Consider the following 144179-nt stretch of genomic DNA (forward strand, 5'->3'; position numbering starts at 1 on the left):
GCATTAATTCAGCCAAGAGCCAGATGGTTTCTGCAGGGACATCTGTAACCGAGCCGTGTGGCATTACTGCTGCGCTGCTGGCCACCAGCGTCCACGTGCCAGTCCCTGTGCGTGCATACGTCCTGGGACACAGCACTTGCTGAGGGGAAGAAGGTGGCAACGCGGTGGGAGCCATTCTGGAAAAATGCTGCTTACAATTTCCCCTTACAGACAGAACGGAGAAACGCATCAACAGCAGAGTAATTCTGATGAGCTGAAGCGTATGTTGGCCTTATGCTGACTCACAGCCAAAAATACAGTGTTATCTGTTACTGCATTCCCTGCATTCCTCCCACGGCTGAAATTTGCTCAACTATGATATTCATAGACCTAATCCACAAGATTGTTTCCTGCGAGCAGCAGGTATTTCCCTGCAGCATCTCTGCAAGGTCCAGGGGGTGAAAGCGTGTCATTTCACGTGTCTTACTGCTGTTCCCTCCTCCCCTCCTGTGAGACCTGCACCCTCAATCATGTGCTTCAGCTGTGGCATGGAAAACAGCTCCTTTACTTTCTGACAACAAGGTAGCTGTCAAGAGGGAGGTATCTTCCACAGTACTGTAGAGTCCTTGCCCTCTCTCAAGCCCTCGGGGCAGCCCAGGTGGCCAGGTGTGTGGCCCAGATGCTGGGGGACACCTGGTTGTGCCTAACGTCGTGTAGCCTTCCTCTGCCACGTTTGGCAGCCGTGACACATTCCCTTGGTCCTCCAGGTTGATGAGCCAATCTGAGTCAGATTTTAGTGACTGCGGTCCTAAAACCTGCAAAACTCAAGTCCTCCCGAACATTTGGTAAAGCAAGAAGGGACTGGATAGCTGAACCGCGCACTTCAGGTGTAGGATGACTAAGACAGTTGGGTCGTAAGGGCCTAATCTCCTCTTTGTGTTGTGGTGCTGGCCAGTCCCACAAACGAAACACCACCAGTGTGGGGGGAACAGGATGCATGGGGGAACAAAGTAGAGATGCATTAGTTCCTGAAACAATAGGAAAATGTTATTGAAATGTTGCAGAAAACCAGCTAATTCAACATACCACAAAGAATGGAATAAACGTTGAAATCAAAATGGTAAACTGAAGAAAGCAAAATGAAGATGTTTAATTAAAAAAAAAAATACTATTCTGAAATTTATGACTCAAAGTTCTGTAAGAAACCTCGTGGGAAGTAGAAGTCCTGTTCAGTGCTGATTTTTGAGGAAAATTCCTTCAATACAGAGTTTTTGGAAATCTTCCATTGTCGTCTTCTGTAACATTTATTGCTTAGACTACGAATTTTAAGCTCAGTACTATTTTTGGAAAAGATAGTTCTCAGTGTCTTCTTGCTACTTTCTAAAAATTATTTACTATCAGGAATCTCAGATTTTTTTTCTTGTTCACAACAACTTATGCTTACATGCAGTCCTGGGAACAGCTAACATTTTTTAAATGACCTTTCAGGACACTGATTCGCTTCCTTTATTATTCAGCAGTCTCATTCTTCTATTAGTGCTTTATGTATACCCGTGTGTGTCAGTTCTCATTGTGGGAATGAAACAAGGCTTCTGCTTTTTGAGGATTAAGATGTTGATTAAAAAGAAGGTAGTTACTGAAAGGATGAGGTTATTTGTTACTCTTAATAACAAGGACACTTTAATGTGTACATGCTCTTACAGATTTATCATTGCTTAAATACATGCATATAGAGCAGTAGAGGAGAGTATTAAAAATTTAGTTGTGCTTACATGTTTAACACATCACATTTTATTCATTCTCATCAATATGGAAATAAAGTATTTATTTTGTGAGAATTATCTCGGGACAAGGCTATTTGTACTGAAACAAAATGTTTTTAAATCCCAGTGATGCAAACCACCTCCTCATTGCACCCTGTGGATTGCTTTGCAAAATCAGGACTACAAGATCCTCTGTATCTGATTCTTGCTTGAAGTAAAGCGTGGGGCTGATGAATTTGCAAAGCTGGGGCCTAACAGCTGTGATCTTGTAAACAGCAAGGGCTTAGCATGATGACTTTGATTGGGGCCTTAATGCTTAATTGCTTATGGATTTTTTTTTTATGTTTGACTTGCATATTGTCTAAGGTTAAAGGATAAGCTTAGTTATATAGCTTACAAATGTTACCGTAATTATGCGTCACTTTAAATAGGGATTGATTCTACCACCAGGTTCTATCATGCGGATGATTACCAGTGACATGAGGACGTTATATCACATAACCAGGTGTTGTGAAATGCTATAATTTAAAAGCACCATTCCTCCCCAACATTTATGCTCACATTGATTATATATTAGTAAATGTGTGGGATTTTTTTGATTCAAATATAGGAAAACATTTTAATTATCGTAAATTTCATGTAGTCATACCATATAGCATTTCATTCTGCAAAAGTAAGTGGATGCCATTAAGAGTCCATTGTCACTGGTGCTTTGTGAAGAAGTTCTGGTTTTCATGAACACATCTAGTTGGCTTACAAAATATGCAAAGGAGAGAATAGATTACATACATAATCAATTGCTTTGACATATTATTATGAATTCCAAATATTTGTTTCGATTCTGCTGTTATCTGTTCTTAGCATTCCTAAAACAATGCTGCCTCTTACTTTTCTTTCCTAAACCAATGCACCATCTCTGTTTTAGTAGGGTCACTAGTAATAATGAGATCCATGTTCAAAACACAGATACATCTCCTTTTAATATAAAAAGAGGGGAGTTTGGCTCAAACTCATAGCTAAGAGGTTGTTTACTACAGTTTTGGAGCCTACAGTCCAAATTCCTGATAATTTCTAGAGATACTTTTTGGGATTTGCAAAGCATATACTTGCCTGCAATTTCAATAGTGCCTTTATTGTCCTTCTTCTTACCTGTCCCTCACTTTCCCATGGCAGCACTATTTTCATACTGCCTGCTCGACCTTTGCTTTCAATTAACAACAGCTTATGAAGAGCATCTCTGGTTTCTGCTCTCTGAAGGTGTGATTCTTGGGGACACAGGGTGTTTGGCAATGTTTGTACTGCTTTCTGAGGAACACTGCTTATTGCCTGCTAGGAGAGACTGCAGGTTTTACAGAAGGAATCCCTAGATTTGCAGTTTACCACTCATGAAAGAACTTTACTCTCATGTTGTACTTACCAGGTTACCTGGAGACGGGGGTGTTTTTTTGGCTTGGTTTTTTTTTTTTATTTGACGAAATATTGCATAGGTAAAAGACTAATTTTATTCTTTTAAACTATAAAATTTCAATAATAGAAACTGTTGATGAAGCAATAAATAAATTTCTAAGATTAAACCTGAGTCACGTTCCTTCATGGGTACTTGAGTGTCCCAGCTAACTTGACAATTGCTTGGTTCCACACCTTGCCCCGAAATCTCTCAAAGCATTAGAAGCCCCGTTTTTGATTTCAGTGCTGAAACATCCAAACACTCCCAGCACTCCTTTCTCTTTAGGTCAGTTGACTTGTAGTTTTCGTAGCTACTCTTTTGTTTAACTGCTTCATGCAGACAGAAGGACACAAGACAAAGAATCCTGCATACTTCTTCAATTTTGTTCAAACAGGAGTCCAGCCCCCTGCTTTATAAAGTCTTGTTTCTTGTATTCTGCTCAGGGATACGACTTGCCTTTTCCTCCTACTTCTTCCCACGTGTTCTTAAATTACATATTCCTCTGATCCTTAATGGTACCACATTCCTGGCTGTGAGAATGAAATACCTGGTTTTCTCCTGAGTTGTTTTTCCAGTTTTGCCAATGACTTGCCATGATATATTGGGCTAATTCCTAATGTTCCTCGCTAATCAGAGAACCCTTTTGTAAAACAACACAGAAAACACAGTTTCCTGGGGTGTGTTGGGGGTTTTGAGATCTAGTTTATATTTGATTACAGTTTTTGTGTAATTTTTTTTTCTTTTGAGGATGAAACCATATGAATGCAATGCAATCAATATTTGTAGTTTGTTTTTTTTAAATATTTTCTGGTAACGTTAATTTTTAAAACTATGAACTCAATTTAATAAAAATTTCTCAAAGTTGGAAAATGCTACAAGTTGTTTTTTTTTTCATTCTTTGGTAAGGTTCTTAACTTATTTATTCTTTACTGAACATTACAGTACTTCTGTTTTGTCACATCTTGTAACACACCTGTAACACTCCTTTCATTGCAACAGGTATTAAAGGCTTAAATCCTCAGTGTTCAACAGAAAAATCCCAACACACTTGACAGACTAAGGCTGGTTAATGGGGTGCAGCAGTTTAAGACTTAGCCACCAAGATTTAAGGTGTCTGCTCCGCTCTTCTGTCCAAGTATATGATCCCACAGAAGAGCGAGAGGAGGGGAGCATCAGCCCATGACTGAGATGACTGTGTATGATATGCAGCATTTTAACTCAAATACCCTTTGATTTAAAATAGGTGCTAGTCTTTCCTCTCAGGCACTTGAAGTGTTTACTAAATGAGTACAAATATATTCTCAAACTTTTCCAAAATGCAGCAGTAAGTTGATGAAATTGTGCATTATATCCAAAATAAATACTATGTACTCCAGAGATAATAGCTATTTTTATTTACAAAGTCATAAAAGTCAACTTTCACATTCACTTTGCAATACTAAGATGGATACTCAATAAAGCAAGAAATCCCAAATCAAAACAAATGCAGGGATAAGATATGTTAAACAATAATAATTGGGAAAAGTACATGATGTTTTTTCTGCTTATAACTAAATTTTAACTACAGAATCTGATTTTTTTGGCTTTCAAAATGATTTGCAACTGTGGCACTTACACAGGAGACTGAAACTAGGATGTATCTGTACAGTTATACAAATTCTGACAATATGAATTGTTAAATGCTTTCACTACATGTTCCGTGAACCCACTGCAAATACAACATTGCCTGCCCGTGAACTCTCTATGGTTTCCCATTCTGCTGTGAAAGTAATCTTCTTCCTGACTCACACTGTGTGAACAGGTGTCATCAAATAAAAAGGCATATGGCATCAATGTGGCAGCAGCATCTCTCGAGAAGGACGTCCTGTGGCTGATGGTGCATGTACCATCGCTCAGGCTGTCCCTCCAAACGCCCTGGGAGAGCAAACATGGGCAGCTGGGCCTCCACCTCAGGGGGAGCCTGAGGACAGGGATGGGAAATAAACAGTCTGCTCCGAGGTGCCTTCGCCAGGAGACAACTGAAAAATGAGTTTATGTATCAAAAGCAGCTGAATAACACAGGGCAACATAAATTACACTCTTCAGTTTCTCTGAAAGCGGAGCTAGGGCTGGGAAGTTGAGATTCATTCAACAAGAAAGTGAAAGGGCAGTTTAATACTGAATGGAAGCAGTGAAGTGGGGTTTTCCCTTTCTCTTGCCCTAAGTTAATGCTTTTACTATTGGATTACGGAGTGAAGCTCCCTTCTGCTCATTTCTTCTCTGGTCTGCTCATCTTGCAGTCCGTTTTCTGCAGTGCGTCACCCTTACATTTTATTCCTCATCAGGGTGGATGGAGAATACCTTCAGTATTACAGTCAGTCTAGTTTTGTGGTTTGGTGACGTGCTTTAAGAGATGTAAGTTTTAATTCTATGAAAAGCCATGTGTGTGCAAAGCCTGCACTTCCCGAGTGAATGCTTTAAGGAGCAGGCAGCAGTGCAGTTGAATAACCCAGACCAGCCTTTTTCAATCTACTACACTCAATATCCCAAATGTACGGAGTCTGAAGTAGAGCAATGACTGCGGTTTCTGACTTGCAGAGAGTAGGACGAATTCAGGTGCATCCACTTGCTTGGTGTGTCTGGCACAGCTGCTTGCTCAGTGTTTGGGTCTTCTGAATTGCTTAGGAAGCACTCGGACCTCTGTGGTTGTGGTGAACGAAGCATCTAACTGCCGCAATCCTAATCACCCTGCAGGAGTGTAAGAGATGGCTAGGACCTCTTATCTCCATCTCAGTCTGAAGTAAATTGTTGCAATTAGAATGGAGCATGATTATGGAGTCTGAAAAAAATCCCCAAACCCAAAGACAAAAACACACAAGAAACAAACACACAAAAAATATCCCTGAAGAAGTGTATACTCAATCATCAGTCCTACATCTATGCACAAGTAATCCCAGAGTACTCGGAGGGCTGCCCCACGTGCAAAGGTCCCCCGGTAAGAGCACCTTCACCCAGTCAGGGCATGGCAGGACTCAGTTCAACCCTGCACTGAAACCTGACCACCCCAGTTCCAGTAAACTGCATAAAAGCAAGAGTAATTCATGATTGTTATTAAATAAACACATACTGGAATAAACTGCATGAGAGTGCTTTAACTGGAGTTCTTTGTAGATTACATTCACATGGGTTTATATGAGTTTCTGAGTTATCTCAGGGCACGTCTACTGCGCAGTGCAAGGTGACTGGAGATGCATGAGCTAAGTTAACTCTAAATGAGCTAGTTCTGGTACCAGAACCCATACAGCCACACTAAGTTGAAATTCGTGCTGTCTGATACGCCTTGTTTCATTAGGTTAGCACAGTGCTACAGGTAGGCTAGCAGGATCACATCACTTCTGGTATACGAATTAACTCATGTCAAGTAGCTTTATGTGTATTTAGGACAGCAATAATCAACACAGAATGCTTCTCCTTTTTTTAAGTGAGCACAATGATAGATCAGGCCTTAAAATACAGTAACACCCAATTCATACAAAATTAAATCAACATGAGAAGTTGTGCCTTCAGATAAGGCAAATTTAAAATATCAGTTTCTACATACTGAAAATGCTGAAAGCAGTGACAATTCAACTGAGACTAATAGCAATTAAACCAAACATAATTATAATCTTTGAAACCTGCACAAAGGGAGAAAGGATAATGTGTCCAACAAATTCATATTCATCAGCTTAATGTTGTGCATGAATACTCCATTAGTAAGCCACAGGAAACATAGTTTTAGTGATGTTGTTTTCCCATGGCAGATTTTGTCATTGTGCTTGAAATGATACAAGTTAAAAATCGTGCACATGCTGCGCTCCCTGGACTGATGCTTCTCCTGGCATAAGCAGCCGTAGCTCCGTCAACTCCCAGTCTTCTGCAAATAAGCAACAAGGGTTTGCATCTAGAAGCTCACTGAATGTACTACTGGAAAAGCAACCATAGCAGCTCCTCATTCTGGTAGCTGATTCTTTGCAGTTAATATCGCTTCATTAATGAATCACAGAATGATGGATTGGAGACCGGTTTCCCTGCCTGCTTTATTAGGAGTCCGGCATTTATACACAGCTAGTTCCCATTCAAGTTAATCAGTGTGACCTTTAGCATGCTGTAGAATTAAAATTTTGTGTAAGGCTTAGACTGTATTTCTAGATAGCTGTTACAATGCGCCAGCCCTAGGACATTACTCCATGCCTCAGCTGACACAAGAAATCGCATCCTCCGTGGTTTCGGTAGGAGGTCAGGGAAGCGAGAGGAGTGCAGCCAGCAAAGGAGGCCCGAGACAACAAAGCTGAATTTGTTTGGAAGCGGAGTGGGATGTGGCCACGCAATCCATCCTGCTGCCTTGTTTGTGGCAGCAGTAATCTCTGCTACAGGGAGTTAAGAAGCAACACGTGAGAGAGAGATTGAAAGATGGAAGCTCTTACATCATGTAATTACTGCTGTTTCAGTGGGATCTACTGTCTATGCTGTGATGTCCCATCACTGTTATATTTTAATAAATGTCAGAAGATCATGGATTTACAATATTAACTCATTTTAGTACCACAAATGGGTGACATTGGTGACACTCCATCACAAATTTTATTTTTTCCAAGAAAACGCCAGCAGACTCCTCGCTTGTTTGGAACCATCATCAAAGCAAAGCTATCCCCATGAGCTCAGTGTGTAGGCATGATCATATGTGGAACTTCCACACTATTTTCACTCTGTGAAAACACATCACATATGTTTTCTATTCTTTTTAATGACAGTCTCTCATCTGCTTCTCATAATAGTAAAAAATCTGCTCAGCCCCTGGTTAAAGCAGGTTCCCAGTCAGTATGCTAGGATTTCCTGTCTTTTCATTTTGTGGCAATGCTCTTCTTCGACCGGCTTCTAGGTCTGGAAACAATTCCTGTCCCTTCAGGCACCTTCTACCCTGAAAGTAACAGACAGAGTAAACATATTATTTAGAAAAGGAGGGCACAGCAAATGCAGATTGGCATTAAAAAATATCTTTTTTTACTCTCAGGTTTTGCTCATTACCATTGCTAATATTTATTTGTTTGTTCGAAGTCATTCCTGTTTAGTAGTGTGGTCTGAAGCCAGAGGTAGCTCTGTGGGTACAGGTCGCTCTGGTCTGTGTGAACTGCTGTTCTTCTGTCCTTAATTTCACTTTGTACTTATACATTGCAGAAGAATGCTGGTTCTTTTCCAGAGCAATGAGAGCTCATCAAACCAAGGTGTTACTCTGCATCCAGCCCCCTGAAGTTAGAATAAATATGTCTAAAATTTTGAGGCTATACCATGAACTGTGTCATCATTTGGCAGCCTTAGCTTATTTAGTAACTAAAATCCTTTCTTAGCAACTAAACCTCTTTCAGTTATGTTTTTGTTTCTTTGTACTGATTTTTTTTTTAGCCTCTGTGAAGTATTTTTATATCTCCTGGCCTTTAAAGAAAAAAATCTCTCTTGCTATTCTGCAGAGCTGGGACAGTAGAGCCCCCTCCTGGGGACGCGGCGTTCAGGGCCAGAAGGTGTGTTTGTGCCCAGAAGCCACAGGACAGGGTGTGATAAATGCACTTTTCTTTTGGCCTACCTGCATTAAACCAGTGATTGTACTGCATAATGCACTGGCTAATGGTTTCAGGGTTGTGTCCACATTCTTTGCTAAGCTTGCAAAGCTTACGTGATGTACTCCACTTACTGAAATCTTAATATATAATTTTACTCAAATTTTGCTCCTTAAATAGAAAGGGAACATGACTGTAAAGATATCAGAAACAAGAATATTCCATCCATACTGGAAATTCCATCTAAATTTTGTCCTGTATTAAATTGTTACATACTTCTAAAAATGTGCCTAGATGGTTAGACCATTCTTCAACTTCCCTTTTCCAAGCTAGAAACGGAAACTGTGTGTTCTTCCCATAGTTTATCCTTCACAACAGTTAAAAGAAAAAAAAAAAATAGGCCCCTGTTCCTTCTGTCACTTTTCTGCTATGTTTTAATGATTATTTCATTGAGCAGAAGCAGCCACTCAAGCCTTTATCTAAAAGACAAGTTAGCGTAACTATTTCTCAGCTACTGAACTGGCATTTGGAGGTTGTGTTCATCTGTCATCTCTGCGGCAACGCAGAAGGAAAGGTACTGTCTGACTGGAGCTGGTGACTGCCTGCAATTAATCTCATGTGAGATTAAAGCATAAATCCACTAGGGTAGATGTTGTATCATGATGTACTGGAAAGGACCTGACTATATATAGTTTGCCTTATGTTCAGTGGATGTGAAATGTTAAAAATATGTATATTAATTACTTCTTCTGAATTTCTTCAGTTTCTTGATAAATCTAACGGTCCTAATGTCATGACACAACATCCAGATATTGGCAGGACTTTGAGCACCCCTTGGAGCGCCTGGATCTTGCAGCATATCCAGCTATGTAAATTAATCTCAACAGAGATTTAAAAACTTAGAAGGTTGTTTGAAAAGATTTTCTTCAGAGTTTAAACACAGTAACAATAATGGGAAGATTATATTATTTACATTATAGTAAGATTATATTATTTATTATATACATAACTAACATAACTGAAAAAATAAAAGCAGGAGAGTACACTAACAAGAAAAGTAACAATTAAATTCTAAACTTGAGCATATTTGTATTAAAATACTTAATTCTGTAACAGCCAACCAGTGCTGCAGTAAGTATTACGTTTTGTACAAAAAATGAGGCCAATATTCTTTTTTTGGAAGTGATATATTTTAGTTGTATTAAAGAACAGCTCTTCACTATGTGAGATCAAGATTTGTGTTCAGGTGGAAGTGAACCTTCCCCAGCTTGTGATTGTAGCTGGTTTAAGTCCCTGCAGAGCCTTGACTCTGTCTCTTGTCTCTCATTTTAATCTTTGTAATTGCAAAGATAGCAATTGTTCCTTAGTCCTACTCAGAAGACTCTTTTTTTGTTTGGTTGGTTTTCCCTAGATCGAAGTTTCTTCTAGTGGTGTGCAATGGAAGAGTTAGCACTTCAATCAAAGATATTTCAGCCAATAAATAGAGATGCACTAAATAGATATAAACAATGACTTTGGAGTAACAGTGAGAGCGTGTATGTAATTCAATATGATTTTAAACAAAATATAGCTTCTGTCATGTTTAAAAATTTATATATTTAAAAACCAATTTCATAGAAATTGGCAAAATTATGTGTTCAAAATAACAAAAACAACTGCCAAAATGTTGATGCTCCCATTTGATAGTTTTACCAATTGCAGTGTCGTTGCACACACTGTATATTCAGCAGCAAGAGCTTTTGGCCTTTTTCCACTTTACCAAGAGACAGATGTAAGACCTGTTACCATTTTTTCCCTTTAAGTTACTATGGTATATTGTCTAAAATTTTACTGAGAGCAGCATTATCCAGAAGAAGTCACCATAGCAAACCCCTTTAGAAATGCATTCATCATGTCACAAAATGCTACATTTGTTAATTATCTTTTCTTAGCGCTATAGCAGACCTTCAAATTAATAGCTGTTGCAAACTATAGGCAAACAGTAGGTGCCTGACTTAATTAACTCTGACTCTGCGTGATGTGATTTGTATCTCAGCGTTGCTTGTGCTAAAAATGGGCACTGGTTTTCCTATGGCATATGGCTATATTTCTCCAAAGGGCTGTCCTATAGCAACTTTAGGATCTAGAATACTTTGCTGTTATTTGATGATTTAGTTATCATTATGGCCTGCAGGTCTAAAGATCTGCAAGTACCAGGGCACAGCTAATGGAGTAATGCCAAACTAATTGCATTATTGTTTTGATTAAGACCTCCTATAAATAACAAATATAAAACTGTTAATAGGAGTACCAGAACAGATTTGCTGTATGGTCTGGATAGAAACAGACTGTCTGATGACATGGGTGGGATCTTCCAAAAGGGCAGAATCCCACTGCACTCAAGGAAGAGATTCCTTATTTTTCCCTGCAAGGTTAAATTCTAACCCCAAGCACTGCCTCCTCCCTGCACCACTGTGGCCGTGCACAGGTCCCCTCAGCTACCCAGGGCAGGAACTCAGCTCCTCAGCTGCTGGTGTGGTTGTACTTCTTTGCTGTCCTGTTACTGGTAAAGTATCATGAAACTTCATGAAACTTCTGGGGACTCCATGACTGCAGCTGAACACTGAGAAAAATCCTTCCGGACAGATTTCAGTCCTCACTCTGGGGAGGATGACATAAAATAATAAAACTGTTCTCTTCTGAAAGCATAAAGCAATCACGCTCACAAAAAGTCCTGTGTGGATACAGGTGGGACTCTCTGTCAGTCATCTCTGCATCCCACTTAACAGGAGGCATGCCAGCACACTTACACATACTTCAATTTTTTACAGATCTGTAAAAAATCAAGGTTTTTCTTTCAAAATATGCAGTTGTGAATGTCCCATCCTTTTTGGTCATGGTGAAAAGACTTCTATATTTTCAGGCATAAAATGCAGCACAAAAATATACCAAAAAGTGGTAATTGTCTTTAACATTTTACTACAGAATGTGTGGCAAGTCCGTATCAGAAAATGTCATATACAATAACTATCAAGTAATTAACCAATAATTACATCAATACTTAGAGTCACACCATATTTTAATACCTGATGAATATTTTTTTGTTTGTTTGTTTTTAATGTTTTTTTTTCTCAGTTTTTAAATGTGAAGGGAGGTAATATACTCATCTTAAGGTTAGTAGTCCGTATCAGAAAATGTCATATATAATAACTATCAAGCAATTAACCAATAATTATATCAATACCTAGAGTCACACCATATTTTAATACCTGATGAATATTAATATTTTTGTTGTTTTTAATGTTTTTTTTTTCTCAGTTTTTAAATGTGGAGGGAGGTAATATACTCATCTTAAGGTTAGTAACTGTACTTTCTATTTTAAGTTGAGTCCTTACCGTCTTTGCAAAGTACCAAATGTTCCTATTTCCTATGAGAAGGGTTTCCAAATAAGCCTTTGGCAATATTTCTGAACAAAGTGGGACTACTGTAGAAATAAACTGGCTTTGCGTCTCAAATCTCCATGGGACTTATGAGGCAAAATGACTTCAGCGGAGAAAGTAGGTTAAAGCAAGGACAGTCAGCCTCCTCAATTAACAGAGCTGAAAATAAGCACAAATACCCACCCCATTCAGTACACTTAAGATTCAGTAGTTCTGAAAAACAGCACAGGTCAAAAAGAAGAAAACTAATAAGATTTTAAAAAACCTGCTCTGTAACTCTTGCTTGGATGAGGCATCCTGTAAGTCTGCTGTGACTCAGCTTTAAACTGGGTTCACTGTACAGATGTAATCTAAAAAATTTCATTTGATAAAATCCTAAAATTTGTTGGTAGTCTGGTTTTGGACATGAACGTTTCCTGAAAACCTAATTTGATTTTCTTTTTGGTGTGTGTTCCTGCCAGTATGCATTAATGAGTGTTAGAGGGTTTGGGGTTTTTTCGTCTTTTTTTTTAAGCATTGGATCATAGGTAATTTGCTTGTAATTTTGTTAATCAATTATTTTCAGAATTTCTTCTTTCAGGCATGGATTCTCTAGGAATTAAAATGTATTCCTATTTTTTCCCTACCTAGTAAGAATTAACAGGAGAAAGAGTGTTTTGTTAATCAATTATTTTCAGAATTTCTTCTTTCAGGCATGGATTCTCTAGGAATTAAAATGTATTCCTATTTTTTCCCTACCTAGTGAAACAGCTGTTGTTATTTTCTACAATACATAGTTGTTAGCAACAACAAGGATTTTTTCCCCAGCTCCTACCTATAGCTATAATAAGCTGTTACTTCTGGAAATCCTTTCTTAAATTCCCTAATATATTGTTCCATGGCTTCTCAGCTCCAGTTATGAATTACCTTGAATGCAGTTATTCGTTATTTACACTGAGAATTTTTCATAAGCACCAGAATTGACCAAGAATGCTTCTATCACTTATGCATCATTCTCTATAGTATCACCGTGTATCATTGTGGGAAATTAAATTCTGAGGGCAGAAGAATCTTATTTTTCTCAGGTTTTCTCCCTTCTTTTCTCAATGAAACAGTGCCCCCAAGAGCTTTTATTTAGGAAGGGGCAGTTTAAGAAAATTAGTCAATTAACTATTCACCAGTATATTAATCCCTAAACATAAAAATTCTGCCAAGCATTGCAGCCAGAGCTGGTTTGTAGGAGAGTCGAAAGACAGTTTAGTTTGGTTTTCTTATTTTGTACCCAGTAATGGAAAGTTAACTATATGGCTGAATTCTTCTAATATTTCCAGTATGGAGACTTCTGCCTGTAGAGAACACCTTTGCTGGCGTTCTGGAGAAAGGGAGGATGCGGTGTCTGCCAAGGCTGCAGAGCATGGCTTCTCGCAGAGTTCCTTTTTTGCTGGGCTGGTTTTGTCCTTTGCCGGTTGACATGAGGACAGCTGGCAGCAGTCCAGGAGGCAGCAGGAAGCACTGCGTGTTTGTTTGTTTGTTTGTTTGTGTGCGTGTGGATAAGCAGAGAAGAAAGATGGCATGAAGTGAAGAAGAACAAGGAGACAGCACACAAGGAACAGCCTTAGCTACAGCAGAGTCATAAAAACACAAATAACAGCCTATTAGGCATTTTCCCTAAAATACATCAAATACACATGAAAATAATCATGAATAGCCTGTAAATCTCATAGAGACAGATTTTTATAATAACCTGAAGTGATATAATTTTTTAGCATTTTTCAGTGACATCATTACTTCATTACTTTTTCTGAGAAATACACAACAGTTGATTGACAGCATCATGACTGTTGGAAAACTGAGGAATCATCATCACAGCATCTAGTAAATTCATCATCCTCAAAGGAGGAATTTTTTTAAGCAAATTGGGAAACAAAAAACAACGGTTTATCTGTCAATGAGCCTTTACATTCAGAGAGAACATGAGGGAGAGGGGAAGGGCAAGAGAGAAAAAAAAAGGCTTGAAAACAGGAAAGGATGCCACTGGGGGAAAAAAATCCCTTCACTAATCTTTGCATTCAGTATAGAATTGAATTTAATGTATTATTAGTACCACGGAGAATAAGAGCAAATAAGCAAAAAAGAAAAGAAAAGGGTGGGTTTTGTGGAAAACTAATCTCTGGCTGCAGTCTGCAAACTAGCTTTGTAAGTATTTAATTATAATCCAGAGCTGTCTGCAGATTACCTACCATACATGGTCAGGACAATTTGGACTGTGGATCTTCCCAGAAAATATGATACTCAATCTAATCTGACTGCTTGATAGTATATTAATGTTGCAGTTACCTACAGAAAAGTAGCAATTTTTTATAGTTAAGTAAAAGAGTGATGCTACAAGTTTGAACATGGGCACTAAACATTTAGCGCCAATTAGCTCATTAGCAAAGGAAGAGAAAGGGACTGGGGACAGTGGCTGAGAGGCTGAGGTTGGGTTTGTGAGAGGAACAGCCAGGAGAAGCATGCATGGACCTTCATTGCTCCATAATGGTCGGTCTTCTCCTGGGGTAACCAACCTTACTGGTAAGGAAAGCAAGAAATAATGAGCTCCACACCAATGAGAACTATTTCAAAATAATTTAAAATGAAAGGTAAGAGCATCTTCCTTACGCAGCAGTTACCCTATACAGCAGTGAGAAATTAAAATTCATGAAATGGAAAAGAAGAATTCCCTGTCCTGGCAGTCTCCCCGTCAGTCCCGTATACCGCAGTCACTGGCAGATGAGCTTTGCAGCATGCTGTGATGTTTAGCAATATAGACTATTTCACACCAAAACTGAAAATCTGGGAGAGTGTAAGTGCAAGGCTATCAAAGTCACACATTCACACTCTTCAGCTGATTTTCCAGTGCCCAGCTGAGGCACCTTCTGGCTTTAGCAGGGTCCCCTGGTCCCCTGGCTTTGCTCACTCTTAGTCTCTGCTGGTCCGAGACAGCTGTCTCCTCCACAAACAAAATTTGTTCCTCTCCAGTATTTCTTATTGGTGCCCTAGTATTGTCTAACCCTGAAAAAAACTCTATCATTAACAGAACATTGGGTAATTCTATGTCTTTCTCTCCATCCCATTGCATGCGTTCGCCATAAGTTGAAATTTATAAATGAAATTAAAAGACATACATATGCAAATAATTGCTTTAAATAATTTCCAGTAACCTATCACAGGAACAGCTTGGGACTTCATCTACCACAGAAGAAGGAAGTTTAGATAGTAGGCATGGTCTCCCAAAATAGCCTGCTAATAGCTCTCCCTAGCAGAGTGGTCTAGTTTTCTCAGGTATATCTCAATTTAAACAACAGATGATTTCCAGCCAGGTCCGAGGCCACCGGGCGCTTTAGGGGTCAAAGCCAGCACTTTGAACTCTAATCTGGACACTATACAGAGAATTTCAAACTGATAAATAAGTGTAAAAGGCTTGTGATGTGATAAGATCTGTGCCAGAGAAGTAATGCAGTAAACTAGATGATGTTGTTCAGATCAAGCGAGCAGCTGGCCAGATATGGTTATTTCTGAGTTGTACAGATATGGGTGAATGAAGATAAGTACGAGAAAGAGAAAACAGTATAAAACACACGTACAAGAAATAAATCATAGCAGTCCTAGGTACTCCCAAGTTCCCAAGAAAAAAATGTGGGAGCAGCACCAGAATTAAGCTTAGCTCTCTTTGTGACACAGCTTTGTTCTCTGCATAGGACATTCTGCAGCCTCCCTCAGCTTCAATACATGTTCTCCAAGTTTTTTTTTACATGGAAATTGTAAACTCATTCTGGGTCACAGAATGTGTCCATTCTTTATCTCACTGAAGTAAAAAACTTAATTATTCCTTGCTGTATTAGAATTACAACTAATTAGATTCCCTAAAAATAATGAAAGAAATGTGCTGCAATTTATCTGTCAAAAGCATCTATGTAAACAATCTTTTAAAGGATACACTGGCTTCTCAAATAAATATAAATAAAGATCTACTCTCTTAATCAGTATTTTATGGATCTTCATAGCTTTGATACCACACATCTAGTTTTTCCAGTCTGCACACACCTTTAGGGTAGAAGAATAAACTCTAAGAAAATGAAACAAGTACGCTGAATTTTTAGGTGCCTTGTGATAGTTACAGACACTTAGGGGGGAGCCACTTGTCTTTTGTGCTTGATATAAGCACATGAATGCCATGACACAGCTAATCAGCATGCCTTTTCACTATGCATTAAGCACATTATATGCATTCAGTGGATGTATTTTGTTCTGATTAATAATCTGACAAATTTTTGAGCTTTAGGAAATATTTCACTATCTAACATTCACAGATAGAAAAATAACTTGCATTTTTTTCTAGCATTCAAAATTCAGCATTTGCCTTTATCTGGAAAGTTGTTCTTTTTAGCATTAACCCAGTCAAATATGAAACTTGAACGGTGTAGTAACGAGTATGACATTCCATTTCCCAGTACAGCACATAGTTCTGCTGCTCTTAAAATTTCTTGCCCTTGACAATTGGAGTCAACAGTTGTCAACTTGAATTAGCAATATCAAAATAGGATCCCACACAGCAAGTCACTTGCTGGTAGAGCAACGATCTGTAAGCACGTATGTAATGTTACTCCTGCTTGAAACTATAGTATTCCAGCTTTGCATTTCTTAGTTAGTTGGAGTCTGTATGTGGGAAATGAGGTCTGCTTTTTTTTTTTTTTTTTTTTTTTGGGGGATATTTGTAATTAATTTCCCCATCTATAAAAGAAATTTCTACTTCAAATTAGAAGTAATTTCAATTGCAAAAGCAGGCACTATTTTTTCCCTTTCTTGATTTGATTTCTATGTGACAGTAAATTTGCCAAAGACAAAATGTTGGGGTGAAAAAAGGGAGATAATTGATGGTTTTATAACTGGGGTTCAGGGAATTTTAAAAAATATGGGAGAAAGGTGACCTCGGCTCAGAAGCCTCCCTGCTCATTACCAGATGGCTGTGGTTTAATGATTCCACTGTGGTGCAAAGAAGGAATCAAATTAGATGTTGTGTGAAGCTGTCATTACTCTGTGTGTTTCTCTGTACAGTTCCAGCTTAAAGCACGTCGTTCCTTTCATAGCAGCCCCTCACATTACTGTATCTCATCCTTTCCACATCAAAGTGCTGTCAGCACTTTCATAGTATAAAAAGGATGCAGAGATAATTTTACAATACATTCTCTTCAAACAGCATTGACTTGTGCACTTGCAACATTTCTTTTTATTCTGGGATTTGCAAAAGAAGATGCACTAAAATGAGTAGCACCTTAAAAATGAACAAAACAAGGAACAGGAACATCTATTTAAAATTGGACCAAAGCACCTCTGCAGGGATGGTGGGGATTTTAGAAAGGCAATTCTTCTCAAGCGCTGTCTGAATTACATTTCAGTCAGCTAGGAAGAACAAGTGTGAGTGTGGAAAACACGTCCATTCTTTGAAAAGCAGGGATCGTCTCTTTTACTAGCTGAAAAAATATAGTACCTTAAAAAGTCTTCAGTGAAATATATAGTAAGTCAGATCTCACTCCCAATATCAAAGGCATAGCCTCAGCTACTAACCAGCACGTAGAGAGCTGGGCTTGCTGTGTTGACCTAATAAAGCTTTATGACAAAGTTAAAAAAAAAAAAAAAGAACACAGGAAGGAAAAGAGTAAAAAGCAGCAGAAAGACAGGACTTTGTAGGACTGGCTTTAACTTTGTCGGACTTTCTTACAATCCACTCTGTCAAGAAATGTGCTTTCTTTTTAGATATTCATTATGCAACTACGCATATATAATCTGTAAGTGTTTCACATTGTATTTCCTAGCCATGTTTGTCATTTGCCAGCATCTATATAGGAGGTTGTCACAGAACTGGGTAATGATAGGATGGGGAACAGAAATGTGAAAAACTGGTAGATGAACTTCAAAAGGGAAGGCAGCCTTTGCGTTGGCAAGCAGACAAGCTATTTGGTGTGGTTCATCTGCCCATCTCCCATTTCAGGTATTCTCAACAGCTGGGATTGGAGTGATATGATGTAGGACTTTGCCTCTTTCCCCTAGTGGAAGGATAGAGGTTTTGGATCTTAGTATGTCATTGGTGCTGAACTGTGCTTACTACAGTCCATCTTTCCAAAACAAATAACATACTTAGGTTTTCTGATATTCCTCCTGCTACTTTCTACATAGGCAAGTAATGACATAACAAGCCCTGGAGTTCCAGGTGGATGTGGTGTACCATTCTCAGGAAGACCTGGGGATCCTCGCCATGAGATGGGAGTTGAAGGCAATACAACACAGAGGAAAAATTCTGGACAGAACAGGCCTATGTATTGCCACAGAACAAGAAGGCTTGATCAGTGGGCAGGAACTGTATGTTTCTTTCACAAAGAAATTCTAGAATTTTGGTTTTATCTCAAATGTCAAATAATTATTTTTGTTTACAACATGAATTAGAACTACAAATCAATAAATTACTATCAAAGTGTTGCATTTCATTTTCAGGGTTATATTACAATGCTCAAATAGTCTTTTTTCAAAATACAAAAAGCAAAGAATTACTGTGAAGTGAAGTGAGCATGTTCACATGAAAGCATAATGTTCAATGAGAGAAGGAGAAAAGTGACTATTTGGATAACTTATTTTTTTTAACTTGATGGAAAAACCATTTCAAAATTTTGGGAATGAAAGTTTAGATCTACATATAGCATATTTGTCTGATTCATCTCTATCTAAACACTGTTCACCTTTGTCTTGGAATTATAAGATTTGCACTCAAACATATTTCTTCTTTCCTCAGTCATCTTTTGCTCCCTTGTCTTGTTAGCATATGAGTGTCAGTAGTGTGTCCTTGCCTCTTCATGAACGCAAAAGGACAAACTCTTAATAATAACGTCTCATCCTACATAGAGGTCACAAACTGATCCTGGTTATGTGCGCGTAAAGCTGGAGAAACCCAGCCCAAGATCCATGGACTTACTCAGGCCTGAAATCAATTATTACTCTGGTGTAAGTGAGATGGAGCCCAGTTCTGGCATTGAGATGCAAATGGGGACGGCGGGGACCGGGGGAGCATCACCCAGGCACGCGGGCAGCCGCCCGGTCACACAGAGCTCCTTGGCACTGCTGGTGCAGAACAGGCCAGCGACAATGCCGGGGCGTGCCGGGGGCTGCATCCCGTGTCGCTACACGGGCAAGGAGCAGCCAGGGAGACATTCAATAGAAGTTGGTAATTGTTAGGCAGCCATGCAAGAATAGAAACAAAATGCGGCTTGAATTCTCCTCCCCCAGCCCGGCCCCTGCGATTATGCCTCCGGTAACCACAGTGGTTGCTGGCACCCTGCTGGAGACATCTCCGAGTCTGCTGGGGGGGCCCTGAAGTGCTGACGAGTTCCTTTAATAACCAGTATTATGCTTTTTCATACCTTTCATGTTTCTGAAACGGTTGTTGTGCCCATTTTTCCATTTCAGTCCCTGGCATCTGTGGGCGCTGGCGCTGAAGCAGACCCCAGTGGGATGCCTGGAAGGCAGCGCTGTGCCAGGTTAGTGACGGGCTACATCAGTGGAGATCAACTGATGCTTCCTGACACCCACCCTGTGAGAGCCACCTTGTAGGAACAGGCTGTAAACACACACCACAAAGTCCCTTTCCATCTCCTTCCTGTGCCTTACCACCTACTGCCAACCAACAAGTAATTAAAAAGATGAAGTATATTGTACCAGTTTAAAAATTACACCTCTCACCCGACGTGTGTCATTACATCTCTTCTTAGGCAAAGAATTTAACCCAAAGTTGCACATATCTCCTATTAGTGGCTGAATCTCAGCTGTTCTCGCAGGGGTACCCCAGTAGCACAATGGGATGCTCCGGGGGGGTAGGATCTGCAGACCCCCCCCGGGAGCCTGCTCTCAGCTTGCATTGGCTTTAATAAAAGGCAGAGATGCTTAAGTGTTTTGCTTCTTTTGCTAGATGAGTATTTCCCATATAGTGACTATTACTGTATATAAGACAAAATAAAACTGATTTTTTTTTTATCCTTGGTGTTATTTATCCTCTTCTGTTTTTTCCCCTCAGGTAGTTATGTTAATAAAAGTGAGGAGCAGAAATATTAATTAGGCAGCTAATTCTGAAAGCAAAGAATGACATAAAATTTAACAAGAAAACTAATCCTCCATTTCTTTTTGCTTAGTTTTTATTACAATTATTTAATGCTCTTTACTTTTCTCCATTTGTTATGCTACAATTTGAAAATCTGGGAAAAAAGTAGCAAATAAATATATAACACTTGATAAACCCCTTGATCTATGACAAGCAGTGGATAAAGCCTCATGTGGAAGGGATGAACAGTAAATATTCAGGAATGGCTTCATTTTTCTGAAGTTTGTTTCTTTTCTTTTTTTTTTTTGCTTTTTTTTTCTCTTTTTTTTTTTTTTTTAATTCAAGCATACAAAATATCAATCAAATTTGCAGTAAATTTGAACTAACTTATCTTGTTCTTTGCAAACAGAGGAGTTCCATCAAGGGCAATATTTTCCTCATGGATTTGCCACTTTATTTTGAAAAGTATCTCAAATAGGGAAATTTCCTTGTTTCCCATTTATCTCCCATTGCAAACTCCATGTAACAGTACAAGCTGTTGTCATATTTACCATATCAATATGCTGCTGCTAAAACTGAGGGTGGTAATTTTCTTCATCCATAGCACTTCTAGACAACTTGTACATGTATCTATTGTACATTCTGCCCACTAGTTATGTAAAAAACAATGTAAAAGCTAATGAGAAAACTGCCAACTTCTTTATTACCACATGTTCATTAAGCTCTTCCAGTTAAAAGATTTACTACAGAGTCATAAAGGTACCAAATTAAAGCCAGTGTTTGAGGAACACCCTGTTTCAGTGAGTGATGTATCTTTGCTGTACATAGGCCTCAGAGCTGGCAAGAATCAGGACAACAAATGACAGCATCTGCCCCAGCCCAAAGTCCCTGAAACATCCAGAGGAGTCCCTATGCAATGGCTGAGGAGGGCAGGGATTCACTGCCCCAGATGTAAGAAGGAACATCATTACTAGAGCTTTGGAGAACTGAAGTGTGGTTGGGACTAATAGGTCAAAACAAAGGCATTTTCTTCACTTCAGCGTTACAGAATGAAATTACATGAATTAGTAAAAAAAAACCATACTGAGGACACTGAAGATAGAAAGTGTTACGTTTCTAGTTATGGGTGCAAAAGGCTGTCGCAGCCATGCCTGCAGTAGATGTCATGCTGTGGGCCGTATGCTTTTAAGTTTCTCAGCAATTAATGAAGCCATGACTCTGCTTCCCCCAACCTCACCCACACATCAGCAAATTACGGGGTGTGCAGCCCTGGCATGCTCTCTCCCAGTGGTGATACTTTGAAAATCAAGTCTAAATACATTTTCTTCTCTCAGGGAACACATAATAATTCCACTGACAAGCACCAAGACAAGACTTTGCACAGCAACTTTGTGATGCAAATATCCTAGCTGTGACTAGTGAGCTAATTGGACTGCGTAGGAGGCACACAAGTGGAATTCCAGTTTTATATATGGGCACACACTAAATAATTTGTAGGAATTGTGATCTAGCTAACCTCCTTTCTGCAGATCACCTACCAGTTCTATAGCATTTATTTTCTCTTGCTAGCCACAAATCTGAGATGGCCCTGGCACATGTCAGTCAAACTTCTAGAAATATTGTTCCTCATCCTTGCCACTGAATGTATTGACCAGACACAAAATTAAGTGATAGGCTGATTAGTTATTTACCCGAAGACTCTTGTAGCAGACAGAAGTAAGAAATAAAGACTGCATTTTGGGCCTTATTCTTCCTGAGCTGCTGAGTCACCTCATTTTCTGCAGACTTCAGTGAGGAATGGAAGGCAAAAGCCCTTCATGGAACAGTATCTTTGGAGAGGAGCGTTGTCTCACGACGGCCAGCAAAGCTAAACTGGCAGTGGGGACAGCTTTTGCCTTCAGTCTACATCTGATACTGCTCAAGTGACATTACTCAGAATATTACATAGTGCTGGTATGTCGGAGCAGAAGGGCATTGCTGTCACCAAATTCTGCACTTGTACTTAATGAAATAAAAGCCGTAATAGAATATATATATATATATATATATTCCCTTCCTCTGTTACTATGGTGATTAGTCTGAAAAAGGTACTATAACAAACACAACAAAAAATAATTATTCCATGTAAAAACAAACAAGCCCCTTGCTCTAGTTCCCTTGAAATGTCAAGCAATTTTGACTGCAATGCTAAGTATCTGCTAAGAGCAGTGGATTGCTATGATGCAGCTGGAGGGTCTCTGCTTTATAGAAATAAAACTAATGAATTAAGAAAAAACCCAACACCAATATGATAAGTTTGCTTTACTTGAGTTAGTTACTATGAGAAATCACTGAAAAAAAGAGGCTTTTACCATTATTATTTTTTTTTAATGGGAGTATGCCCATGGTGCTAAAAGGGTGAATATATAAAAGCAGTGAATTGTAGAATCTTTAACGTTGACCTTCTTTTGATAACTTAGCTTTGGCATAGCCTCTGCTTGTAAATGAGAGCACTCAGTTTGGACTGCTGGCTTAAATTCACTGTCTGGCTACTGAGCTTTAGCAGGTTTAGTGCTTCTCTACTTTAGATGCTAGCGTTTGTATGTTTTTTTTCTCCCCAAAGAAGTAAATTATTTATAGAGCGCCAACCTTTTTTAACCTAGCTTCTGACAGGCTGGGATTTTTCCAATCTCAGTTGAAACTGTCTAAATAATTTATCAAGTATTCTTTCAAAGTACAATGAATTCTGAAACCTAAGAAATGTTAAATGAGATTCTTTGCCCTTCCAGTGTGAGTGGGTTACTGAGGTTAAGCTAATATTTTCTTTGAACTTTTCTCAGTCCCTGTTTTCTCCCATTGTACAGAGCCCCCTTTTTCTCTCCTACTGTCGGTCTATTCATTTTCATGACATTTTCTATTTATCACTTTTCCTTTGTGTTCCTGTATCTCTTGCTAACTCTTCCATTGCTGATGTCTTCCTATACTTCTTCTTCCTAGTTGCAGTCAGACAGTTTTCCCTTTAGATGGTCCTTCAGATAGAGGAACCACTGATTTCTGTGTCCCAACCTGTACAGGCAGTTTTCCGGCCAGTCAAAGGTTCTCAGTGTCTGATTTTTCAGTCCAGCCTCAAATTTAACTAAACCTTCTCCTATCTGCATAAAGCAAACAGTGATAAATCAGAGAATTGTTTGGGTTGGAAGGGACATTTACAGGTCATCTAGTCCAAATTCCCTGCAACGAGCAGGGACATCTTCAACTAGATGAGGTTGCTCAGAGTCCAGTCCAACCTGACCTCAAACGTTGCCAGGGATGGGGCAGCTACCACCCCTCCGGGCGACCTCTGCCAGTGTTTCACCTCCCTCAGCATAAAAATTTCTTCCTTGTATCCAATCTAAATATACCCTCTTTCAATTTAAAATCATTACCCTTTTTCCTGTTGCTACAGGCCCTACTAAAAAGTCTGTCCCCACTCTTGAACAGTCTTGAGATCTTTGGTAGAGATGAGCACAAAGAAGTTTGCATAGAACTTGGATCTGCAAACAACATGTAATCTTGCAAGGATGTATTTCCAGGTCAGGTATCTGACCCCCTTCCCCCCCCGCCCCCCCTTTATTTCTGTCTGGTCAAAATTTCCACAAAGATAGACTTTTCTATAAAACTTGAATAATTATGTTTCAAAGGTATTAGAAATTTATGAAAACACAAAAAACTACCAAACCAAAACCAAAATGACTAGAAATATAAACAGAAGAGAACAACAACAAACCAATTCAAAATGACTTGGGCTATTCCAAATTTACCAGCAGGTACTTAAATCCTTTTAAATTTTTGCCAAATGGTGGCTTACTTTACCTCAATCAGTTCATACAATGTCACTCACAAAAGAACTTCCAGTTTCCTTTTCGGAAAGAAAAAATAATGAAGTAGCACCCCATAGAGATTTTTATTTAGACTCAGCAATTCAGTACCATATCCATTATAAATTAATGATATCATGAGCTATACTCCAAGACATCTGAAGTAATATCACAGTTGAAAACAGCAGCAGAAACACAGACTAGCAGCTGAGTGTCTGTTACCTCTGCTGTACGGTAACTGTTTAAACCGAACATTACCCCTTTAAGGAAGCTATTTAATTTTAAGATTTTAAAGCAAGTCACTGAGCCATGAAAGCTGATTTTTGAGAAGTTGACCTGCATGAGTCCCCAAGTCAGAGAAGAAATAGTGCCCAGACATGATCTTGTAGGAAACAGTAATACAAGGCAGTAGTTATATGGCTAACCCAATAACTATAAAATAGAATAACTCTTTATTTTCTTTGTCTCCTACGTTTCATTATGATGTCACGCAGCGTTCCTCAGAGGTCTTGCAAGGCAACTTCTTCCCCCGTCTCCCTCTTCATCCTGACTTTTTGTTTCTGTCATAGTCACAATAAATGCCTTACACAGACCGAGCATAAATTGACCAATGCTCACTACAATCAACCTCCTGCTGTCCTAAACCCACACGCTGCAGGTTCCACTGTTTGGGCCCACTTTTTCTTGAACAACAATGGTAGGATAGGAATCAGAAATAAAAAAACGAATCAAAACAAAAACAAAAAACAAAACAACAAAAAAAACCCCACAATAAAAAAGGAAATGCGGACAGTAACTATCAGATAAGCTCCTTATAATTATTCTTTACAAATTACAGGTATATTGCATTTTTTTATATTTTATGCTTACTGAAATTTGCCATCTTCTGAATTACATTTAATTCCTTTTCTGAAGGATTCCTGACACAAAACTACATTCTGGCTTTAAGTCTTAAAAAAAGAGATTTGTTACATCACAACCTTGGGTTCCTATTTCACTATATATGGTAAAAAGATCAGTCCAGAATAAAGCTTTGATCTTAACTTGAAGAGTAATATTTTTTCCAATGTATGGCTACCATGATATTACTAAAAATACTTTAAAACTGTATGTGTAAAGATTTTTTGAGATATGCAAGTTTGCTTTATTTAATGGTATCTATTTGTAGATAATAATTTTTTTTGAAGTCTCCAAAATTTTAAATTCACTGCAATACTCTAGTTTCCCTTTTCTATTTTATAACAGTGTGAAATTTAATTGTGAAGAAAGCTTTGTTTTTCACTTAATAGCTATCCCTGCTACAGTATTTTTCTTTTTGCCAGAGTATACCTTGTTCTCAAGAAATAGGAAAGCTACGTTCATTAACTCAGAGTTCCAGTAGATGGTGCTCCAAGTACAAAAACACACTCTTCAACATATTCATAAATTTATATGTTAATTTCTTGAACGCATTACATGTTCATTAATTTACAGGTCTTATATGTTCATAAAGATTGATAATATGGAGGCACAGTGGTCTATAAAAAATTTGAAAACCAGTAGTTCTCCTATTCAAAAGTGTTGGAAGCTGTTGGCTAGATATTTCCCCTAGTATATCTATCACTATAGCACATCATTTAACTTCAGTGTTAATGGTTTTGGTCCTTGTGGTACAATAGACATGCTAACAGCATTAATTCTTTTTTTTTTTTGCTTGCTTGGAGCTTATGCATAATGTTGTCAAATACCAAAATTTACTGCACCCCTCACCAGTACGGTGTAGTAATTTGAACAGGTACCTAGATTTTAAAATACAGCTGGTATTACATACAAACACGCACACTCACACAGATTCGCCAACTGGAATACACAGACAAATGCTTTTAAATAACTATACATTCATCTGACAACTCACTCACAGATATCTTTTAAATAAAATATAGTCAAGTACCATAAAGGAATTACTGACATGACAATGCCTTCCTTGTGAAGTGTCTCCATGTGCAATGTTTCTTTATAAAAAGATGTAAGACAAAGTTATGAATACAGAACTGCACTGAAGATCTGGAAGTGTTTGCAGTGCCAGTTGTGTATAATCACTTCAATGCTGTAATTGTTTATATTTTGTATAATCTATTTTTAAAAATAACATTTCAAATCTTTCTGCATTTAAAATGGTTGAAATGCTTATTGCCAAAACACAATATGCAAAAAAAAAAAAAAAATCTCTAGCAAAATTTGAACTAGAAAGGTTAGTATTCTAAGAAAATAAAAGTGGGCTTAAAAACGTTTTATGTATTCTAACATATTAGTGCCTTATCAGCAACACAGCATATTGTTCAATATGTATGGAAAAACTTTTAGATTAGAGTGAAGTGGGCACACGACACAGTAACAGTAACAGTGTTAACTTGTTTTGAAGATGCCTTGTGTTTGCATCGGTGGCAATCCTGACGGATACAAATTCTTTCAAATCCATGGATAGTTAAGTTTCAAATGTGTACTAAATTAGAAGACTGATGTTTGCAGAACATAGGTCTGCACGATTATTAATTGCTATTTTTATTTTAATCGGTTGATAATGTTAAAATATTCCATGTATACATTTATCTGTCTCTGAATGTAGGTATTTTCAGTGATGTGGCAACGACAGCTTTAACGCGAGCAGACTTGGTCACCCCGCTGTGACAGACTAGTGAATAATGCTATTATAATCTTTCATGTATTGACTTTCTAACTCTTTAAAATACATTCAGCTACAGACACAAAGGATCTGGAAGCTCTGCTTAATAAACAATTTAACAGGACTTTGATCTTCATTAATAAATTGAAGAATGTATTTACTTATATGAATGCCTGACCTGAAAGTCTAAATTTCTTCTTTGCTTCTATATTTACTTGCTAAAGCTTCCCTTAAATTTCTGGCTTGAGATAACTTTTATTAGGATTGTTGCTAGTGATATGTTTTGCGGATTTATACAAATATTTTTTTTTTCTGTGTTTTTCTACCAATGCATGCTAACTATTTTCTATAACATCAGTTTTTAACTTAAAAAAAAAATCTTTGTTGCTTGATAAAACAATATTAAGGGTACTTAACAAATTAGGTGCCGATACTCTTTTATTTCCTGAAAAGTACTAAAAAGAGAGAAAAAAAAAAAAGATAAAAAAAAAAAAAAAGATAAAAAAATGTTTCAACCTTTAAGCAATCGTTACATGCTGTTTACACCCTGCTTCTGCCCAAAGAATGGAGACTTGTGTCAGCATATGACTACGCTGACTGCAATGGTTTCAGGGCACGAGGGAAGGGCTCACACTAATCAAGCAGCAATGTTTCCAGTTGCAAGAAAACATAAATCATGACCTGTGCTTCCCCATTACTGCAAATAATGAGATTTTTAAAAACTATAGTATTTTATTTTGTAATTTGTTTTATAGTTCTAGAGCCTTTTGGCTTCAGATTTTCAAGATTTCTGGAAAAATCACGATGGATAATTATTGTTATAATTTAAAAATAAATCCACACTTCTAGTTCTCTTAGCTCTGCTGGCAGACCTCTTCCGTGTGCTCAGTTACATCAGCAGAAAAATGCTGTCTTTCTGATGTCAGTCAGGAATGTGGTGCAGCTATACCAGCCAAAAAATTCCTTCTGTCAGCATGTCTTGGATCTGTACTAGGGCCTCTGCCAGCCGGGCTAGTCTGGCATAGCTGCAGAGGCAATGAAGATGAGCCTTCAGAGCCATGCAAGCTGAGGACCCACATTGCCAGAGCCAAATTTAACCTCTGAACACCCTGAAGTGATAAACAATGATCAGCAGCTCCAACATATGTTTAAACCTGAACTCCTATCCTAAGGATAAAAGTTAAGAGTTTTGTTCTGGGATGTGTTATGGGTTCCCTGCAGTATTAGCTGTGCACTCTGTGACACCCTGGCATTGCAGAACCTGTCTGGTACCATCCATGACAAAGTCCAGCCGTTTTCACAGCATGAAGTCATGAATTTACAGCTGGCTGTCTTACAGCTTTCAATGGCTCTCAGACCTCCCAGTCCTAGCAAAGTTTTTTCTCTTAACTTCTACTTCTGTCTTACCCAGTATAGGAACAACAGGTTGTGTTAACCTGTCTGGTCTTCTTCCAACCTGTATCTATCAGGTCTCATGCCATCTGAAGTGTGTGTCTGGGGTAGGTTTCAGAGCCGGTCCCTATTTGAACAGTGAGAAAGTACAGCCAAATTACAGCAGAGAGGATGGAAAATAGAGTGAAAGAAGAAAGAAGTTAGGAGGAGTATGGTCCAGGTGGAACCGTGGATGCCAAAATTAACATCTCCCCTGCTCATTTAGAATATATTTTGAGAAAACCCTATTTCAAATTCTTGTTGAGGCAAAACTGAGTCTATCCCTCATTCTCTCACTTATGTAGAGCATTCTCAAGCTGCTACATATTTTTTTTTCCACACAAAGGAGAGTGAAAAGCACCTAAGCTATGATGAAGTGAAGTCTACAGCAGAGGCACGCGATAGGCACTTTGGGTGGAAGAAGGTGTGTGTTTTGGTTTGATCAGTAACTCTGATCTGCGTCCTGAAGAGAACAGAGAAGAGAGGAAGGAGAGCGAAAAAGGCATTATTCCAGCTGTAAGAAAAGCATTATTCCAAGTACCTTTTGAATTAAAGTGAGCAATAAATTTCTACATGTCTGCACAGCTCTTGCCCATTCTGTTTATATGGCATTTTAAAACGATGGATTAGAATAAAATACCTAAAGTTGAATTGAGCTGAGCAGACAGACATTATTTTAAACAGAAATACAACTAATATCAAGAATACCATCTCTGCATAAAATGAAAGAAAATACACAGAACTGAGATTCTCTTTTTTTTTTTTTTTAAATTCCATTTGAATGCATCTCCCATGCTTCAGCAGGAAAAGGCACAGAAAAGTGTTTGAAAGTCAAAATACTACTTTGCACATCTCTAATGTTTTCCGTTCAAGGATCTCTAGTGCTTTACAAGCTTAACGTGATTAACTTTATGCTCAGTAAGCAGTTCTACCCATAAAAATAGGTAGGTCTTTACAGGATTAGGGCCTCAATTTGTCCTTAAAGTGGTGAGCAGTGAATATCACTTACTACTTTAACAGACAGAGTTGTATAAATAACAGATACTGTGATTTGCCTGAAGATCTGTCAAAATGAAAATTGTATTGGATTAATCTGAAACAAAACAAAAAAATGCTCACATTTGCAGGAAGCTGCAAGTAAAAGAAAGCAAAAAGTAAAGAAAAAGAAGAATTAACATAATGAAATACTTCCTTTGATTCAAAAATGAAACATTTCTTTTTTAAAGCTCTTGAAACTTCATTCCTTAAATAAAATAGAAATTATTTAAAATTACCAGTTAGAATTGAAATAATAATTCTTAGTATGTCAAACTGAAACGTCTACTTTTCTTTGTACACAGCATGACAATTTTCACATATTTAAAAAAATATTCCTTGGTAGGAAGTGTTTTCTGGTCTCTACATTATGAAAGGTGTCCTGGTTTGAGTGACATAGGATTAATTTCTCTTTCAGTAATTTTACTTTTCAGTGAGATGTCTTCTAATGCTAGGCGAAATTGCACTTTTCGAAGATTCTAGTGTCTGAATTTGTGGAAATATTTACTTTATAGCCAACTATATGATGTGGGTTTTGAGGTCTTTGTATTTTCAAGCTCGCCAGGTGTGGGGACCAGTGAGGACGATCAAGACCTGGGCACTTGAACAAGTTGACCTACAGGATTATTTCATACCACGAACGTCACATTTGATATAATTTAGAAAGTTTGCGGTCCAGAGAACTTCTTGCCTCGTGCCAGACCCCTGGGCCCTTGGCCCTTCCCTTTCTCCCGAAGCTGTAGCGCCTGCAGTGTCCGACATTTGCCATCCAGTTGCTGGGAGCACACAGCTTCCTGCTGATAGAACTGACTGAGCACAATCCTTCTGTATTTTATAGTGGTATCAAGATCAATATTGGTGTTTTATTAGTACTAACGGTAATTATTTAGTCTTATTCTATGAAATCTCTTTATATTTCAACCCTTGGGTTTCCTTGTCTTTTCCTGATTCCCATTCCTGGGTGGGAAGGGGTCATCAGGTGAGAGAATAAATTGTTCTGGGTTCTTCAAACCATAACAAAACGTCAAGTGGAGCTTTTGATACATGGCTGTTCCTGGTTAAAGCATTCTCTCTGAAAATCATAGAATCATAGAATCATTTAGGTTGGAAGAGACCCTTGGGATCATCGAGTCCAACCATCTACCCTAATCTATAAAGTCCTCCCCTACACCATATCCCTCAGTACCGCATCTAAACTTCCTTAAACACATCCAGGGATGGTGACTCAACCACCTCCCTGGGCAGCCTATTCCAGTGCCCGAAAATCTCCTGAGGGTGCTGAGCACAGCTCTGCTGTGTCCTGTGGCTCTCGGTCTGGAGGCCCATTGCGTGGTCTTTGGGCAAAGGCAGTGACTTTGGGAAAAGATATATCTTATACAGCCTCGACTAATGTGCCTCCAATGACCAATATACAAACAGCTGTGGTCACGAGAGAACGTTGTACCATCGCCATTTCCTCACATCGCCTGTTGAAGAGAGCTGAGGCGCGCAGTGCGTTAGCTCAGACTAACGCCATGACAATAGGCCCGGCTGTCCCTCCGGGCTGCGCGTGAGGGCCGGGGGCGGAGGGGCCCGGCAGCGCGGGAAGGCCTGAGGGGCGCTGAGGGGCCGCGGAGGAACACGGTCACAGCGCCGCCCGCCGCCGCCCTCTCCCTCCGCCGGGCAGCGCCCGCCATTTCCCACAAGATGGCAGCAAGCGGCGCGGAAAGGGGCCGCAGCACCGGGCGGGGGCAGAGCCTCTCCCGGGGTGTCACTCCGTTCAGGCTCTTTTCCTCCCGTTCTCTTCCCGTCTACGCGGGCCACGGGGTCCCCGCGCCGGCCCCGATCCCGGCCGGCTGCAGGGCCGGCATAGGCAGGGCGGGCCAGGGCAGTTCTGAGAGGAGTGTGAGATCGGGGCCCATCTGCCTCACCCGTGACTGAAAGAGAAGCGCGGGCCAAATGAGGTGGTGGAACAGCTGCCTCTACCCAAATATAGCATTAAGTACGGCATAGTTCTCTCGCTCACGAGCCCTCAGCAGAACTGCCATTTGACCGTAGCAAGGAGGGTGCTCAAGAGTCGGGCCTTATGCAACTATTGCCTAAACACTGAAGAACTGAAAGAACAGAGAAGCCATCAGTGGGGATGGCTGGCCGAGGGCATGGCCTGCCACAGGCGCGCATCTATTTTGCACCACGAAGACCATCTGCCCCTCCAGGTGGCCTGGCGTGCACCGACTTCCGGCTGTCACAGGCCCGTCCATCCCTTGTGCCCAGGCCGGCCTTGTCCCTCCTGCCCTAGGCCTCGCACTCCTGTTTCTCGCTCACATCTTCTCACATCTTTTCCTACGCTCTTTCTGCACGCAGATCCCACAGAAAATGACTCTCTTTAAATTGTTTTTGTTGTTGTGTTAGTTGGGGAAAGATCTACGACTCTGAAAAACTCGCTCATCATTTTCTAATAGAAGTCCACCTAGAGGATAAGCAGTGACAGAACCACCACATGGAAAAGGGCCTAGGAGACCAACATCCAGAGTGCTGCTGTCAGGGTCTTTGAGAGGGGTTCAGCAACTGTGTACGGAAACCAGGGTTCAGGGCTGAGAAAGTCTGAAAAGTTTCCTGAAGTCCGCTGCTAACTCGACAGGGGAATAGAATCATAGGGGGTTGGAAGGGACCTCTGGAGATCATCAAGTCCAAGCCCACCACCGAAATGGGTCTACCTAGAGCAGGTTGCACAGGATCTTGTCCAGGCAGGTTTTGAATGTCTCCAGAGAAGGGGACTCCACCACCTCTCTGGGCAGCTTGTTCCAGTGCTCCACCGACCACAGTAAAGAAGTTCCTCCTCATGTTTAGGTGGAACTTCTTATACTCAAGTTTGTGCCCATTTCCTCTTGTCCTGTCACTGGGCACCACTGAGAAAAGACCCCCCCTGTCCTCCTGACACCCTCCCTTTAAGTATTTATAAGCATGAATAGAATAGATTTATGATAGATTGAATAGACTACACACATAGTTTTTCAAAGAAGTCATGCTATATATATCTATATTTATAAAGATTACTTTACATATATTTATATATCGATTTAAAATTTCATGTGAAATTATGTGTGGAGCAAGCATGTGCGAAGACTTACACTTAGCATAGTTTACTACTAGACAAAACCATGTTTAATTAATAAGTACCATACCCATTCTAATGAGTTAAAGAATGTTACCTATTATATTATATGCATAATCACTGAAACATTTCTAGATTTTTACATACTCTGAAGCATTTTATTAACATCAAATATAATATGCTACAGACTAAATACATTTTCTATTATCTATCTTTATAACAGAGCAGATGATGGGTTCTGTTTCCTTTTGAAGCTGTATTTTCAGAACTGCAGAAGAGCTTTTGACCCAGTGACTTTGTGCTGCAGTTCAGCAGGAATAGAGAGTATATGTACTTCTTTTCCAAATAATTCATTCATAGTAATGAGATCAAGTTTGAGTTGAAAAGAACTGCTTATTTTGGTATTTCAAAAATCCATGAATAACCACAACAAGTGAAGATGAACTTGACTAATTTCAGAAATTTGAAGGTCCCCAGCACAGGTTTTTGAGCACATTTGCAAATACGTCTCTGGGGATTTTCAAGACTACCTACGGGTCACCTTGAATCCATTGATTTCTTCAGAAGCAGGCACCTGATTGCCAGTGCAGTTTTGAAAATCTCATTACGCCTCTACTGCAGATTTGGAGTCCTAAAATCTGGCTTATAGCAACAAGAAACATGCTTCCAATTCACTAAGTGTAGTTAATACTAATACAATGTCTTAATAAATGATGCTATTGTATACATAAAAAAAAAAAGGTTTACTAGTAGTGTATTTTTTAAATCTCAGTTTGTACATCTTTTGCACTGCAATTATACATTCAGGTTGATGCAAATTAAAAAAAATCATCTACTAAAATTGAAGATGCAGTAACCAATTTTCTAATGCAAGTTAAGCTTCCTACCATAGAATTTTAATAAATATATGTTTAACTTTCTGCTTAAATAAACATGTATATGAGCAGTACGTAGTAAGAAATATTCAGCTGGAGTAAAGGCTATGTGCAGTTGCAATTTTGAATGATTATGCACACCAGTAGGAGCAAACATTTTTAGAATAACAATGAAAATTGCAAATGCAAACCAAGATTAAAAGCAGTTATTCAAATCGAGGTTCCATGATTCAGATCTGTGATTTATATCACTTTGATTTACATGTCAATCCATCGTGCTTACAGTATTTTCCTCCGACACAATTAAGCTCACGCATCGGAGACCATATAGTTGTATTGAGCTGCAAAGATATCTTTCTAATCTCTCTGATTCCATTTTACTCATCTGTTAAGAGAGTATAAAAACTTTTGTCTTTTATGGGTGAAGGTACCATGCAAATGCAAATGATATTATACAGAATGGTAATTGAAATGGTAAAGGAGCAAAGGGTTTTAATAAAATGACAATTCAAGACACATGCAAGTGTCCCTGTGTGAATGTTGATTGAAATGAGAAAAGTTAAGAGTGAATTTTAAGTGCCCATAGAAAAACGCATTGAATGTTAAGAGTAAATTAAGGAGTGCACAGGCCAAGGGACAGAGCTGCCTCAGAAATGGATAAAGAAAGAACTGAAATATTCTTTTGAGGATTTGGGACAAAGGATCTCTCAGTCCTCGATAACAGTGCAAAGCAGGTTGGGAAATAGGCAGTGGGGAACACAGGCATAGTGGCACTTCAAAAGACTCGAGAACTTGAAAAAGTTGAAAATGTGGTTAGCGACAGATTTGGATCTGAAGAGGGAAAAAAGCAATAGTGAGCACAGCTGGATATGAACTTTGATGTTGAATTGCACAAGGTTTAAGACGAATTAGGGCCTTTAGAAGAAACTGTCGTTGGAAATTCTGAGGGGTGACTCTGGGGTAGAGCAAGGGCCAAGTTCTCTACCTTCCCCAGTCCAAAGCTGCTGGTGGCTTTGGTGGAGGCTGGTCCAGGTGAGCGTGGCACACAGCATTGTGCAGGTGCCCACAGCTCCCAAGACCCGACTGCTCAGAGGTGTCTAAATGAAGCAAACAACAAAGACAAAGGAACCAGCAGTGGCCTCTCAGGTGCACAAGAACCAGCTTTGAGATGACCCTACAGCTGACCCTTCCGCGAAGTCTGAGTGCCAGACGGAGGTTTGCAGAGACTGGTTGAAGGGTGAACGCTCTGGGAAGGGTGTACCGATGCTGATACACAGAACGGCAGGTAACCTGCCAGCCCTTGGGATAGGCCATGGAAACTATCCTTTCCTCTTCCCAGGAGCACTAGAGTTGTAGCAGTAGTCTTTCAGATTTAACTCGAAATTGCAGAAAAGTGGTACATTGGTATCTTGTTAGGAGGAGAAGAAAGAACTTTAGTAAGGCCTTTAGTAAGGCCTTTGACACTGTCCCCCACGGCATTCTCCTGGAGAAACTAGTGAATCATGGCATAGACAAGTGTACCCTCCGCTGGATAAAAAACTGGCTGGATGGCCGTACCCAGCGAGTTGTGATTAATGGAGCTAGATCTGGTTGGCGGCCGGTCACCAGTGGTGTCCCTCAGGGCTCAGTTCTGGGGCCAGTCTTGTTCAGTATCTTCATTGATGATCTGGACAAGGGGATCGAATGCACCCTCAGTAAATTTGCAGATGACACCAAACTAGGTGGGAGTGTTGATCTGCTTGAGGGTCAGAAGGCTATACAGAGGGATCTGGACAGACTGGATCAATGGGCCAAGGACAATGGGATGAGGTTTAATAAGGCCAAGTGCCGGGTCCTGCATTTTGGTCACAACAACCCCAGGCAACTCTACAGACTTGGGGAAGAGTGGCTGGAAAGCTGCCCGGAAGAAAAGGACCTGGGGGTGTTGGTGGACAGCAGGCTTAACATGAGGCAGCAGTGTGCCCAGGTGGCCAAGAAGGCCAATGGCATCCTGGCTCGTATCAAGAATAGTGTGGCCAGCAGGAGTAGGGAAGTCATCGTGCCTCTGTACTCGGCACTGGTGAGGCCTCACCTCGAGTACTGTGTTCAGTTTTGGGCCCCTCACTACAGGAAAGACATTGAAGTGCTGGAGCGTGTCCAGAGGAGAGCCACCAGGCTGGTGAGGGGCCTGGAGAACAAGTCCTATGAGGAGAGGCTGAGGGAACTGGGCATGTTTAGTTTGGAGAAGAGGAGGCTGAGGGGAGACCTCATTGCCCTCTACAACTACCTGAAAGGAGGTTGTAGAGAGGCAGGTGTTGGCCTCTTCTCCCAAAGGACGAACGACAAGACCAGAGGAAATGGTCTGAAGTTGGGGCAAGGGAGATTTAGATTAGATATTAGAAAGAACTACTTTACTGAGAGAGTGGTCAGGCCCTGGAACAGCCTGCCCAGGGAGGTGGTGGAGTCACCATCCCTGGAGGTATTTAAGAAACGTATAGACATGGCTCTTCAGGGCATGCTCTAGTGCCCAAGGTTATTGGTTTATGGTGAGGTGTTGAGTGTGGGGTTTAGTTGGTGGGTGAGGTGTTTTTGGTGGGCGTTTGGTGTGGTGTGTTGTTGGGTTTTTTTTGTTTGCTTTGGTTTTTTTTTGTTTTGTTTTGTTTTTTGTGGTTCGACTTTGGGGTTTTTTTGTTTGCTTTGGTTTTTTTTGTTTTGTTTTGTTTTTTGTGGTTCGACTTGATGATCTCGGAGGTCCCTTCCAACCACTAAGATTCTGTGATTCTGTGAACCGTTAGAAGATGGCTGAAGGAAAGAATGGTGATTTCTGACCCTTCTCATGGGCATCCACACAAGCAACATGAGGCTTATCACTGCACAAAAGGTACTGCTGAGAAAAGTACATGTGAATTCTACTTTTAAAGGAAAACTTTTGCCTTTTTTTTCCCCCAAAATATGTATGGGAGCGTGTGAGTGGAGCAGAAAGTCATGGGGAGAATCTGGGACTCGCTAATGTACACTCTCTCAAAATGGCAGAAAAGAAATAATTTCCAGCTTTACCTTGCTAATGTGAGAGCTGAGGAGGAAGGCAGGAGAATCTCACCTTCTTCCTCACCTTAAGTCTTTGGCTGAGACTGTTTAATTATGCCAGCGTATGGAGAGCTTACTGCGCATGAGAAGAGTGGTGTCTTTGTGAGAAGACAGACCTTTGAAGTGAGTAGGAATTTATGCCAAGCAGTCATGTGTTGCTGCTGGCATCTAAACTGTCCCAGTTGGCCTGTTCCAGAGTTTGCACCCCAAAGTGGAACAACCACAGTACAAGAGAAAGGACCATCCCTGTAACTCCTACTGTCTCTTCAGAGACCACCTCAGACAGTCAACAGCAACTGAACATTTCAGTGTCAGAGGACATTCTCTCTGATAGTCTAATCGATCGAGTCAATCCCTCCTCTCCTCCATGCCTTCCCCCCCATCCTCTTTTGAATTCTCACAATTGCCACTGCTAATGGAGCCTCACCGGTGAAGACAAGATCTGAAAAGACACCAGTACTGAAGTTTTTACAGTGACCAGTTTAAAAAAGGTCAACTCTTTTGAACTGAAAAAAAAACAACCCACAAACAAACAAGCAAAAAAATAAATGGATTCCAGCTGAGGAAGCTATAGGAGATTGAGATATACTCCACCCAAGATACAACTGTCTTCTCACTTTTAATCATTTTACTGTCTATTCCACTGGTTGGCAGTTATGATGCTGACAGTTTAATCCTAATTTCTAAATCAGTGTCAACAACTATTTCTTTCTCTGGAAATGATACAGCAAGACCATAAACAACGTAGAGCATGATGCCAAACAAGCCTTTTCCTTTTGGCACACCAGGAAAAAAAAAAAAAACCAAGAAAAGATATCCACAAGAAAAGAAAAGATTCTTCCTTCCTAGGAAACAGCAAACCAAACACAGTGTAAGAAATATTTTCCCAGCTAGTGTGGGCAGTTATGACTGCCCAGAACTGCCCATTTGGTCCCAGAAGATGTGACCAAATTACATGTGATCCCTTTGCTCATTTAAGTTACGGACAGTGGTGCTTCTGAAAATTAAGCTGGCAAACCAAAGAAATCCTACTGGATCAATGATTCTGTGCTTTTCCCAAATCAAAATGGGTCATCACTGCAAGAGAGACAAGGGGTACTAACTTCCATCTGAAATCAAATTAAATTTGCCTTTATCAGGGGAAGAGGAGTAATACAGAGCATGTCACAATTCTTTACATATAAATGGAGTAGCTTCAGTGCACTTTTATTAGAAAAGCAGTTATTAGTGTTTTTTAGATTTTAACAGCTCCCAGGGATGTATGAATTCACTAACTTAAGCAATGATGTCTGGATCAAGTGTATACCTAGAATTACTCACTTGCTGTAAGTCCTTTGGGTGCAAGGTTTTGGCTGCATAGGGCGCACGGTGACCTTGACATGAGCCCAAATGCATGAAGGAGGTAGCTCACCATAAAATGCAGCTTGGGCAGTAAAACTGCACCTTGTCACAACCCCTTCTTGTTACAGGTACCATACCTTGTACCAACCTCTCCCAGTAGAATGGAGCCCTTTCAGCTCATGTCTTTTTTTATCCTGTATTGCTGTCTGATAGCATAAAAAAAACACCTTAATTTCAGATCGGATCTTGTGAAGCTTATTAAAAATATATGCTCATCAACAAAGGCCTGCTTCTCAATGTTTCTAAAAAGAAATGCTGCCCATTGTAAAGCCTTACTGTAAAATCCCCGTCAACAACCTCTTCCCAATTAGCGTGTGCTACCCTGTCCTGAAGCCTGGCGCTGGAAAGTGCACGATATCCTCAGCTCCCCCTGGAATCAGGGCAGTCCTGTTGCCTTCAATGTGTAGCAAGTTCTCAACATCTCACAGGATGTGGTCTTCAGGCTCCAGTTCACAAACACGTGTGCTTAACTTAAGCATGCGAGTAGTCCCATTAATGCTGAAGTACTTAAAGTTAACCATGTATGTAATTGCTTGCAGGGCTGGTTCCTTAATTAGCTACACTCATCCTTTAATCCTCTCTATCTTTTAACCTCTGTACTGTTAACATGCCTCAATTTCTTTAATCAGATAATGAACATTAGGGAAGTTGTTATTTACTGCTTCTGCTTCAAGGCTTGAACTAAAAAAAGATTGACCGTGTGTAGAGACGTATTATTAAACGTGGTAAAAATAAAACACAATGGCATAAAAAGACGTTTCGAACTTTTTAAGAACATCTTAATTTTCCTTTTGTTAAATAAATGACTTTTCACACTCCCTGAAATCATGCATGGATTTCTGGATGAGATTGTTACCTAAGTTTAAAAAATTTGCACTCTTTACATGATAAACTTCCAGATTTAGATAAAGTCCTATTAAGCAAAGCAGCAAGTCAAAACTGAAATACAGCAATGCGAAGACACCAGAATGGCCACCTTGAAAAAAAACTCAAGAACAACAAAAAGCCAGAAAAAAAAAAAAATTAAGTTCTGGAAAAAAAATAGCACAGGGGATAAAAAAAAACCAAAAAAACCCAAAAAAACCTAAACCCAAAAAGCCTCTGGCAAAAGTAGTTTTGAAGAGGCCATTTTCTGATTAACATTTTTCATTAAAAGTGTCTGCTGGTTGCACTTGGATATGCTGGTTGTGCTCCTGCTTTCTGCCAATCTCTCCTTATCAAGTCTAAGGCTGCCAGGAGAGCACATTTGCAGTCGTCAGGTTTCACTGCCTTTTCTACTCCCTTGACCTATTTCTTTTCCTAATCTTTAAATTTTCGCTTTTTCTTAGTTCAGCACATTAGCATTCCTCCAAATTTTTAATTATTCTCCCTGGTAATTCCCTGGAGCCTCCCCCCTCCAACTTTCTTTCTCCACTTGCTTTACTTCTAAGTAATGAGCACCTACACTATACTTTACTGGAGCCTAACCCCCTGTAGTTTTCTTTACTTCATCTGTATGCAGCAAGCTGTCCCTTTTGGAGAGTTGCCTTGCAGTTTGACAACATTGGGAGTCTATTCTTTCTCAGATGATTTCCCTGTCAGGTTCACTGCTACTGAAAACAGAACTACTGACAGCATACGATTTGAATCCAGCCATGAAAATCGCTTCATGATAATCTTTACCAAATGCTGCATTACATGGTACTACATTTGCTACTGGGCTGGGGATTCTTCTCTCTGTTTGTAAATCTGTTTTTATGACCATATTATTTGAACACTTCATTTCATGCCTAGTACTGAGAAAGGAATGAAGTATCACAGTAAAGCATTAGATGCTTACCTAAAAAGGGGAGGCTAGCCTATCCACTTTTCTTACAGTATTGCTCACTTAATATAGCAAATAAACCCGAAGTCCAATATGATTCCTTCATAATGTACACTGAACTGTATCACTCTCTTCCTGAAGCCGGTTTGCCATTGAGCCACATGTTCTCTACCCATCTTCCCGTTACTATGATCAATCTTCTCTCTGCCGATCACAGTTTAATCCTATTAAATCACTAGGCTTGAAGTAAATGCGTATCATACACACACATGCTTGCCACAGCAGATTACTGTAACTGCCTTTATTTTTGGAACATGCTCTCCAGGCTCCCCCAGGCTGATTCGTACAACCCTGCTGCGTGGCTGCAGGGTGGGGGAAGCAGCAGAGCCCTCCCCTGGAGGAGGAGCAGGACGCAGGGACTGCGTGGGGGGCACAGACACCCCCACTCCGTGCTCCAGGAGCTCAGAGTTTGAGAAGGGGTGGCAGGCAGGACAGGCCAAATGGTGTGAGCATCATCGGGCTGTTTTCCACCTGATACAGCGGCTTGGGGCTGGGCTGGCAGTGGGGAAAAGTCAACAGCTATGGTCTGTGTAGGCTTCTATATATCCTGCTACAGCTCAGCTTTCACAATTTTATGGAAATTTTTGATTATTTGCCCTAAAACAGTGACAGAGCAATAAAGGTTTTTACTAGGGAAGAAGCGTTCCAAGACATTTAGTAATTTGTAGCTGCCCATGTTTCAACCAGTTTGGGTCACTAGAGGGTGCAGATTAGCCTCTTCAGTCTCAGTCTGGACATTTGTCTTGTGACATACAGACCCAGACAGCCTCTTGATATACGGTATTAAGTGCTTCAGAGAGGAGGCGTCAGTTACTCATTTTGAGTCTGTTTGCATGTGTCCAGTTTTTCTTTTACAAGGACAGCTTTCCTTTTACAAACACACACTACCAGGGTGCTATGTCATGTAGAGCAAGGCATCTCATGCCTGTTCCTGCCGTATGAAAGAAAAGATTCTGTCAATGTAACTTTTAAATAGAATAGCAACATGAAAAGTTAGGTATGGCATATTTAGTCTTTTAATAGTCTGAAAGCAGCACATTAAAATTATGTAACTTACTTCAAAAATATAGAACATAGCCCAAAGAGATTTTCAGCCTGTACCTGAGGTTTTTTTTCAGGCAAAATATGCAGTTTTCAGTAGATGGTTGCTCCTTTCTGCGTGTGGCTTACCAAACTATTTCCCCCATTTTATTACTTCTGATAAGAGTGTTGTTATCTAATGGTCTCTGAACTTTCTTTGGATTAACGAAGTGGTAAAAACGTAACATTACATTTGAATTAAAGCGTTAGTAACCTCTACATTTGGGCACCTGTGACCTAAAGTGTATCTTCTAAACTATAAATAAACAATTGCTAATGTTTCTCACATTTTGTATGAAAAACACAACCATTATGTCCAAATCTGTTTTTTTTTTTCTTTGTTTGTTTTATGGGGCAATAGTTTTAGATTACATTTTCATCTGACTATTGTAATGAACAATTTGGATTTCCAGACATTCTTGCCAATGAAGTAGTGGTTTGGAAAATAACGAGGATGAGAAAACCTTCCTTGTTCTCTGTGCTGGCTAGACTCTTAATGAGAGATAATGGTGATGAGGTGTAAAACAGAATGGTCCAGCAATGTTCTTCTGAAAGATAATCATCTAATTGTCCCAGGAGCTGCACAAGACACTATCCTGAAACCCCTCGCTGAATAAAGCATCTGTTGAGAGCTTAATTAACAAAAAGTTATGCATTTAAGACTAGTTAAGAAAGTTAACATCAGTCAATCAAGAGTGTACCTCTGAGTTCACATGGTCATTAGTGGCTCTACTGAAGATCTAAGCTATCGCAACAAGGAAGCAGAGAGAGTGTTCATAAACTTTGGCAGGAGGAAGCAGATGTGATTTTTTATGTTATGTGTAGCTGGATTCACTTACCAGACCACAGTTAGATCCATAGATACTTTTTAAATGAAAAGCTTTGACTCTGCCTACACTCATAATTTTGCTATTTAATTTGTTAAAGAGAAGTGACTTTTATGAAATTGTCAGGAGTTATAGTGTGAATCTAATTCTTAACAGTACTCAGATCTACCATGCTGCACAGGAGTCAAAATGTCATAAAATGTTATTAACAACATGAAAAATAATGCCCTGCACAGGTTATCCAATTTCCAGAAGTACATACAACAGCATAATTGTGGTGGTGTAAATAGCATCTGGATGCCAATTTGTCTATTATTATTTTGATGTCTGCAGACTCCACTATGGATCACAAGTTCTGTTCCACAGAAGTGGATTGGCCACTAGAAAGCTGAAACAGGTCCAACAGCCTGTTAGGAAATGGGGCTGTGGAGAAATAAAACCATTGACTCTTAGTCACTCTGTGTCAGAAACAGAGACAACTGAGCAGGGAAGGAGGATATTGTGAAGACAGGAGGACTAAAATGAAAACATTATCTTTTTCTACTGTTAAAGATTATATCCTTAATATGATAGGGAGCTACTAGCATAAAAGGAAAGGTAGGAGCAGCAGTGTTTTCAGTTTCTCCCAAAGACTCCCAGAAAAGTTGATGTCTTTGATAGAATTATGTTCAGGATCTAAATTCATGGACCTCCTTAATTCTAAACATTTCAGATGCCATCCAACAGCAAACTTCACGTTTAAGAAATTCCGGTTGGAAGTTTGTTCTTTACCTAACCTGTTAGATGACCTCAAATAACCATTAAAAAAATTGAGCACAGCACTAGGGAAAGGACCTCTGAGGTTTGGATGACATGAAGGAGGGACTCAGTGTAGATGCAGAGCTGGCACAAAGGTGCGTGCTCTGCCAAAGCGACAACCACGTAGGAGCTCTGCTTTTGGCCCATTGCGGGCAGCGCAAAGTGGATAAGCTCTTCAATCAGTGCTTGGCTCTGCACAACCACGTAAGGTGTCCCTGCAAAGGTGACTGTCATAAAAACACTGTGAGGTGGCATCTGGTCTGATGAGCACAGTGCGGCTTTCCAAGTACAACCAATGCAAGGGCAGTGCTAGCGAGAGGCTGAATGAAATAGCAAGCAAAACATTATTAATTTTCTCAGATAATTCTCATCTCTGGAAATGAGGAACCCCTACTTTAGAGTTGCAGACAGGGTTGCGATTGGCCTCAATTTTTGCAAAGATTTAGAAGAACGGAAAACCCCCTGACAGCAAAACAATGACTATCCAGCGGGGAGATGCCATGGGAGGTGCAAGAGTAGTCTGTAAGCAGATATATTACAAGGACTGATACCATACAGATTATTTACATGACGATGCTGTGCAGAGAAATCTATGGTAGAAATTGAAAGCACACTTAAATCCCCATGTGGACATCTCCTCATAGGCAATATTTGAAAGTGGAGCACAATATGAGGCAGCAGGAAATAAGACTCTACTTTTCTTCAGCTGTGGAATTCCTCACAGAGCAATTGCACCAGAATTGATTCTATTCTGAGTCAAACTGAGCTTAGGAGAGATGGTTTAATCAAATCTTAGTTAGTTCTAGTTCAGTAGTCCATACCCAGAAAAAAACACACCAATAAACCAACAAAATACCCCTAACATTGTGTAGAAAAGCAACATCATCATTAGATGAAAAGACTTGAAGTAAAATTCCTAGTCTAAGATAGATGTTAAAATCATGTTCTTGTGCTCATGAGTTAGAGAGATACATTGCAATATCATGCTCCTTTTAAATCTATTCATATACTATATATTCTCTGAAAAGTAAACCTAACACATTTATTTCAAAGGTACCTTTATAAACAAAGACAGTTCATTTCTTTAAGTAAGAGCCTTTTCGGTATCTTGCCTATATTTCTTGATATATTGTAAAAGAAAAAAAAATAGCATTTTCTCTCTTTTTTATTCTTTTGTCTTTAATTTTTTTCTTGTATTGTTCTTGCTATTTTCTGAACAGAAATGTCTATATTAGTGAAGAGATCCTTGGCCTGCCACTAATCACTAGCATTTTGAGACAGATTCAAGTCAATGACCTATGGATTAAAAGCGCTACAGCCTGTTACGTCTACCAGGATAGTTTGCCCTAGTGTTAAGTTTAATTTAGCAAAGAGGTCCCCTAGTTTGTGATCTTCTATATTTATTGTTTAAAGAGGAAATAATCCTAAAATAATTAATGCCATTTTATATTGCTATCATGTATCTCTAGGCTTCTGTTTGCTCTAGCTATAAATATAACACGATTCACTCTATTCTATCCTTCATGGTTCAATCCCTGTAATTGTAATTCACGGTCAAGATATCTGTCAACACATTGCTCCTTTTGCTGGTTGATAGTTCATACAACAATGGAAGCTATCTGCCAAGAAGCACCTGTCTTTTTAATAATTCAAGATATTAAATAAATAAAATGGAGTGTGTACCTGCTGCCTTATTTTCTTTAAACTTGCTCATCCCTCTCATACACATTTCATGATAAAAGCTGGAGGTTAAGAGACACAGATTTGTCATCACCACAGAACGTTGCAACCAGAGAAAACTTTGCTTTCCTAACTTATTTTTTCCCTATGAGGCAAGACAGCTTCAAGATGCTGTCACGATGAGCGAGACAGTTGCTCAAGTTAGCCAAGATGGGTGCATAAAGTCAATGTATTTATGTTTTTTGAACTTTTAAACAGTTATAAAATTCAAATCCCTTCATATGGAATCAATTTCAACACAGTATTTTTTAGAATATAAATTATTTTTACTTTTTTAATTACTAAAATCTCTACTTTTTGTATGTTACTTGTATTATTTTCTTTAACTCTTCAATTAAGACAGCTTACTGTATAACGAAGTGCAGAGCTAGATGTTGAGCACAGCAAAGTTCGAAATTTAACTGTTAAATCCATGACAATTTTGTAACTGTTCTGTTATGGTCTCCATCACAGAAGTATTGTGATTACTCACAATTTACCTACAAAGCATAGTTTGAAATGGAAAACTACTTTTTGTTGTTTTAGGGGTGGGGAACTGACCCACAGGGACCCTCAAGAACTGCTTAAAGATCTTCATACCACCAAGTTGGTTGCAATGTTGTTTGGCCACTCTAAGGATCTGACCTAGTGGAGTTGTCCAGTGCTATACGAGGAGTCTGTAGTGCAGAAATGATCACGAGTCTGAATCTTTCCTGCTCTAGGCCCTAAGCATAAAGCTGTCCTTCCATTTCATTTTTTAATATCTACTTTGAATTTTGTCTTTCAATCAGCATATATTTGAATAATCAAACCTATTTATTTTTATCAAGAGGGAGTCTGAAATGTGAGAATTCGCCGTTCTGTACTTTTCCCCCCAAGCAATCTGTGGAAAGGCAATAGCTGTATTTCACAGATAACATGGCCATTAGCAGCTCAGTCTGCTGCTTCTGACCAATGGTATTATGTCACACAGAGTTTTGATAGCAGAATTGAAAGCAGCAGGTATCCACTCTAATTCACTTTTCTCTTACTATTTCAGACATGTTATATCTGGTTAGATAATGTATGTCGCAGCTTATCAAAAAGCAACAACGATTTTGATAACTGAAGCATGGTCATAAAAAAACCCAACCCAAACAAACAATTAATAATGTAGGTAAGAGCCAGACCTGGTGTGCGGGGGGTGAGGGTTAGGGACAGGACAAGAAGGAGTGTACAGATGTTCAGATGACAATCTTCCTTGCATACAGCCTCTTCCAGCCTGAGGGTTTTCAGAGCGCATCCAGAGTTACAGCAGAAGCATTACTCAATTACTACAGTGTGATGTGGATGATTTCAGTGGCACAGATGGGTTCAGATGGCCAAAGTGCTAGCATGGCCTTGTCATCCTACGATACAAGGCGGTTAAAAGAGGTTTGAGGTTCTGAGTCGAGAAGTATCAGTCTGCCAATTTCCATGGCAAACCACCACTGTTAGCAATCATTTTAGACTGTTAGGTAAGACCAAGCTAGTTTTTTTCAGACAGCATTGAAGATAACAGCTTTTTTGGAGAGATGACAAAATAAAACACAAAGAGAGAGGAGCAGAACAGCACTGGCAGAAGGAGCAGCTCATGCCCCTAGACCATCTCTGTCTTGCAGACCAGAGGAAAACACTTCCCATTGCCTTATCAGTACCTCTAGATACAGCAAACATCTTCTAGTCTTAAACTGAAGTTTCTTTTTTTGATGATGGGTTCACAGCATCACGGGCAAGAGTCACAGATGGCAGTAAAAGGGGTGATGTCATAGAATCATAGAATGTGTTGGGTTGGAAGGGACCTTTAAAGATCATGTAGTCTAACCCCTCTGCAGGAACTGTGTCATTTTTTTCCCTTTGATACACATCTCCTCAACTCCAGTGAGGCACTGGTGGCACTGATGAGCTGGATGGGACATCCATGATGATAACAGAATGTTTCTTTTGCTCTGTCCGCAGTTCTAGCACTTACATCAAGTTATATATCTTTCAGGGCAACAGCTGAATAAATCTCACCTTTTCTTTGACTAGTTTCTGACATACCATTTTTAGTCTCCAGGCTCCTGTCTTTGCCATCTTCAAAGAGCTTCATTCTGTCTAGCTATTTATGTAATGTGTATAACTAGATTCTTTGCTCTTGCCTAAAGACTTGTAGACCACTGCTTTTGGGAGCCTTGAAAGACCTTGTGCATCCCATTTCTGGAGCTGCTTGTACCCACATCTCTAAATGAGCCTTCACAGGCTTACTTCTGAATCAGGCCCTAAGCCATCTTCATCTTAATGACCTACATTTTGTGATCAGCAAAATAAACTAATGAAGCTGCTACTTTGAAAGCTTAAGGGTTTTGCCAAAGACTAGGGACTTTGGACTCATTAGGAAGGATTTGGGAAGAAGCGAAACACCCACATGCAAACCCATCCTCTCTTCTGCAACCTGGAAGCACGTAAACTCAGAGTGCTGGAATTTTCCTTCTGTGTGGGAGAGCAGGGCTTCTCTCCTCTCCTTGGTTGGAGAGGGAAGGGGAGGCAACACTGATGCTGACACTCCCCTCTTTCACAAAGTCAGTGGTCATCCAGGAGGCTTGTGTTTAGCCCCCTCTCTACCTAGCTCTGTCTTTTGGAAGAGTGTTTTCAGCATTGACCTAAGGTTATTGGAGGCGAGGACAAAGTTTCTCTCCTGTTGAACTGCTTTTGAGCTACTCAATATCAAAAATAATGGGGAAAGAGAGGGGCTGGTCTTTGGATCTGAGAGGGGTTATGAGATGAAAAAAGTTAGTATACATTATAGCATCTGTATAGATTCTATCTCTAGGGTATTCCTCTGAGCAGCATTCTGTGTGAATTGTGTTTCAAGGACTAATCTAAGATTTGCCTGTGTTCTTTGAAGTAGGGACAAAACCCCAGTGCTCCTTCTTGAACCCCAGTCCAAGGGCCCTTCACTCAGCAGGAAGGGGAGTTACACTGCTTCTTGTGTAAGTTACATGCTCACGTGCATTCTCACTCTCTCAGCAGATTTGCTGTCTGGACTGCTTTAAAGCCCACACAAAATTCCTTGGGGATGCAAAGATGAATCCTGCAAAATCTCTGCACAGGTATTGCCAGCAGCATGCCCACGACTGCGTGGATTTGCACCACGCAGCATCATTAGCACTTAGACTGCAAGTTGCTTGGGCTAAAGACCCTGTCAGTGACTAGTTTTGTCAATTAGCGTGTGAAGCTATGGCATTTAAATGAATCATAATGCAGCATCAGATCGCCGTGTGGCATCACTGGGCTACCATATCAGGCAAAACGTTTTCTATCACAAAATGAAGTCAATGGAAGTGAAAAAAGGCCTTGGCATATTTAAGGAAAAGAATTTTTTTACTCCTGCTGTGAAAGGAGGCAGGGGGAGAAGAAAAAAAAAAAAAAAAAAAAGGAAAAGAATTTTTTTACTCCTGCTGTGAAAGGAGGCAGGGGGAGAAAAAAAAAAAAAAAAAAAAAAGAGATTGATTGCCCAAGTGGGCACATATTATAAAGCTGTCATTTATAGGAATGAAGCAAAAATAAACTCCCTTGCTACTACTGACATAGTCTAATAACCTGCATTGCTAGATGTAGAATCTGCGCAGAGCTAATGACTTCAGGTCTTACTGACCCTGTATGGCTCAGTTCCCAGAGTCCTACTGAGCATATGGGGAAAATAGCCAGGTTTTGTACAAACACAAATGTTTGCTTGAGCTGAGCCCAGGACCAATACAGTCTAACCATCATCTTGGGAAAGGAAGTTTCGTTGCCAAGTAAAAATTTAATCTGGAAGCTGAGAGTCAGTAAGAAATAGAGTTGTTTCCTTAGACAGTCCTTCTCTGCTATGAAAATGAAATCCATGGTAAGAGGAGCAGATTGTAAAAAATTGTACTATGATGATATCTAAATACCTCCTAAAAAAAGATTTATGATTTTAGTCTAGTCCTGAAGGGAATTTGTGGAACTGCAGGACCACTGGCACTGATGTGGGGATTGCAGACAGCACAAATCAGGCTCTAAATAATGGATCAAAAAAAGGAGCCTCAAAAGCTACTTTTCATTGCTCTTTGGGGAATAGCACAGACTATTATAAAATACTGCAGGTTGTGAAGCTCCAATAGCATCGTGTAAAGGAAAAAAAGCCTCAAGGAAGACAGGGAAAGCTCAGTGACAGCAAGTTGAGTAGAGCTACACTTCTGTACTGTAGGAGGCAGTGGTCCATGGGGCAGGCATGGTGGGATGCCCTGGAGATGGCCACATCCCAGCACTTACACAGTGTTCAGCAACCTGCCCCTCAACTTTGTACAACGTAATGTAAACTTGTGATGCCTGGGGGATTCAGCTGGCCCCTTGCAATCCTACATTCTTCTCAAAATAAAACAAAGTTAACTATATGACCTGGTTAAACAAGAGCAATCATGGGATGATGATATTCATGTATATTCAGTTGGTTGCTGCTACTGTGTTTTATCTGAGCATGGTCACACCAGGAACCATTTCTGTTCCTTCTGTCAAAAGGGGCAGGCATCATCAGCGTAAAGCAACCTTTGTTAATTCAAACTGTATTACAAAATGCCAGACAGACCTATCCCAAATCAAAGCTCTAGAGTGTGCTTATTTATAGCTTCTGTGGTCTTTCCCCAATTGATTTTCAGTTGGAAGAAAGCAACAAAAATACAAGATAAAATATGACCAAATATAAACTAAATAAAAATTAAATGCCAGAAGAAACATAAATGAAAATATAGCAGAAAACAGTAATTTATTTTCAGATGAGACTTAAACTGGCCAATAGCAGTGGATGTTTGGCTGTCTCCAAGCAAACCAAGAGCTTCCTTGCCAGACTCAATCTCTGGTGGCTGGCTCTTTGCAGCTACATGCAAGATTCAGTAAGAAAACAGATGGTACACTGGAGCTTTGCTTCATGAAGAATAATAGATGAGTGGATAGAGCCTCTCAATCTCAGAGTGGCACACAGGGTGATCAGAATCCTAATCACACCCACGCTGTGATAAAAGACTCTGGATGAAGAATGAATTAAGGTGGTTTGGTCTGTTTTATCAATAAAAGTAATAGTAAGATATATTTCTTACAATTCTTTAAGCAGAAGACGACTCACAGGAGTGATACATACTGCTTATAAAGCAGTGTGAAGTGGGATAAATCACACTGTCCGCTTAATGGTTGCACGTTTGCTGCCTGTGTATTATCAGCAAGATTATTCCTTGCATTCTGGCAAAATGGATAAGAATATATAAAAAAATATACAGACCAAAATTCTCCTCCTGGCATCTTTTGTCCCCTTGCTGTGAAGGCTGGCACAGGTTAGAAAACAAATAATTTGCTTTATGTTGCACTGTTCTGTTATTATGATACATTATAAACTAATGCAGGATTCTGTCATCTAGAAATATTTGAGCAAGATTTCCATATTTGAAAAACAATTTCATGTCAAGAAGGTAATAACAAGTGAAATAACATCAATATAACTAGAATATTAGGGCAGCCTAAAAGTAATGATATTGCAGCCTAAGGTATTAGAAGGAAATAGCCTAACTTATTCAGCAAGTAAACTGATGTCATGTGGTCAATGCACTACATGTTTCACGTATCCCGATTAGAATTAATGTAATAATAAAGATTGATTATTATGTAATAAACACTGGCCAAACAAATTACTGTGAACATAAGTCAAATCTGCTAGGACAGCATATCTCTCTCCCCCGGGTTCGCAGAGCAGACCTTGACACAAAGCAGAACTGAATGAGCAATATTTTCTGACTTCTTTGTCCATCTTGCAAATAGAGATCAATCTATCTCAGAAGAAGTCACTTAAAAGTCTGTGCACACTGTTTTCTCAATGTGTTACTGTCCAAAATGTAATAACAATAGAAAAAATATTTCTTTGGGCTTACCTGTATGAGACTGCAGCACAGTTACCTATGCTGGTTATAACGAAATGTGATAAACTATATAGAGAAGTCACACATTTTTCTTTCTCTTGCAGAACCAAATTAATTTGGGAAAAGCAGACTCATTTATGGACTTCTAGATTTTTAATTGAAAGTAAATAGTGATTTATGCTATAGAGGTTTTAATACTGAATTGAGTCCCTTCACAAATGGTGATTCAACCATTGTGACAAACCACAAGGCCTTGCAGCTTTCATTAGATGCCATCCTGGCCTTCTTGTCTCGCAGATGATGTCAGCATGTACGAAGTTGTGCCACGAAGCAGTTAATAGCACAGAAGCTGTCCTAACAGCTTCCTTCTAATTCATAGTGCATTTTCATCATCAGATACAAGCTCGTCTTGCCCACACATATAAAAATGAAGCTGAATCTTGGATCCATGGGCTAATACCAAAAGAATTTATTAGTTAAAGCAACACCCTTCATCCCGTGGCTTTCAGACTGTGAGATGGGATTCAATCTTGTTTCGTATGACAGGACACCTTGGAATCACCTGTGTAAGCCCCTTCAACTCCTTCATACTTGCTTTCACTTTTTCTGAGTGAGTAGTTCCCATTAAACGGAGCTGCTTGCGTGGCGCTATCGCTGACCTGCTCTCAGACATTCTTTCATTGCTTCATGTTGTGCAAACCTTTAGGCTGCATAATGTTTTAGGTCCATTGTTCTAAAGGGGTTTATCACCAAGAAACAACAAAGAAATTGGAAACAGAAGAATGCCTACGTGATGGTGGACAGCACCGCTATGAAAAGGCAGTTCCGTGTTGCTGGTGTGGATCCAAAGACAGTGAAATACAACTTACATGGACAAAAATTTTCCTTTTTTTTTTTTTTTTTTTTTATTGATATCTGGCACTAGATCACCCTAAGAATTCTATTTGAAGTATTCAAGACCTATTACAACATTAACAATGGAATACATAATTGATTAGAAGGTAAATATATCCATGCAAGACTTGAAGTAGCATAGAGAATACTTCAAGGTGTTAAAGATGGAAAAATAGTGGCACTAGATCACACTAAGAATTCTATTTGAAGTATTCAAGACCTATTACAACATTAACAATGGAATACATAATTGATTAGAAGGTAAATATATCCATGCAAGACTTGAAGTAGCATAGAGAATACTTCAAGGTGTTAAAGATGGAAAAATAGAAGTCTTTGTTCCAGAGTCACCTTATTACAAATGTCTGTCCACACTGTATATTGCTCTGGTCAGCACATGTAAGAAATACTTGATGAGATGGGAATCCATTTGGCCTTTTCAAATAAAGCTTACCTCTGAAGATAATACAGTAAACCAATACTCTCAGAAGTCATTGGTAAAGATGACAAACTTAGAAGACACTACCTGTTGTTTCTAAATGTTCAATTAGCAAATAAAGAAATACGAGACCACTGCTTGATGCCCTAGATACTTTACAATTCATGACCACTTAGTAGAGAACTTAACTGAGATGTAGTGCTTGAGACACTTATTCAAACACACGTTGCTCTCACCAAACCTCTCTGTCTCTTGGCATGCTATGCAGTTCTACCCTCCATCAGATTTATATGCAGTATACTCCTAGATCTTGAGATAAACTAACAGGCATCTGAAAGAGACCCCAAATGAAATATTCATGAACTGTCATAACATTCATTATCATTTTATGATTCTCTTTACTTGGTCGAACAACAACGCTTTCTAGCACTCTATTAAATCAGCTAGCAAACTTTATAAATCACCAGCTAAACTACATGAATCTGTCACTTCTTAATGTACTGTCTGGGCTCCAAAAATACTTGAGCACATGGCAAAGTCATACTACTCATGTGAGTCTCTTTGCTGTCATTCTTCAACATCGATTTTTCTGGGTAAGCTCAAACCGTATTAGAAATTTACCATCTTTTTATGAATGACTCTGAATTTAGTAGAAAGAAAGAGGTAAAAATCAGATATTTATTTTTGAAATTATGAAAATATATTAGTTTATCTAGAAAAAAAATAAAAACTTGCATGGACTCACTGACTAAAATATTTTTTTGCTGCGCTATAGCGTTAGAGTGGGGATGTTCAGATCCAGCTAAAGCTCTGCAAGGCTGCTAATGCTGGACTGAAAGCTAGCTCAGGCTGGTGGAAGATGATGTTAAATCCTAGTGAAGGAAAGTGGAAGTGACTGGAATTGCTGAAGACACAAATGACCTAAAGAAGAATCAGACCTGTCCATTTCCATTAACATTGTCACCTCTCGTTTCGGGGCCTTCTGGGCAGAGATCCTCCCGGTTGTCTGTACTACAGCTTTTCCACCTATGTCTACAGGCTAACAGTAGCTCTTATACCATGTTTTATCAATGACTTGGTGCCCAGGATCAACACGGTCCTTTTATCTGTTATATTTGCTGGAGTCAACACTGACCTCATCTTCTTGGTTTCTTCCCTGGTTACCTTGGGTTTTTCTTAGCCTGTCTCTCCACGTTGCTTGCTAAAATCCAGAATCTACATAGTTCTTAGTCATGACCAATTTTAAGTAATTCTGTCATGACTGACTTTGACCACATCAGTCTAGTCAAATAATGCAACTGAGAACAGAACTGCAAGTTATTGAATAGTAATAATAAAAAATAATCTGCATCTAAACTGAAATAAAACTATTAACTAGCTCCTGAATTTATTGGCTGTAATTGCATCTGACACTTCCAATATTTTCAGCAGTATCTGTTATGTTGATATTGTTCAACAAGTTTACAGTCACAATAAATGTTGTGTTCTGAAAGTGAAACTTTCTGTATCTGAATCTTTGACCTCTTTTCTACTATGCACTGGGTCTTACTGATTTGTGTGACTTTTGCCTCTGAAGCTATGGAAATCTAAGCATATTTTGAAGTAAATTCCTTTCCTCTAAGGAGCTAATAGATAAACTAGAAATTATTTACACACAAGGTTAGACTTTTGATGCCACTCATCTATTCCTGTGCTTGAAGTTAAGTGCTAGTTTCAGTGCTTTGGCAGGTAAGAGAAATAAGAGCCAGATTCAGGGCCCCTGACATTTAGAGAGGCAAAAAAACCTCTGGATTAGGCTAAGAGTATTTATAACCATTACAAGAACATTTTCGGTGTTCTATGTATTTATGTATCCATTTAAAAGTTTATGCCAAATGCAGGATTCAGAGTAATTCAGATTGTAAAATGTTGGTAGATTTATTTAAGGTTATAAGAGCTTTTAATTGTTAGTACAGAAACATTGTGCTAAGTGACAGGAAGTATAATATTGAATTTCAAGTTCAGAAAAGAGAAAAAAGTTTACTTGGGAGCTGTTGACATCCTAGCTTTTTCTTTAAAAAAAGACAAAATTAAATCTTTTCATTAGTGTTTCAACTCAGTGCTTTCTTGTCAGTAACATGTAGCAGACCACAAATTTGGCTTTAGAATTGATTCTGAATAATCTGCAAGAGACTCCAGACCTCATTTTATAAAAAGCAGGTAGAATACAGTCTGGTATCCAAGTTCTGGCTTCTCAGAAAGGAATGGCAATACTCTCATTACCTTAAATAGGCGTGTATTTTAATTTTGGTGATTAAATGCTATCACAAAAGTTCTAACATCTTTCTTATTTTTTTTATAAACACTTTTATAAACACTTCTCTGTAGAGCACATTTGCAAAAGATGAGTGTACAAGGGTGAAAGAGCTTTCCCTGGATGGGGTCTGACAGGTTCTTCTTTTGAAGAAGCCTGTAGTTTACATTAGAGGTATAGTAAGTAACAAAAAAACAGGTATCTGCTGCCAACTGAACTCTAGATGTTCAACTTTTTAACTCGGGAGAAACATTTGCTTTGAAGATACCTTTCCAAACATGATTTATTATACCTTATGGCAACAGAAATAAGTGTTGCTGAGGTAAGCAGAGCAATATGGCAAAGACACTAAACCAACAAACCATCACAAGATGGAAATGATTGCAAATTTTCCATTGGAATGTTTTTTCAGAAGATAATTGTTTTTGATTTGAACAGTTCCACAGAGGATAAGCTTTTTCCTCAAAAGATTTCAGGTTACGAAATCTTTATTTTAAAAAAGTTTCTTTTAAAAAACCTCTCTTCTTTCATGAAATCTCACTTTCCTGCTGTAATTGTATTGCACTAACTTCAAACTTAACTTGGTAGCTCATTATGCAAGTAGTATCCTCTGCAGGTATTTGACAAAAACCAGAAATTTTATTGTGCTTCATGTGTGTAAGGGAGATGAAAACCCAACATGAGAATTAACAGCTGAAGTTTACTGTTTTAACTAAATTTGAAGACCACAGCTTTTCAGTTCAAGATATTTCATGTGAACATTCTAATTTATTACTGAAGCTATGTATGTGACATATTTATACGTTGTCAAATATTCCAACAGAGATTATTCATTACGGATCAAAAGTTGATTTGGTGTGAATTGTCACATTCCATAGGCTTCAGCTGAAATTTAATGCATTGATGTCAAAATTCTCTGATGCACAATACAACATGTCATAATGGTACCAAAATGATCCTGGTTTCCAAATAACTGCTGGTTTGCTTTAGACATTTATCTGTTTTGTAGCAATATTATTACTTTGCTTCCTGAAGTGGTGACTGATTTTCTAAGGACTCAATTTTTCAATTCTGGTTTGCAGAAAAAAACCCAAACCAAACAACAATTCAGAAGATTAGCTTACAGGTTTCCATCAGACCTAGCAATGGCTTGGAAGTTACTTTTGTTAAGGATGGAACATCTCAGTGACAGTATCTTACACCAATTTGTATTGTTAAAATGAAATATTTATGTTCTAGATGGAGAAGGTGAGATTCAGGTGCTCAAATGTGTTTGTCTGGTGACACTTGAGACATCCTGGGGTATCGATGACATGCATGCAGGACTGGCAATGGCATGTAGGAGAGGTCCAACTTTCTCTGAGGCATGCAAGGAAAGGCTAGACAGGGTACCCCAGCCATCTAAAAAGGCATTGGGTGCCTGTTTTTTGCACCTCTGAGTTGTTTCTATAAAGCATGAAACATTATATCATTAATCACTGGGTAGTTGGACAAACACTTTCTGCTGAATTATAAAGGAAGGATCAACAAAGACCATGTTTTGCTTCTGATAGATGTATCTTGACATAGGCAGGTTGTCCAGATACCTAATAATATAAGATAATGTCATGCTTGCAGACTGAAAAATCAAAACGTAGAGTACCTTAATTGGGTAAAATTACAGGGGTGTGAAGCATCTGAAAGTCACAGGATTGTGTATCGTGTCTGAAGTAACTATTTTTCCTGAATCCTGTGAAGCTCTATCTAGGGGAATTTGTCTCTCTGCTTGAACCCTTAGGAGAAAAGGAACATTTTTCCCATCTGAATTTAGTTATCTAATTTTACCAGGAAGTCTAGTTAGCAAAGTCCCCTGAGACCCTTTTCCTGTCAGTGGAGGCATGTGCTCTGAATTCCTTTCTGAAGGAGCCCAAGTTAAGCTTTACTCAATTGCTTTTGGAGGGCTTACATTTAGGGATGAGATCTCAAGATCAGGTAATCTGATATCATTCTTGATGATCAAGCAAAGATGTTAGGGTTTTGGGTTTTTGTGTGACTACAGCAAGGATTTTCAAGTCTGCTTTCGTGCTGTAGTTACTTTATTACCAACTACTTCTTTCATCTCCTATGAGGAAAGCTGTTTTATAAAAGTACACGTTCTTTTGCATGACATTAGGGAGACTGCCTTACATCAGTCTCCCACAGTAGCAGAACAAAATATAATGGTCTAGGCTCTGCTTTTGGTTATGTCAACTTGGATTTTGAGTCGCCAGTGGATATAATGAAATTATACAACATATGTATTATGATAATTAGCCATAATTATAGTCCTTTGAGATAATCAGATGAAGAATTACTTGAAATACAGTAGTATAATCAATAGACATTAAGTAGGGAAGCAATTAGATAACCTTTTAGGAAAAGCTTTTTTTTTTTAAAGAAAAAAGCAACCCCCCCCCCCCCCCAAAAAAAAAAACCAAACAAAAACAAAAACCAAATTCCCCCCCAAAAAAACCCTACAATGGAATTTATTTAAGGAGTTTTGAATTTATGGAATCCTGGCTTAAGAATATGATCAGAATTCTTTAAATAGACATTCTTTAAATAGGACTCAGAAACATGACAGGTTTGTATCACAGCTGTGCCTAGATGGAAAGGTCGGGGAGACATAATTAAAAAAGAGAATTCTTCCTTGACCACTAACAAAAAAAATTCACTTAAATGAAATTAATTGTAAACAAATGAAGAGCACAAAAAACTCTCCAACATCAGGCTTTGTTTGATAAGAACTTTGATGTACATGGGTAAGATGAACAGCATCAGCCCAGCTCAACCTCACAAGACCTTTATTATTGTTCTACTTGGGCATGGTCACATATAATCCTCTGCAATTTTTACTTGCAGCACTGGTTCCTAAGGTTCATTTTTCAGGCTAGATTTTGTTAGCACACACAGGGATGTTCTGGCTCTAGGCCCATCCTCTCTGACTTCTAATCATGATCCATTAGCCAGATAAAAGGAAGCTCCAGAGAAGAGAGAAAGGAAGATGGGAAGGTCATAAAAAGAAGGGGAGCTGGCTTAAATCCAGACAACATGTTCTCAAAGCTTCTTTAGGGGGACTTTGTTGTCACTTCAATGCCAGCTGTGAGTACTTTTAGACCTTCAGCAAGAGCAAGATTCTGGCCCATAGTTTGGAGAACTTTGCTTAGATATCTGCTGTGCTAAAAGTCTGAACAGAGAGATTTGCTATCTCCATCTTCAGACGTCTGAATGCCTTCCAAACCAGCAATATCAGAGAACAACTTCCCTCAGAGTTCCAAAATAAAAGCTACAAAAATGGGGATCGGATTGCTACTGACACTGGGCTGGTAAATGGAAGGGGTACCATTCTTTGATCACCAAATAGCATTTCATTAATTCATACTTTCCAAGATCGAGTCTGCACCAAAATGACTATGTGATAGCAATGTTTTCATAATATTATTCAATCAATACATATGTATTACACATTATTATTTAAAATACCTCCAGATACCTTAGACTATCGAGGCAAAATCTAACTTACAGCCTTCAGCTTCCTTCCTGCAAACTTTCATGAAGTGCCAACATGGTGTAACACCATTCCAGTGTCACTTCTCCAGAATAAATAAGCACAACAATTATTGCAATCCTAAGAAAATAATTTTAGTCTTTGATGAGACACTTGGTGAGAGAGGACTCAATTCATAACACAGTCTTTATTAGATGTCAATGCTCCATGGAGAAGAGGAGCAGTTGTTAACAGCCATCCTTCCCTCACTACTGAATCACCTCCACTGCAAATTCAAGGCAGCATTGCCCAGGCTGCAGCTGCCCATGTTCACCTCACTGTCCTCCCCTGCCATCCTTACATCCCTGTCCTCAGAATTTCCAGTGCCTATTCACTGCTTTAGCTAACAGTTTTCCATCTACCTTTTTTTTTCCCCAACTAAAAAAAACTTTTATAAGCATTTCAGTTTTTCTCCACTCTTTGTATCAAAAATTTTAGGTTGCTAGATCAGCTGTTAGAAAACTTCCTGAAGTTAAACATTCTGTAAATAACAGAGTTAATTTTAAGACATTAACTTAGACTCAGATCTCATATTGGAAGAAAGTCCTTTAGTGCAGCAGAGCAAAGGAAACCCAGGAGTTCCCCCAGATATGAAAGATGCTGCAATTATGTTTCTAAATATCATTTGATCTGTTTCCCAGAGCTACAATATTCATTTTTCTCCTCTTCCTAGTTTTTATTTACATGCTAGAGATTTAGCTGAAGGCAAGAAGCATAAGTTACAAATAATATTTTCAGATGTTAAAACAAATAGCTGAGTAGGTAGGTAAACAAGGTTGCAGCACATTTTCAATTCTTTATATTTGTTTTCTACCTCCCCGTACAATTCAGAAGCTCTATTAATCTTAAAGTATGCTGATTTTTTATTTCCTAAAAAAACCTTGTGTAATTCATTTACAAATACATAAACCGCATAAATTGGTGTCTGTAACAACTTGCAATAGTTGAGATCTAACATCTGAAAATTAAATAGACTGAATTGAACTAAGTCCCCCCAAGTTTTATCTATCACAAAGCAGTGCAACATAATTTGCCATAATCTGTGCAACAGTAAATATCAAAGAAATGGAACCATGACTCATCTTACTCCACATGACTAGACAACTTCTTAGCATGGTGATTTGGGTCATTTGAAGAATTTGGGCAGTAATAAGGTTCTCGTACATTAACTAGCTAGGACTAGTCTCCAGATTTATGTAGCAAAGGAGTTATTTGTCAGGGGTTGAGTCCCAGGAGATGTTGAACATTCTGGATCCAATTCAACAGAGTATTTAAGCACATATTTCACTTTAAGCATGGAAGCAAATCCTCATTTAAGCTATAGTTCTCGGTGCCTTGAAGAACTAAATTCTGTTTTCCTAAATTCACAAGCAGCTTAACTATGAACAAAATAACTCAAAGAGTCAGATGATACAAGTCAAGCCATAAAGAGTAAACTGCAACAATAAGATCCAGTTGTTCCAGCAAGTCTGTTTCCTTTTAGCTAACAACCTCTCTGCTTTGCAACTGTTGTCTTATATCCATGCTTTCTCCACCACAGCTAATTAATTCCTAAAGTACAGTACACAGCAATATTAATTTCCTGAACAGCTCTCCTCCTTGAATAAGGCAGATGTGCTTCAGTTCCATGCTGGCTGTCAGCTTCAATTATTTTGGAACCAGCTGAATTCTCACTACAATCACAGTTGTCATTGTTGACTTGGTGAGAACAGGCTTTGCCTGTGAGATGATGTACATATCCCTGCATTCTCCCCACTTTCCTAAGTATTTAAAACAAATTCCCTGTAAAAAACTGTTTAAACCAAAGAATTGTTGCAGAGCCAGTTATTTTTGTTGCACATAGGAACATTTTTTGTTGCAAATAGGCTGAGGGACTTGGGTCTTCTCAGTCTTGAGAAGAGAAGGCTTAGGGGAGATCTAATTAATGAGTACAAATACTTAAAGGGAGGGTGTCAGGAGGACAGGGGTGGTCTTTTCTCAGTGGTGCCCAGTGACAGGACAAGAGGAAATGGACACAAACTTCAGTATAAGAAGTTCCACCTAAACATGAGGAGGAACTTATTTACTGTGAGAGTGGTAGAGCACTGGAACAGGCTGCCCAGAGAGGTGGTGGAGTCTCCTTTTCTGGAGACATTCAAAACCCACCTGGACAAGTTCCTGTGCAACGTGCTGTAGGTAGACCAGCTCTGGCAGGGGGTTTGGACTACACGATCTCCAGAGGTCCCTTCCAACCCCATATAATTCTATAGTTTTTGGAGTAAACAGTGACCTCAGCACTTTATTGACCTAATGAAAAGAATAGGCTTAACTGCTACCCCTCATCAGAAGAGCCCTGGGAAGCAAGATTAACAAGCCTAGGAACAGCAACATTTTATGCAAATAGCACCTGAACTGAAGCAGGTTTTAATTCTTGTGGCTGAGATTAAATTGACACATCACCATCTGTACCATTCCCGAGTAGGATACCTCTAGTACACTTGAAAACAGTGACTCTGAGATTTGTACTGCTGTGTTCAGTTTTTCAGATCAGTAAGACAGTTCCTGTTTTGCGGAATTTGGAGCACTTCAGTCCCCCTGTGAACACAATGTCTTTTTGATGTCCAAGAGAAGACAGAAGAGTATTCATAGGAATATTTCAGTCTTTTCATAATCTAATGAATGTACACGAGCATGCTAAAGAGGGTTTGAGCGTCGGGGATTTTTTTTTTCCATAAAATACTTTCTAGAATACATGTTGGGTGTTTATGCTTTTGCCTCTCAGTTACTGAATGTTGTCCTGTGATTTTGTTTAAAGGAAAGTTAAAGAGATAGACTCCAATAACCTGTATTTATAGAGTAACTGAGTTAGATATTTTCTCAAAACTACACATTCCAGCAATAGTTTTTTCATTGCTTCCAGCCTATACAAACACAAGTTTGTTCAGTTAGCTTCTGGCTATGATCCAGTCAGATGGTTAGATGCTTGAATGAACTCAGAGAAATATTTTTACAGTGTGAAGAATTTGTGCTTAATCACTTGGGGAAAAAATATTCCATTTTGATTCTTGGCTACAGTACTTATCTTAAATTGCTTAGTCACGTGAAAGCATAATTTCGCTAGCTAGCAGATATCCCTTTGAAATTTCACTTGCAACATGCTTTAGCTCACCAGCTTTGACCCTTATGTAAGGTCATCTACACAGCTGTTTAAATAAAAATATACACCATGATAACTCACAGTATGCTCCAGTCATGCAGAAATGTGAGTGAACAGCTTATTGATTATAGTGTCTGACATGATCTGCTTGTAATTCGGAAATCAATAACCTGGTTTCTTCCTCTTTTCTCCACCACCTGCCTTTCCCCCAAATTCCAAAACTATCTCTGCATTCAAATAATGCTGATGTTGGATTCCCATCCTAATTTTGCAACAGAAGTATTTCTATAATACTAAAATAATTTTTCACATTTTACTTTGGTCCAAAGGTCTGGGTGATGGTTGTGAAAGAAATGCATTAAAAACTACAGAAATAATGCTCAAAAGACACCTTAAAACAAGGCAGGGATATAGAAGAGTTTGGCTGATATTAAAATTATAACTGGCATAAGAAGAAAATGCTCAGCAGACAGCACTGGTCAAACTATTGACGCCTCATCATTTCACCCAGCTGACAAAACAGCTACTGAGCATGATCTTTTCCCAGCCTGCCTAACCCCTTCCTGCTACATTACCAGATGGCAGGGAAGCCTTAGCCCTCTGCAAGATGCTTTCGCTAATTTAGTACCATTATACATAATTGACATTTCCCAGTTAGCTTCTCACTAGGTACTACTGGTCTCTTTCAGTAGATTTACAGAATGTTACGGGGCTTGAAAACATTTGAGGTTATTGCTGAAGAGGGAAACAGGGCATGCAGCAAACTAATGGAAGAAATCAAATATTTAAATAACACATGTAAAAGACTTCAGGCATCTTACATGGCACGTCAGTAAAGAGTCAATTATGGGGCACAGAAAGAATCTAATAATAACTAAAGTAGGCCAAATGCAAACACTGTCATCCAGGCAAAAATTTAAAAGAAGCTATACAAATAGCAGTGAAGGAAGACAAATATGCACTCTGAGCATGCATACCCCCGAGTACCCTTACTGAATCACGTTATGAGAATATGATCTACCAAGCTCGGGGAATTCTGAATTCAGATACAGCTACATTTCATCTGAAAAGCTAGCCAAACCCAAGCCACTTTGCACTCCCAAACTGCCACAAATGCAGAAAAAAAAAAAAAATCACTGCAAGTACTTTTGTACCTACCTGATTTGTTATACTGGCTAAAAAATGAACAATGCACAGTGTTGCATCGTTTCTACTAGGCTTAAAATGCAAAGGTGGCAGCTAAAAGCAGCGGGAACAGTAATCAGAAGAGAATAATGCTGCAGGAAGCACAAAGCAAGGATCCAAGTTTCAGCAAGTATTCAAAATACTCAATTCACTACCTTGCAGCTTCATGTATTGAGGGTTCTGCATACATATTAAAGTATTGACAAAATAGCACGGTATTCCAAGACAAAAGACAAACATAAGATCCCTTAGTGAGACGCATTAAGAGTTATTCAGGGAATGCTGAAAAATAGGGTTGTCAAAAGGTTTTTTTTAGTGTAAGCTTTTATAAAATAAACATACTTTTTTTAAAAACTGCGTTCTCAGAAAGAATCCAGTTCTAGTACAACAGGTGTAAAAGTTCATCCTTCATTTAAAAAACTATCTACTAGCCTGCAGTCTTTTAAGCACTGTATATATTACTACATCAGTGTAAGAGGATATACATTTGCTCTCCTGAAAGAAGTCAACACATTTGTACCATTCTGTACTTTTGTGATGAAAAAATCAGTGACTCCAGGAATTGTTTTCTATGGAGTCAGTTGCTTTCAGTGCAAGACTTCCCAAAAATCTATCTTTGGAGATAAAAGTTTGTTTACACCTTAGCTGGCTTTCACTATTATGCTCTCACTTTCAGCCTGTGGTGCCTGGGCTGGGTTTTGGAGGGCTCTGGCACATGCCCAGGCAGTGGTGCTCTCCCTTGCTCTCTGGGGGACATTCCAGGGCTTAAACACACCATTTCACAGAACTCTAAAGTTTATGCGCTGAGGGTTTGTAATTTAACACATAAGACACACACATTGCCCTTCACAAAGGTTTCCATGCTTTTTCTCAGAAATAAAGAGAACTTAAATATTCTTGTGGAGTCAGTGTGGTAAACTAAATCAAATTAAGTGATATAATTTATCATACGAGACTACCCACAGCATTTTTGAAGCATAGCTAAGGGGGAAACTTGGGAGTGCAAATGAGATGCCATTTTGGGAGCAGAAAAGGGATGTGAGAACTTAAAATGGGCAAAAAGCATACAGAAAAAAGGTTGTGTTCTCCTCACAACCCAGACAAAACCAGGAAAATATTTCCCCCAATTTATTCCTTACTTTGCACTAATCTTAAGATTCTGCAGAGCCATACACAACACTTTTTTTCCAATGCCTGTTTTTTTACCAGGGATTCTCTTTACTTGCCCCAGATTTATTTCCTCTGATCAGGCATACTATGGCTAACCTTCACAGTTCTGCTGCAAAGCATCCCTTCTCTTCTCCTCCCCACGTTTTCATATAGCTAAGAAATCATTAGCAATTAAAAGCAAAAATAAATTTATTCTCTTCTTTTATAGGTTTATCAGTTAGTCTTACCTGAAAAGTAGTAGAAACATTCAGCTCCCTCTGCTTCCGCCTCTCAATGCTTTTCCACAATGACTGAAAACACAAAGTTTAATTACCTCAGATTGGAAAATATAGCTCTGCTCCACAGCCTTATTATGAACTGAGGTACTGAATACTGCAGTAATAGCAGTTTGATTAAATTGCATTGTAGAAACATGAAACCATTCTATATTCTAATCCCAGGTTTGCTTTTTACATTTTTAAAATAAACATCGATAATACTCAATTTCTCACTTCTGCACAGTAAGCCAAACCTTGCAATCATCATCATCAAAATAAGTCTAAATCTGTTTGCTGCAAACATTTCAAAATGCAGCATACCACGGTCCCTCCCTCCCTCCCATCCCACCACCTTCTCACACGTACGTTTGACTGATATTTTCCAACACATGGAAACATTCTCTTTCAAACATGCTTCTTATCTTTCAGGGAAAACCTTTCCTAGGCCAGATGCTTTGGTCCTCTTTTGCATTTATTTAATTGTTTGCCACTTAACAGGAAATACTTAACACATGATGACAAACGCAGACCTCCCCCGTTTGCAATCATGTCTTTCAAGATGCAAATGCTTGCAACTCGTCCTGGCTTGCCTTAGAACAAGCAGAGACTAGAAACAACTATTTCTTTCCTGGGATAAGTTTTTAGGGGAAGTGTAAATTTGCATTCACTGCCATTGATTAGATCAAGCTCATTGGCAATTAACTCCATTTGAAAGGAAACAAACGTTTCGTTTAGGCAAATCCTGGTCTGTGTATGTGTGTGCTTAAGAAGCTGTAGTTAACTTCCACAAGTACATTTCAACGGGTAGAATGAGAGTGAATTCACTTAGAGACCTAAACTAGGACAGAACAAAAAGGCATATCCGAATCACTAGTTGGTGTATTTCTCCTGAGGATGTATATGGCTGGTTTTCCACTGTTTTAACACCCTTTGTAATAAAAGAGGGCTGGCACTTGGGGCCCTACAGAACAAGTGAGTTCTGAAGCAGTGCTTTCAAGGAGGAAAGTGTCAGCAAAGCTGGGATAAATGAGCATTTCTCTCAGCGGTAAGTCCAACTTAAGCATCCCCTGCGACCTTCTTACTCCATACTCTTCTTCTGCTTGCTGCTGATACCACAGCTGGTGTGGCTACATGTTAAATAAAATCAGGGCAGTGATTCCATCTAGGAAAATTGCTCAAAAACAACAATAACTGCCTACAGGTACCATTGTAAAGGAAGGATTTGGGTAAAGACAGTAGAATACATTATAAATTGTCTTTTATCCCTAAAGATAGATTTTGGAAAGCCTTACCGTGAGGGAGGCTTCTGTCTGTGCCATGGCTATGCAGACCCACAGGCAAGATGCACTTTGGGCAGCTGGCGAGGGGGCCCTGGCATGTGGCTATATGCAGTGGAGCAGCAGTGGTCCAAAAGCCATCTGGGAGCAGCGAGGAGAAGTGAGCCACGCTTCAGCATCCCCCGTTTCTGCCTTTTCCAGATGAACTGCAGTGACAGAGCACTGAGCTGTCTGTCAACAGAAAGAGGGATTTTTTTTCCTGGTTGCATAAGGAAGCAGTCAGACCTTGCTGTTCTCGTAATTTGTCTCCAGCTCAGCTGACTAAGATGTACAAGTCAGGAACTGACGTCTTTCTTAACAATTTTCCAATCATTTTTTATAGGTATTGTAAACTACATTGAAGCTATCCCTTCTCAGTTCACTGCAGTGGGCTGTGAGTCTGCAACAGAGCTCAGTCCATCTTATGTAGCCAATATCAAATATTTGGTACATAAAATTATTAGCTGTTAACATTTATTTAATGCCTTCATGTAGCAACAGTAGATTATAGCATCCTACTACTACATAATTATTAACAGTGCAGAGGATCCTTTAGTTGTTAATGACACAGAATATTTGGATACTGCAGCAGTGTTGCATGAATGACTCTTTCTTTAAAAGCTGAATTATATCAGAGATTTGTTTCAATTTACATTACCTCTGATGGTCTCTCTTCAGCCTTTACACAGAATTCCAATTAATGTCAAAGAGGAGTAATCACACATGAAATGAATGGAGAATATACCCCTTAAAATTTAATGCATACACGAGATATTCTTATTAACTATGGTCTTACTTAATTTTTATACTAGAACATTAACTATAATTTGCAGAATAAGGAGCTTCTGAGTTCCCCCTTGAAAGAAATGAGGCGCTGCTGTTCATGCTAGCGTAACCTGGCTGAGCTCAGAAATGGTACTGGAGGCTGTAGATAAAATGATGCACTGAATTCCCCCAACAACTTTAATGAACTCTCAAAGCATCTCACATGAAACCCACACATGAGATTGAACCATGAAAGCTGATAGGATGTTGTCTAAATCAACAAAATACTACGCCTAGATAATGAAGCAGTTAATCAAAAGTTGAGGTGGAGGATTCTCTGTCTTTGAAGAAGGGAAGAGCAGAATAGAACCAAGAGTATTGACAGGCGAGTAGAAAAACTTCATAAAGCGTAATTTTTTTTGGACTGTAATGGGATGAGCAGGAAAAAAGAGATTACAGCATAAGTAATATATGAAAGCATGATGGAGATACAGCTTCCAAGCAGTAAAAGATGGTGTAATTTGACTGAGATTGTTTGTGTTACTTCTTTTCAGTTGATGACAAAAAAAACCCAAACAAATGACCTGCTCCACCCAAAAATGCAGCACTCCCCTGGCACTTCACTGAACTAAGGCGAACTTTAAGGTTAAAGCCCTCCAAAGTTTCACCTTCATATAGCTGCTTATTTGCATCAACTTAACTGCTTTTCCCTCTGTTGAAGGTTTTGGTACTTTTCACAGTGAAGGACTATGAGCAAAAATCTCAGCACTGAAGAATGCAGCACCAAGGCCACACTCTGAACACCTGCTCTCAGCAGTGTGAGCTGAATCAAAGCCTCAGCAAGCCAACACTAGTACAAAAGTGGCTGGGGACAAGGTGTTGCAGGAAGAGGATAGCATTGAAAGGCAAAAATCTGTAAAGAATCATTGATTTATACTGGGGAGAAACAAAAGCAAAACAGAAAACCTGCCACAGTCCTTGCCTTGTTCTCTTATTTGCATTTGGCCTTCAAACAAAATTTGTGCATCCCATTCCGTACTAGAAGTACACTCTTGAGAGTACTTCTAGTACAGAATCAGTGATAGTGGGATGAAGCGCAGCACGCAAGAGTTATTTTTAAGTGCTTACTTGAACTCATCTAAATCTAGTATGCTAGAGCATACTGCTTGAGCATTTCATTTTTTTCTATGTGGTTTCCAAGTTAAAATGTAAAAGCATAGGCAGTAGCCTCCATAGGCTGCGTCAGTATGGAGAAAATACAGTTTGGAGAGCACTGTGCTGGTTTCTAGAAACAGTGAGTCCTTTAAATAAGGTAACAAACCTTACTAATGTTGCTTTCAGAAGCTTCAGCTTTTTAATCAGCTGACTGGAGTGTTTAATGAAATCCAGTCCTTGGAGGAAGGACTCTCTGGCCACTTCAGTTTTGTTATATTCAATATCAGCGAGCAGTGACTCAGTCAAGGACTGCTGTAGGTAGGAAAAAAAAAAAGGGTATCTGCTACAGTTGAAAGAGAGGCATTAGTCTTGGTATAGGAGCAGTCAGTGTTTTGTGACTGTAGGTGTAACTTAAAGGCAAAAAACCCACAGAAAATACTTGGAAAAGGACCTGAGAAAAGAAGTATCAAGGAAACAACTTAGAAACATGAAGCAAGTCCTGTGTATCAGACATGGCCCTACACAATACCAGTAAGGTACCATTTCTAGAGCATGTGCTCTGCCTTCATCATGCCATCAGTCGGTATGAACAAGCAGTAGACCTCATAAAGAGAGCTTCATGTCATTATCTACACCCATGGGAAAAATCTGAAGAGGTGTATTGGCACACACAGCAACAGCAACCATTAGTAACAGAGGAAAAAGAAAGCATCAACATATTCCTATCCATAAATTCCAACTATAAAATGGAGCTTTTGATAATGTCAGAAGTACTCTTGAAGGTTACACAAATCATTCTTCTCAAAATGAGGAGAAAGAAAGTATTGGCAGGGATTCCCAAATGCATGGTGGGCTGATCAAATTAAATAGAAGCGTGGTACAATTAATGACACAGAAGAAATGGACACTAACGTAGGAAATTTGCCAGAAGTATCAGGATTCCCCAAGAAAAGTGCCAATCGTACCATCTCAACTAGTCACAAGTGACATTGGCCAGAGTGAAAATGGGCAGCTTTTGGTTGAGGAAACTGTGAGCGTATGACTTACAGTGGTCTGTGTCACTGGTCTTCCAGTAGGCATTGTGCCCATGGCTGTGCCATGGAAATGTGTGATGAGCACAGCTTAGGAACAGCAAATTCCTGTGCTTATATCAGTGACTTTCATCCTGAGATCTCTATCTATCTTTCTTCTAGTCGGTGAGTTAAATGAATAAACAGTATATAGAAAAGAATTTATGTTAAAATGGAAGAACACAAATCGAGTTTCCACAGAACAGCTGTATGTTGCAACATGCAGCAACTGTGATGAGCTGACAGCTACAGTGGAAGAGAGGATGGTTAGGGAGATAGATAAAGAGCAAGAGACATTGGAAGAAGAAATAGCCATAGTATTGCAAATAAAAACAATCCCAAATATAGTATATTGATACTGTAAAAATGTAGCTACAGGAGCTGAAGAAGTTAAGACTCAATAATCATCTTCTACATACTCTGGTATGTAGACATACTCTGGTGACATGAAGGCAAAAGTAACATGAAAAACACACGCATCCTCCCAAAATATTCCAGAACACAAATACACACACATCGAGAAGCTAACTTGCAAACTCATCATGTTATAAACTGAGACTGAACAACCTCACTCTTAATGCATTGCACGCTTGCCTACAAAAAAAAAAAAAAAAAAAAAAAAAAAAAAAAAAAAAAAAAATGTGAGGTGGGTTTAAAATCAAACAATTCAGGAGTACTAATGAAATCTCTCTATACCTGCTTTGTTCTCAACAGCAGCTCTCAATATCTTATCACATGGAGTCATGACTCCTAAATCAATAACTCTAAAAAAAAAAAAAAAAAAAAAAAAAAAAAAAAAAATTAGAAACGTTGTGGAGTTCACTCAGTTCTCATTGGGCCATGGTAGGCTTGTGCTTGAAGTAGTATGAGTGGTTCAGTCAGTTATTACATTTGTTCAAGTTTTCAGCTAAATTTAATGGTGTTTCATTTTAGATCTAGTTAGAGGCAGATCTGAAGAAGGGAAGTTATGCAGCAGAACAAGTGCTGGGAGTCCACACTGCATGTCTACTTGGCAGATGGGCAGTGAGTATCCTTTGATGCCCTGAGTGCTGGTAAGGATGTCTGGAAGTTTGTTCTTTATTTCTATGTGTAGTTTTTCTTCCTGAAAGGTTTATTTTGAAATAGCCTTGCTTATCTAGAGTGTATTCAGTGGGCACATCTATGTGAAACACTTGCTAGCTGTTGGCATGCCACATGATGCATCCTTGTAAAGCCTGTCAAAAAAGTTGCAAGGAGAGGAGTCTGAAGCATCTGCTTGGTTGGAGAGCATTGAATAACAGTCCTTCATGGTTTGAAAGTACAGAGTCTGCGCAGTCCTCACTGCCTCACATGGGTGCAACTCCAGCCGCAAAGATTCATCTTTTGACGTGGATATGGGAATGCTTATTTTGTATTTAAGAAATAGGCACAGAATCCTATATAGCATATTGAGAGCCAAACGTGCCTTCTGGAACGCAGGCAGAGCGTGCTGGTGAAACACACCTCTTGGGACTGAGTCTTACTTAACCGTGCAGTGAGTTTAAAGGATGTGGGATCAGTTCTCTCCTGGCTGGTTGTGAGCATCACCCGTGGAATCAATGCCACCACATGCATCTTGCAGAGCAAGAGTTGGTCTGTTTGTATGCGATTTGAAAACACTTGCAAAAAACACTAGCAGCATACGAGAGCTCTCAGTTATCCTCTGAAGACTAGGCTGTCTGCCAAGAGAACAGCACATTAGACAGACACGTCAATAATTCTCATCATCTATCCATCAAAAAAAGAGATTCCATTTACCTTAAAATGCATCATATGTGGATTTTACCATGCTGAAAAGGGCAATGCTTGTAGGTCTCTGAACTATCATAATGTAACAGGATTGGTTCCCCTTAATACTGCTCAGACACAGCTACTGCCTCAAGGAATTCATATTAATTCAGCAAATTCCATCCCTTCCTTGACAGGAGTGGGCTATTTAACCATAAATTGGCTAAACTCTATGCCTATAACTGATGAAATGAGGTGTGCCTGTACATAATGTTTAACCAGAAAATTTAACTAAAGAAATAAAAGTTGAACATCAGCCAATAAAAGAGAAGTGGCAGTGATGGTCTCGGCAGCAAAGCTATTCCCACACTGGGTGCAGGACAAGCATTTCAGAATGTAAAATTAAGTGAGTCAAATTCCAGGCTGGTCATTGCAATATACCTTGTAAAATGTTAAATTTAAACCGAATACTGTTGAACATGCTATCTGAATGTCATTTTCTCTTTTGCTGCTAAGTATTTCAAAGGTCTTACAGAGCTGTCTCAACTGAGAAACAGGCCAGCTACATTCTGTGTCACATTATGCCTCTTACTGGGTCATTTTGACTAACACTGCGGTTTCAGCTGGCTCTGCCTGTGTTTCTCTCTCTGAAGAAAGGCAAACAATTCTTGTCTACATCTGAAAAACATTTTGATCAATACAGACAAAAAGCATTGGTGTGCTGTTATTTGTCTAGGATTGGACTTAAAAAGTTGAAAAAGAAAAAATAAATCCCCCCCCACTATGAAACTTCTAAGCATTTTTACATCTAAATACTGACTTTGATCATCTGGAAATTGGCAACAAGTAAGGAGGATAAATAACTGAAGAGTGAAGGTATGTCTGGACATACATTGCTGTAAAGAAAGACTAATTAAAGAGTTTCTAGATAGTCCATCTGACTCTTAACTCAGTTATTGAGCTTGAAGCAGATGCAGATATTGCCAGATCAAACCCTAGTCTTGGCAAAAGAAAAAAAGGCTGATCTAGAATTCTGAATAGCCTGGTTTACATCTGGTCTGACCAATTTTGTTGTCAGTGATTATTTGCCAGAGTACTGATATTTTAATGGGGGGACGTCACTCAGCTGTGAGTGCACAGATCAGTTTGGGCCTGAGCCGTACTGACCTGTGGATGAGACACACCTGTAACAGCTCCAAACCCGCCAGGAGCTGGGGACCTCAAACCATCAGAGGTACTGTGTGTAAAAAAGGAAAATATTTTTGAGAAAAATAACTTGAAAATTCCCAATAGTTTGGTATAAGTGCAAGTGATTAAGATATTATACAATATTTAAGATAAGATATTAAGATATGAAATATCCTTATGGGAATAGAGATTACGGAAAAGAGAAGATGATAAAGGGGGTGAGGGGCTTGAGAACTTGGACAAATAAGGATGGGCAGGAAAGAATAATTAGATGTGTCAGTACCAGGGGTTTGCATCTCCCAGTCTGGTCCTGCTTTGCAAAACGTGGAGCCTGTGAGGATCACACCTCTCTGGACGGGGAGCAGAGAGCAGATGTTCCTACCCCAAGTAACTATTCCTCTTCCTTCAGCCACCACCCACTTTCCCAAGTTACATGCAAGATAGCTTATCCTGCCCCTGTTACTTATCTTTAAAGAACCTGCAGCCTTGACAGGTAACTCACCTGTAAGGCAGGAGGACCCACAGGCACTGTATCAATGTCCACATCCAATACAGGCCTTCGCCTGCCCTGCAGCTCCTCCTCCTCCCACTAGGCTCTCTCCTTCCCGAGATTTTGAAGGCTGTCCTTAAATACTCCTCCAGCAGGCCAATGGCTCTACCTCCCTCCCTCTGCAGTTCCCAGTGAAGCTGGGCAATTGGCATTTGTTCCTTGGGCTAATTATCTATTCAGACCTCCTGACCAAGTCTCAAAAAACCCCTAAATCCCTGCACAATACTTGGGTAACAAAGGCTGCTTGAGGAACAAAAACAAAAGGCAAGAGACGGAGCAAGTCATAGCTACAGAAGCAAGACTTTCTGAAAGCTTGTCCCATCACACCCACTGCAAGGTGCTGGTTTTTAATGTCCTGTGGGAAACAATGCAGTTACTAGAGCCAGCAGCACAGCAAGTGTTTTCTCTCTGGAATATTTGCAGTCCTTAAATATTGCTAAAGACATATTTTTCCTTCAAAGGTCCGAAGCAAACCTTTTCGAAAACTGGTATGGGGGGCTCAGTGAGGAAATGAGTGATGTGAAAGAGCCAAATATTAGGTTCCAAGTGCTGTAGTATAATTTAAATTTCACACTCTGTAGAAGATAAAGTAAAATTCAGTAACCTGTTTTGAAACAGTAAGTAAAAAAGATATCCTGATTTTATTAGTGCAGTTCAAGGTTTGTTTGAAGCTGGCATGCAGCAGAGAATCATTTCCTACTGTCACATTCTCTTTGGATGGTTCAAATGTTTACTATAAGCAAAATGAAATAGGATTTCAAAATAAGCTGTTTCTTCCTTGCCTTTACCCTGGCAAGGTCGAACACAGACACAGGTCGATTATTTTCTATTTAATCCATGACCTAAACATGCTGTCCTCTACAGCTTGTGAGACTGATAGTGGTACTAGAGCAGGCAACAGTTGTCTGTCAAGACAAGAGCTTGAGTGATCAAGACGAGAGAAAGGCTAAAAAGGCAAAGAGGTATTTTCTCCTTTCTTGCCCTTAGCAAAGGATGAAACCAAACGTTGTTCTGGGCTAAATGACATGCAAAGGTAACAGAAAATGTTATCTACAAAAATCACCAACATAATGTTTCTCTTGGTTTCAGAGGAGACAGGACAACTAAAAGCAACTGCTATCACCTAGCAATGTCTGTCTTGCAGAAAAGACATAACTGGGGCCAGGCGTATGGCATTTGCCTGTACTGCCCCATGGGAAACCCCTGCTTGGGCACCCTGAAGGCTTTTTACAGCATCCACTGCACAATGCAGATCTCTGAGTGAAGGACAGCGATTCCTTCTGGAGAGAGACACATCATGTTCTTGCATTAAAGTGAATATTCCATTTATTGCAGATGGATCGTAACAGAGTCCTGATGCCATCTCTAACCTGGGCATACTGCCATGCCGCAAGTTCATTCCAGCAATGTACTCAGATGGCTTTGCTCCTCTTAGTCCTCAAGTCTCTTTGGAGACAGTCCAGGCAGGCTTTCCCTACTTTGTGACAGCTCTTGGCTAGCTTCTTCTGGACTCAGCAGTTCATTTCCAGATTTCCCACGCTCCTGACATTGCTCCTCTTTGACTCAGGTCTGCCCGAACCATGCAAAAAAGTAGAGGAATCCAGGCCTTCTTCAAGCCTGGAGTCTGATCTCCAGATGGTGAACATCCACACCTTGCTTCATTTTTTCCCAGCCCATCAGATGCCCTCTCAGTAGGAAGACTGAGGTGTTATTACACTCCCCTCCTTTGCCTCCCACTGGCAATGGTGGAGGGAGGGCCTCTGCTGAGCATCACATGCAGCTCCTCAAAAGCAGATTTAGAGCAGAATTCCACCCCACAACAGAAGTTATCAGGGGAAGCCCAGATAGCATCTCCTAGATATATAGCACTCTCCCTCCTGAGAAGCAGTTCTTCACACCCTCTCTGACTGAAGACAGGGGCATATGTTGTGTTACACAGATGGACCAGAAGTTGTGCAAATCCAGATGATTATTTCTGATGCTTTTAGATGCTGGATAACAGTTAAATATTTTCCTGCTCTTGGTAATGATCCAGGTTTGTGAATTACTCAGAAAATATTCAATTAGCAAAAAATTAATTGTATTTTTAATTGCCCACTCTTCTGTAATGATATATAGTAAAAGCATAGCTTGGATGAACATAAATGCAGAAGATTATGCATGCAGAGTTGGAAGACTTCCCTGAAAAGCTTTTTTTCAAATCCTGACTGAAGCTAGCAAAATAAAATGAAAGATAATTATGGGAACTGGGGAGAAAACAACTGCACTTTTTAAAGTCATGTATGGGGCTTGATTCAAACTCAGGTCTAACACAGAACGTGCACCAGCTATAATCATCCAACCACAACCAGTCCCTCAGCACCAGATTCAGCACGTTCAACTCAAACCATCCTTTTCTTCAGCATTTCCTGTCAGGCAGACTCTTCTGAAGTCTCCAAGCAGCTGACAGAAAATGCTTGACTTGATGATAAAGGATGGACACAGGTCATCTGAACACAAAGCCTGGTATCTTCGGGACACTTTGGCATCAGACATAGATTAGCTTGCTGTGGTTAAGGGCAAGGGAATGAAGAGATGCAGGACAGAAACTAAAGCACTTGGTTGAGACAGTGACCAACTGAAGTGCTGACCTGCCCTTCTGCACCACAGACATGCCAGCTTTGGGCCTTTTGCTGATGCACTTTTGGCTAGGTGTTTCCAACAGTTTTGGGAATATTTCACCTTCTCAGTGTGCCAGAAACTCAATTTCTTGGCCTCTCAGGCAGAGAGTACCTTCTGTAGTGTTTTATGGACACTTGAAGTGGAGGTAGTTGAAAAGACAGATACATGTTCCTGGAGATCTATAGAGAAGCTTATGCTGCTTTCAGGAAGGAGTCCATTAAATATTGGTCACTTCTAGATTTTTCACAAAACAGTGTGTGCTTTTAAAATAATAGCAACTGTCTGTAGCCTGCCTATGATCGGAGTCAACCTGAAGATAGACCGAGCAGAGAGCATGCAGCAATCCATGCCACAGGCAGAGGTTTAAGGCCCAGCTCCACAATGCACGTCTTGCCAGTATTGAACCTTGCATTTTGCTGGGGCACCATTATTTTTGTTCATCAAACCCTTACCAGTAGATGCCTTAACCATTGATAGATGCATCTAGTAAATACACACTCAATACATTCAATGATACAGCAGTGTGACACAACGTGCCTATCACGGGAAGTTCCATACGAGGTTTAAACAAGGGTTAGATTTGCCACTGAGCGCGGATTTGAAGCTGCCAGACTGGTTCAGTATAATGAAGGTAGCTGCCTGCTCCATTTCAGAAATCAATGACACATTGTCATCCAGTGCAAGATAAACTGAGAACTCTGAACTAAGGTCTTGACAGGTAAAATGCCTTTGATTTCGCCTTTAATTCAGCAAGCTCACAACATTACTAGATTCTCTGTATTAATAATAAATACATACTGAAGCTCATGTCAGTGGCAGAGTTTCAATTCTAACCTGATAACAACATACCTCTGTGAGCAGCACATCTGGGAAATGCAAGCCACTATTCACAGTGTAGCCAAATGCAGAGTCAGGAAATGTGACAGCTGTTTAACAACACGTGGAAATAAAATGATGATAATAAAATTTGTAATTAGGTTTATAAACGCCTTTCTTATTTTCATCACTATTTGTTCAGTCAAAGAAATCCAGTTCAATTATTTTCTTCAATTTTTCCCCCTAAAAGACCTGAAAAAATAGGGTCCAGAAGAACTGATTTGGACCTCAGAGCTCTTTAGAGCATATATTTAAATGATATATGCTGGGTATGTATATAATTGCCCCAAATGCCAAGCAGATCCCATTCTGTATGCCCGTATTGCTGTCCTGCAGAGGCCAAATACACATGCCCTTCTCTCCAGTGCAGGCTCAGGACTGTGACCCTGGGGCCTGGGTTTTGGATCTGCTGGAGGAGTGATGTGGCACCTGCCCAGGCACACAGGCAGGGCTGGTGTGTAGGTTTGCACAGTGATGAGCACAACACAGCCTGAGACCTCAGCTGGAAGTGTTAGGAATTACCATGAGAAAAACAACAGTAAGCATGATGTGATGTCAATGTCATCTCACAACCTGAATGCCAGTCTGAGGGTTAACATTGTCCTCCTCCAGGAGGGGGAAAAAAGCTTGCCTTTCAGTTTGTTTGATGAAAGGCAGCTTAATTTCTGTGTTTTAAAATGAAATAAAGTTATCTTTAATTAACAGCCTAAACTGAGCATTCATAAATACTGTGGTATTTTTCAGACCAGATCCATTTATTTCATCAAATCTTCAGAAAGTGGAAAATTTACTTGTAGGTTTTAACTGGTATAAGCAGGTACACAACACCAGCGGCAGCCATGAAATAAATAAGCCATAAGCAAGATTAAGATGTTCCATATTATGCAATTACTGTGATTTGGTTTGCTCTTTATATCCCCTGAGGGTGAACTGATTTGGATCAAATAGATTTGAACCTATATACAACAGCCCAAGTTGACCCTTTTTTGTTAATGTAAATTTGACCTGCAGGACCTCTGAACTGATTTTCTCAGAGGAAAGGTTAAGAACTGTATTGAAGGCTGTTGAAAGCATACACTGACTTTTACATAAAAATAATGCATTTGAATCTGTATTTAACAAATCACTAGGCACTAGTTGCATTGAATTCAGTCTCTTGGACACAGTAACATTAATTTAAACCTCATCTCTTATCTCAGTTACAGAGCAATTCTGTATTTACTGCACTGTACTTAGTCTGAGAGATCATTAACTGCATTAGTAGCAACAATCTGGAGATTTTTCTAATTTACAGTTTCTCCATTGATCATTATTTTCTCAATGCCATGAATGATTATGAATCTGAGTGGTGCCAAACCACTGCAGCCTTCACTGGCTTCAGCAAGAGTTGCAGCTGGTCTGCAAATTACGGCCTTTTAGTGTTATGTTTGTGTCAGAGTGGGAAAGCCGTGAGGTGAGGGCTGATCATGTGGTATTACGCTTATTTTGAATTCAGCAGAATATTTTCTTGTAAATCTCAGCAAATAATTTGATCTCCCTTCCATATCTTAACAAACTCTCTCTGAACCTACCCGTCTTCTAAACAGGGACTGTAAATTACTCTAGTTATAGGCAATAGTCCAAGTATGTTGCTACACAAGATTCTCTAAACGTTGTAATACTAAATAGATCTATAAAACCGAGATCAAGAGACCAAGTTATGATAGTAGACATGATATTGACATTCCTGGGTATAGCTGGTTTACTAGGTAAACCTAAGTCTAGATTTTATGTTAGTATTTTTATCTCTATTCAGTTTTTCAAGTATTCAGTGGCGCCTAGCCTTTCTCTCAACACCTTCAGTCATATAAATTGAGGTATTGATTTCTTCAAATAACCTAATGGTCTTGTTGAATTACTGGCAGACTATGCTGCAGTTGTCTTGTTGTGGTTATCAGCAGCCATTTAATCAAACCTTTAAGACATTTAGCAGAACATATGGATGGTTACCAATCTTCTTTGAAAGACCTGAAACCCACCACCATTACCAGCACCAAATGAGCAGTACAATGTATAGGTGTTTCATAGTAAAAACAGATTTGGTGGTGGAAGCTTGGTGGCAACAACTCAATACGAATCTGTTTTTAAAAAAAGATTATTTAGAACTCGATATATAGCAATAGCCAAACAGGAAACTGACATAAAAATCAGACATCGCTAGTCCTTAAATAACAATTGGAGATAATATAGAGTCTAACCTAGGTCAATAATACCTTGCAAGGAATAAATGTCTGTGACTGAAGCACAAATATCAAGGGTGTTACCTCTCTTTCTCCATTAGAACATGAAGAACACCACTGCGAACTCAGCAAGAAATTTTGGGTTATCTCACATACTATAGCTAGACCCATAGAAAGGAAACGGCTAATGTCATGTCATTGATGTTCTCATCCATATCCCTAAGATAAAGATACAAGCTGTTCAGTTACCACTACTAAAGACTAAACCAATAATCACAACAGTATTTTGTCTTCCTCCCAACAGGAATGTGAAAGGTTTGTTACAAGTGACCCGACACCATGAATTTCTGGATACATTTTCATTGCAATATTAGCTTGGGAGCAGCCGAAGAGCATACAGGCACTCCTGAGTCATAGTACCAAATCCATGAAGCACCGATATGGGTACAGTTATTTGATTATCACTCTGGTACATCTTTACAGCAGGAGTGCTGATATTCAGGTGAAACCCATTCCTGTGTATATGTGTTCTAATGCTCAAGTATGCTAACAAAGACATGGATCTTTAAAAAAAAAAAAAAAAAAAAAGGGTTGGTTTTAATTTTTTTTTTTTCTCCTTCCCAGCACTGAGATGTAGGAGGTAGGGACTCATCATCTCCATGAAGACCTGTGTGGGATGAATTGCTCATTTCAGTGAGAGCAACATCCGCCCGAACCCAATCATCTGCTGGCTTTTGAATGAAGAAATGCCCCAATAGGGCTGAGTTTGTCAGAGTTAGTGACTCCCAATGGGTCACACTTAATTTTGTGACCCAGATCCCACATTAGCAATCATGGTGGAGATAGCAAGCCATTTATTGAAATGCATAATTCATTGTTGGAAGTTGCGTGGGTGCAATCTTGAAAATAGTCTTATAAGTGCCTGCTTAGAGCAAATAACCAGGATTAACTCAGACTACCTTTTTCTTTTTTAAAAAAAAAAAAAAAAAAAAGGATTGTATTTAATTTGTCTTATTTTTTCCTAACCAGTTCAGCTCTAGTTTTGGTATCTTAAATAAGTGGCACTTAAAAAAGAGATTCACTACACAATAAGCTCAACTTTTTTTTTCCCCCAAGACTCAACCATCTTATATTTCGTAATAGACATCGTGAAAGTCTTGCATTAATGTATTATGAAGTACTGTATTTAAACTAAATTATACTGAGTACATGAAAAACATCTAACACTTCAGAGTATTTCTGTCAGCTCTAAGACCGGTATTATTGACAACAATAATTTTACTGACCACACAAGCCAAATAATGCCTAAGACAGTTATTGTCTCTAAATACAACTTCTACAGAGGTGTTTGAATGCCTTTCTAAAGATGCTAAGTACTTGGAAACTCAGAGAAGGAGTTTCTTGAAATCATGGTGGGAAACCTGATACAGTATTCTGATTAAATGACATATGAAAATAACAACTGTAAAACTGCAAGTTGATAGTTCCTAAATTCAGAAGTGAACGACTGCATTTACTTAAAATATCCATTCAAGGCAAGTATGTGCAAAATACAAAAAGGTGTCCAGTTTTATGAAACAAATAGCTAATATTTTTTCCACTTTTCACTAGCAGAGAAGACAGATGACATTTTAATGCTGTAATCAAGTCTCTGATTGCCATTGGTGACAACATGCCTTGAGATCTGAATGGATATGATGGATAGGAGCACTTGTATTGAATTTATGCATTGTTTCTGCGTGAAGTAGCACGTGTTTGGTGGTGGTTTTTTTGGTTTGGGGTTTTTGTTTTGTTTTATTTCTGCTGATAATAGTACTTTCAATTTCAATTTCACCTTTTTCATACAGCAGCAACAGGTGTGATGGAAGCCTGTGAAGACTGGAGGACTGTGCTCAAAGTTTAGCATAACTACCATTTTCATGTTGGATCTTAAAAGTTAGTTTCACTAGCTAGCAGGAAATATCTAAGAATTTGGAACTAATCACTGCGCTAAGAATCACAACTAAAGACTGAATCACTCCAGCGTATTTCTTACATATTTAATGCTTCCTCTCTCTCACTATAAGCAGAGAAGTTTCCAGGATTGTGTCCTCAGATTTGTGATTTCAAAGGCTTTTATGGAGTACTGCATTGGCCTATGGTCATATTTCCTCTTACGCATTTTCCCTATGGAGGAGGGTGGGGGTATAGAGTTACAGCACCCTAGACCACTTTTCATCCTTACTGGAATGTTTACTCTTAGCATATTTGGAAGGAAGGTCTTCAATATATTCAACCTTGTCCTGTGTCCTTGATGTCCTTATGTCTCATAATTACAAGGAGAAATTTGGATACATAATGAACATGTCGTGGGGCTTTCAGTCCTGACTATTTAGCCAAGCAATTACAGAATCACAAAAGTTCAAAAGGCACACAAGGAAATGTCATAATCAGAAATGTAAATGAACCACGGTACTTGTAAGAAGCTAATTAACGGCCTAATAAATCCCTGTAGCAATGGATTAATTCCATTAGAACTCTGGAGAAGTAGGAGAAGCATTTTTTTCATTTACATGGAAAAAATGCTTTCAATGATACCTTGGTGAGTGAGACCAGTGCTCGAATTTAGAAAATTATCTGACACCCCCCTCCAGAAGTACAAATTATAACCTAAAAATAACTTTGAGCATTACTGAAGGATAAGCTGGTGGAAGAATAGTCCTTCAGGAACAAAGAATAAGCATTACCTCTCATTTTCAGGAGTCTGCATCTATTTCTATGTATATGCAGCTACCCCTGACTTTACACTTTTCAACTAGCTACCCAAGAGACCTTCTGGATTTCCTTCTGACTCAGAGACATCTTTTCTCAGCTAATTGTATAGGAATCAGCTTAAAGGAGGTCTACTTGCTATCAAGTCCACATAGCCTGTGAAGACCCGCTTGGTGACCCAAGTTCCATTTCCCTGTGGGTGGCAGCAGTACCTGCGGCCCATGCTGATACTGGGGATGAGTCAGGCCTCCGTCGACTCAACCAGAACATAACATGCTATTTTATCATAGCACAGCTGCCAATATCGTATTATGCAACACTACTGCAATTCAAAAGTAATCAATACCTGCAATTCCATTATTTATAGAAACTCATTTAACTACGATGTACTTAAGGGAAGAGTGAGAGGCTAGTAAATGCCTCTTAAAAGAGACAAATTGTTCTGTAGTAGACAAAGAAAGGACAGGATGATCTGACACCCCTTTCTTACTTTTTTTAGTTTTAAATGCTTTAAATACACTTGTTTTGCTCTGCATCCCTCCATAAAAGACCAGATGTGCAGGAGACAATACTCCTGCATCATTCTGGTTGCTCTGCAGAGTCTTTGAGGGATGGTGGAAGTTTTTGGATCTACGGTCTCTCTTCTTACTTTAGTTGCTCAGTAGTGGTTGCTAATGATACGTTTCACAAGCTCAACAATTTATTCCAATATAGCTTATTGGCTATATTGGCTGTTTCCCTGACTGGATGTTTTCACACCAACAATCTTGTAATCAGATCAAATCAGTCCTCTGTGAGCCAAATTTACACAGCATAATTCTTTCTCCAACTTCAAAAAAAAGCCTCTCAACTCAGTTACTCAGTTTTTACTTACCATCTTCACTGAACAATAATTTTATGAGCTCAAGAGTCTTTTTTGTAACAATTTTGTATTAATATTTTGCATATAAAACCACCACTACAGTCAGATACCAGAGAACAACAAATAGTCTAAATTATTTTCTTCCTTTATAATTTAAGAAGGGAAAACCCTTGAAAATTGTAAGCACAGCCTTATCCAAAGGTAACAATCTTTGTAAAGAAAATTATGTCAATGGGGTAGGGAAGAGGGAGTGATTTTCACACTTATGTGTAACTGCTTTTGAAACTGAGTGTGTCAACTGCTGTTTCCATGAAACTAAATACAATCCCTCATTGGGCAAACTGGTTAGACAAAGATTTATGATCCTTTATTTCATTATTTACATTGGAATGAAATTTAAAGCCTTGCAAGAAGCTGCCAAGATGGAGGGAGAAATGGGTGATGATGGATGAAAAATTAAATCAGCCTAATGACATTAATTAAGGCTTCAGTCCTTTAATAGCAGTATGTGTGTTTTAAGCCCTTCACTTGAAGTGCCTTAATTTTAAGAGGTACAGTGGCTATTTTACAAGTGCTGGCTGGTCACGAGCTACGATATCATTCATTTGCAGGTGATAGTTTTAAATGCTGCCAAGATTAGCACTGACCAACTGATGAAAACATTGTGCCCGGGATCAAGTGCTGCAGAATAGTGCAGCACAGGGTTAGGGCAGAGCTGTCAGTGCCCATGTGAAGCCAAGGGGCCCGTGGCCTTGGGGAATGGGGACAGCATCCTTCACAGGCAGCGTCCTCACCAGCCACAGTGACCTGACCTTCTGCAACATTCACTGTACCCATTCCTGAGGAGGTTATAGGGCTGCAATGACCAGTATGATGCACAGGTCTCTCCAGCACTGGAGGGAGACCATAGTGGGTTTGGTTCTTTATTTTTTTAAATTAACATAATCCGTAGAGTTCACCAGGTGTCTTCATTTTTATTTAGATCTGAAGATGTGCTGCTTCCCTCACCCAGGCAATTGTCGTTATCAAAGACCTTTGCTTCCTGCTAGAACAGAAACAGGACTTTAACTCAGCAGGTGAGGAGGGTGCTATACAGGTGCAATGAATAAACAAAGAGTTAGAAGGCTTTTGTCAGCCTAAAATACTCCCTAGGATGAGGCTTGATAAAATAATAATAATAGTTGTAGCAATGGCTGAGGCTTGCTATTGAAAACCTACAATTTTAAACAGCTGTGCCTCCCAAACTATGACAGATACCAGCCTGTATACCTCTATATTTACCCCCTTGAGTTTGTGTTTCTCTTTGTCTGTAAAAACAGTGGATCAAATTTGCCCTTTGGGTAATTCCTCTGATTTAAACATCCCTTATTTGCTCTCAGCAGCAGCAGCGTGTAGAAGCAGGGTTGACTACCTACTCCGTGACGTGCTCTCAGTGTGTTCAGTTCTGATTAAAATTAGTAGTTGCAAAGCTATTAAGGTATCTGAATCTGATCAGTTATAATTAGAACAAAACTGTCACAGTAACAAAGCAACATGAAAATGTGCTGTTCCTTTAGAGAGGAAGCAACTACAGAAGAGCCACTTTGCAGATGTAGCATTTTGCATAGCTAATAAATCTGATTAACTTTCCAGGTCATTCTGCGTATGAGTTTAGAGATAAACAAACTCTGGAATTTCCTTTTTGTGACAAGTCCCACTTGCAGAAAGTATTTCCAGGCAGAATTGCCAGAAGAATAAGACATTTTGAGCTCTCCAAAATGTTGTAACATTATTATATTCATTTTTAAAAATAATACATTTCAGTACTCCTGAAACCTTGATGATGTGGTGCCATGACCTGAAACAGGCTACTCTGAGTCAGCTGAAATTTAAGGAGTGGTTTTTTCATAGTAAAGCGCTACTTTCAAGGAGCTGTAATTTGTTAGAACATCTTTCCCTGATTTAGTGCTCTTTGACGAGCCAAAGACTCCTTTCAGAATATGCAGCCCACTGAAGGTACTATTAATAATTGATTACAGCTCATTGGCCAAACAAAATCAGTCAGAAATACTATTATTTATTAAAGCTTTGAAAGCACTATTCTTACAAACTATTTTGTTAAGAAATGTTAAAATAGTCTGATTTTTAAAAATATTTATCTGGAGCAATAATCAGCATTGCTCACATAGTTTACCAAGGGAATCTATCGCCCTCAAACTGCATGTATTTTAAACAGCATTTGTGCATTTAAATACAAGGAAACAGTCTCTTATCCTGTGCTAAACTCAATTACATGTGGGTGAGCAACCACACAGAACATTTTCAGAACGAAACCTAAGTCTGTGTTGTGCAATCAGAGGTGTAGCTCTCAATAGCCTTTGCTTCCCTGGGGTGAATGGGACCCCTGGTGACAGCAATGGAAATATAAAAATAGGGCTTAATATTTCAAGTCAGTTTTGGTTGGAAAAATATGATTTTTTTTATGATTGGTATATTTTTGTGTTTTTCTAATGACATTTGTGACAACTTTGCATATTCAGAGATTTTAAAAAATGGAAAACCAAGTATATCATCGTCATCCCACAGGTGACAAACCCATTCCACTTGTCCTTTTTCAAGGATTTTTACTCATGCTTTCCTCATCATTGTTTCTTCTGAGCGATCTGAGGCAAAACTACGTCCATCTCAAAGCGTGAGAAACCTGAAAGTCACTGATGATTGAGGCAACTTGTCACCAGTAGGTCTTCTCTTCACCTTCTAGGGAACAAACCACTTGCAAGTGGAGAAGAGCCAAGAAAGTGTAACTCTTCCTTGCCCATGATTGATTTCATTGCAGAACAAGAGGTTTTGTTTCCCAGGAGCTCCCTACAGTGGCAGATAAGGCGGCCAATAGATCCAGTCAAAAAATACATGGGGGAAACCTTAAAATTAAAACTTTGGTTTCAACAGTACACCACCAAAACCTTGCCCTGCCTGGTCATGGTGTAGCAGGGGCCAGTTTTTGGCAGTGACTACCGCAGCCCTGCCTCCCAGCTCCACACAGCACCAAGTGGGCTTCCAGCGGGGCAGCTGCTCCCGGTGCCAGCTGAAGTGTTCAGCCGCCTGCGCCAAGAGCTCTTGCAAAGTTTCCCAGTGTGTCTAATAATACAAGCATTAAAATGAAAGCCAGGAAAGCTCAAGTCTTAATTCCAGACCTGGCATTCACTTGCCATGTCTAATTATATGTTGCATTAAATATTCATGAAGAAAAAAAATCCATAAGTGATTGACTGTAATAAAAGGGATTTAACAGTCTGTCCACAGTTCAGGCTGCACACTGAGATAATGCAAGCTTGCACGGTGGTTGTGACTCTGGTCATCACGACGTGCTCTGGTGTCCTGGTTACCCTCTTCTTATCTTGGCTTAGAGCTGGTATGAAATATGTTCTTTTTTCCTTATATACGACACTACTCTGTCGGTGTGGTGGGCTTTAGAAACTCATTGTGCTGTACATAGGTTTCCCAGGCAACACTTGCAATACAGGCTTCAGCATCTGAGTTATTTGTGTTGACAAATCACATACAATCTCCCATTACTACAATTGTTCACTCTACCACTTTACGGTTTTCAAACTTTTGTAAGAGTGAAGGTTATGTATCATTTAATAGGAGGAGAAACTAAGGCAGCTAGTGATAGATCTGCTGTGATACCTGGCTATTGCACAAGCTACCGTGCCATGCTGAGTCCTTGTAGGCTTTTTTTTTTTTTGTTCACCAATGGAAAATGCAAGAGTAATTTGGAAAAGTTTCATCAGCTGCATTTGCATATTCATAACTTGAAAGAGAATTAACATATAAGTAAAAAAATAAAAGCATTGAAATATAAGCATTAAAAAATAAAATAATTCATACATTCTTACCCATTTTTAAGCAAAAGAAAGGAAATAAACCACTTCATTTTAAGCTTGCCTTCTTTATGACGTCTCTAGTATTGAAATAAAGAGGGAAAGAGAGCCCAGAATCTGGCATGCAAATCAGAGTTCAGTGAGGAGAAAGATCTTCTAATTCTGTACCAAGTACATAAAAACCTGCAAGCAGTGCACAGCGTGTGCTTATCATTCATGCGTGCTTCACTTCCTTGCTAAACCGGTGCCAGACACAAGGTCCTACCAGAAGGACAGGGCACAACGTGGCCCTGAGCCGTGGCTCTACCCCAGGCACTGGGTCTCTTTGCAGGTGGCTGGCTCTGCCCCAGAGGGTATGGGATTCATACACCTCAGGAGACACAGAAGTGACTTCTCCAACTCTTTTTCCCCCTTTCTCTCTTTTGGAATAGTCCTACTTGTACAGCAAGATTGATTTTATCCATTTAGAAGAGTGCAAACGTCGAAGAAGCAGCACTTTTTAAAAAGGACCAAAACAAAACTAATTTAAACCTTTCCTTAACAGCAGTCCTGAAGGACCAAGGACAGGAAAATTAATGGAAGAAGATGCAGTTTAAGTTAGCAAAAGCATTGGCAGGCAGCTGCTTAATCCCAGAATCGTCGTGTCAACTTAAACCCTTCCCCTGGCAGGGATTCAATTCTTTTCATCTCTCCTGGGAGCTTGAAAAGGTCAGAGAGAGAACATTACCCTGTGTTCACATGCAAGCTTGATCGCCTTTCTAGAAAAGCATCTATGCTTGAGGCTTCGGATAGCAATTCAGGAATGGAAAAAGCCAGGTAACCTGACTGGGGCGGACACTGCTCAGTTGTTGCTAACACTGTAGACCTACAACAGGCACCCGTAATCCTTGGCAGGTCCTCAGCTGGTGCCAGGCACACACGGGACCCCATGGAGTCCCTGGAGCTGCCTTGGCTGACGAGGCTACCTGTAATCTTTTTAAGCCTTTCTGATCGTATTCAGTCCCCATCCCTGTGCAGTGGGGTCTGGAGCATGTTTCACTCTGCCAATACCCTGGAGATGCTTTCCCTAGTGTGAGGAGAGAGGGAGTTTTGCTGTTGAATCCTGTGGTTTGTGTTTGGTTTCCCTGTTTCTGTATCTGGTGAAACAGGCCTATCTCTGCTGTGAAGGTTAGAAGGGAAGAGAAGAAATATTGGATTCATATCTGTTCACCTGCATATCCTACAAAGCGTACAAATAACCTACACCTTTCCCAAATTAGATGCGTCGTAGAACACTGCTATCACTGTGCAGCAAAACTACACTCAGAGCCCCAGAAGGAAAAAAACCACCAAATTATCTTCTACACGTAATGGGGATCTATACCTTTACAACCTCAAGACCTTGTTATTAAAATTCCTTATATTTAGGAATGGAGCCATGGGAATGGAAATCCTCCAGCTGGGACAAAACACAAGCACCACCTGGTCAGCAGCAAGGACTATGGCAGGCTCTATCATGGAAGGTTCCCTTCTCCCCACTGCTCCCTTCATGCCCAGCTCAGGTTTCTGCCCGGACCTCCATGGGGACAGGGATGGGGACTGTACCTGCAAATACAACACCCATCGGACCACAGAAATCATGGATCAATACAAGGTTTAGTTCTTGCCCAGTCATTTTTTCATGTGCAGGAAAACATGCACATATGCATGAATCCATATTCACAGAAAGAAGTTGTAGCTTAAACCAGAACAAAAAATCTGCAAGTCATGTCGCTGAACTGTCCTTCCCTGAGGTCTAGGGAATGGAGGAAGAAGTAACATGCACAGTAGTTGGGCTGCAGCCCATGGAGAGTTGCTGAGGAGAGGCTGAGCACAGCCTGGCTGGGGAAGGTACACACATGTGTTCTGCATCCCCTGTGTAACTGTCTACCTCCTCCCTCACTGTCTGAGCCTCGGAGGTACACCAGAATATGTTCTTCTGATACCAACACATTGCAGGGCAATCAACAGGAAACACCAGGGAGCCCACGCACTGCCTCAGTTAATTTTTCCAAAGGCACTGGCCACATGTTACTCCCTCCTTCGACTTTCCAGTGAGCATTTTTGCTCCTTGTTATCTGCAACACCTTCTTGGACCTGCTAGGACTGCCAAAAGTCTTCTCCAAGCACTTGGTAAAGGTTTTTGCTCTGCACCCATGGGCATGCCAAAGCTGTCCTTGGCTCATCACCACAATTCCAGAGGAGAGAGCCTCCTCTTCTAAGCTGCCGCTCACCATCCATCTTGTGACTTCTGAACAATAACTGAAAGGACATTTTGTCCCCAAACTGCTTTCCCATCATGTCTTCCAATTGGTCTAGTGAATTTTCATAGTCACTTCACTTGAGAAATTCAACAAGGCAGTACTGTCTTTTATTTATTTTATTTTTTTTTATGTCAGCTGTGTCAGGAACTTTATAGTTTTCAGGAAGTTTAGATGTTCAAAGGAAGGATTAGGAATGGACCTACCCTTGTTCCTATCTCAAAGGATTATAGAAGTTTAACATATAGAACTTTAACATAAATAAATTTCTGTGACACAGACTCATGATTTCATACTTCTAAAAGTATCATGTTTCTTAATAATTTCTAATTATGCAATATATCTGTAAACACCAGGTCATCAGCTATATTATTCTTTACACTGACCCCACACAAACACGATTGCCAGAAATGGCGCTAGACAATTGAGCCTTCTGCCAGAAAACTGCACACATCCATAAATACAGCTAAAAAAGACCAGTTTTATACTAGGGTATTTTTATTTTAGAGGAGATACAAGTTAATTTGCCACTCTTTCAAGCAATCATGAACATTTTTGCTCATTCTTTTTCTCCCTTTCCTCTTTTCCTTTTTCTTCATTCTTTTTCCTGCTTTATGAAATTCCCAATACAGTAGAAGGGATTATACTTATACAAAGCATAAATCCTCCTCTTCTCTCTCCTAAACTGCCATTTCTAGTTTCTGAATAAAATTACAATCACTTGTGTCATATTTCGTATATTAGCACTGGCTGATCAAAGACAAACTTTGTAAGACAAGTGTCAGTGTAAACATATACATTTTAAGAAAGATTAGACTTTGAACTGAAGGAAAAAAATTAGAACTGCAAAGTCATCTTGATTTTTGGCCATCTGAAAGAGGTCAATGAAGAAAAAATCTACACTTTAACTAATCACTTTGTTGTGCTTGATACTGAAATCCTGTGGACATTCATAAAAGGTGCAGAAATATCACAAAAAGAGGAGAAGCAAATGGAAGAAGCAGGTGCCAAACTACAAAATGACTCGTAGAGAATACTCTGCAGCAACTGTTTACAGTTTTACACTGATGGAGGGAAAAAGAAACACAGTGGAAAACATAACTGAACAACCCCACTTAATGTTTTTGGAAAGATTTATTTCCATCCGGACTCCTTGGGACCATCCTAAAATTAATTTTCAAAGCCTAGAAGCTCTAGAGTTACTGCAGGAAGGATTGGAAAGCACACTTGGCTCATAAAGAAACCAAAGAATATCTTTGAGTATCTCTGTAATAAGTGACTCACAACCACAAGCTGACTATGCTACATGCTAAGCCTGTATCTTGAAACAGCTCATTTATTGGGAAAATTTTGTCCTGAATTTATCTAGATCTGCTTTAATAAAATATACCAAGATACCACCTCTGGCTGCAACAATGCTCCATGTGTGGCATTTCCTAGTAACCTGGCACTGTTTTTCTACTTTGAAATCATGGTTGTGATCATTCATGGACCCAAAACTCCATAATCTTGGTAGATTGTCCTAAGAAATTTACCTGAAGGCTTTCAATTTCATTTTCTGCACAAGACTGTAAGAAAATTGAGTGTATTCAGGTTTCCAATAGTGAACTGAGCTTGTGAGACTCTGATTTCTACATTCAGAGATCTAAACATAAGATAAAGTAGTGATACAAATCACTATTTAAACGTGCATGTATAGCTCTCTGCTAAACACAATAAAGAACTCCCAGCAGATAGCATTTTTATTTGTGTGTGGGTGTACTGCAGCTCTGCATTTCATTCTCTACACAGCTCTTAGCAATATTTATCCAGTACAGTTTTACTTTTAGATACAATGTCAACTTTGGAATACCAATACCATAATATCCTTTTTCAAAAACCCATAAAGTTTGCATTGTAAAAATCAAGTATGTCAAATTAAAGTCCTGTCACATTGTTTCAGATTTTCACAGAATACTGTATGATAGCTCCTGTCAGGCTGATCGTAGCAAATGGCTGTAACTCCACTGTGTCTATAGCCACTGTGGCTGCAGGGTGCCTCGGCCAGCCCCTGTGCGGTGCAGCGGTCACTGGCCACGCAGCTGCCTGCGGCACGATACAAACTGTGCTCATCACAAGGTGTGGACAGGGGCCCACAAGGTAATCCCTGTATTTCAGCTGTGAGGAAGTAGAATATGAATTATCTTTGAGCCCAGTCCTGATGACATCTAAGTAAAAAAACTTTTATTTCCCCCATACATGATTCAAGCAATACAGGTGACTGAGGTTGCAGCTATAACTCCACAATGGGAAAGACGTCCCAAGAACAGAAAAGTTTTTAAGGGCATTTTTCCCTATCCTTCTTCCTCATTGAAGAGCATGTCTGTGTTAGTGCTTTAGTTCAGATGGAGAGTGCAGTTTTGAATTGCACCTCCTCATAATCCCTGCTGCCCTCATGTTTTGTTCACGTAGCAGCGTCCAAGTACGCAAACGGGATTCCTTCAGAATGAAACAAAGCTGGAAGATATCCTCCAGCAGTGCATCTGTAGTACTCCCATCAGTATTCATCACACACGACCAGTCCAAATAAAACCATGAAAACACATAACAAGGAAGTCAGGTCTTCAGCAGCAACTGTTCTGCTCTGTAGATCTGCTCTGCACTACTGCCTGACCTGAATAGTTTCAAAACACATGGATGTTTTGGTGCTGAGTGCTTGCCAGGCAGAGTATGACTGAGTATGTATTTCATATAATGTAAACCACCAAGACTAGTCCCTTTGTGTGATGGACATTTGTTGCATCTTCTGCTTAGCATCATATGAGTTTCTTGGACTAAGTCCATCATTTAAATGTTGGCTAGTACACATGCTTATTTTCAAAGGAGTTTGTAATCCACTGATGTTTAAAAGATTTATTGGTTTAATTATTAGTTTATTTTCTGGCTTATTACTACCCTTTGATGTGACTGGTTATTACAAAGCTTCTATAAAGGCTGTTAATTACTCATGCCATTCAGAGATCTATCGAAGTATGATTTAAGGCAGCACATACATTGCTTGATGAAGAGGAGATCGTAAATTCTTTTTCACTCATTAAAGAAAAGAGAACATTTTGCAGAACATTTTCATAATGATGAAATGAATAAGAAGTTTACATTGGGTCTGTCTGAGGGAACATAAAGCCAGGGAAAGGAGGGAGGTGAACTTTCCGAGTGCTGCTATCTGATGACTATAGAGGAGTGTCTGGATAAGAACGCTACAAGATGCTTTGTAGTGGGGCACCCTTGTTGGAGACTGAGATCTGGTGTGCTGAAAGAGCAACACTCACTTACCAGTCAAATGATCTTCATATTCTCATTGTAAGAAGGCAGAGAATGGTGTCTAACGTCCATCCTCAGTAGGAGAATTTCTGTTGAATGCTGTATGGAGTCACATCTCTTTCAGAAGAAAGGTGGCAGGTAATAGGGAGTGTTTCTGAGGCCCTGCAAACTGTCAAAATACATTGTTTGTGCCAAGGAGAAAGATAAAAAAGTTACGTACTTCCTAATGCTGAATGCTGCTTGCTAAGTTGCTAGGGTTTTGTTGTGAGAAAATCAATAGTCTACAACAATCATCGCACTGCTATAAGAAGATCCAGTATCAACATATGCAAACGTTTAGAAATGTTGATTTTCATTGGCTTCTAAACAGACTAAAAGCAGACAGCAACTATAAGCATGTCCAGACTTAAAATATTAGTTCAAAATCTGCCTTTGAATTTTGGAAAAGATATTACATCTCAGTAGAAGAGCTGATAAAAAGCTTTTTTGATGTGCTAATGAAATATAGACTGACACTAGAAAGCTGAGAGCCAAGTGTCAGGCTCCCAAATGAAAGAGGTCAAATTTTAGGAAGCTGAGTAAACGTGAAAGACTGAAAACAGTGGGAGTTTCAGGCTTTCAGCAGCTCTCTGAAGCAGACTCTTAATATTTAGAAACTGAACTGCAATCTTAGCAATAGTCCAGATGTTAAAGATAAAAAGCATTACAGTGATCAGTCCATCAAATTCCAATTCCAAATCTATTCCAAAGTTTATTCACCTTCAAAAATCCACTGCAAATACAGCCTTTGGCTTTTGGCAGTAAAAGAACACCATGAAGTCCAACTGTGAAAAAATGAAATCCCTTATATCCCTTAACACAGACCAAAAGAAAGACTGAGCATCTGAATACTACTGGATTATCAGAGCTGATGCTGATAAAGTTGCTCACTCCTTAGAAAAAAATTATTCAGGGTTATACCCTGTTCTTGCAACTCCTTCTCACAGTCTGAAGACATTCTCTCTGACATATCTCTGACACAATCCCACCGGGATTGCACCAAGAACTGTCTCAGGTCCAGATTCAGTTAGATCATCATAAGTTAAAAGTAGAACTTTGCAACTTCTCGACTTAAGAACCAGACAAACTAATTAATGAAGCACCTGGTTCAGTGTGCTGTGACTAGACACTCCATGTAATTAGCAACTCTGTCATCTTCACTTCTGGATAGACTAAAATGTAGCTTGGGTAGAGTGAAAATAGTCTAGTAGTTCAGTATGAAGAAGATACAGACGTGTATTATAATCCTGGTTTCATTCAAATACTGGGAGTCCTACAGTCATCATAACACCGGGTCAGCGCGTGTTGACAGTAGGTAGCAGTATTCAGCACCTCTTTTTATAGGCTACTGGAGTGAAACTCCAACCTCTGCTTCCATTTTAGCTGACATGCAGAGAGCAGCTCCAGAGCTATCAGGACATCAATTCTTGAATGTCAGTCAATACATGCAAACCTAATTCAGAAAAGACCAAGGAATTGCGTCATGCATCCAAACACTGTTCAAAGCCATCAGATATGCCTGCTATTCTCTTTGATGGAAAACAAATTGCCCCCACCCTCATGTAGAGTCTAAAGGTCATACTTCACCCTTGAAAACAGCATGCAAACTGTATTAAAAAATTCCACAGTATGTTTTATGGTATATAGCTAGTTTTGTTCTTTTTGAATGACATTCCATACTAAGAAATGGTTATTACTTAATTTCTTCTAATTTTTTCTGTTATAATATTAAATTATCTATTGTCTAAGGGACTTTCCATTCGGTTGAGGTAAGGTTACCAAAAGCTGTTGATACACAACATCAGACCTGGGATTACTGCACTGGTTACCAGTTATGCAATGAGTTGCTATTCAGGATGCTTGCTAAGCTAGAAAGTTTTACCATGCTTGTTCTTGGGCCCTTGAATCACACAATCTCTACCATTTACCCTCACTGGAGAGAAATCACATTCTCACTGGAGAATTCTCACTTATTGACATCCTCAGATTAAACATTCACAGCCCAGCTCACAAGCAATTGTCTTTACTCACAGTTTGCAGAAGGACAAGGTGACAGAAACAAAAAGATATTACACCACAAATACATGAGAGGGAGACAAGGGAACAACCTCCTAACATGTTTCTGCTTTTGGGCTACAAAACGTGTAGATTTCCATGTGATCCTCTGCACGACAGGAAAACCGTACCTCTCCCATGGCCTAAAGCCATCTCTCTGTCAGTGCTGTGACTGTGACATATGGTGGCACCACGAAATGTCCCCATAAAACACCTCTACACAGTGTTTTCCTGGCTTTTGACATAAATTGTTCAAAAAAGGTAGTTCCTGTTAGCTTGTTCTTGACCTTGGAAGTTAGGAGCTTTATATAAATGTAGTCTCCTTTCTTGATATAAACATACTGGTGCAATTATCCTAACTTAATCTGATTCCTCACATTTGCATTTTGTCTCTCTGAATCAATATTCATGTTGTCTGAACCACTTAGCAGAAAAAAAAATATACATTGAACATATTTTAATCAATCTATGTTTAAAACTAAGTGGAGCTTGGGTGGGTGAGATGGGTGGGAAGGGTCAACAGGAAGTTGTGAGGAAACTCTGGTTGGGGGGGATCTGCACATTTCAGGCACTATGTGAAGCTTTAGAAGTCAGACACATGGACCCACATCTCCATTAACCTATCCTTCTCCCACCAAACTATGGTGGATGAGATCCCACAGATACACCCATAAAGGTCTTATCATCCCTCACACCCTGAGCTATTACTGCCATTATTAGTATTCCTGCGTCTGTCCATGCACAAAGCTGGGCCTCCAACTCCTTGAGGATGAAATTATATTCAAGGTGGGTTGAAGTCAGAAATCTTCCTGTTTCTGAACATAGACCAAAATGTGACATGTTAAACTTGATTACTGATAAGGCCTCAAAAAGAAGGCATCTGCCAAAGAGGAGCTTGCAAATTTCGGGCTGATTTAAGTGTCTATGGGGAAATCCATATTCTAAAAATATAATTATTCTAAGCCTACTTTTTTGTAAAAAAATGTTTAACTAAACAGTAATACAATTCTTTAATGGATCTCATAAATGTGAATGCATCTTTGCTGAGGTGGGCAATAAAAATATTGTTTTGTTGCATTCTAATTCTTGGACTTGAAGTCATTTTGTTGAGAACGAATAAACTTTGGTCATGTGACATTTATAGTAGAGCACGACTTAAAGATTGTGTATTTTTATAATTAGAGTATCTTTGCCTTGACGTATGTATTACTTATATTCTTCCATATATATGTGTCTAAGTAAATAGTTGAGTTTATGTGTCTGTAAAAAATAATTTAGTCTCCAAAATAGGTAAAGATTTTAAATACAGAAATAAGGCCAAAAGTACCCTCATCAAATTAAACCACTTTCAGAGCTCTTGCCTAATTGAGTACCAATTAGGATGAATTTGCCTGTAGTAACATCCTAGCAGAATTAACAAACATTAACTACAAACAATTTCCAAATCTGTTCCATTTTCCCAGACCCACTGCATTCTTTCAATGTAGCTGAAGGACCTGATTTACCCGGATCACAATGGATTAACATAAGCATAGGTTTAGACTACTTCATTTAACAATCAGTTTATTAAAGATGTATCTCTTGTCCTGACACAGCAATGAAAGCCATTTCCAACTGCCTGTGTTAATTTTGCATCATATTACAGTGGAGATCCATATAAACCGTTAATGTAAGGGGAGGTTTCCAGCGCTCCTCTTTCCACTCTACAAGTCAGTAAGAACATATCACATTAAATAGAACACCAAAGGATTTTGATAGCTGCAAGCTACAACTGCTCTTATTTGTTTATTTAGAATGATGCAGGAACCAGTGCTAAAGATTAGTCACATTAATATTGATGATAACATGCAAAGAAAAGGCATGTATTTGGTCTACAATCACAGATGGCTAAACTTATTTTTGAAAGCTGCTGAGCACAATTAAACAAAGACATGGCTGTTGTAAAAAACAAAATATAAAAATAACAGGAGTTTTTATCAGAGAAATCAGTATGCACGAAGTCAAATTCAGATGACAAGGTGAGGGCACATGAGAAGCTACAAAGCACAAGCAGTCATGCTTGCCAGTCTCGCAGAAACACAGACATATGAAGCAACCAAATCCCATCAGCTGCGCTTGTTGTCTTCTGCTTAAATTATCCAACCATTGAACACTGCTGCAAAGATCCTATTTATGGGTTCAGTGCCTGCTTTCAGACTCTGCCTTGCATAGATCATGTTATGTTGGCTAAAAGAATACACACCCAAAAAAAAGTACAAAAAGCAACTTTCTGTGCTGCTGACCCCACGTGCATTGCAAAGAAGCAGGTGTTAGACCACATAGTCTCAGGTTTACTCTTACTCCATGTGCATTGGTGATTTTCCTTCCACTGGTGGTTAACAGTGGTTTTGGACAGAATGCCTCCTTTCTCCTCTTCTAATGTTATACACGGAGAAAATTGCTTAGAAAATAAATGGGTGTACAATTAGTGCTGTAATGTGATAGTACAGCGGCTGAAAAATTAGAGTCACTGTCAACTGCCTGAACTCTGGAAAAACAATGCAATGGACAAACATAGCTGTTGGGCCTACAGAGAAGAAGAGCAGAGAGGGATGTGATGATAGTCAGTAGACATGTGAGACCTAGTTGCAAACAAGAAGGAAATTATCAGGTCTTGATGCTCATTTTTTTCAGAAGTAATCAGAAACATAGATCATTCAGGTTAGCCTTTGGGAAAACCATTGTCAAGGTAAAGGGAGTCATGGTCACTGGGACGCTGTCCGATGACAATCTCTAACACTAGATGCATTAAAACCAAATATCATATAAGTGTCTTGATTAAACTTCAGCCAAAGGGATGGATTATATGGGTAACTTTAGCTTATGATGGAAAATGAATGCTGACAAAAAATCACTATTTTAAACCATCAGGAATTTCAAGCCATTCCAAGAAAAAGAGCCACAATCAATACCCTGAAGTTTAGTGTGAGACATTGAAACCTTGGTCAATACAGCAGTTTGATACAGACCTACACAGCAAGCAAAAAGTAGACAGGTTTGATTAACAGAGAATGGAGGAAGAAGAGCATGTCATGCAGCAGAAAACTCTCACTGGAAACAGAGGACCAGGAGCACCAAACAGCTTGTGAAACATTTCTAATAGGCATCAGAGTAAAGGCTTAATTTTCTCATCAATGCCTCCAAACCAGTTGCAGTAGTTTATGATGCTTGTGCTTATCTTAGAGAGCAACATCAACCTATCAGACTGAATTCTTACAGCATGCCCCCAGGTCTGTCGCTAACAATTCTGAAAAATGACAGTAGAAGTCTTTGTGGTGAGTTCATTAGTTTTATGGCGCTCTGGAAAAGTGAAGTGTAGTACAAATACCGAAGATGAGTGAGTAAGTCGAAAACCTGGGAAAGGACCACAACAAGGAGAGAATGTAATTTATAATAAAAGGGAAGCCCTACAGATACTAAGAAAGAAGAAATGTGACTGATGGCACAGGAGTTAGCCAAGAAGATCCTTCTACTTGTCTCTCCTCTGAGATGGCAAGTCGAGAGGTACACTTTCAGTTAGTTGTCTTCTGGGCAGTAAAGGCCCCTAAAAGCCCTTTTAGAAGCACCTGTAGCAGTCCTTTCCCTAAGAAGCCTTGCACACAAAGGGGTCTACACTCAAATGGGCAAGAAAGGGGCAGTATGAGGCAATATTTTTGTTTCACTTTCACAAGGAAAATTAGCTTTTCACAGGCACAACAAGTCTGGGCTCGGGCTAATATAAGTAACCCAATTTCAACACAAGTTAAAAAGAGATGCTAATTGCTGGAGGGCTGCTGCATGGCAGAAGGCTTACTGGGAAAGGATCAAGGACGTGTGGTTTACAGGGAATTCAGTTAAAAACACAAAAGGCAAGTGAGAATTCTTCATTGGTTATCCATGGCTTGTGCTCAATGCTCTCTCTCTGGCTTGGTGACTTCAAGCCGATTTTGTTGAGGTGCCTCTCAACGAAGCACCAAGGGCAAACCTTAAAAGTGTCTGAAAAGCAGCAGAACTACTGAAACCCATGGAGACCACAGCAGAAGGCAATCTTGCCAGTGTGACACAGCAGCCATTCCGGAGGCTGCAGAGGCTCATGATTCTATGGTGGAAGTCATCAAGCAGGAAGCCTGCAAGACTTTGCCAGGCAGGGAATCATGTTAGGGGACTCGAGCGTGCACAGAGGTGCCTGTTTTGCATGCTGAAGACAGAAGAAAAATAAAACCTGCAAGAAGCATGAGACAACTTTTTTCACCTTCAAAGAGGGATAGATTTCTTTTAACTGCTAGTGCTAGGCTTTGAAACAACAGGTAAAACTGCAACCACAGGAACTTCTGAGAAGTGATGCCTGCAGGCGACTCCCTCTGAACCGTCATCTTTCCCTACCCCTGGAGCCCATGGAAAAGAGGAATCTTTCAGCATGAGATAAGAGTCAGAAAATTAAAGCTCTCATAGACCAAAGGAAAATAAACCAAACTCTACCATGGGACTTCCATTAAGCCTTTTCTTCCTCTTGTTATCAGAAAAACTAGCTTGAATATCTATAGTGATTATAATTGTTATGCCACCACGTAGAAAGGAAAGCTTTTGTAGTGAAATCATAGCCCAAGCCACTTGGTGATTAGCAGCTCAAAAACTGCATTTTCAACTCCATACAGTTATTTGATAGCATCACTGCAATGTGTCTTGTAATTCACCCAGCCCATCTTGCAAGAACACAAAAAATTGTCCTTAAAAAGCATGATGTCCAGGAACAAATCTATTTTGGCTCTATGGAGCTAGTGGGACTGTAACCCTCATTTGTCTAATTAATGCCTGTCTAGAGTAATACATGGTCTCCTGCATTTGCAGTGCTGCCCTGTGGCCAGTCTCTCTATTCAGGTCAGGGCTGGATCTCCCCCTGTACTGGCCATACCTTAGGGTAATGAAGGCATATATAATAATCACCAGACCCACACCTAACAAAATTAACCAAGTGAATATTTGAAAGACCTATTTAGAAAAAGTTTATTAATGACCTCTCTACAAAGTGGCCTTTAGGGATTTGAAAGAGAATGATTACACTGTGAAATCAAAGAGGCTATATTGATTTACATGTGGGTTCATTTTTCATAATTTAATTTTAATTTCTTAAATCATTTGCATCCTCTCTGTTGTGCCAGATGCAATAAACAGTTAATTGTTATCAGCCGTTTATTATTGTTACCCATGAGGCTTGAGTACTGGGACACATCAAGACATATATATAAAACTCACTTTTGATTGAATACTTCAGTTGGCACTGCACCAGCTCTCTAGGGTAGCTCAATGTATCATTACACTCTTACTATCCCAATGGGTTTTAATTGTAATAATTTAACCCACCTACTCTAGCCAGAAACATCTGTGAAATAATGATTTTTCTGATCAAAGTAAAAAATATAAGAAAAGTATTTTGCTATCATTTTGCTTTTTTTTCTGTGTTACTCAAAGGATATGGATTATCTTTATTTTCACATCTGGAATTTACTGTAATATAAAATCCTAGTGAATTGTTCTCCTTGCTGCCAAAGAAAGCATCATGTAATTAGTATTGCAATTGTTGCTGATTTTAGGACCACACACATGCGCGAGTCAAGGTAAAGATAAGAGAGCGTGTTTTCAGATTACATCTGAGAAAACAAGAGTAATCATCATATAAATGAGTGTATTTTTCTCAGTTGTCAGAGTTACAAGTGCCCATGTGTTAACAAATGGAAAATAACACATTCATTGCAGCCAATCTAAAATAATCCCAGTGTGAAGAAAGCCAGCAGCAGACCTGCCAAGACGTGCAGCGTCTCGGTGTGACCGCGCAGACTCCATTGGTCACAAGCGGGGAAGAGCGCACGATTACATTTAAATGATGATAGGGCTGCCAGCGTTGCTATACCTGGGAATCACAGTTTATACTACAAACCAGCAGAATATCACACCTGCCTGTTGACAGGTGTTCCCTTAAATATTTGAAAGCTTACGAAGCTAAATCATTAAGCTGCTGGAAAAATGGTGCTTGTCTTCAGCCCTGACATATGGAATAGCTTTTCCACCATCTCTCTCTCTTGAATTGAGAGTAATTTGAAAAATTATATGTCTTCTCTTGATCTTTAATATACTCATTTGTCCCATGATCTCATCATACTTGTATTTGTCGATGGAAGAAGCTCAATGGTATGAATTAAATAGTAATTGCTCACAGAGCAGGAATTGCTAGAGAAAGTTTTCAGCTCTTTGAAATGCGCAGATCTGTATCCCAGAAGTGTCTTACTAGGATCATCTTCGTTATGTTCGTGGCTTAACTGTGTCTTACACTTTCCCAATTAATAAGATTTCATAACCCCTGAGGTTTATGCGCAAGCAAGATTTGTCAGTAAGTTTTGAATTCAGGATACTCAAGAAAAGTAACTACTTTGGCTAATAAATCCCTCAAGTAACAATTAGTGTTATCAATGTTTTATACATAGTTTATGATTTCAGTAAAACTGCCAAATGTCTTCTTTTATACATGCAACCAGACACACTTGTAAGTTTAATTCCTAGGAACACAGAAAATTGGTCTGCCTACTAAATATGCAGCCAACAGGTTTTTTTGCCAATTAAAGCCGTGTCCCACACAGGAGTGACCAGTGATCCCTTGCTACTGCACCAACACTGCAAACAAGGCTGTCACCAAGTCAAACCCCCAAGGCTTCATCCTGAGCCACTGAAGTGAAGACCAAACTGTTCCAGATGCCGACACAGGAGACTTTAAAATGTAGATTTCAAAAAAAAAAAAAAAAGGGGGAGAAAAAAAGAAAAAGAAAGCAAGAGCAGACCTTTTTCATTCCTTATTGCTTCTCTATACACCATGTTTTTCTAGACTTCTTCACGCTACCACTGAGACTGTCACTAATACTCCCCTCAATTAAGGAAAGACTGACTTCACTCCTCCTCGTCTGAGGACAGCGGGTTTGCACAGAGTGTAACAGTCGTCAACAGTGTCCCTGTGGGTCAGGGGACAGTTAGGATATGGGGGTTTTTTTTAAGTCCTATTATCCACCAGCTAAGGAGAGCACTGCTCAGAAAACCATAAATTGGAAGAACCTGATTTCAACCTGTTGTGTCATTATGTCCACATATCATACGGATTTATTCAATTTAATAATTTGGTTAGTGATTGTGTGAACTAAAATATTTCTAGGTGCACTGCAAACCTTATACATGAAGTTTGGAGTTGTTACAGAGTCCATTCTGGCATTTATGAATATTTGAATTTGATCAAGGTAAAGTGGTAAAGAGATCTTATGCATCTGCCTACAAATCCAGATCTTCATGTTTTTCCTGGATGGTAACTCAAATATCTCCAGAAGAATCAGTAAGGCAGTATAAAGAGTAGAATCACAGAACGATCTGGGTTGGAAAGGACCTTTAAAAGTCTTCTTTTTCCACCCCCCCCGCCGTGGGCAGAAACATCTTTTACTAGATCAGGTTGCCCAAAGCCCCATCCGACCTGGGGCTTTGAACAACCTGATCTGAGTTCAGAATTAGTAACAGAAAAATGCACCATCCATAACTTTACTGCAGTGGACTCTGCAGCACTTTACCCATACTACAATTCATTGCAGTTTGTCATAACTTGAGTGAAACATTTGAGAAACTACTCAGTCAGGAATTGAGATAGTTTTAATTTATATTAAAGCAATACTGCCAAGGAAAAAAAGCATGAGATTTTTTCTCATGTGTTTGCAACATTTCTTCTCTGTACCTCACTCAGTTTCAGTAGTGAACCTACATGACTCACTTTTCTTTTTCACCTTTGCTTTCAGTCATTTTCTCTTAATGGTGTTTTCTGGTTTGTTTTGGGTTTGTTTGTTTTTTGTTTTTTGAAAAAGAAAGCAAGAGCAGACCTTTTTCATTCCTTATTGCTTCTCTATACACCATGTTTTTCTAGACTTCTTCACGCTACCACTGAGACTGTCACTAATACTCCCCTCAATTAAGGAAAGACTGACTTCACTCCTCCTCGTCTGAGGACAGCGGGTTTGCACAGAGTGTAACAGTCGTCAACAGTGTCCCTGTGGGTCAGGGGACAGTTAGGATATGGGGGTTTTTTTTAAGTCCTATTATCCACCAGCTAAGGAGAGCACTGCTCAGAAAACCATAAATTGGAAGAACCTGATTTCAACCTGTTGTGTCATTATGTCCACATATCATACGGATTTATTCAATTTAATAATTTGGTTAGTGATTGTGTGAACTAAAATATTTCTAGGTGCACTGCAAACCTTATACATGAAGTTTGGAGTTGTTACAGAGTCCATTCTGGCATTTATGAATATTTGAATTTGATCAAGGTAAAGTGGTAAAGAGATCTTATGCATCTGCCTACAAATCCAGATCTTCATGTTTTTCCTGGATGGTAACTCAAATATCTCCAGAAGAATCAGTAAGGCAGTATAAAGAGTAGAATCACAGAACGATCTGGGTTGGAAAGGACCTTTAAAAGTCTTCTTTTTCCACCCCCCCCGCCGTGGGCAGAAACATCTTTTACTAGATCAGGTTGCCCAAAGCCCCATCCGACCTGGGGCTTTGAACAACCTGATCTGAGTTCAGAATTAGTAACAGAAAAATGCACCATCCATAACTTTACTGCAGTGGACTCTGCAGCACTTTACCCATACTACAATTCATTGCAGTTTGTCATAACTTGAGTGAAACATTTGAGAAACTACTCAGTCAGGAATTGAGATAGTTTTAATTTATATTAAAGCAATACTGCCAAGGAAAAAAAGCATGAGATTTTTTCTCATGTGTTTGCAACATTTCTTCTCTGTACCTCACTCAGTTTCAGTAGTGAACCTACATGACTCACTTTTCTTTTTCACCTTTGCTTTCAGTCATTTTCTCTTAATGGTGTTTTCTGGTTTGTTTTGGGTTTGTTTGTTTTTTGTTTTTTATGTATATGGCCTTTTCCACTAGCAGAGTCCCACCAGGATTCCAAAATTCTGGAAGACTTTTTAAACCTCAAACCAAAGTCAAGTGCAGTAATCCTTTCAGTAGTGAAAGCATTTCTATTCAGATTAGGTTTTTTGGTTTGTGTATTTATTTGTTCTTAAACCCTGCCTTTTCTTGAAAAAATCCTATCCATCTGTGGCTTAAATTAATTGACACTCCTCTGAAAATTGTCATTGATAACAGTGTAGTTGATGATGTTGCTACCCTTCAGGTTTTCTGGGTTTTACTCCGGTATCACAGTTCTATGTGCCTCTTAACTTCAGCTTTATAAAAACTCCTAGTGATAGAGTTTAAGACATACTAGATACACCTGAAAGGGGAAAATACATAAACAGGATAAGCTGTCATATAATATTCTAAATGCCAGTTTTTACAGACTTAACAGTAGCTTCTTGTTTATCAGGTAAGAATCACAATGCCACTTTTGTTATTAGCTATATTTTAGAAATAATAAAAATGGGCAAAATAAAATTAAACCAACTAGTAAATAGTCCTCCTATTTTTATTAATTTAAATATATATGTCGACCAGACAGATACAGCACAAAACAGATTCTGAAGATAAAAATGAAATTCCTGAATATTCATGCCTTTGAGTCTACTGTACCTTGTCTTCTGAGGTATCTCATTCCAGATAAGAAAATGGACCTGGATCTCTCAGGCAGGAAAAAGACAAGTGAAGTAGAATTGGTTCTTTAACTAAAAACATACATTGCTCCAGGTTTATAGATATCTTTCTTCCATGTCTCTTGAGAGCCAATAAATATTCATGGTACAGTATTGTATTAATTTGCTTAACTTATAATTGAAAATATATTTTGGAGATTTGTAGTGGGATTGTGGGAACTCAGCTGTTCTCCTGGTATGCAAACAAAAGCATTACATACTTCATGTAACAGCCAAATCTGTCACCAAAAGAAGCTCTGCTGTATCCTGACTGCCATTAAAAGTAGCCTGTTCAACAGCAAAAAGAAAGGATGATGATATCTGCTCTCCTCACTTGTAGTTTTTTGCAGGGTTACTTTTTGAAATCTTTTCTCACCCAGTAATCCATGAAAATATGAGTCAGAGTCAAATTTTAAAATATGCAGATTTTTGATTCTGAAAAGTGTTAAGATGAGAACATAGAGATACTTCTCTGAGCCTCATGGTCCATTTCTGCCCTGCAGCTCTGTGCTCAGGATGCCACTCCACAACTAACCAAAGGTCTGTTCTTACTAACATTTCCCTCTTCCTGTCCTTGTTTCACTTTGATGTCATTTGTTATCACTTGGGCCACGACTATTCATTCTGCAAACATTTGGCCTATAAAATAAATCAACTGACTATTTTCCATCCCTTAGTCCTGAAGTACAGTCGTGGCACCCATTCTCCAGAGTCTTAGTAATTCAGCATTTGTCCATTTAGGCATAACTTGGGAATTTTTTAGTTATTGAGAGGTGAGGTGTGACACCTCAGGCTACAAAACACCCTACAATGACCAGACAGAGACACTCTTGAAAGCAAATTCAGAACTTACTGACTTCAGCTGTCACAAAAAGGAGACCTTCTCATAAGCTCTCCTAGTTTTCTGATAAGCATGTTGACTTACTGAGCCTCTCAACAGCATCACACAGGAGACCTCATATAAGCAAGCATGATGTACGTTTTGCCTGAAGGAAGATCTGAAAAAATGCTTTAAAGGAAGTAAATTCTAATTAACAGATGTGGGGTGAACAAAATGTTAAGACTTCCTTTTCCCACATTTCCTTCAGTTAAAAATACACACAAAATAACAAAAACTAAAAAACCCAAAAACTAGAAAACAACTAATAAATCCCCATAAACAATAAATTAAATATGCTTTTTGTTTAATACAGTTGCTTTTACCATGAATGACTGCAAAGCATTCAGCATGACGCCAGAAAATGTTTTGATCTTATTTCTTTAAAGATTTTCTCACTTGGCTGCAAATCTTTTGAATCTGCATTGCAAGCCATTTGTATCATCTCAGCAGAAGAGAATGTTTATAAAACTCGAATTCTGACTAAACTATAATGATACAGAGAGTATATTGAAGCAGTTTTCTTGTTATCATCCTTCTGGAAGTTGCAAATATGTTCCTTTATATAATATATCATGCTAATAACTATATGTGTCCTGTATGCACAGATGCACTTTTATATTTCCTCAGAAAAATTCTATGTCCCTTCTGAAAATTTCCCACAGATTTTTAACCTATATTGTTTCTGCTCTGTGAAGCATTAGCACCAACCTGACAAACTGTGATGGCACTGATGAAACACTTACAACATATTAGCTTAAAAATCTTTGAATTTGAGAGATAGTCAAATAATGTAAAAAGATTCCTAAAAGTAATCATAGGAATTTGGGCTAGAAAAAAAATATTTAGTGAAGTATTGTCTATTCAAAATGCCGTCTTTTTAAAATTAAGTTGCTTTTTTCATTCTGTGCTCAAAAGCCACTATCAGTTACTTATGTGCACTCTATGATAATTATATATGTGCATATGTATATTAAACATTAATATAAAATCATTAATTAAAAAAAAAGAGAGAAAATATGCAGACTCCAGCTATAGGCAGGTCATTTTCAAAGGCAGCTATTTTCTAGGATGCATGTAATTTTAAAGAACATACTGACACTAAGAGAAATGGGCCCCAATTCTCTGTAAGTAAAATAAAGTCTCATTTCTTCTTATCAATTCAGGATGAAGTGCCTCCTGAAAACTGACTGAGATGCCATCAAACACATTTTTTGAAATAGTACTTGTAGTGTTCAATCAGCTGCAAAACTTTGATATTTTTAATGTCTTGCATTAAGATTGCATTAAAACAACCTTAAACCACAAATTCAATTTTTTTCCCCTGGGAAATATTACTTAAATAATATTACAAAGTCCTCCTTTAGCATAAAAACAGATAATTTCATACCAGGTCTGAACCAACCCTTTATTTTTGAATCAAACTCCATAAGTACATATTTCTGTAAATTCATTTTAAGTTGACGCTTGGGGTTTTTGCCAACTTTTGCAAACGTGGAGACTGCTGATCTCACTCAAAAGGCTTGAAGTCAAAGCTAGAGTTGTTTTTGAGGTAGTTCAAGATGGCAGGGTAAGGCTCTGTATGAGCTTCTGAAATACTGAAGCAATCCACTGTTTCAGGAGATACACTATTCAAATTTACAAAAATGTTCATGAGCTAATATACACAACATCTGAAACGCATATATTTAAAAAAGATGCTATTAGCTAATTTCAGAAACTAGATTTTATTAGTCTTACTGATTTGTCTTCCCTATAAGTGATTGCATTTAGCAACAACAGCATGGCACTGCGTCTGGTGTAGGAATCTGTGTAATTGGGTGGAAAGTATTGATAATAAGACCTTATTCCAATTAGGCAGATACAGTGCAGAACTTACTGGATCAGCAAAATCAGGGTTCAGGAACATTTCAAGGACACTTGGCACCCTGAAGCACACATGCACACTCTCATACGTACAGGAATTTCTTCCCTTGCAAAACTTGAGCCTTTCTACTGTAATGAAAGATAACTTTAAATCAACATTAATCTAAATATCAATTAATGAAATGGCAATCTTAAGATACCTCTAACCTCATTTGTTCAAATTGCATACAAAGAAGTATTTTCTATTTATACTTTATTAAATATCCATCTAAATAATCTGGTTGTGATAAGAACATGCCATAGAATGCAAAGCATGACAAAATATAGCCTTTGTAAATTCAATGAGTGTATTTCTTAGCTTTCTAATTTCAACATCAGTATTTTAAGATTTCATGAGATTTAATATCATTTCATTTCCTTGAAAGAAAGAAAGAGAAAAAGTAAAACCATTTGAGATTGGTTAGCATCTGAATTTTCTTAATTTGGAACTATTTTGCATTAGTTGCTCAAGATGATGGGGTTAATACACAGAGGTTTCAGAAATTCATAAAACTGTTCTGTAGTAATATCACTTGCTTTCAAACACTTCCAAGCATCAGTTTGAAATCTTCCCATAGCTATATTTATATCATATCTAGGACTATTCTACTAACAACCATACTTCAGTGCTATGTAAGCTTCAGACATTTAATAGTAGTGTGAAAAACATATACTTCTATTTTCCTAAAGCTAACTTGCATCAGAAACTCCCTTCAGAGAGTAAGTCTGACTCAGCAAAGCCCTAACTTTAGGCAGAGCTTCAAACAAAAGAATTCCTTCTCCAACAAACTTATAATTTCTCAAACACCATATAGGAGAGACCAAACTTTCTAATCATAAATTACCTTCCAAAATCACGTTGCAAAGAGCTATAAACCTGTCGTTAAAAATGCCATATGTGTTGGAAAAGTGAAGGGAGAAGGGCTGTGGGAGCTGTTCACGGGTGAGCTGCTACAGTGATTTCCTAAGGAACTTCTAATACCACTGAGGGACGACACTGGACCTCATGGTGACTCTGTGGTGAACTGCCAATACTGGCACTGGAAGACCTTCCAGCCTTACTGTCTGTCATGGATCCTGTGCTCTGGATTGCATGTGGACTGCATTACCCCCAGGAGAGCACAGCCTTTCAGTAACTCACATAATACGGTCAAAGCATGTGACCTACATGACTGCTGTATGACCAACACGTGGGTCAGGAGCTGCAGGTTGGCCACTGCCACCTGTGGCAGCTACTGAGCTTGTCTACATCAAACTGGAAGGCTCATTGTGAACCTTTGTATAGTCCAACAGATGCAGTTGGTAGGTTTCATTGTTTATGCTGATAAACTGCCTCCAGAATATTTTTTACTGAACTGAAATGATACATACCCCAAAACATGATTTTGGTACTTCTGGAATGACCTTTGCACCAGAAAACGTCAGCATCTAGCACTGAGAGCAACATCTGTATTGTTGGTCAGATCGGCGCATGTGAGGGCAGAAAGTACCAGCCCCAACTTGTTTATCCCCTTCTCTTCCAATGTATTCAGCCTGGGAACCCTACTGTATGTATTTGACCCACCAAAATGCTTTAATAAAAGCAAACGATCAAGGTTGTTCCGTTTCCACACAGTTCTGCTGAACTCTAAACGTTGACGGCACGGCTGTTTGCTGCCATGACTCCCTCCTGGAACCATGCACTAAAGAGGACATAAATAAGACACAGCTGCCAGCCCCCCATAGCCAGAAAGCCGTGAGAAGGGTCTGCCACCAGCCAAGGGGACAACAGCAGCCAACCCAGCTAGATATGATGCTGCAGAGGGCAGGGTGGCTCTGGGACAAACCATTTTCATCTCTAGCTCACTAGATAAGACTCAAAAAAAGTTAAGCAGGGATAAAGTATACATGGGTCAGTCTGGGGCATGGACTAGTCCCATTTCTTTTGATCAAGGGACGGTTGAGGCAGTATTTACCAATAATTTGAGCTTTTCCAGCATGTTAGGTGCAACACTATTTTCCTGGACTCAGTATAGTTGCAGCGCTGACTGAGAAATCGAGTTGTATCTATGAGGTACCATGCACTCAAATAACTGTTATTTTGACAGACTGGCCCAGATTCTCATTTCATTTCTTGAGAGAAATGCTGTATTATTTCATAAAAAGACTCCTGCAATATTCACTTATGTCAAAGTAAGATCATAATGCAGACTTGTAGTCAAGGATGATCAAAATTTTTCTCAAAAAAAAATTCTGGGTTATGTTTTCATCTTGGGAATTGTGCCAGCATTGGGGTCAAAATTTAAAAGTTAACAATTTGTGAGGAAATATTTCTTTCTTTATTCTTGATGTATCAACAGAATTAAAACTTGGTTTTCAACATTTTCAAAGGTGGACATAAATTTATTTTATTTTTGCCTTTGCACTATAAAGGAATGGGTGCAACGCTATCAAACTGTAAGTGTATGCCGTGGAGGCAATACTGGCCTGTGCTCTTCCTGGTGACTTTCAGCTGATTGAGGAATTAGGTCAGAATAAATGCTTCTCTCTCCTCTGCCTCCAAGAGAAAAGAGATGTGATAACTAATATTGTTCCCAATTCCTTCAGCTATTTAAATCTTTAACTCTTTCAAATTTTGATAGGAATTATGCACACATAGCAGTGATAAGTAGGAGTCTGCATTAGATTTCCATTAGCTGTAATTCCTTCCTAAGACCTACAATCTCACAAAGCAAGATACTCTTTCATGTCACAAATGAGCAAACCTGGGAAGGTTGAGAAGTTCGCAATGCTTAGCCCACCCCAAAGATGGTCTCATACTACAGACACAAACACTGGAAAAAACACTAGGTTTTGCTCACGTAGTTATTAAACTAAAAAACTGGGCTACAAGCCTTCCAGCAATAGACTACTAGGAAAGAGATATTTTTGTTATTTCCTGCTGGGCCAGAAATACTACAAAGAGTAAGATGAATAAGCAGAAATACTCCAAAAACACAAGAACTGGTTGGTCTTTGAGCATTACACACAGGTGCACAGTAGAAGCAAATGGTGCAGCCTGTGCCTTGGGGGTGGGGTGGGGGAGAAGGCCAGCCAAAATGGAAAATGGTAGCCTGGATTCCAGTGTGCGTTTTGCGTGAAACTGAGGTTTCCTTGTGTACCCATAACAGCTTTGTCCATATATACTTTACCCAAAAATTGAGCAAATTCTGATTGCTGTGTTCAATAACAGCTCTGTAAGCATTTTCTAAGATGACATGCTGTGTATTGCATAGCCCAGTTCTCACAGAACGTTTGTGAGCTGTTGACAGAAAATACATCTCGAGAAAATATCCAGGTTTCCTTAAAAGAAAACGGAACAATTTCACTTCTACTATGTGACCCCTGTTGTTAGAATATTGTGTGCCAAGTTTAGCAGTTACCAGTACAATGCTAATGTTTACAGTACTAAAAGCCAGATCTGCTACTACTAGTCTTCAGCAGCAGGATTCCCAAGTCCCTAAGATCCATATTTTAAATCTCGATTACAAAAGATAAAAATGTCACCACAAACGTTACTTCAGAAAAGCAACAAAGCTAAAGAAAGAGAATACATCTATTCTTTTTTAAACAACACCTTCTTCTCTCCAAAACAAGTTGAGTTCATGTATTGGGATTTTTTTACAATCATAACAAATGCCATAATGGTTAGCTAATACCCGATGTGCACTGGTAATTTAGCACTATCATTTATGCGTTGCAATATACCTTAAGTAAATGATTTGATTCACCCTAGTTTTTATTCATCCTACTTGTGACTGTAATAACTTTTTATCAATTAATAAGCTTTGCACACACTTCTATAGTCTTGAGCATGAGTCCTACCATACCTGATCTTGTTCTGACAGAAGCCCAAATCGAAGTAGCAAATAAATATTAACTTGTTTCTAGCGACTTGACCTGTCTGTCACTTGGCCTGGTATTTGATGGGGTGACTTTTTTCCTAATTCCCCCTGCAGAGCTGAGATCAGCAAGCAGGGGTGTGCCCTGAGCACCCCTGGAGCTGTGATCTCTGAGAAAGGATATCACAATGAGTTCCTCTTCTACTAACTGGAACGTTTCTGCCCCCGGGTCCTAAATTAGTTGTAAGACCTCCCTGCCCACCACGCTGCCCTACTGCCTCATATTACAAACCTGTGAGGTAGTCAGGCTTGTCTGAAAACTCTCAATTTTTTGGAAAATGGGTTTGGGACCAGATTAGTCACAGCACAATCTCCTGAGGGGAGCAGCAGAAACTAGTATGGACTACAGCTAAGATGGCCCTGGCCAGGAATCTTGCCCCGAATACTTGATATGTATAGAGTACATGATCTCATGGTTGGGGACATTAATCCCCATCTGTGAGGATGGAGCGGTTCCTTCTCTCAAGTTGGCTGGCCCTGTGCCCCAGCACACAGGTGCCCGGCAACAATGACTTTGTGGCCAGCCTGCAAAACACAGTGAGCAACATTGCTTCTGCATGAGGTTCTCCTCACATGCCAGCACTGAAAAACCAGCTAGAGAGAAGCTAAGATAAAGTAAATAGTACAGGAGAAGGCATAAATTCTTCATTCGGTGTCTAATTCTCAGCAAAAGTTAGACAATGGTTGTTAGTTCTTAAACCTAAGAAAGGATAGCGAGTACTGGCTTTTGCTAAGAAACACCGACTTTTATTTAAATACACATCCCAGCAACTGTGAAACGGGTAAGGGACAGAACCACCACCTGGCTGCAGACAGTCCTTGAGTTTGCTCTTGTGTGTCTGGGCTGTGGCAGCGGGTGGGTGTGCACCCCTCCTCTGCTCCACCAGAACAGCACACCGAAGCAGACTCCTTAGCAAGATCAACGGGACAACTACGTACATGACTCCCACTTGTGGGGATCTAGCTCTGGTGTTTGTAACACCAGTAGTGTATCGCTTCCTCAGAGTTGGTTGTCCCCATGGTTTTAACATACACTAATTGGGACCAATTTTATGGTAATGTTACATTGCTGGTTATTAATTTCTTTTCCTAAAACTTCTTTACCTGTCAGAAAAAAGTAACCACGTCATTGTTCCCTACCTGTACAAATACCTTTATTTTCTTAATTGTAGGGCAGATTACATGGGAATGATTTTAGTCTAGAGTACTGTAACAATGGTATTGTTTTATAGTGAAATCCATTCTGCTATAAATAAAGTAGGTCTTTTTTTAAGAAAAAAAGGTCTCAGGTTTTCTGCCAGCAACTGAACATCTCTGTTAAATTTTGTAGTACAGACTTTAATGTTCCTCTCTACACATACAGGTTGTTCCTTCCGGGCTGTGTTCTCAGAGCCGATCTATCATGGGACTATATTCAGGGTCCACAATTTCAAGGTAGGGACTGCATGATTACCTGAATGAACTTGCAGGAATTACTTTCCTGCAAGTCACAATTCCCAGTGACTTTTTTTTTCTCTCCCCACTTCCCATTTATTAGAGATTGTGACTGTAACATATAAGCAAGGTGTTTATCTTAGCCTTGTTTAACTTTTCCACAACCATGTTTATTGTGCATTCCTATGACAATTTGTTTTGTAAATATATATTTCTGTTGAGCACCAGAATGTTTCCTATGACTTAGTATCCTGTATACCAAGGTAGCACAGGAATACTCTTATTCCTGAAGTTTCAGAATGGGTGCTTGCTGTGTGTTTTACGGTCAGAGTGTTAAATGGCTCTTTTAAGATGTTGACAAAGTAGGCATATTAACAGGGACAAACCTTCCTTTAAAGTCCTGCCTGTTTTCACAGGTGCTTTCCTGCTAAAGTAACTTTATTTTTTCCCCTTCCATGAAATTTCCTGATCTCTGTTTTTATACCTCTCCAGAGCTTTGAGGGTCACAGGACCACACTACTGAGCTTCCCCACAATAATTCTAGGAATACCTCCAAAATATGAATCATTATCTCCTGCCTTGATCATCAGATGCTTATACAGCCTGTGTTACACCCCATCTGGATAACTCTAATCCATGCATTTGGGGGCCTTCCTGCTATTTCCCTGGAGCTGTCTGTAGCTTGTGCACAACTCTGTTGCCAATGCAGTAACCAGAGCCAAAATCTCAGTGTGAACCTGGTGCTGAAAGAGTTCATTGCCTTGTAACGACGTAGAGGATCCAGTTCTAAGTCTCACACGGTGTTGCCCTACCACATACATGGAAGTTGGTTTGTTCACAATCCCTGTGGTTTTTCCATCACTCTAGGTGAGGAAATGTAGGCTTCTTTGCCAGTCAGAGCTACAAAACAGATTATTACTCCCTGTTATTTCATAAACTTACTGTCCACCCTTGTTAATATTGTCTGAATGTCTATACCTTACTGTTCCACACTATGGATCTGATTTCAGCCTTACACTTCACAGAACACTGATTTATTGAGGCACAGGGGGCTACACGAGGGCAGGAACACGTGCTTCCTCTATAGGACACCTGTTTGCCCTCGCCTGCCAAGTAACATTTTGTTCACGGACAATTCTGGTTGCCACCAAGACAGACTGAATTACAGCAGGTGCTTGGGAAACCCAGGAACTTTTTGGGGATGGAAGTCTATGTAACAGGAAAGCACTTATTGTGTTTGAAGCCAGCTTATACTTGGAAAGACTAGCAGGGACAAAATTAGCCACAAGGAAAGGAGCTTAATGGAGCTTGTGAAAGAAACATTCCCACAGGGGCTGAGCCACCAGCTGCATCCAACTAGATGAAAATGGGGTATCAGATGTCTTCTCTGCTTGGGAGAAGGCTGAAAAGAAGTTTGCATGCCTGAATATGGGGAACAAGGCAATGTAGCAACAGGGTTGGAGAGAAGGTGGCGAGGTGGTTCTGGGGCTGGTGCTGCACTGCTGTGTCCTGTGCTTGTCCACCAGCACCAGCTGGTGGTGCTCTTAGCAGCGTTTTGATGCATCTAAAAACGTATAGAAAATATACATTTCCTCATTCTCATGAACATCTCACTCAAATACCAGCAGGTTCTTTCAGAAGGTAACTGGTTCAGACATCTTCCTGAAAACCCACTGTCAAAAAAACCCCACAAAACATCCCAAATCCCCCAAACATTATTGATGCCAGTTGCAGCCCTCCTCTAGGTCTACAAAAAAGCCGTAACAGATGCCATCTACCATGAAAAGTGGAAGTAGCATTCCCAGGCAGCACTGAAATATCAGAGGAGAATGACATACAGCAAGGTGCAGACTGCTTTCATGACGGCTGCTTTTCGATAGAATAATTTACACAATGGAGATTGTGCTGATGGTAAGGACCTGCTTGATAAACAAAATGAATTCACAAAATAATCAAGAAGGATGAAAGGGAATTAACCCAGAACCTTGGAAAAATGATAACGTGTAGGATCTAAAAGATCTAAGAATGCTGAACCAATACAGTTACCATATATTTTGAACGATCATTTAAAAAGCGGTATCAGGCAAGCAATCTTATTTTTTAAAATGGTTTAGTGTATGCCCAGATCTATATACAGTGGTACATATGAGGCCTGTAAAAAAAAAAACAAACCCTTTGGATGTAAGCTGTAAAATGATAATTATTTAAATCAGATACATTATTACTAGTTCTGCTTTTTCAAGGGTATATCAAAATCCTGTTGTTACAGCCTCTGTGCGTCACTGAGACTGAGGAAACCTCTTCCTTGAAAATTTCAGGTTTTGCCAAAAGAAGTTATTCTTCTTATTAAAAGTTTTGTCTTAACATTATTTCAACAGGCTGAGGGAGCTGGGGTTGCTCAGCCTGAAGAAGAGGAGGCTCTGAGGAGACCTAACAGCAGCCTTCCAGTACCTGAAGGGGGCCTACAGGAAGGCTGGGGAGAGCCTGTTTAGAAAGACCTGTAGTGACAGGACGAGGGGCAATAGCTTTAAACTGGAGGGGAGAAGATTTAGATTGGAGATTAGGAAAAAGTTCTTTACTGTGAGGGTGGTGGAGCACTGGAACAGGTTGCCCAGGGAGGTGGTTGAGGCCCCATCCCTGGAGATATTCAAAGTGAGGCTCGATGAGGCCCTGGGCAACCTGGTCTAGTTGGGGGTGTCCCTGCTGACTGCGGGGAGGTCGGACTAGATGACCTTTGGAGGTCCCTTCCAGCCTGGATGATTCTATGATTCTATGATTATTTCTTCATTTTTGGTAATTTTAAAATAGAAAAGCATATTTAAAAAATCCCAACCCTCTATTTTATAACAGTCTATTCTGTGCTTTTTCCTAACATACATTATCAAAGGCCAAGAAAATATAGTATCAAAAAAATAAGCTTTCAAAACAGTTCCACACTGATTTCATAACAGGTCTTTTATCCCAGCAATATGTTACTCTTAGCAATTTTGACATCCAAGTTTCTAAAACGTACGCGTGTTCCAACATCAATACACGAATAATCTCACGAGATCTCAATGAAACTGCTGGTGTGAGTAGACCTCATGACAAGCCTATGCATCTGCAGGGTGAGGGACCTGGCTGCCTTTTGCTGCATTGACACCCTGGGTCACTGCTGTGCTGCTCTTCAGAGACGTGGCACCGTACCTGTTAGCCGGTTCGGAAGTGTCGTGCACATACCATTTATTTTTAGCAGAGTATCAAAGTTTGTGGTCTGAATCAGAAGTACAGAGTTCGTTTAGCTCTCATTGACTTTGGCTGGAGCTATGAAGCACACAGCAGCACTTCAGAAGAATCGGGCTCTTTGTTTATTTTCTCTTTAAAATGATACCGTACAACCTGGGTAAAATATGTGGCTCCTGTTAAATCTCAGAGTGGAAGAACTATGTGCACCTAGGACTCATGTGCTCTAATAAAGAGGAAGATGTAAAACATAAAGAAACCTTCATGGGACAGTTTACAGCATGCAGTGGTTTTTAACTGTCTTATCGAATTTAATAGGCAATTATACCACAGAATAAGACGTCAAAGTACACTTAAAAACACTGATAAAAAAATAACATTTTTGTTGAATTATACAACCCTGAAGAGTAATAGAATCTGATTTAAATGCATACATGGAATTTTAAAAGGAACTTCCCTGTGCCAGGAAAAATAATAATAGAAAACAGGTGTAAAGCACTTTAAGGAAGAGGTTGAACTGAATCTACAAAAGTGACTGAATTTAAGGAACAAGAGCTAGATAAATTAGTATGAAAGTGTATGGTAAATTCTTCTATGAAGATGATAAATTATCTTTTACCTGATAATATATAGTATCCAACTGTAACAGATAACAATTATGTATGAGTATCTGTAGATAAACATAGATAATTATTATCTATTGCTATTACTAATGACCTATTTGACCTTTGGGTTTTTGTCGATGCCAATGGCTTTTTTAACTCACATCTTTAATCTTTGCTTCTACCATCCTAAATATTATAGGCTAGATGTAGTGATTTTTTTTTTTGATATTTTACCGATAAGTCTTCTGGCCTTCCTCAAATTTTAATAGCAATCATAACAACAGAATTAGAACTTACTTAATGAAATGGCAATTTGGGGCTTAGTATTCTTCTTGCCAAATGAACCTTTCTTATTCATTAGCCTTAAAGAGGAGAAACAGGGCAGAGTTCTTAGCTGGGCTTTAATGCCAAATTATTTTTAAATAATGATATTTTTTCAGATCCAAGAAGAAAAATCCCTTAAATCTTTAGGGAAATGGGATTAAGCCAAGGTACTTCAAATGATACCAGCCTTGAAGTAATAGAAGCTTTCCTGATAGCCTGAGATTAGAAGGGACAAAAGAGCAGAGCCTGTTCTCAGGTTGGGAAGAATATGAGGCAGAAGAGATAAGTACTTATTCATTACACAAGAGGCAGCACTTAATACGATTTTTGGAAATCAGAGAAGGGCTTGAGAATCCCTAGTCACTGACTAAATTACTTAGGAAGATGATGTGTTTTCAATACATAATTGGAAAAAACAGATGGAGAGAGAGCTTGAGTGGGTATTAAACTAAAGGTATGATTTGTTAACCAAAACACCCAGTTATTTCAGAGATGGACAAAGGAAAAAATAAAGGTTGTCTAGCCATAAAATACAAAGGAATCTTTAGTGTCCCTCCAGGACGGAGTTGAGTATAGTAGGACCCTGTATGGAGAAGCCTTAAAACGTGATCCTCAAGGTCAAAGCTGTACCAGTTTGACATACTTGACTGAAATGCCACAGGATCTGCTTCATCAACTGCTTAAATGAATTTCAAGACGCAGTTCATCAGTAACATCAACGTGGGGTTTTTTTACCAAGCATATTGCAATTGGCTGCACACCTTTCCTCAACAAAGGTGAAGACACTAACAAGTATGTCACCGTAACTGTGCTTCCTAAATAAATGTACAAACTTATTTTAACACCTGCATTTATTTTTCTTTATGGGAATAAATGTGGGAAGCTTTCAGAATTGCTTACAGACATCATTCTAAGACCTGGATGATGTTTCTGTAAAGAAAATTTCTATCAGAGGTTTGGGAGCTGAGACACCATAGCAGTTTTGTTATACATTAACAGAAGCTCTGCAACAGCTTCATATCCTTCTGAAGCCCTTTCTATAGAATTTTGGAGGGAGTTTTGGGGGTGTTGTGTTTTTTTGCTTTAGAGTTTTTTTGGTTTTGTTTCTTCTTTTTCTTTTTTTTTTTTTTTTTTTTTTTTTTTTAAAAAAAAAAAAAAAAAAAAAAAAAAAAAAAAAAAAAAAAAAAAAAAAGTTCTAGGAAAAATATTAAACCCTTTTTTTTTAGAGTTTTTTTGTTTTTTTTTTTTTTTTTTTTTTTTTTTTTTTTTTTTTTTTTTAATACCTAGCAAATATCTCAGAGTGGCATTTGCTTTAAAACCAAAGTTGACAAACTTGCAAAAAAGAAGAGATGTATTAATATCATTGCATGGTCACAAATTAAGAGGAACTAACTAGGCTCAATTTCTAGCCTTGGTTACATGTCTTAGAGTTAATAATAGTTTGCACTTACTAGCAAATGCCAAGACCCAAATCCATAGGGGCTGTGATACACAGGGGTGGAGTTTCCCTCCTCCTCTACCAGCGAGGCCTGCTGCACCCTGCGAGGGCTTATTTGCAGGAGAAAGCAGATGGTGTTTGCAGTGCTGCATTCCAGCTGGGCTTCTGCCAGGGGAGGGCAGCTTTAATTTTGGTCCCCTTTTCACCATGACAACTTCCCCAACCTGGCTCTCCTCACTTGTTTTTTTGTGGCAGTGTTAGCTAGGGGAGGATTATGGGGCGGTGATGTTGACTTCTAGTGCTACAGTTTTTCTTCAGATGAGGGCAGAGTTTTGCTTGCAGAGCTAGGAACTAAACACAGAAGATGCAAGAGAACTGATTTATTGTTCATTTAAAAAACAAACAAACCAAACATCTAAAACCAAAAGATGAAGCAACTGAGATCAGGACACATTGACAAATTTCTCACTCAAATTAGTGTCATAATTAATGTTAGGGCCAAAGTCAGCTACCCTGTGAACCACCCTGGCTGGCCCCAGAAAGCCTCCCCTTGGATGAAACTTGACCTTTCTGGGTTTCTGAGGCAGTTTCCTAATGTAGGGAACAGAGGTAATACTGTTGCCCTACACAGAACTATAAATGCATTATAATCGGTGTATCCTTGGATTTTAATATGATAAAATATTTTCCAATTTAGAGAGGCAGAAACTGAGAAAGGGAGGTTAAGCGATATGTATTTTCTCTGCAAATTGCCTAACATGAATTTGGCAAGTATGCTGGAGTGAGCACAGCCTGCCTGCAAGAGATTGCATGGGAGTTTGACTCCAGCCGTTCCAGCACTCTGTGAATAGACCTAACATCGCAGGCTGTATAACTAGAGGATTGTGTTGCTGTTCACTTTAAAGCATATCCCTTTGTCACCCATCACTTCAAGAACTACTTATTTCATGAAATGAGCTTTTCTAGTGTCAATCCTTCCAGCTAAACAAAAAAAGGAGATGAAAAAAGGAGTATTTCAAAGTCTGTTCTTCGTATACGAACAAATGATGTGGAGTGAAATACACTTTTCTTCAAGCTCGAGAGGTGAATTGGTATCCAGCTAGGACTGAAGCAGCCCTTAACAATAATACCTGATAGTTCTCATTACACTGCAAATGAAAGTGTTTCACAAGGATCACTTGAAAGGCTCAAGTAAGATATATTGTTAGCATTTTTCTATTTGGAAGACCAGTGGGATAAGAAACAGATTAAACTACCAGAACCTGTTAAAGGGACTAAATTTCACAAGCACGAATGAGCTGGGTGAGCCAAAATAACCTCCGTTTGTCCTGTTTTCCCAAACTTGAAGACCAAACAGTTCTTTCATTCTAGATGACATTTGTTTAGGTAAGAAGAAAATACCCCAGGAGAGTCCTGGATGTGTTTCTACACAGTTTCTCCATGGGGTGCCCATCCCAGGAAGGAACCTCCCAGGGCGCCGTGCCTCAGCATGGACAGTGCACCCCGTCTCTGCACCCACTGACCTCCCACGTCAGGGGTTTGGAGTTGCACCGGAGTTTCTGCAAGGATCCCCAAGAGAAGGAAAGGAGATGCAAGTGCTACAGATCTTACTACAGCTTTAGGGATCATTTAATTTATTTTTTCTTTTCATAATTTCTTGGCCAGTTTCTTTTTCCTTTTGATGTGGTTTTCCATGTTTTACCTGGGACACCATAACAGACAGCACTGCCTCCCTTGTGGCTACCAGCGAGCAGGAAGACAAAGAAATCACAAGAGGATTCATTTTGCAGATCTCAAGGGCATTTGGATCTCAGCAAGCAGATTACCGGATGCTGTCTGCAGGGAACCTTCTCAGCAAGTCCTTCACAAAATACAACCCATAGAATAAAGAGTTCAAGCTCTTGCTGACTTTAATTTGGATAAAATCAGGCACTCTTGTCCTCTGAGAAGGAACTGAAAACATTTTTTTTCTCCCCCATGCCCTCCAGCCATCCCAACACCAGAATATCAGTAAAAAGACACGATTCTATGTGATGCCCTTCTAAGCACCCTCAGTCTGAACTGCACTCATGAGTAGAGAGCTAGAATTCATCTGGCCTTCGGACTCATGGCCAACTAGAGATGTAGTATCAGTGAACATCCAGAGAGCACTCTGACCATCAGCTGTCACCCAGCACCACCAATCCTATTCGTTTTCAGAAAGCGCATGCAGATCTAGAACTATGTTGAATAAATAAATTATTGTTAAATACATTAAACATTTTGGGAGATACCAAAAAAGCATTGTTTTACAGGAGCCAGGTGTTAAGGAAACAGAAAACAGGTTTTAATGGAACAAAAAACCCCATTGAAATGCTTAATTTGACATTGCTTCAAATTGTTTTAACATGAATCATCCAGGCATTGTATGTGAAAAACAAACAGAGATCTCTCTTTTTTGCTTTTAAACTAAACAGTGAGGAGCAGAACTAGCTTAATGTCATTTGATTTATTGCCTGAATAGAAATTAAGCAGGAAGAATAATTAATCTGCTTTGCCAAACAGAACATATAAAATCTTAATATTTCTTTAAATGGCATTTATTGCTGAAAGAAAAGTGTTTTGGTGCTTCTAAATGGAAGGAGAGGCACAGAGATGACATTTTTGCATTTTATACCATACTTAACAGCATCAGCTCATGGCTTAGAGATTACTACCTCTGTGTTTGCTTTGAATTAAAATCTCAGTAAAAGCTCAAGCTTCGGTCTTTTGGGAATGCCAGTGTAGTTTCAATGACATTATGCAGAGGATGGAGGGTAAGAAAGGCTGCGTGGTAGCTGTCTCAGGGATGATAAAACAGGGATCTTCACATAGAAAACAGGAGCTTCAGGAAATAACATTATGAGCCAATAGCAAATGTGCTAGATCTTTCTCCAAGAGGTTCCGGAGGAGAAGAGCATTTTAAATGAATCAATGTTTAGTTTATTATTTAAATGGCCTTGTTATGGCTCTAGCAAAAAAAAAAAAACCAACAAACAACAAAATGTTGTTCAACAACCCATTTCACACAGTAAGTGGCTGAAGCCCTGTTTTGGCAGGCAGTCATTGCTGAATAGGGGCTCCTGGGGTGGTCGTAGAAATGCTCAGGACAATTTCTGGGTCTAGGGCAGGACTCAACCCATTTTTCTCATTCAGGAAAACATTCAGTGAAAGGAGCAGCCACAAGTGTCATGGCTGAGCTCTCTGCACCAGGCTGTCCCTAGGGAACGGCAACCCTTTCATCCCGCTGTCTTGCTCAACATCTCTTTCTCCTGTTACAACTAAAGGAGTGGCTGGAACACTTTTATAAACATTTTATAATGATGAGTTTATATGAATAATAAGAGCTTCACAGTAGTGGAAGCCAAGTCAGGCTGCACCTGCCCTTCTGCCTGGACCAAAGAGATGGGCACCTGATCAAGGTGGACTCCATGACACAAAGTATACAGGGATGATAGTCATCCTCCACCCTGAGAACGAAGGGAATGAAATCAGCACCCTGCTTTACCGCGTCTACCATGTTTAACTCAGCATTAGCACTGTCAGGACTTGGAAAAGATAAGAAAAGCTTTAGCCGAGGTGCTGGCTTTTGTTAGAGCTTTTATTTCCCACATTTACTCCTTTTAAACTGGTACAAGGCTGAAACATACAAGGACTTGAGTAGCTCAAGTCACTTCTGAGAATCAGCTGTGGAGCCTTAAATCACTTCAGCATTTTTAAAATGTTATCCTCTGCTTTGCAGCTCCACTCATGTAAAGCATGGGATATAACAAGGATAACTTCATCCCTGTAAGTCACAATCCTCTTAGGATAGATCCATCTTTTTCTTGGTGCAGACATATCCAATTTCATCACTCACATGGTATCTGCGAGACTTAGATAAGCTTAATGAAAAATTCTGTAATACATAATAATCAATATTTTCCAGAAATATATACATTGACTAAAATGCTTGCTGAATGGAGGAGGCTGCTATAATACACCTAGAGCAGATGATATTGGATTTGTCGGTGACCACCTCTGCATTCGCTTTTGGGAACAGCATTTGTAATCAGGTATACAGATTTACCTTCATGGAGTTTTTACTCTGGTCAGGAAAAAAGAGATAACTCTTTTTCTTTTTATTATTGTTTTCTAGTTTGCCTCTAAAACAAGCATTTCTTTTTCTCCTTGAGAAAAAAACAAAAAACTCTTACCATTACTCATTTTCTATCAAAATTTTGTAATTCCTCTGCACTATGCTCTATCAATATCCATAATGCCTTACATTGCAAGCAGTCCTGTTGAAATCTGCTTTGCCAAGAGGAATCATGTTTTGAGCAAGTCTGTGAAGGACATTTAGAAATCTTCAATTTTTTGAGAATAGGACACATACAAGTTTACTTGCTCTGTTGCTTGCTATATAGCTTCCATTACCTAATTTAGGCATGAGTCAATATGTATGCAACAAAACGCATGCTTTCATTTACCAATAATTAATTATTTACCAGTTAACAAATCAGACCTAGCTAGATTAAATAGTTTTACCTACTGTTAAGTTAAAACATACATACTTGTGCTACACTTTGAATAGGGATATTAGACAATGTTTTCTTTTGAAAGACTGATGTGACTTTTTGGGCTCACCTGCTTGTTGGGCCATCCATATGGCTAGCGAGCAAAGACTCACCAACTTGGGTGCTCTGGAGAACCCTATACAAGGTGCTCATAAAGTGCCCTTGGGCAGCATGTTCTCTTGCAGAGAGGGAAAGCCAAAAAATGTAGCTCACTCTCAACCTGGACAATGGTACATAGGTCTAGCCTTTTTAAAGCACAACTTTTGACACTTGAAAAACAGTCAGTGTGATGTCAAACTGCCAAGAAACTGCAGCCTGAGCAACCGCATATGGAAACTGTGGAGTGAATTTGCATTCTTGCTCACATGATTTACTCTTTGCGACCCCTTTGATTCATTTTTCCTTCCTGACTATTCAAACATTCCTCTCTACTATTCTTGTTTATTAGACGCTTGCTGAGAGGTGAAAGCATCAGCTGTTATTGGTACAGTTACTAACCCCTTTTATATGCTGCATGGGTCAAAGACACTTACAGAAATGAAGTTGCAAAAGTCACATTCCCAGAAGACTTTTAAAAGTCTTTAAAAACCCCACTGTTGAAATCCAAAACTCCACATCCAAAAAATCAAAATATAGAAGAGTCATGTAACTTATTTATGTGAAAGCTTACTTACAACAAATAGGTCAAGGAACATAAGTGCATTTTGTGTTTAAATGCCATGTACTCTTCACTACAAAGTAACTAGTGTAATTACCAACCATTTCATCATCAAAAACCACAGAAAAACAAAAAATAGTTGAAATCTAGAACAAGTTCAGCATAGAGCAATTGGGCAAGAAGCCTCTGAAGCCTCCGAACACTTGAGAATGAACAAGTAAGAAGTTAGCAAAAGTTTAAACACAAATCTTTATATAGGTATTTATCATCATTTTCTCTGCCTAGTAGCAAGGTTTATCAGACTGTTCAGATTGCCATTATCATGGTCATCCACGCTGTACTCTGTTGAGAGTAATTAACCAGTACCTGCCCTAGGTTTTTAGTTGCTCAGTGATCTTAAAGCACACTTCAGTCATTGATCTTGTATTTAAAACCTTTCCAGATATAGGAGAAGACCTTAGAAATTTTCCCACAGAACATTTCATAACCTGCTCTCCTGCTAATTACTAGTGTAAAACCTGGCCTCGTTCATTAAAAACAGACAGGGTCTTTTGCATAGATCTCAATTAACCCAGGACTATCCCCCTTCACTTTCTGGGAAGCAGCACCTTGTTCTTGTTCTGCTTTCCAAGCCTCCTGCATTCATCGGCCATGCTGAGCAGGTGGCAGAGCCCCCACCCCGGTGCCACCTCCATCCCACCAGCCACATCGCCTTTCTGGTGGTGATAATAGGGTCGTCACCTAGCGCTGGGGCTGAGCTGCCCAGTAGGGCCTGGAGAGAGACCCCAGCAGCATCAGCCCAGGGAAGCACTATCTTGGGGAAGGAGCACATTGTGTCCTTTGCTTGAAGTGATAACCTCCCTCCCAAAGTGCCGCTTCATTCACGCTCAAGATTAGATCCCTTCCAGTTATTTCAGGGGAAAGGAGGCAGTCGTGAGTGGGCTGTTTTTGTTTACTCCAGACTAATTTTTTTTTTCTTTAATTATACTACTACTGTCATCATAATTTAGGTAATCTGAGCCAGGCAGTAATTACATAATATTAAAAAACCCTAAATATTTAAAATCCTGTTAATCACCCATCTCCTCCTGACTACAGCTTTTATTCCAACAGGGTGGCTGCTGGGAAAAAAAGTAAATATGCTCCACTGAGGCAAGTTTATGATGCCATTTCTAACTAGCTGATTACCTTACTGTGTGACTAATGCATCTAAATGGAAGTCCCTAATTTTGTTTCCGCCTCACTAGTTCATCTCAGTGTATTAGGCAAAAGGAAGCAAAAAAGCATGATAAAATTATAAGTATATATTTCAGTGCACTGTGAAACACAAGGACAAATGGTAAGTGACACTTGATTGTTAGGTATTCCTCTAAATATCTCTTCTGAACATTTTAAAAATGTGTCTTATTTATGAAATAAGAATTATATCACCAAAAAAACTAAAGAAAATCTTTAAGTATATCATTTATTCCTTGCAAACTAGCATATTTTTGTTCATTATTATTCAGTGAGCTCTTTTTCATTACTCTCATGTTCTTTGGATCAATGGACAGAGTGTATCCTCAGCAAGTTTGCTGATGATACCAAACTGGGAGGAGTGGCTGACACCCCGGAGGGCTGTGCTGCCATCCAGCGAGACTTGGACAGGCTAGAGGGCTGGGCAAAGAAGAACCTCATGAGGTTCAACAGGGAAAAGTGTAGGGTCCTGCCACTGGGGAAGAAGAATGTCAGGCACCAATACAGGTTAGGGGTGGACCCGCTAGAGGCAACTACTGAAGAGAAAGATCTAGGGGTCCTGGTGGACAGTAAAATGACAATGAGTAAACAGTGTGCTCTTGGGGCCAGGAAGGCCAATGGTATCTTGGGTTGTATAGGGAAGAGGGTAGCCAGCAGGTCAAGGGAAGTCATTCTCCCCCTCTACTCTGCACTGGTGAGGCCACAACTGGAGTACTGTGTCCAGTTCTGGGCTCCCCAGTTCAAGAGGGACAGGGAACTACTAGAAAGAGTCCAGCGTAGGGCTACAAAGATGATTCAGGGATTGGAGCATCTCCCTTATGAGGAGAGACTGAGAGAGCTGGGGCTCTTTAGTCTGGAGAAGAGAAGGCTGAGGGGAGACCTTATCAACGCCTACAAGGATCTCAAGGGAGGGTTGAAGGAGGAGGGAGCCAGACTCTTTTCAGTGGTTCCCACCGAGAGGACGAGGGGCAACGGGCACAAGTTGGAACATAAGAGGTTCCACTCAAATATGAGGAGAAACTTCTTCACGGTGAGGGTGACGGACCCCTGGAACAGGCTGCCCAGGGAGGTTGTGGAGTCCCCTTCTTTGGAGATTTTCAAACCCCGCCTGGATGTAGTCCTGAGTAACATGCTCTAGCTCTAGGCAATCCTGCTTCAGCAGGGGAGTTGGACTAGATGATCTCTATGGTCCCTTCCAACTCTAGAAATTCAGTGAAATTCAGTGAAATTCAGTGAAATTCAGTGAAATTCAGTGAAATTCAGTGAAATTCAGTGAAATTCAGTGAAATTCAGTGAAATTCAGTGAAATTCAGTGAAATAGGGCTTCTAAAAGCATTCACTGAAGATGTCACACTTGCGGATTCCTGTACAGCATATAAATAAAGTATATATATTATATGGCATTTAGAATCTTTATTTGCTTTCGTGGACCCCAAGAAATTGTCCAAGGATCCTATGTTGAAAATCATTATGTCATTTCAAAGGCAGATTTTTAAAGCTGGTGAAAAATAAATTTACATGTTGAACTTAAACCCAAACTCTTCTTTCAGGCTCTGATTTTAGGTTCAGATATGGGTTTAAGGCTGAGTTGCATTAATTCTGATGAGGCCTCTTGTTCTAAGCTTGGGGTTGAGCATGCCTTGGAGAAGAACATACATTAAAATACCCATGGTGAAGTTTGTGTCTATAAATACAAATGATCACAGCATGTATGCTCTACTTCCTCATCAATTCAGGATTATTGCATTTCAGGAAGTCTAAAACAGCAACATTAGTGTAAAGAAGGATTTCCCTCTACCATCTCAAAGTTCATTTCTTTCTGCTGAAATAAGGCCCTAAGGGCAAAGGCGATATCCCCTGTGTCCCTTTGCATTTTGTCCAGGTAGCCCCTTCCCTAAAGAGTTGACACACCACCAACTTTGTTCACAGATTATGAGAGCAAGTGACTCTGTGGTTCAGGATGCACTGGGGGCCTTCTGGTAAGAAGCTGGGGACCTGAGATGGGGGAAACTTGCATGTTAAGAATGTTTCTGTACAGTTCTAGATGTAGCGTTACACATGTTATGTACATATAGGTACTCCAACACATCCCATGAGGACACACCACTTTTCAATGGCTAGCGTGCATTCCATAGGAGCAACGATCAAAATGTTGTCATGGCCTACTATGCAGGAGAAAGTAAATACATCACTAAAAGTTGTATGAGAACACTGTCTGCTCTGTTTCCCCAGATCATGGCTGGCCTCAAGAAAATGACAATGCCACAGGAAAAAGTCACTAATTTAAAATATTGCAATTTACATAACAAAATTAAAGAAATTAAATTTACATTTCTAACAGTATTAAAAGGATTTTATTTTTCAGAAATGTGTAAATGACATTCTGTATAGGCACAAGATTATTTTGTTGAGAGAATATGTTTTTGGAAATTTCCAGTTTCACCCACTAAAACCATACTAAAATTAGGATCAGAGCAATATATTTTAGTTACAGTAGAGCTTTGAAAGACTATATATATCAAGGTTTGTTATTATAAGGCACAGTAGGACTCAGCTCACAGTAGAGCACAGCTTCTGCTCTGCGAGCAGAGACTTTAAATCAAGTGGACACTAATGATTTTACGGTGAGGAAACCAAATTCCATCTTTTCTTTCTCAGTGCCATAGTTATGAGATGCCTGGTAATGACATGCAACTCAGCGAACAGAAGAAAAGGAGAGCAGAGAAGCAAGGGTTTGACCTCCTGCCCCGTGGGACTCTGGGATTTGCTGCAGGCCCACACCACCAAGATCTTCTAAATGGATGCATTAACTTTGGGGCTGACTATACTTTTCTCTCCATCCTCTAACTGCTGGATATTTGGTACCAGGCTGTTAGAGCACCAGTTCTGCCTTCTCTAGGTAAAATGCTTTCCAGCATCATTACCTGCAGATCCCTCCAATTTATACTGTAAAATAGCTCAGATACCCAAAAAAACCTTGTGGCACACGGTTTATATGCCACATTGTTTAAGTATAATTGTGTAAGGGCAACTAAAGTCAGCTGGGTCCTGAAGTACATTTGTGCACTTAACATCTGCTACACCTTATCTTCCGTTTTGCGCTTTCTGAGGATGGAGGCAGCAGCCTCAAATAGGGTGACTTCGACCTTTAACCATACAGCAAACAAATAAAATGAGCTGCCACCCAGAATGAGCAGCGTAGAATAGATGCCCTTAGAAGAAATTCTCAGTCAGTCTGCTCCAGGTGGTATCTAGGGTTTGTCCTGGGTGACCTGGAGCAGAATCTAGTTTTAAGCTTCACAGAAGGGTTATTTTATTACCGATATGAGAGGGCAGCATAGATGCTGCTGAACTTGTCCTATAAATGATTTTGCCAAAAGGAAAGACAAAAGGCAAGCCATGTGTGGTGCTAGTTCAGCAGCTGACACCAGTTTTCAGCAGAGGATTATTGTGTAGGATACATAAGCCCTAAGGGCCAGGTTTTCAAAGGAACTCTCACCCAGCAGCTCCAGCTGAGGCACTTGGAGCCAGTGTCTGCAAGCCTGCTGAACCTGCATTCAGACCGAGTCCTGATGCTGAGAGATATCCAGCACCCACAGCTCCAGCGAGTTTCCAGGGGTTTGAGAGCACTCTGAATTAACATCAAGCTTACTGTCAGCTCTTCTTTTCTCTCCCGCCTCCCTCCTGTTTTATTACCAACAGTAATCCCATTCTGGGAATCCTAAATCATGTTACATGATTTTCTCTGTCCTATTATCAGTTTCCCTCTGTGGGAATAGCTGGCAAGTGCCAAATTTATTCTGTACAAATTGTTTTAAGGGAAGACTGATGTTCTTCAATCTTTCTTTAAATTGAACATTGTATCTCGCTGGTGAGGACTGCCTATCGGAGGCGTTTGACTTGCCATGCTCCTACCCTGTGCGGAGAATTAGATTGATGCTCCGTATTACGGAATAGATGTACTGAACAGCTGGGAACACAGCTCACAGCCACTTAGTGCATTTCTTCATTTTTAATATCTCTTCTGTTACCCTTTAACAAACTGCAGCCCAATTACTCTAGGGGGCAGGTAAGGGGTTGACCCTCTCACACTGCTTCATCAATCATGATCAATACTGTTGTTTGCACTAAATATGAGTTAAAAGACAGTATGTACTCTGCAAGGGGAGGAGAGCAGGACAGATACCCAGTCATATCACAGCATTTACCACAGGAAATGTCAAATTGCAAGGTAGTGAATGAGAGCACAACCATACTATTTGTCCTGACTACTCTAAATATTACCGGACTACAAAATGAGTGAAAAAAAATGTATGGCTTTCTTAAGTTCCTTTTTCATCCCCTTATTTCCTCTGCCTTCCCTCTCACACACGTGCATGGACATGTCCATGCACACATACAGCTTTCCTCTTGAAGCTTGCCAATTGCCACAGATTCATCTTTCTAAGTACATAATTCAATCCACTGAGCATTACGCTGTGGTAATGCTGATGAGCTCTTAATTCTTCTGTATTTATTGCAGCAAATTTATCACTGACCTTAATGAATCTTCCATTATGACAAAAATGTCAGTGCCAAATCTCTTAAGAAGGTCTGGCATATAGTGGTTTTAAAAGGTCAATGTGCTATTTTTTTTTTAAATGGGTCATTTAAAAAACAGGCACTTACATTAAAAAAGACAAGATTACACACACACACAAAATATCACTGACTCATCTGTTCGGGTCCTAGCAGATTAACACTGTTACTTAACTAATGCTCTGAGAGCAGGTGGGAAAATTGTTTTTCAGAAGCTCTGCTTTCATGGGCTGGCATAAGTCATCAAGAACCACGTGGTCACATCTACATGATTATGAGGACCCATCTACATGATTATGAGGACCCACTGCTCATGAGACCATGATCCAGAAGCAGAAGACAGGATGAGGAGATGGCGCAGGAGTAGGAGGAAGCGTGGCAGGATTCTAGTCTGCCAGAGGGCAGCATGGAGCCCTCTGCCTTTGGCTGCCAACTGTTGGAAAAACTGTTTGATCAAGAACCTCATGTATATGGTGGAGGATAACTATTTTAAAGGTAGTTTTACTGAGTTACTGCTGTTTGCTACAAGTGAAACTATTTGCCTATGAGATGCATAGTAGTAATAGTGCCTATGTAAAACACTGCAGCAGTTGAAAACTCTCAGGGGGCTGAACAAAGGTAGACAACATCATTGCTCTAATTTTACAGGTAGAGAAGAGACAGAAGGTAAAAGTAATTCCTATGGCAGCTGAGTAGCTGAGGAGAGGAAAACCAATGCTCACGTTAACTGGATTTTATAGCCTTTGCTGCACTTGTGCAGTGTAAATATCAAGAGAAAACCAAGCTTTTGGAAGGAAGTATGTGTTCACTGGAAAGGTTAACCACCCAGGAGAAGGGCTTGAGAGTAGACACTAGTAGAAAAATCTTACCATGGTACATGAAAAACCCCACACTGCTAAAGTAAATCTTTTTATAAAACAGTTTCTAAGGGAAACACTGCCAGAACAGAGGACCAGAGCACCATTTCTTGCCCAGGCCTTGGCTCAAAGTCAAATTCAGGTCCCCAAAACCAAATGGAGCCACAATGGAATTCTGTCTACAGCTGGCTGCAAAAGCCATCCCCAGAATTACAGATAACCATTGTCTTAATAAACCCAAATCTGGCCTTTCCCCTTCCTGTCTCAGAGCTGTCTAAAACTAAAACATTCCTTCCAACAAATCAACCTGCAGCCTGAGTGAATTATGAGGGGGAGAAATCAACACTATCATCTGCTTGTGGAACAATAATTATCCCTTGTATGCTATTCCAGAAGCAATGCCGTTATCAAAAGCATCATGCCTGTAAAATAACACTTCTGGGAACGGTGCCAGGCTGGGGGCTCATGGCTTTCCCTCAGTTTGTAAAAAACAAATCTGCCTGGGTGTTTGTTCTGCTGCTGCCTTCCCTAATGGGAACCAGGTCCTCGGCTCACCCACACCAACCGGACCTGTGGAGAGACTGAACCTGGAACAGACTCCACTCCTAAGGTCAATTAAGGCATTACATGCCTGACGATGCTGGTAAGCATGGGTTTCTTAGGGATGCTGGGACAAGTAATTGTCAGTAGCAGACTAAAAGATCGCAAGCTTCCTCTGTCTCCAAATCCAGCAGTGCAAGGAAAGGGACTCCACCTCCAGCGTGTTGGACTGGGAGCTCTGACTGAGCAGCCAAAGCCCATGAGTGACAAAACCTGTACAGAGATGAGCAGATGTCTTAGGAGGGAGCTACTGACTAGCACAAAGATGCAAAGCAATGATAAAAGAAAGTACTGTGTCTTCAACAGTTACTCCAGGAAACTGGTGGCCCTGGGAATTCACCATTTCCTTCCCCACATCAGCTGCTTCCCTCGGGGCAGACGTCTGCTGATGCAGCACAAGAGAGCCTGGGGCTGAGGAGGGTGCCTGGAGGCTCTGCCGGCACAGCAGGGCACAGGAAAAAAAATAAAAAAATTTAAAAAATCATCTAACAGCCAGCTAATCATGCACATTTCTGGGTTCTGCTCATTACCTGCGACAGATAAAACATCCGGAAGCAGCAATACACATCCAGGAGAGCTACACTTGTAATTTGGATTACGTGGGAGATAATCAGATTGCCACTGGTTTTGAGCTTGTTGAGCTCATTTCTGACATACTGTAATTCTGAAACTAAGTTGTCGTATCAGCCGGTAAGTGACAAGTTCAGCTCTAATCTATAAAAATTACAGCCTCCTTACTGCTCAGCTCATTAAACTGACTCTGTCTCCCGGCCACTCATTCATCTTCATAATCATCCCCCATTCAGCTACTAACCTCCTCTCTGTGTGCAGTTTACAGTACATCAGGAAGATAAAGTGGACTGATATTTGCTTCTAAAGAGCAGTGGCTTTTAATTTTTACACACGCTTTAAGTACAAAGATAAATAAGATAATTTGATATCACATTTTCAGTGGAAACATTAGAAAAACAATAATGTATTCAGATGTTATAGCAACATTAACTTGGCTGCACGCAACAATTTTTATTTCTATTTTTCTAAATGTAGTTTTGTTTACATAGCACCACTGAAACATCCGCATCTGAAATCATGTGTGAAACAGCACACTTCTCTTCCACTGTCCTATCACAGAAACAAGGGGTGAAACATGTGTAAGACAAGACAAAATTATGATTCTGAGTTGGTATTTGTGAAACAACGTGTGTGCAGACGAGAGCAGTGATGCTGGTGTGCACACAAAAACCTACGCCACGCCACATGGAGTACGCCAGTCGCTGCTGCCCCTCTGACCCCAGCACTCTGAGGGTGCCAGAAGCTGCACCTCACAGTACACCTGAAGGAAAAAATGTGGCTGCTCCAAAAGTGTCTTTTTGTCTCTGCTGGAAGGGTGTGGACCACGCATGAGAGATGTGGGCTTCAGAAAGTCTTACAGAGGGCAAGGAGCAGCTGCTCCAGGGACAGGGGTTGTTGCCTCAGCTCCCCGCATGATTACTGATTGTTTTGACCCCCATGCTTTAGAAATCCAGCTGTTGTAATAGATTTACAGATTTTATGGGCAGATAGGACCATATGATAACGTGGGCTGACTGATGTTTAACAAATTCTAGGGTTTCTACATCAAACTCGTGCAACAACATATAGAAAACAATATTTAAAAAAAATGGCAGTTTCACCATTGCTCATGCATGCAGTATCAGATTACATACAAATTATGAAATACTAATTCTGATCTTATATCTAACGCTATTATCACTGCCCCATTTTTCTCTGCAGCAGCCCCAAACCTGGAGGAGAGGTGCCTGCACTGAGCTTTTGCTTCAGCAAGAGGCTGAAGGAAGGAGTGCTCCTCCCTCACCCCCACAAAGTGCAGAGCAGAGAACCAATGGCTCAAGCACAGACACCTACCTCCTCGGAAGGGTATGGGCTGTTCAGGACAAAGGATGCTGTGTTGCTACAGGTGGGGAAGTGGCTTGTGTCTCCTGGAAGCTGTAGCCTGCAACAGCCTTTACCCCAGGGAAAGCCACGCGTGCTGCAGATCAGAGTAGCTTGATGACACTTAAGAAGAAGGAAGTGGCTGCCTCTTTCATAGCGTGACAGCTGGCAATTTGATGGAGCTCAAATACATATGAATATTGTGAGAGCTTTCAACAGTACCATCCAGGTCTAGCATACAGCAGACCTGTATGCTAAATGTGACTTTGTCACATTTTCTTCTGGACTACCAGGAAATAGCAAGTCTGATTGGTTTGGATGCTCCAAGAAAGGCAAATTTAAGGGACTATTTTATAGTATGGCCTTAAAAGGCAAATTTCAAAATCAAAGGCACTGCTCCCTAGTGAATTTTATTTATCAAATTGTATATGTTTACAAAGAAGAAAATGAATATTACTTGACCTTTAAGTGGCATTCTTTCTAACACTGGCATTTACCATACTGCAAAGAATGCATCCACATTGGTACTGGAGCAGAAATGAAGGCCAGGAAATACAATTTTTTCAGTGCATCTCAGTGCATCTCAGACTGAACACAAAAGAGCTTATTGTCTGTGCATTTCAACATTAGAGAAACCCAAGGTGCAATCTGTATAAACTGAGCTTTACCACTGACAAGAAATACCAGTTTTAGTTTGAGCACAAGAAAATGCTAAGTTTTTCTTTCAATAATGCAGCATATTTACAGAAAATAGACACACCAAGTATCTACCTAAAGTTACAAGATTTTCTGTATTCTCTCTTCCATCATATTTAAAGTTAAAATAAATAAAGCAAGTAAAGCTTGCAGGTAACATACGTGCATATACAAAAGGGCATACAAAATACCTATATATCTATATGGGCATACACACCATGGCAGATCCAGTTGCAGGTTATGGCCCTAATGAAACAGAAAGGGAACATCACAAAGAACAGCAGCTGAGCAGTAACATTTAATGTGTTCACTAATTCCAGTTTCCCTAATCATCACCATGGTGAACACTTTTGTAGTAGGGAAGAAAACTCTCAGCCTCACTGATGCATGTTAAGGAGCAGGCTGTACAGGGAATACAAAAAGTGATGGTGCAGCCACTGGAGAGCACACAGGGCAGATGCTGAGGAAGATGCAGAGAGAGAAAGAAGCCACGAATGCACTGCTGTGGCTACAGAGGGATGGATACAGATGACCAGGCTGATTCCTGCCCTGCCTGACTTGAACTCTTCATCTCAGACTTCTACTCAAGTGTTATGGAAATCATGGCCCATTTGGAGACATTATGCAAAGAAAAAGAAAAAATTAAAGTATGAAATAAGGTTTTGCATTATGTCAGGGAACCCCAGAATAAGATACTAGCCTTAGAAAATTGTGACTTTATTCAAAATACCTACTACAAATTTGCCTTGCATTTTTTAGAACACTAATTTTAAAAGCCCTGCTCTCATACCCCTGACATTTACTGATGCTATAATAAGTTACTTTTTTTTTTAATTTACTGTTTTTCAACTGAAAGTTCACTGTTCATATTGCAAATGAGGAGTGGATGAGAAATATGAGACTTTATGTTGCAAAATTATTAGATTTAGAAGTTTCCCCTTTTTTATAAGGAAACAACTGTCTTTGAAAAAATAGCCCTGAAAACTGTGCAAAGGAAAAGTGGAGAAGGGAGCAGAGTCAGTACAATATAACATTTCCCAAAACAGCCTCTGCCTGGGTGGTAAGAGCGACCACCAGTTGCAGACCAGATTCTGGCAACCCTCCACTGCCTTCCAGCTCATGCAGCTCTGAGACCTTGATTGAGCTGCTTGCGTTATTTCAGATTACAGCACAATATATGAGCTTTATTTGATATGGAACATGACTGATAACCAGAAGAGTAATCATGGAAAACTGAGTTTTGTGTGTCTGTTTCTCAAGCTTATGCTCCTTTAGACAAGGAGGGTGGTGAGGGCATTCACAGTCACCCATCGAATGAAGTCCCTGCTCTTTGAATAGCAGTATGGCAGTCTGACCAGCTTTTTCTAGCCCATCTTGATTCCTGATTCCTTGACAGTAACAGTGATGAGGAAGGCACTTCTGAAGTTTAATTAATCAAGCCAGTTTCTCTTTTCTGCTCCTATTCGAAGGTTTTGGCCATCAAGTGTGATCTTGTCAGAAAACCAATAGTTAATTACTTACTCCAAGTACGCTGAACCTATTGAATTCACTTTTCCTTCTTTGATTAAGTCAGTTTGTGGGTTTCAAATAAACATTAGACAGAACAGCTCTTTGAAATGCATCCCGTTCTTGTTTTATGTCCTTTGCATTGCCAAACTTTACAGCTCTTTGAAATGCATCCCATTCTTGTTTTATGTCCTTTGCATTGCCAAACACAGAGCTGTTTTCCCCACAGAGCCATCGTCCTGGCCTCTTGCATGATGAGAACTGTTAAAAGCAATGGGGCTTGTCCTGCTTTTGAGCTCAGAGCCCGCACACACTGAATGCAATCCACATTACAAGCTGTAAAATGTCTTAACTGGCTTTGCCATATGCTGAAATTTAACACAAGAGTCAAAGCAAAGGTTAGAAAAGATCAGGAATCAATACACTCATCCTCAGCCCAGGCTGACAGCTAGCACTGTTGGGAACGCCTTTCTTCATCCCATTCAGTAGACAATGATCTGGAGAACTGGGCCAAGCTGGTCCCTGTCCCAGCACTCCCAGCTCCCTGTGCACTCATCTAAGGGTGACACTTGGAGGGAGCGTATGAAGCGTGCTTAATGCTCGCTTTCAATACATGCTGCTATAATGCAAAAAAAGCAAAGAGCCTAAAAAATAAAGAAAAAATTCAATGTCAAAAGAAATACAACAGAGCCAGTGGTAGTGGTTCCACAGATTTCACTCTACGTAAGTTTGCTTTGAAAAGCAAGCAACAGGGCTATTCCTTCAGTGGGGTCACTCAAAGGATTGAGAATGTTCGTGCTAAGGCATCCTAAATCTATAGCAGCCTCTACTCCTCTCAGAGAATAAAACATTCTAAAATGGTCGTTGCATTTCACAGTTGTGCTCATGTTTATAGACTATAAAATCTTTTAGATGACAGTTCTTGCAATCATATTTCCAGTTTACATTTTGTCCTAAATTTACAAACATACTTAGCATTAAAAACAAATCAGCATTAAAGCCACATACTGGTGTTTTAAATCACACAAAATCAAAGTAAAAGAAAAAACTGAAAAGATATTACATTCAGGTTTTAAAAACAACAAGAAAAAATATTTTGACACAGAGACAGTAATTTTAAACTTAAAACTGGATACCTTAATGTAGTTATGGATTATTATTAGTATAGTCAATAATTACTTTAAAAATCACTCAGATCTGATAACTAAAATGTGTTACAGCTCCTTTTACGTTTGTGCAAAGGTGGTCCTAAATGTGCTGCTAAAGCAGTAATTTTCTGAGGGATGAGAGTTACTCTGTTCTGTTACTGTTCTGGAAGCCTTATTGGTAGGTTTAGAGTTATTTTTTATTTTTTTAAATTTACTGACAGTTTCTCTTTATAATACAGGGATTATAACAGAGATCCTCTGTCTAATATAGTCATGCATTCTGAAAATTTCTTGTGGTGCCAGGGTAGCCTGATGCCACAGTACCTCAGACTACAAATGCCTGAGGTTACAGGATGTGGTGGGGTCACTGAGGATTCCTGAAAGGTTTGTACCAATCAAGCCCCATTTTCTGCCCAAATCAAACTTGGTTGCCTGCTGCAATCAAGCCCCTTCCCTGTTCTGCCTTAGGAGACACACTGAGGAGGAAAGAAGAAACAGGAAAAGAGTCCCTTTTCATCTGGCCTATTTTCAAACACAGCTGTGTTACATTTATGCTAGAATTATTCAAGTCAGATCAGACTTTGAATTGCTTTCTTGTACATAGTTAGGGCTCTTAAAACTTCCATGAAACAGCAGATCTGTGCATGTGCAGAATGGCAGAACTCAAATAGCACCATAAAAGTCCAACTTGTTTTGAAGGAAAGTCCTTTACTATGGAGATGCATTTTATAGCCTCTAGCTTCCAGAAGGAAGCATTTTTTGCAACATTTCATAACCCATCCGGTCTCAAACTGAAGCCACCCTACAATCTGGATGCCACCTGGTCTAGTGGAAGGTATCCCTGCCCATGGCACGGGGGTGGTTGGAACTTGATGATCTTTAAGGTCCTTTCTAACCCAAACCATTCTCTGATTCTATGAAAAATGGACAAACTGACTTTGGTTTAAGTCACACTTGGTCATTTTCCATACAATTCTTAAGTGCTGGCGATCCAACCAGTTAGATATCCACAGGCCTTCTGGATACCCACAACCGTGATGGACTCAAATTTTTAGTAGATGCATCCTGAAGTGGAGGAGGAGTTACTCTGTCCAAGAGGACACATCACATTTGAACTCTTTTCTTCATGATGTGTAGGATCAGTCCCATCTCACAGTGGGGCTGAGCAACAGCCACCCTTGCAGTTCCCACTTCTAGAGTCACCAAGATCCCAGCAAAACCCCTGGCACATATTATTCAGACATTACGGTTTTACTTATTGAAGTCTTACTGTTTCCTGTTCTTAGCATCCTATGGGTACCACTGAAACTTAGTGCTATGTTCATGCAAAAGAAGACATGGCTCCCTGCTCTGCAGAGACTATAATCTAATAAAGAAGTAGTTGAAAAAGGAGAAAGCGAGCAAAATTTTTACTGTTCCTGTCACATTAAAAAAACTATTAACTTGCAATGACAATGATAAATTGCTGTTATCAGATATGAAATCTAAGGATGTAGCAATATTCTTTTTATATAAAATCATAAACAAACAATTAGTTGGAGTTGTGCTTCTGTCTTCTAGAACTCTCTGTAGACATAGCTATTTTTACCTCAAATATGCAATACTTGGAGATTTTTGCCTTGAGCACCACTTGTGAGTAAAAAAATAGGCCGTATATTATCAAGCTACATGTTCAACTTCTGCAGGATCACTAAATTGTTCTTTTTACTGAAATGTTGTTCACTTTTATAATCAAGTATTCTAGTAGTATTGGAATAGGATTTGAATATTGTTTCCAATTCTGTGAGGTAAGACAGAAAACAGCGTAACAGAAAAACATGAGCAGTTACATGTTTTAAATGTTAAGACCAGTCTCTTCTTGAATATATACTAGCATATATATAGCACAAAGACAAATCTGCCTAAATACTGCTCTGCTGGCCTTACTGCTACCCCTAAACACAAGCACCAGAAGAATACCAAGGATGTGTATAATTCTGAATCTTGTCCCCACTGACAAGATCAAGTAATTCAGCAATTTCAGAAGGTAAAACTCCTTCATAGTTGCCTTGTTTCCCCCCATACCCTGCCCTATGGCAGGTGCTGTGAGGGACCTTCATTATCTATGGAGAAGTTTTACTCTTAAAAATGATATTGCTATATTTTGCAAACAGCCTCAATTTTTGCAAGATCATGTCAAGGCTTAAAAGCAGAAAAAAAGTGAAGATAGAAAAAGAAGCAGCAATCAGAAGATTGCTCCAGAAATGATTGTATTTTCTTTATTTTTCCATATGTTGCAGGAACTGCTTCTGATCTGTATGCAGTATCACCCAAAATTCACGAACATCATTTATAGCCTACTATAGGCACCTGTTATCTGGACACAGAAATTGATCTTGTACACTGTAAAGAACATATAATAAAGTTAAACCTTTTAAAGACCTCATTTTATTCTGAATCAAGTGACTACACCTACTAGTAAGGGGATTCAGATTTACTCTTGCAGGACAAACACTAAAGTTCTTGCAGAAAGACAACAGGCTGTGTGTACACGCACCAGACCTTCTGTGAGCCTGTCTTGAGATACCACACACAATCGGCATTGAGAGAGTTAAATGCCATCCATACCTTTAGCTACTCCTCAGTGTGGACAGAAGAGGATAACCCAGTATCTGCTTTGTGGAAATGAGTACTTGAGCTGCCCCAGTAACTGTAAATGACTGCAGAAGATGGTTAGAGTGTGCTTCCACACACGTTCCCTTCCTGGAGACCTCATCTCTGCCTCCTGGTTACTGACAGTGCAAATTATCTTATATAAAGTCAATGGTTTTGCTCAGAGTTAGATTAAAAGAAACTCCAAAGACAGAAAGTCTAGTTTGCAACAAAAGGGAACTCTTCAATAAGTTGTCTTCCAGTGGAAGTGAACCCTAGGCACAGACAGGTGCAATGGATGATGTGCTTCCACACACACACCACAGGGAGTACATGCTGGTCTTTATCTCGTACCTTAGTCTTACAAGGCTGGAAACACACAGAAGAAATGCAACACTGTGATTCAGCTTTGCTGACTAGTGTAAAGGAAACATCTAGAGAGGAAGGATGATCTACAGTTCAAGAGGCTGGGCTACACGTAAGGAGAGCCAAACTACTCAAGTCTATTGAGTGTATTTCACCTCATAGATTTGCTAGGAAAAAAAAGCATTGACAAGTTTTCTTTTAAAAAAGGCAAATACCACCATGATAGGATTATATAAAGTCACCTTCTTGATTGAGATAATGCCTTACTAACAGTTATCAAGAAAGTTTGTGAAAACAAATAAACTTCAAATTAAAAAAATCTGAACTGGGCTGTGTCAGTAATCAATTTGCCAGTGTGGAGCCTCATTTGGAAAAACAAACAACAGTTTAGATGGAACCAAAAGGAAAAGTTTTTATTTTTTTATTGACAAACAAAAATAAATTGTTTGCGTTTTGGGTCATATCATTCACTGCAATCCCTCAAGGAAAATAAGACACAAATACATGAGAGGGCGAAGATCCCATATTTTACTGAATAAACAGTGACCAAAAGCACCATTCAATATGGAGTGATCTGGATTCAGGGAGAGCCTCTCCCTTGCAGGACTTGTGCTCACTTCCTTCCTTTGCTGGAGAGGCCACAAGCACCAAGACACCCTGCTCTTCCTCTCTGGTCTGAAGAATATTTTGGTGTGGTTTTTTTCTCTTTGGTTGGTTTTTTTGTGTCTCTTGAATCAGAATGTCACGAGCAAGTCCTCCAACTGTCAGGTTATGGGTTGTTTTCTGTCCCTCTAAATAATTAACTGACCCTACAATATGGAAGTAAATCAACAGGAAACGCAGTGATCACAGGCTGTGTTACATCTGCCTGCTGCGTCAAAGCCGCGTTACTCACTGACCCGACACTGACCCGTGCAAACAGGCTTTATCTTTCTAAGATACCTATGACACCATTAGGAAAAAAACAAAACAATGCCTCCATCCCAGTTCATGTGTTGAAGAGGGAATTTGCACCAAGAAGCATATACTGCTGTGTAGTTGTGCAAAACCATAGAAATTTCCCTACAAAAATAGTAAATTGAGAAGCAAGTCAATTTATACAGAACAGCCCGTTGGAGACTTTTCACGTTTAGAGGGGCTGTAAGGATATTTTGTGATCCTTAACAAAGTATGAATAAAGCTGTCAGATGAAAATTCCGAAGTGATGCCTTGGTATAATCCATCTGATTCTGCAAGGATGTGCAGCCCTTCAGGTAATAAATAGTGTTTGTCTGCTCCATTTTTATATTTGCATGCCTGATTTAAATGACAAACTGAGAAAGCCTCCTACATAGCACGTAGTCAGGCAACATCCCAATGAGCCCAACACTACAGGGGTCCAAGATATTATAGGAGATGGGACTTTTTCCATAGACTTCAGCTGGCCTCATGCTTGATTACAGAGATTAAGGAGCGAAACCTTGCTCTGAAAGGGATAGTACCTTCTAGTTTGCCTCATGCTCCCACTTCTCTCTCCCCCTCCTGGCCCTCACCACAGACCGAAGAGGCTGCAGAACTTCCTCCACATTTGGCCCCAGTGGATTTCTACAGTTTAACCCCATTTTCTGGGATGTGGTCAGGAGTCTAGCCTGAGGCATGATGTAAGAATTGCTGCCCATGAAATTCAAAACAATAGTTCCCTGTTGTAGAGGTCTATTCCCACTGTTCTCTTTTCCCTTTAAAATTAACTGTAACACTTGTTAACACATAGTGCAACACTTTTGAAGTAGTTACATTTTCTGCTCTTTAAAGAAGAAACACGACATTTTTGTAACAGTATAAACCGTGCACTATTCCCAACTTTTAACCTAAGTATATGATGAAATTTTTACACTAATACTAAGAACGTTTCATTTTGCCATTCTCCTTTTTGTCAAAATAAACACTGCTTCAAGCTGAAAAGGGAATAGCTGTTTCCCAGAGTCTGTCAGGTTTTTTTTTGCACCAGCGCTGAGTACAAAGCTGTTCATACTTCTGTGGCTCTCTGGGACTGCTGTTCACATGACAGTGCCTGGAAGCACGGCAGATAAACTCAAGATATGAGAATGAACAGAGGAATCCAAACATTTCCCAGTGCAAGGCACTGCAGATCAACATCTTACATGTTCTGAGACACAAGTCCATTCACAAAATTCAGAGTGCTGGTGGTTACCCTCTATCAGCATGATTCCTTATGTTAGATCCCAAAGTAGGTGCATACATCACTATGTAGGAAAAGCCAAGCCTCCACCTGGAACTCCAGGAGTAAGCAACCAAAAAACTATCAAAGACAGAATTTTCTTGGAGCCCCATACAGCAGGCACAAGACTTGTGCACTGCTGGGGTATCGGCTGGTGAAGCTGTGTAAGGGAACGATGCGCCTGTGATCATAAAGGATAGAGAGAGACACACAGAAGACAGCCAAAGCAGATTAACCAAAACAACTCATCCCCTAAAAATAAACTCAAAATACTCTCCAAACATTCATCACCACCATCAAAAGAAAGGAAAAACAAAACAGAAAACCCACACAGTGGCAGAGTAGTCCTGGTAGCATTATCTCATTTGAAAAAAAAAAAAAAAAAGTGTTAATGCGCTCATTACAAGAGGCTTGAAATGGTTAGCAAAGGAAGAGCCTCCCATTGCTGATTTCTACTATGCTCAAAAAAAGGAATAATCAGACTTTTTACACTATTGCCTTTTTATCCTTTGTGAATAAATGAAATATTTGATACAGAAAAACCTTTCTTTCAACACAGAGCAAGGGTTGGAGCAAGCTCACATCTGTCCCAAATATGCTGTATAAATATTTCCACTATCCAAGAGATGTCATGTCTCTACAGGTTTCTAATGCAAAGATGAATAATCCAATTTTTATTTTGTTTCAAAATCACAAAGTAGTTTGGCTTTTAAGGAAGCTTTCATTTCTGATTTCTCCCTCCACCCCCTGCAGTCAAGAAACTCTTTGTTCAGCAACAGTCGGCATATCAGTTACAAAAGGAAAAAGGGTCTGAGAAACATCCTTCCTATCTCAGACAGAAACACATGGTAAACCCACAGAATCCCTAAGTCAGAGAGCCCAATTCAGAAGCTTGAGCTGATAGCAGAGGGCAATAATAAAGCTAATGAAGCTTCAGAGTTACAAGATAAAAACAAAACAAACAAACAACAACAAAAAAAAAAAACCAAAAAAAAAAACCAAAAAAAAAAACCAAAAAAAAAACCAAAAAAACAAACCAAACACCCCCGAAAAGAGTATAATAAATAGTTAACAGCACTTTTCATCCCATCCCAAAATCATAAGACCTCCTGGCGGCAACCACAAATTACAACCCTGCCCAGTCCTGTCCTCATTATTGTCCCCATTACACATCACAATCAACTGGATCCCCAGATCCCTCTGTGGCTCATTACTTCTCATGAAAGCTCCTTTCTGGGGATATCCACCAGTCACTCATTTAGTCAGTTTTTCCTGGCTTCAGCTGGAAAACTATGTCCCTTGAGCTCAAAAGTACCATCTCATCTTGACTTTGACCTGCTGAAGCCAGAATTGCTTTGGTTGTGGATGCTCCTAAGGACTCCATGTCCTCAACCAACAGTAGCACTTCCCTAGAGTTTATATACAGCTGTATCTTACATCCATTTATCCAGATATCCATTACTATATGGTAGGAAGGAGGTTATTCTTTATTTCCACTCATTGTGGGAATCTGCTATCAAAATTAATGGCAAGGATGGTTTTATCACAGCTACTGCACTCACAGATGCTGTACATAATCTTGTGACTAATTTCTCATTTTATTTTCTTTTTTAAACACAGAGGATAGTGACAGATGGCACTTGGGGAAATTTAGCATTATGGGAGGGGGTGGCTATGAATAATGGCAAAGAAAGATATAAAGCAACTTGCCTATCAATATTTTGCCAATTTTGTTTCAACCAAATGATAAAGAAACCATGTTTTGACTATAACCTCCAGCAACAACTGAAACAATGTTTGCTTTCTCTCATATTTTGAAAGGAAACTTATATTATTGTCCATTATTAAAACATGCTAAAGCTGTACAGGGAAAAAAAAAAAACACAACACAGGTCCATTTTCATTTAGTGCAGTGGCAGCCAAAAAAGGGAGGTCACCAGCACACAGGGTCAGAGTCTCACTGAATGCAAAGGATGAAAACCTTTGGAGTTTCCCACCATGATCACATCCCTGAAAAGTTTGGTTTTCTGCGTTCCATTGTCAACCCAATATGGGAAATGTAACCCTGCAGTTAACATGGGATGAGACAAACTCTCACATCAGCACTACTTGATCCAGCTGTAGGCTCTTGAGACATGTCATACACACCACTCACACTGTGATTTTCCATGATTCACTTGCTGGGCCACTTTGATTTTTGTGCCTTGAATATGTGAACAGTGCATGGGCCAAACACCCTCATTAAAAGCATTTACTAATGTGGGAACAGTTGCATCTCCACCCCAGGAGGCTTGTTGCAGCTCAACAGCCCTTAACACAAGATTGCAATTTCTAAAGCTTAAATGCAAGACTGCAATTTCCAACGTTAACTAAACAACATCTACAAGTTGCGTGAGGTCAGTAGTCAAATACACCCTGTCCCAATTACCCTTTGGGTGCAGAGCCCTCTACAAGGCCACCCTTTCTTGCACAGTTATTTAAAGTTTTGCATGAATTTCAGCAGTGTTGCTTCCTTTACTACTAATCTGCAGAAGATGTCTGGTTCCCACAAAATGAGCAGCAGAGCTGTGTGATGCTGAGGTGCCAGTCTGACCTGTACCAGGCAGAACACACAGTTCTACCCAACTAGATGTGGCATACAACACATTTCTGCTGTCTTCATATTTTTATGCTGGTTCTACGCTAGATCTCTTGGAAAGTTTGAGTAACTCAGATTAATGATGTCTGATCTAGTATAAGGTCTACTAGGATAAAGTGACCACTAAAAATATTGTGTTAAGAGTGCCCCCACTGGCTTTTAAAGCATCAGATATAAAAGGGCAGACATGCAGACTTTGGGGCTTCCTCCTCTCTGGGACAGGTAATTAGATTCTCTTCCCATAGGATAACACCTGTTCTACACTATAACCACAACAGCCTCCCTACTCCTGCCATTTCCCGTGGTTTTTTTTTTTTTGGTACTATAAACCCCCACTTAAAATTGGACAGTTGAAACTCAATGCTGTGTTTCTTCTTTCCACTGGAAGCAGAATCAGGCCATAGAGTACCTGTAACACTGCTCTTGCCAGCTGTGAATACAAGTGGAGTTTTCAAGATATGATTTTTATTTTCTCAGTTGCTAAGTAATAAGAGTTAAATTCTCTTCTCTGATTGTCACACAGGTTCCCTTGAAGTCTATTCTACAATATCTGCTTGTATTAAACTCCAATTGATGTCAATAGGGGTGCTGTACTCACAGGGAGAGCAGGACAACTTTGAAGGGATGTGTTGTGTGTTCAAAGAAAAAAATTAACTCTTAACTTCATAGTGTTACATTTGCAATATTCTGCTTTACCAAAGCTGCTCTACATTTGTGTGTGTTTGAAAACAATTTATTTTTTTAAAAAAATATCTTAAAATGCTGCAAGGATATTAAAAAGGCACTCATAAGAGAAAGTGAGAGTTTGATAACCAGGAAAAATGATACATGCTATTAAGTGCTTTGTTCCCTTTTTCTAGTTGACCTTGTTGGTGGTATTATCACACAATTATGTTCTGCTCTATTCTACTGAGTAGATGAGCCCAAGTTCAACTCCAATTTGCTATGTTACATACAGACCTACTGGATATAAAACAGCAGCCATTTTGCAGAAACCCGAACTCAATGATCACTGTAGCTTTTAGTTTCATTCTGTGGCATGATTAGTGGTAGCAGAAAGGATGCTGGTAAGCATTCCTTTAAACTGTTTGTTGTTTTTTTTAATGAATCTGATGAATAAACCAGACCACAAACTAGTGCATATCAGCTATAACACAGATTATCAAAGTTAAATAGACATTATGTAATCATTCCTTGAGGTATCAATGTTGTCCTATACAAACAGAAAAAGGATATTAAAAACACTGGGTATTACCTTCCAGGAAGCTGGTTATTTTAGTTTGTCCCCTCCTTCCAGCAAACCCATGCTCAACCCTTAGTTGACTGGAGAACTGACTGCCTGTGGCCCAAATCCTGACATGTACAGGATAAGTAGTTTAGAAATTGTGCAAAGACATTTCACCTTTTGGGCCTGCCTGGGACAAAACAGCACTAATGCTCCAGGTTCAGCCACGTTAGAGTGTTCCAGTGTCAGAAGCGATGGCAGATAAAGTCACGTTTATCTATCCAAATTAAAGGAATCCTATAGGAATTTGGGTGAAAAGCCTGAGGACATGAGAAGGTGGATGTGAGGAAGTCAGTCTGCACTCCCACCCAGCCAACAGTGGGAATCCAAAACCCAAACCAGTACATTCAGAAAGAAAGCAGCAGCTTCACCTGGCGCATGACATGCAGAAGAGCACCGTGGCCACCATCTGTTTAGCCACAGGGCAAGCAGCAGTGCCTCAAACAGAGACAAGGGGTTTGTGGCACTCGACCTTGGCATGGTGCATACAACTGACCACAGCAGCAGTATTATAGGATAACATTATTGAGAAGGCCTGACTGGACAGTCACTCTTATTACAGTCCTAAGGCAATTTCTCTGTGGTTTCAAGGTGACTGATTCTCCTTCAGTGAACAATAAAACTGTTTCCTCAAAGTGACTCAGTGTTCCACAAAGCACCAAGGCACTAATAATATCCTACACCTCAAGGTCAGGTTGGACAGGGCTCTGAGCAACCTGATCTAGTAGAAGATGTCCCTGCTCCTTGCACAGGGGTTGGACTAGATGACCTTTAAAGGTCCCTTCCAACCCGAACTATTCTGTGATTCTGTGACCTATAAACAGAGCCACCAAGAGTAACAGCATATGCATTTAGCAGGTACTGGAATGGGTTGGAGGGCAGCATTTCTCAGCAATGAGTGGAAAAACCCCAACACATTTTAGCAACACAGAAAAGCAGCAAAGTAACATTTTATATGGCTTATGCTGTTGCCTCTGAGTAATTATATCAAAAAATTAAAACCAACCAGCAAGGCTCAGATGGAGGGGGAGGAAACACCAAAGATTAAAAGTCACTAATCAATCAATGTAGAGTTTGAATTAATTAGAAACTAATCCTATGCAGATTAAAAAAAAAAATAAGAGGAAGAAAGATAAAAAACTGAGTGAAACGAATAATAAAAAGCACTATGAAAATCAATCCCCTTTCCATAAAAGCTAGCCGTCCTAATTCATTTCCTGTACAATTTTATTACAAGTCTAATTTAAATTGCATAAGTAACTGCTTAATCTTCCACAGGAATTCCCCATCTCATGCTTTCCTTTTCTTGCTCTTGTTGATCTTTTCATATATGAAATAAAACTCTCCTAGGGGAAAGATGGGAAGAGGAAACGCAAATGCCTGTCTTACAGGGATGCAATCAATAAGCACTATCCTGTTTGAAGCAGCTGGGAAGTATTTCAAAGGAAATCCCTGCTTGACTAGAAAATGTCAATGGCAAGAGTCCCACAATCTTTTACAAGAGCAGGTTTTCACACCTGGGAACTAAAGAATTTAGAGGAAGTCAACTTTGAGGACACTTAATGCAGGGCATTGATTTCTATGACATTTTTGTTGCTCTGACACATCGGTAAGTTTAGCTGAAATACTGAGTACCGCTTGCACTTTGGTGAATGTACAACAAAACAGTACACGCTGTGGAGCAGAAGATAACAGAGCCCGCTGCTGGGCAGCACTGTGTTTCTGGGCAGGATGCCCAAGTCCATGCTTTATCCTGCATGGCCACATCCCTCACAGCCACGTTGGCAGTGCCCATGCCAGCCCTAAGACCAGGACACGCACATGCAGTCTACAGCACAGGCACCCTACAGTCCTTAAGATGGGCAAAGGAGCCACAGAATCATCTGCTCCAGAGTTTGCTTTCCTCTGTGTCTTAGACATAAGGTGAGGTTGGGGTGCCCAGCAGGGTATCACCAGCTTCTGGTTTTTACAGAGCTTGGTCAATATCAATTGGTCACCTTAAACAGTTTTCCTTGGTACCACCTTCTCACAAATGTACAATAATGAAGCAGATATTAACATTCAAGAAATCCATCACTTAGCTTGAACTACTCTCCATTTCTATTGATCTGGTGGAAAATTTTACAGAACTATTATCAAATAAAGTCACAGCTGAAATCAGAATAATAAAATTAGTGAATAAATAATTATATTGAATTAAGTCAGCGTTAAAATACAAAACAAATATAGCAGATAATGAAGTCACAAATCTAAAGCAACAAGCCATCCTTCTCTAACAGTCCAAAATCTAGAGACTGGATAAGACAGC

General features: G+C 39.5%; 1 long non-coding RNA gene across 1 annotated transcript; it reads right to left on the reverse strand.

Moving 5' to 3' along the window:
* Positions 1–7134: 7134 nt before the first annotated feature.
* On the reverse strand, positions 7135–64377 carry LOC106895025. Its single transcript, XR_001413353.1, has 3 exons — positions 64129–64377; positions 62807–62869; positions 7135–8128 (listed from the first exon to the last, which is right to left on the reverse strand). It is a non-coding gene; the product is annotated as an uncharacterized LOC106895025 (long non-coding RNA).
* Between the last annotated feature and the right edge of the window lie 79802 nt (positions 64378–144179).

This window comes from Calidris pugnax, unplaced genomic scaffold (assembly GCF_001431845.1).
Source record: "Calidris pugnax isolate Ruff unplaced genomic scaffold, ASM143184v1 scaffold103, whole genome shotgun sequence".
In the NCBI taxonomy this organism is placed as follows: domain Eukaryota; kingdom Metazoa; phylum Chordata; class Aves; order Charadriiformes; family Scolopacidae; genus Calidris; species Calidris pugnax.